The sequence below is a fragment of the Aegilops tauschii genome, chromosome 4 (assembly GCF_002575655.3).
Source record: "Aegilops tauschii subsp. strangulata cultivar AL8/78 chromosome 4, Aet v6.0, whole genome shotgun sequence".
Lineage (NCBI taxonomy): Eukaryota > Viridiplantae > Streptophyta > Magnoliopsida > Poales > Poaceae > Aegilops > Aegilops tauschii.
The window spans coordinates 241,093,441-241,237,619 of record NC_053038.3 but is presented as its reverse complement, the minus strand read 5'-3'; positions in this window follow the sequence as shown (position 1 = coordinate 241,237,619).

Below are 144,179 nucleotides of genomic sequence, written 5' to 3'. Positions count from 1 at the left end.
AAGGTTAAAGTGTTCTAACATTCATGAAACCAGTACAGATGGAAAGATTGGATTTTTCTGGTCAAATTTCATATATAAATCTTTGCATTTGGAGTTACAGATTAATTTCTATGAATATTTGAAGTTTGTAGCATTTTCTGAAATTTCCTATATAACAATAAATCCAGTAAATGCTTTATCGCGTCAGCATGACGTCTGTGTGACGTCATGAGGTCAACAGCATTAGCCCAGGTCAAACTTAACGCTAGGGCCCACCTGTTAGCCTCTAACTAAACTAACCTAGCATAGTTAATACTAAGCTAACTTAATTAGCCAGGGGAGGTTCATTAGCACTAACCTAAACAGTGTTAGGCCGGCGTTAAGCCGCCAGCGACCACAAGAGGCGGCGGAGCGCCGCGGAAACGGGCTATGGTGCCCCGTTCGCAGCGTGGCTAGGCTCGTTCGAGAGCTCAGACCAGCGCGCGTCAGGCGGTGGTGCCAGCCGGGCCTGGGGTGGCCGGAGGAGACAGCGAGGAGCTCGGCGTAGCGGCCAGAGCCCGAGTGAGGCCCGAGCAACGCTATGGTGCGCGTGCGGGAGAGCTAGAGTGTTGTTGTGTGCGTGCGCGATGCGGCGAGGGCGATGGACACGCCCGGTGGACCAAATGGTCGCCGGAGGTGCGCAGGCGGTGGCGCGTTTGGGCGCAGGTGACGCTGTGGCTACGGCGTGCAAACAAGGCAGAAGAGAGGGGGGTTCGGGACAGGAGCTCACGGTGAGCACTTTGGGCGGGTCGACGAGCTCGGGGAAGCACCGGAGCGAGCGGAGCGGCGAAGGGGATCTCCGGAGGACGGTGATGGAGATGTCAAAGACGACGATGCTGTGGGGCGTCCGGCAGCATGCGGTTCGTCGAGGAGGTCGAGGGAGTCGTGGCGGAGGTAATGGAGATCACGGGGAGGCGAGGGGAGCACGGTGGCTGCGGCGTTACGGTGGCGCGGCTGCGGCTGCGCTCGGGCGCGAGAGGGAGAGAGAGTAGAGGAGGGGGAAGAGGTCGGGAGAGAGTAAGAGGGTTCCAGGGGGGTGCGTGTCAGCGTCCAGGGTGTCCAGAAGCTTGGCGGCAAGCAGGAGGTGGCAGGGCGTGTGCTCGCGCGCGGTGGCCATGCGCGCGCTGTCCTCCTGGCGGGAGGTTGGTGATGACTGGCAGAGGCCAGTGGGTTGGGCCTGTGCTGGGCCGTGGTGGGGCGCCAGGTAAGTGGCCTCTGGCCTTTCTCTCTCTCCTTTTTTTCTATGTGTTTCTATTTTCTATTTCTGTCTTTGTTTTCTGATTTAGCAAAAATACTAGACCACTTCAAAACTTCATAAAAATAGTTGTGTGAACTAAGTGGTCTTTAACCCAAACCACACAACAATTTCAAGAATTATTGAACATATATTTATTATATAATAAATATAAATCCAATTCAAATATTTATTGGATTAATTCAACGGACCAAAATAATTATTCCTGAGATTCTAAAAAATATTGGTTTAAATTTTATCTCTTGCGAATATTTCCAGATATTAACAGGAACATTTTCTTGGGCTTGTTTGAGGATATTTTTAATGTTGATTATTTCTGAAATGATTTCTGAGGCTTTCCACTTTCCCCAATTCAATTTTCAGGAATTTTAGACATGATGCATGAGTGCAGATGCAGCTATTTCACTCAGGTATTCTAGGGCTATGACACGGGGGCTGCTGGCACGACGCCTGTGCTCGGGTCCATCCCTGGAGTGCTGATAAGCCTGAGAGATCAAGCTCTGTCTCGCGGCCTACCCCGCGCACGTCACCTCACCGGGTCCTCAGTGCCTTCATCTTCTTGCAGAAAGATCACCGAAAGGACAACAAGCGCGGCTACGCACTATTTTCTCTTTCTCTGACTAACGAGTGGCCACGCCAGCACCTCGAGTCACGGCCCCTCGAAGGCCAACCACTCCTTTTTCACGCAATTCTCTTGCACGTTAAAGGGGGATCCCTGAGCATCATGCCTAAGGGACTCCTACTATCTCTCGAGCCCTCACCCCTTGGCCTTGACCATGGCATCACGACCTTCCATACCAGTGGAGTGAGCCTCACTCGAAGGCCGGGACCCAAGGACGTAGAGCATCTAGATGAGCGTGGAAGAGGGCATTGGCGTGAGCCCTACCTCGAAGCACCACCACCAGGACGCAGTTAGGCGTCGTGCAACAACTGCCTTCGCAGCGAAGGAACCACCACGGGCTCGCCAAGATAGGTCACCCCATACACGCCAGCATAAACCTCACAATTCAGCGTTTTGAGTCTCGCGACCCTGCTTGGGCAGGGACGCTCCCTTTCGGCCTTCAGGGCGCCGCTCACGCCCTAAAGGGGACCCCCTGAGCATCGCGCCTCAGGGGCTCTTACCTCATGCGTGGGGCGGTTGCTGACCTCATGCGTCACATCATAGTAAGGAGGCGGCTTGCCCCTTCCCCATAAAAAGAGGAAAACGCAGGGGCACGGCTCATTTACTAAGTGGACTCGAGTCGTGGCCTTCAAGGCGCCCGTGCCCCACGATCACGAGGTGGAAAACGGTCGCTTCACTCATCTTCTCGATTTTGGTTTGCTCGCCAGGTGTCCCCCATGCCTCGAAGATGGTAAGCGGTGGATGCACGGGGGGGGGGGGGCACGGGCCTTAAATGACGAGGCGGCGAACCGGGTCGTCGCTGATTGGAGCAGCGAGTCGGTCTCGATTCCCTGCGCCTCAGGTGGCTGGATTGGTTGAGCGGGTCGGCCGAGCCCCGGCCCCGCCCCTGTATAAGAAGGGGAGGGGGATGGCACCCCTTAACCCTCCGTCATTCTTCTCCTTCCACCTTGGCTTTTTCCTTTCTTCTGCTATGGCGAGAGGGCGCGCCATCACTTCGATGGCGGCGACGAGGGTCTCTGCTCGACAGCGGGCCCCTCCTTCGCAAGAGCTCGTGGCGGCGGAGCCAGCCGCGAGAGGAAGGGGGAGGGGGCGAGGACGAGGTCGCTGTGACGCTCGGGGAAGAGGGGGACGGGGCGGCGCACCGGCCTCGCCTTCGCCAGCGGCCCCTCCCCAATGGAGGGCCACGTCGGGGACCAGCCCCACAAGTTCGTCATCAGGCTGCACCGGCCAGTGCGTCGTCGTCTTCGTCTCCCTACTCCGTTCGCTCTGGAGATGGAGCTCGACCCGCCACAGACTCTGAGGTTGCATATGAGGGGCTGCAAGAATGGTAGCACGCGGGTCAATGTCGACTTCCCCGCCCCTCACGTCATGTATCTTCGTCGCGGATGGAAGACCTTCGCTCGTGCCCACAGCATGTCGGAGGGGCTCATTCTCTACTACAAATTAATGGAGAACGACCTGCTCTCCGTCAAGGTCTTTGGGGACTGGGGAAATCCCCAAAAGCGTTGTGTGGAGAGCTCCTCTGATGATGAAGACTCCTCCTCAAGCGGGAGTGACGAGGAGGACAGCGACATCGACGACGAGGGCGTCAGGCGGGAGGACGCCGACTCCGACTGACCGCGTTTCCCTCCCTCCTCGGCCACGCGCCCTGCCGAGGGCCTTCCTCATCAAGCTCTCCATCTGCGCATTCCCCGTCGCCTTTTTTTGCCTTCACCTGCCGCACCTGGGAGGAAAGGGGCAAGAACGGAGGTTACGGGGCACTTATCTTTTTTAGTTTTTAAGCCTGCGGGCACTTGTTAGATTTAAATCTTGTAACCCCCTCGCTCATGTTTGCATTCCGTACGGGCTGTACCTGTTTGGAACATATTAATGAAAAGGGGTGTTTGCCGGGTCTTTTGTGTGTGAGCGGGGACCATGCCAAGGAATAAATGCTTGTTATTTTTAAGATAAACATTGTCGCCCGGCAACAGGCCTTGCCGTCCCCTTACTTCGTTCATGACCGTACTCACGCCCTTGGTGGAGGCAGGGACGAAATAGGGTTAGGCCCCTCGTCTGCTTCTTTGTCACCGCAACTACAACCAAGTTCCGGCCCAAGAAATAGTTTTTGGGCACAGGAAAGGGGGAGCACGGTGGCCCAGGAATAAACGAGGCTTCATACATCCCAATTCCACACGGAAATGCATAACAGGGGATAAAGGACTTATCTGGATCTGCAGCCCCCGGCAACCTTGGCTTGCCGTGGTCGGGTGCTCGAATCTGCAGCCCCCCGCAATGGTTTGACGGGGTCGGGCATGTCGATCTGTCTCTCTGCCCATAAATGGCTTAGCAGAAATGCCTGTGCAGCCTGCGAACCAAAGAAAAGACCGGAAAGGACGGAAAGACACACACCCGACCTCTATGCTAGGGGTTAGTTTCCGCCGGGCACTATCAACCCTATCAAAGAGAGACTTAACTTAGCATGCATGCTAAAACTTAGGGCGCCAGTGCTTCATTTATTTATGCTCAGGGTCTATGCCTGGCTTTGTACAAAGGGTTACATGCCTTATCGGCAAGGCTTGCACAAAAAGTGGCTTGCCGGAAGGCCCGGCAACTGCGCGTCATGGGTAAAACTTACGAAGATGTTCGATGTTCCAGGAGTTGCTCACTGGGATACCATCTTCGGTCTCGAGGCGGACTGCGCCAGGCCTCGTGACTCGTATTACCCGATAAGGGCTTTCCCACTTTGGCGTCAACTTGTTGGAATTCTTGGCCCACTGAACGCGCCGACAAACAAGGTCGCCTTCCTCAAGGCTTCGGGCATGAACCTTGCGGCTATGGTAGCGGCGCAAGGCCTACTGGTGGCGTCCAGCTCGCACAGCCGCCCGACGACGATCTTCCTCAAGGAGCGTTGCGTCATCTTGCCGCAACTGCTCTTGCTCAAGCTCGTCTTAAGTGAGCACTCGAGGTGACCCATATGTGAGTTATGTGGGGAGAACTACTTCTGCCCCGTATACCAGGGCAAAGGGTATCTGGCCGGTGGCTCGATTTGGCGCCGTTCTGATCGACCAAAGAACCATCGGCAACTCATCAATCTAGTGCCTTCCACACTTGTGCAGCCTGTCAAAAGTCTTCGTCCTCAGGCCTTGCAGTACTTCAGCGTTTGCCCTCTCCGCCTGGACGTTGCTCGGTGGGTGTGCCACCGAAGCGAAATAGACCCTGCTACCGAGGTCCTGGATGTATTGCATGAAGGTGCGGTTTGTGAACTGTGTGCTGTTGTCCGTGATGACCCAGTTCGGCACACCAAAACGGCAAACTAGCCCCTTGAAGAACTTGACGGCTGACTGTGCTGTCACCTTCCTCACCGCCTCCACTTCGGGCCACTTTGTGAACTTGTCGATTGCGACGTACATGTACTCAAAGCCCCCGACAGCACGGGGGAAGGGGCCTAGTATGTCGAGCCCCCAGACCGAAAATGGCTAGGAGAGAGGGATTGTTTGAAGGGCTTGAGCTGGTTGATGAAGCTTCTTCGAATGGAACTAGCACGCTTCACACTTGGTTACTAGCGCAGCTGCATCCTAGAGGGCTGTGGGCCAGATGAAACCTTGCCGGAATGCCTTGCCGGCAATGGCCCTTGACCCTATGTGGGAGCCACACATACCTCCATGTATTTATGCCAACATCTCTAGTCCGTCCTCTCGAGGAATGCACTTTAGCCTGACTCCGTTCGGCCTCCTTCTGTACAGGGTATCATCCACAAACTGGTACATGTTGGACCGACGGGCTACTTTCTCTGCTTCTTCCTGCTCCTCGGGGAGTTCTCCTATTTGGAAGAAACGGACGGTGGGTTGCGCCCATGCCGGAGCCTGGGGCTCGACGGCAAGGACCAAAGGCACATCTTTGGCCGCAGGGGCAGCTGCCTCTACGGTCAGGGCCTGGGGTCCCTTCGGAGGTAGTTGCCCCTCGACAAGCATGGGGTACCCGGCAACCTCCTTGTCGGCGGCTCCTGGGAGCGCGGCGGGAAGGTACTTGTCGGGGCTTGTCTTCTTTCGCTTGTTCTACCCTGCTGATGGCTCTATGTATGGTTGTACTAACTGAAGTACAAAGGTACCTGGTTCCACAGGCAACTTGAGGGCGACGCGTTTGGACAGGTCATCGGCAATGTTGTTCTCCGCTCGGGTAATATGTTCCGCCTGTAGGCCGTCGAAACGTTCTTCCAACCTCCTCACTTCATTCGTGTAGGCCTCCATCAATGGGCTCTGATAATCCTTGTTGACTTTCTTGATGACGAGCTACGAATCACCCCTGATGATGAGCTTCTTGATTCCGAGGTCTGCCGGGATCCTGAGACCGGCAAGCAACCCCTCGTACTCCGCCATGTTGTTTGTTGATTTTTCCCGGGGGAAGTGCATCTGGATTACGTACTTGAGGTGCTCTCTGGTGGGTGCGACGAGTAGCACGCCAGCATTAGCACCCTGGAGTGAGAAAGATCCGTCAAAGTACATAATCCACTCACTGCTCGTCTCCCTACCGGGAAGGGTGGTGTCTTGGATCTCCTCGTCGGGCGTTGCAGTCCATTCTGCTATGAACTCTGCCAAAGCTTGGCTCTTGAACTAGGAAGTTTTGTACTCCATTTGAATCAACCATCAGTCACTCCGTGAGTGCAGGCTAGTAAAAGAAGGTTGAATACCGGCAAATATTTTTCGGCAAAGCCCCCAGAAGCCCACTAGCAAGAATGTTGCCGACAACAACGACGTGACTGTCGGTGAGCAGCGGCTTCGCGCAGAACCTCGGGTTCTTGCCGCTAAGGCTAGCGCTCCCACAGACAAAGAGATGCCTTTGATCCTTGTCGTCGAGCCACAAGCTCCGGCATGGGCACAAAATATAGTTCATTTCCTTCAAATAGGAGAACTTCCTGGTGAGCAAGAAGGAGCTGAGAAAGTAGCTCATCAATCAAGTATGTGTCAGTTGTGGATAACACTCTATATAGAAAAAGACCAAATAGTGCGAAATTGAAATGCATTTGCCAGAAACCTGGACTAAAGTTGTTGGCAGAAATACATGGAGGCATATGTGGATCTCACATAGGATCAATTGCCCTTGTTGGCAAGGCTTTCCAGCAAGGTTTCTATTGTCCCACCGCCCTCCAGGATGCCACTGAGCTAGTAACCAAGTGTGAAGCATGCCAGTCTCGTTCAAAGAACATACATCAGCGAGCTCAAGCTCTTCAAACAATCCCTCTCTCCTGGACTTTTTCAGTCCGAGGGCTAGATACTTTTGGCCAATCCATGCTACTGGGGGCTTTTAGTTCTTGTACGTCGCCATCTACAAGTTAATAAAGTGGCCTGAAGTGGAGCCAGTGAGGAAGGTGACAACACAGTCAACCGTCAAGTTCTTCAAAGGATTAGTTTGCCGTTTTGGAGTTCCTAACAGAATCATCACCGACAATGGCACACAGTTCATGAGCCACACCTTCATCTAGTACATCCAAAGCCTTGGAAGCAAGATTTGCTTTGCCTCTGTTGCTCACTCGAGAAGCAATGGACAGGAACAATGGATAAAAGCTGAAGTGTTGCATGGTCTCAAGATAATAACTTTTGACAAGCTACACAAGTGTGGAAGATGCTGGATGGATGAGTTGCCAGCAGTTCTTTGGTTACTCAAGACAACACCAAATCAAGCTACTGGCCAATCAACCTTCTCCCTAGTCTCTAGTGTAGAAGCGATGCTCCCCACGGAACTCACATACGGGTCACCTCGAGTGCTGGCCTATGATGAGGCAGAGCAAGAGAAATTATGGCAAGATGATGCAATGCTCCTTCAGGAGGTTCGTCTTCGGGCAGCTGTGCGAGCTGCATGCTACCAGCAAGCTTTGCACCACAACCATAGCTGCAAGGTTCATGCCCGAAGCTTTGAGGAAGGCGACCTTGTTCTTCGGTGCGTTTAGTCTGCCAAGAGTTCAAACAAGTTGACGCCAAAGTGGGAAGGCCCTTATCGGGTACTGCGAGCCACCAGACCTGGCGTTCTCTGTCTGGAGACCGAAGATGGCATTAAAGTGCAAAACTCATGGAATATTGAGCACCTTCAGTGTTTCACAATCTTTTGTACATATTCATTTTTGTATAAATGCATGTGATATTGTGATTACGCTTTGATTTTTTTGAGATGGCTAATAAACCGCCAAGGTTTCCAAATCACTATGTTCTCTTCTTTCTCAGAGGACAGAAGGATCCCTCACATACAAGTTTTGGGGGGTGATGATGGTGGTACCATTTGGCATTGGCTTTGATCATTTTGTACGGCAAGAAAAACAGACCAAGGGAAATTTAGTTGAAAAACTTAAAAAAAGTCATTGTTACATTTGAAAATCTCCTTGAATGATCCTGTGTTTCATGAGAAACATGCACGCGAAGGAACCTTGTCGTGATCATTTGTGCTCTTACTTTGTTTCGTGCCCGCTCAACAATTTAACTAGCTGCATGGTAAATGACGAGGGAAAACTTGTCGATGGCAACACTATCGGCAGGCTGCTAAGGGCCTGTCCCTCAATCGCTCGAGACAAGTGTGTGCCACGACAAGCTTCTGGTATGCGTAGGTTGCAAAATTAAATCATACAAAGACTAAGATAAACAAGTAGAACAACACACATTCATTCCAGCTTTATAAACATTGCCCGAGCGAGATTGCGAGAGTCAAAATACTGGGTCGTGAGATTCACGCTGATTTGTATAGGTGACTTATCTTGGTGAGCCTTTGATGTTTCCTTGCGCGGCGCGTGATCGTGCCTTAGTGGTGACACTTCTAGGTAGGGCTCACACATACCTCCCCTTTTCCTCACGCATCTAGATGCTCTATGTCCTCGGGTCCCGGCCCTCAAGCAAGGATCGGCCACCGCTGGTATGCCAGGTCAAGATGCCGTGGTCAAGGCCAGGGGGCGAGGAGTCGAGAGCCAGTAGGAACCCCTGAGGCGCGATGCTCAGGAGCCCCCCTTTAACGTGCAAGCGAAATGCGTGAAAAAGGGATGCCCAGCGGGGTCGCCCATAGTTAAGCTCCGGAGGTTCCTGCGGGTTAGTCCAAGGTGGAGAATATAACACATAATTGCGCTTGCTGTCCTGCCGCTAATCTTTCCACAAGAAGATGAAGGCACTTAGGATCAGATGAGGTGACGTGCGCGGGGCAGGCCGCGAGCCAGAGCTCGATCTCTCAGATTTGTCAGCGTTGCAGGGACGGACCCGAGCACAAGCATCGTGCCAGCTTGTGTAGCCCCTGTTGAGGGGTGAAAAAGAGGCGGGTCAGCAATGCAGAGAGGCCACAAAGGGCGATAAAGCACCAGGCAAGCAGGTGATAATCATAAAGTGGCTCATGGAAAGGGTAAAGCCAGTTCTGATAGATCTAAAAAACGATACATGCCGCAGTGACAGACCCACGCGGCTTGGGGATAGTGCAGCCCGAGGGGAGCCCCCAATTGAACAAACCAAAAAAGTGTCACCTGGCACCGTTGCTGATGAGGCATTGGAGTAGTTGGAGACGCATGCTGCAGAAGTCGCTCCACATGAGCCACCCAGGTCCTGAGCCTCGGGAGGCTCTGGGGCCTAGGGGGCTCACGGGGATCCGTCACCACCTCCGACAGGATCGCCTGGTGTCTGGCCTCACGAGCCGCCAGGACGCCCTACATGTGGCGGTGATGCACGACAACCCTATTTGGCAAATGGAATGGCATGCGAATGTAGCTGTGAGGGGGGCCCTCGCACCGGCCAACGTGGGATGGCCAGAAGAGCTCCTGAGACGCGGCCCTATTGAGCCCAGGGATGTTGACGCAGGCGCGTAGCTCACTGTCCTCGCCGGGGGCGGGAGCTGCGCCAGGTGGTGGGCGACGGTCGCCTCACATAGCTCTTGCCTCCTGAAGCTCCTTGATTGCCTTGGTGATGAACTCCTGAGCGCCTGGCGCTTCGCGCTCTGCGCTTTCCTCAGGGAAGCGCGCGTTGAAGCAGACCTCCACATGGTGCCTGAGCGCCTCCCTCATGATGCTGGCCAGGTCAGAGGCCCTCCAGATGAGAGCCCCCGAGCCCAGCCTGAGAGGGGTGCTAGGCACGCCTTCCTATGCGAGAGAGGAAGGCGCCCCTTCAGTGGGCGCAGGTCCTGATGCTGGGCCACCGGCTGCCCCATCCTCCTGAAGTCCATGGTGGAGCAGCTGCTTCTTCTTCTTGGGGACGGCCTCCGGGGGATAGAGAACACCTTCATCATCTGGGTCCTCGACAGCTGCAGCCTGGTAGGTGCGCTTGAGAGAGCACACTGCATCCTTCTGCTCGCAGGCGACCATGATGATGCCGCAGCTTCCTGGCATCTTGAGGACGTAGCCATCGTGAGTCACTGACATGAACTTTGCCATGGCCGGATACCCCAGGATGGCGTTCTAAGGGAGGCGAATGTGTGCGACGTCGAAGTCGATGACCTCAGTGTGGTAGTTGTCGCGCTTGCCGAAGGTGACACGGAGGCGGATCTACCCTATCGGGGTGGTGCAGCCGTCGGTCACTCCCGAGAAGGGCTTGGTAGGCTGCAGCTGGTCATAGGGCACCTGGAGTCGGTCGAACTTCTCGACGGAGAGAACATTGAGCCCTGCACCGCCATCGATGAGAGTCTTGTTGACAAGGACGTTGCTGATGGTAGGCGATTAGAGCATCAGGAGGGCACCAGTCGTTGCCACACACTTGAGTTGGTCGGAAGAGTTGAAGGTGATGGTGTACTTGGACCACCTGAGCGGATGTGTGGCCTCGATCTTGGGGGGTTGTGTTCACCTCGCGAGAAAACTGCGTGAAGATGCGATGAGAGGCAGGGGCCTGAGCGCCGCCAAGGATTCAAGTGACGACATGAGGCTGTTGCAAGCCCCCGTCCTTATCATCTTTGTCGTGGTCATCATTCCTTCTTGGCGCTGGCGGCAGCAGAGGAAGACCAGCGTTGCCCTGAGGACAGTGCTCGCGAGGCTGATCCCTCCAGGAGCCCTCGCGAGGCTGACCCTACCAGCACTCCTCACGAGGCTGATTGCGCCAGTCCTGGCGAGGGTCGCGGTCGTCCCAGCGTCCTCCGCCTCGGCCACCTCCACGGCGGTAGCCTCGGTTGTTGCACTCGGGGCGACGATCGAGGCGCCCATCACGGATGGCCATGAGCTCCTGGCAATTGTCGGTGTTGTGGCTATGCACGTTGTGGAAGACGCAGAACGAGCGGCTGCCCTTGGGTGACTTCGGGTGGTCGCAGCCGCGCTTCATCTCAGGTTTGGCCGCGAGCACTGCCGGTCCCTTGCGCTTCATGTCCTTGGCCTTGGCCTTCTTGTCTTCTGGGTCAGCCTCCGGAAGTTCCAGGACGGAGAGGCGACCTTCCTCAGCCCTCGCACACTTGGTTGCCATGTAGAACATCTCCAGAGCCGTGCACAGGTCCTCGTGTATGGCGCGCTCCTCCTTCATCTTGACATCGAGGATGCCATCAGTGAACGCCGAGATGACGGCCTCATTCGACACCTTGGGGATCTTGAGGTGAACACGTTGAAGTGCTGGATGTACTTGTGTAAGGTTTCTCCTGGCTGCTACTTGATGCGCCGCAGGTCACCCGCAGCTGGTGGGCGGTCGCGAGTGCCCTGGAAGTTGGCAACAAAACGCTCTCGCATCTCGTCCCAAGAGGAGATCGACCCTGCAGGGAGGTTGAGGAGCCACGAGCGCGCACCATCTTTGAGGGCCATGGGAAACCAGTTCACCATAACCTTCTCGTCGCCGTTGGCCGCCTCGATGCTCAGCTCGTGGAGCTGCAGGAACTCGGCAGGGTCGGGGTGACGTCGTAGCGAGGACGCAGGTCGGGCTTGAACTTCCCTGGCCAGACGACACTGCGCAGCTCCGGAGTGAACACGTGGCATCCCGCTGTGGACACGGGGGCCCGCCGTAGAAGTGGAGCCTGGTCTTGGCGCTCGCGAGCCACAACCACAGGTGGCGCGCGGTCTTGCCGTGGTGGTGCTGGGAGCGCACGCGCATCTCCTTGCAGTCGCCGCACCACCTGGCAGCTTTCCTCGTCACGCGCCGGGGCCTTGCGCGACGGGTCGCGCCTTGGCTCGCGGGTGACGTCTTGTCTGAGAGGTGGAGTAGGCGCACCGTGGGCCACGTCGCCCGTGAGAGGTGGGGGAGGCAGCGAGTGGGACGGAGCAGGAGCCTCCCCGGGGGCGCTGACGAGCTCGGCGATGCGGTCCAGCTGGTCCTTGTAGAGGTCGTCGATGGGGTGATAGCCCAGGAGCTCACATGCCAAGAGCAACGCAGCCTGCGCGTTCACCGGCCCATGACGATCATGAGACGATGAAGAAGCCACCGGGGTCAGTGACGGAGTGGCGGTGCGCCCATCCCGCCGCACGGAGGGTTGCATTGACGAGGCCTTCTGCATGTGGGCCGCGGGGCCGGTGGCGGCGTTGGCCACGTGCGACGGGGAACGGCGGGGAGCACCATCGCCTGTGGGCGTCGTCTGGGTGGCGAGGGCGGCCCGGCGCTCAGCACGAACTCGACGAGCATCATCCATGGGGATGGCGGAACGGTGGCGAATCGACTGCAAGACGAGAGGCTCTGACGCACCCCTACCTGGCGCGCCAAATGTCGGATTTCGGGCTCCGCGGACCATTGATAGATTAGAACTTTGGGGTGCGCGTGAATAACTCAACCTCTCCAGTTTGCCTACTCGCCAATCTCACGGCCTAGCTCAAGGAACATGAAGGAAATGGGACACAACAGGTTACCTAGGTTCGGGCCACCTTGTGGTGTAAAACCCTACTCCTGCTTTATGGTTGATTGGCCTCGAGGTGGGCTGAGGATGAACTAGTACAGTGGGAGAACAACCTCAGGAGGAGGGCTTTTCTTGTGCTCGAGTGAGCTGGTGAGTGTAAGGATGGAATGGATCCGATCCCACACTATGGTGGTGGTGCTGCCCTAATTATAGTGGCATTGGTCCCCTTCCCAAACGAAGGCGGGATGGGACCCCACAATGGCCAAATTCGAAGGGAGACATCTAGTACATCTTATCCTGACAAAAGTAGTCTTCGCGTGCAAAGCCTCTGGCCGTGACACCGTGGTGGGCTCGGTGATGACCTACATCCTGTCGTCCTGGTGGTCTTGGTCGTGTTGTATGTAAATGAAAACCTTTGGCTGATTCCTCGGGACTCCACGCCTGCGCTTGCTTCTTTACCACCAAAGAGGAAACTGATGTCCTACGCCCATTGGCACCCGCCTAGCCATGGTCATCATGGCTCACGTCACCCGAACCTCGTGAGGTGGGGCTTTCATAGAAATCTCCACTCCTCAGGAGCCAGCCTGAGGAGGCCGCTCCTTCTGGAGATCTTGGTGTCGTCCGCCTCGCGAGGCTTGGCCCCTCGTGAGGGTCTTGAGTTGTTAATGATGAAGATGGGCCATACCAGGCCGTTGATGGAGCCACGTCGTGGGCCGCGGGCAGGTAAATCTGGGTACCACCATTCCCAGAACACCGACAGGCGCCCTGCGTTCCTGGCCAGGCACACTACTCAGACAACCTCCATTTTTATTAACCCTGCGCTCTGCATGCAATGCACGTGGTGAGAGGGTGCAGTAAAGGAGAAAATTAAGAGAGATGTGGCAGTTATTCTTCGCGAGGCGTGGCTGTGCACTAGTTTGGGCCCATTCCAATGACGCTCGCATGCGTGCGTACTCCAGACTTATGCACCAGCGGTAGCTGCTTGCCTGACAGCAGGGCTTGCCGACGGATGACCAAAGGCAGACACGAATATAGATTAATGAAGAAGCAAAGAAGATCTCAGGAGGAAAATCATCATGATTAAAAATTACAATAGCAGTTTCCCGCCGCGTGTCTGTCAACTGCTTTGGGCCTAGCCCAATGACGTTTGGACAACGCGTATGTTCTAGGCCCAGGGGATCCTTTCTTCGTATTAAACTTGGGTATTTTATACCCTAACTTATGCATAGACAATGGCAGCTCCCTTGCTGGCCAAGGCTTGCTGGAGATTGCCAAGACCAAGATTCAGGGCCCAGTTGCAGGAACGACTGGGAGATGATCAAGACAAAAGCATCAAGATTAACACCAAAAAGAACCATTGTCGGCAAGCTGAAGACCCGACAAGCTTCGTGGTCGGCAAGCCCTCGCTAAGCTGTCAGCGCTCCACCTCATCGTGAAGCTAGTCGCTAATCAATGAGGTGTTGAGCCCGCAGGCGGTTAGGTGAGGTTTGTTGGGCACGTGTCAGCATGCTGGAAGGAGAATTACCTTCAATGACACATGTCTAGAAGGCGTGCCAAGCTAAAAGGAGTTAGCTGGGTGAGCAGTGTAGAAGCCTTGCCGATATTCCTTCTCCACATGACACCTAATGGAGCATTTATTATATTTTTCCTAGACCGACAGAGTTGGGTATGTTAGTATTGTCTGCTATCTAATCACTATATAATTACTGTTTTGCCTCTGTGGTAACCCCTTGGGCTATAAAAGGAGGACTGGGCAACCTTTACAAAGGTGGCACGATCAACTACCGAACCCTGGCACAACTTGCATCTTTTACACCTCTCGATGGCCCAAACCTAAGTAAAAATCCTTGCATCTTCTGTTGATTCTGCTCTTTATGAATGCGCATTCCCTTAGCCGAACCACATAGGGGCTAGATGGCCCCATAGATGGTCGTACCCCGACAGTGATCATGTTAATTCTATATTTGGACATGGTTCGATCGTGAAAAAGCATGCATTGGAAATTAAGATGACCAACTTCATTGCAAAGTTCACAAGTAATGGGATGAAGAGAGCATAATTTTGTAGCAAGTTCATTTATCACTTTGAGCCACCAATTGGTTTTTATCATGTTTATGCTTCTTACAAAATCTATCATCCCAATAAGGCATGTCTTCAGAAACTTTACGCACTCCACGAAAATTGACATGGTTATAAGAAACATTTTTGTGATGACTAGTGCAATCATCATTAGTATTTTGGATATTCACATAATCCATTCCTACAACATTGCAATAATGCTCATCAATCAAAGATTTTATGCCAAACATTTCATGGAATTCTTCTTCTATGAATTGAGCACAATTTTCCGCTCCATCATTTTCAAGAAAGATATTATAAAGATGAATAACATGAGGCAACCTCACTTCCATTTTTTGTAGTTTAATTTTGTAAACCAAACTAGAGATGAAAAAATAAAGTAAAATATTCAATTGCAAGATCTAAAGATATAACTTCAAGCACTCACCACCCCGACAATGGTGCCAGAAAAGAGCTTTATGTCTACTACACAACTTATTCATGTAGACTCATGTTGGGCCTCCAAGCGCAGAGTTTTGTAGGACACTAGCAATTTTCCCTCAAGTGGATGTCCTATGGTTTATCAATCCATGGGAGGTGTAGGATGAAGATGGTCTCTCTCGAACAACCCTGTAACAAAATACAAGGAATCTCTTGTGTCCCCAACACACCCAATACAATGGAAAATTGTGTAGGTGCACTAGTTCAGGGAAGAGATGGTGATACAAGTGTAGCATGGATAATAGATATAGGTTTTTGTAATCTGAAAATATAAAAATAGCAAGGTTGCAAGCGATAAAATGGAGCACAAACAGTATTGCAATGCTTGAAAACATGGCCTAGGGTTCACACTTTCACTAGTGCAATCTCTCAGGAGTGCTAACATAAATGAATCATATAACAAACCCTCAACATGTGACAAAGAATCACTCCAAAGTTCTTATTAGGTGGAGAACATAAGATGAAATTATTTGTAGGGTACGAAACCACCTCAAAGTTATCCTTTTCGATCAACCTATTGAGCTATTCCTATAAGTGTAACAAATAGCCCTTGAGTTTGTATTAAAATAACACCATATGATACACATCAACCAACTCTAATGTCACCTAGATACTTCAATTTCACCACAAGTATCTGTGAGTTGATTATTCAATGTGCATCAAACAACTTCAGATTCATAATATTCAATCCAACACAAAGAACTTCAAAGAGTGCCCCAAGATTTCTACCGGAGAAAGTAGGATGAAAACGTGCATCAACCCCCATGCATACATTACCCCAATGTCACCTCGGGAATCTGCGAGGAGTTTAAAAACATACATCAAGTGAATCAATATAATACCCGATTGTCACCACAGGCATTCATATGGAAGACATACATCAAGTGTTCTCAAATCCAACAAGTATTCAATCCTACAATAGTGAAACCTCAAAAGTAAAAACTCAATTCATCACAACAATATAGAGAGGGGGAAACACCATATGATGCAACTATATTAACAAAGCTGGTGAACAACTCCCTCCCCGTCATGGTCGCCGGGATGATGAACATGGACTCCGATGATGATTTCGCCCTTGGCAGGGTGGTCGAACAGGGCTCCAGATGGTATTTATTTGGTATAGAGGCTTGCGATCATGGAGTCGAAGTTTTAGGGTTATTTCTGGGGGTTTCTCTATTTATAGGATTTTTCAGTGTTGGAATCACACGAAGAGGAGCTAAGATGGGCCCACTAGCCACCCGGGCACGCTGACCCCCTGGTGGCTTGTGGGCCATCCTTCATCTTTTGGCCTCCTCCCGGAGCTTCTAGTGGCTCTTGTATTCAAAAAATATTCTCAAAAAGTTTTAGCCCATTCTGAGAACTTTTATTTTTGCACAAAAAACAACACCACGGTAGTTCTACTGAAAACAACATCAGTCTGGGTTAGTTCCATTCAAATCATACCAAAACCATATAAAATTGTTGTAAACATGGCATGAATATTTCTGAAATTATAGATACGTTGGAGACGTATCAATCATCTCTAGGAAGGTGGCTCATGAATTACCTATGAAGTTGTCTTGGGAAAACACGGCCACCTATGGCACCAAGAGTCCCTTTCTGGTTTGGCGGGGGGGTGGCACATTGCACAAAGAGGGGAGAAGCGTGGAACAGCACGACAGAGATCACGCGGGCAGTTTTTACCCAGGTTCGGGCCGCCATGTGGCGTAAAACCCTACTCCTGCGTTGGTGGATTGATGGTGGAAAAATGGTGGTGAGCGCAACACGCTAGCCGGGTAGGGTGGCCCTGGGGCGAAAACAACTATGGGCGTATGAACGTGTGAGGGGATGGATTAGCCAACCCTTTCTCTAGTTTCCTTGGGCCTCCTTTTATAGATAAAGGGGTCACCACAGTGGCAAGTCAGTCATTATGCACTGATTAGATAGCAAACAGTGCTATCATACCTAACTCTGCAGGCTGACAGAGCGCATTCAATACGCAGCTCAATGTCACATCATAGTTTGCGCGGTAGGCCCTGCCAGGCTGTTTTACCAGCTTAACGCCTGCTTGGTTGACACGTCGCAGGACGGGTGTCGCTTGGAGGCATTTTCTATAGGAAGTGGCTGCCATGTGGCAAATAGCAGCCACTTAATCACTTTGGAGCTTGACACCGCGCTGATTGACGACGTGCGTCGTGATGAGGTGGTGCGGTGATGTGGTTCTACCCGCCTAAGCCTCGGCAGGCCTGTCAGCATGACCCAAAGGCTTGCTTCCGGGGGTAACCCCATCCTTGCTAGGCTCACCAGCCCAGCAACGGAGGTTTTTCCCTTAGCAATATCTTGCTTCTCTGGCTAGTCTTGGTCCTTTTGTGTTGCACGCCGATCCTTTGAAGAACTGATCCCTTGCGCTCCAATCTAACCTTGGTGCCACGATCTTGTTCTCATGCTTGTAGGTTTCATCGTCCGTGCACGAGTCAGGGGAAAATATACACCCGTGTTTGTGTTCCCCGACATAAGCCCCCGGGCCTGAGCCACACATGTCGCATGGCACATTGGGTTAGGCCCCAAACAGTGCACGGACACATGGCGGGAGAAGGCTGCGCACGGTGGTTCGTCATGATGACCAGTCAATCCAACGTCCACTTCGCGCAATTACCACAAGTCGTGGGGTCATGTGATTGTTGCAGTTAATGTAAAATGGTAACATCCTGAAGTGTCACGCCCCCGCTCCACACCCGCTCCAGGCCTTTTCCCCTTAAGATAGGAAAACGCGGAGTGGCACGGTTCACTTGTGGCCTGTCCTGCCCTCCCATCATCTTCTTCCACAAGCCAAAACCACTCTCCTCCACCCTCTGCCATTCCCCCACCTGATTCCTTCCCCCATTGGCACTGGCGTCCGAGGAAATGGGGAGAAAAACCACAGCGAAGGGGAAGCAGACGGCCGCAGCGAAGGAGGTGGTCGCCAAGGGAAGCAAGAGGGTGACAGAGCTGGACAAGAAGCAGAGGGGAGACGTTGTCTTCTTCCCGCCGAATCTGGACGGCCCGGTTCTGTAGGCAAGGTATGGGTACCTATGGGGGAGGGTACTCCCGAAAGGGCACGGCACGCCCCATGTTCTGGCGGAGGGGGAAGAGGGTCCGCCAAATTCATACCGATTCTTCTACGTATATTTCATCTGCGGCCTCTGCTCCCCTTTCTATGAATTCTTTGAGGCGATGATGACGATGGCATTACTTTGTTCCGCGGGTGGAGAACATAACTCACCGCTCTGGGAATATTAGCTGGAAGCCACGGGTGGCAAGGAAGTCCTGGGATTATATCCCTGGTCAGCAGCGTGAGAGGTGGGATGAGTGGAGAGGAGACTGGTGCAGGATTCGGGATTTGGAATCCCTAGAGTTCTGTGAAGCATGGACAGTTTGCGTCCAGCGCAGCAAGGAATGGAGTGCATTCGGCCTCACCAACAATAGGCTTCGCCCGGCAATAAACAGGATCACCCCCTTGAAGGCTGCCGGGCTAACCATTGAGCACGTGGGGGTATATTTTCTTCTTCGCCACATCTCGCCACTGCAGAAGAGGGATATACCCGCTTGGTTCTATGGTGATGCTAGGGACAGGAATAGTTACTCCCAGGTTTGGCCGATAACTTGTCTGTTCATGGCCACGCCTGGTTGTGTGACCAACTATTTGGCCGCTTCGAGTTGTTCAAGCTCCCCGCAAACGTCATCCCTCTGAATGTCAATTCTGCCCAGGATCAGATCTTGAAGTGGATGCCAGTTTGTAATGCTCATGGGTTGTCAAGGGTTTGGTGGTTGCCCACTCTTGACGAAGAACTCGAATGGTCCAGTGCCCTGGCGGAGAGCGCCGTCAGGGTTGAGACCAATATGTACGAAGGCACCTCCTCCGTTGAGGCAGCATTTATCAAGAGGAGTATTGAGGAGGACAAGGCTACCCAAATTGCAGAGATGGCAAGGGCCGCGAAGGCCGGGAAGGGAAAGGGGAAAGCTGAGGATGAGAGTTCCTCCCATGGTGGCGGCAAGGTGCGGGCCAATGAAGAGGTTGTCGGGGAAGATATTGCCGTGGACGATCTTGCCTGGAACGAGGCTTTCGGGCTTGAGGCTCTGTCCACCGCGGGAGCAGAGCTCCAAGAGGAGGAGGAGGTTGGTGAGGTAGTGTAGCTCGAGGCGGAGTGGCTTGCGGCTGGGCCTCAAGCCCCCGAGCCAATTTTAGATCAGCGTCCCCGCAGGCGCGCTGCTAACCAGGGAACGGTGGCTCCAAATCCAGAGCCTGCCGCCAAGATGGTGAAGAAGACCGCCACCAGAAATACCAAGACAGACGTGGCGTGCCGCCAATCTCCTCGCCTTGTCGGGACCAAAGCTTCCCCCGCCAAGCAATCAATAGATGTGGAAGTCGATTCCAGCTCTCATTCCGGCTCGAGCTCTTCGCAAAGCTCATCTTCTTCGGAAACCCCAGCGCCCCAACAGGGCTTAGAGTTGCCGGAGAGCTCCAACCCTCCACCCCAGAAGAGAGGCAGGGAATCCATGCCGCCCTTGGAATTCGAATTGAGCTCCATGCTCATTGATGAGGAGTAAGGAAGATTTCCTTTCTTGTAAATAGATTCAGTACACTTGATTATGTTTGCTCACTAACCTCTTGTTTTGCTGTCATTAGCAGGGAGGTGGAGGAGGATATGGAAACCCTCATCCATCGATCGAAGAGGCTCCGGCGTGTTAGGTCGCTAAAGACTGTGGAGAGCCTGGGCTTGGCGGGGAGCAATACGGAGGATCCCGCATCGAGCCTCCAGCCCAACCCCGGCCTGAAAGTGGATGGCTGGTCTCTTCTGCTGGAGGTGACGGGGATGAGCGTCCCATCCCCTCAGGTGGAGGAGTTGCGAGACGACACAGGATGAGTCCCCCCTGGAAGGGCAAGTTCCTCCTGCTGACCCGGCCGAAGAACCCCTGGCGAGGCCCTCTGTGTACGCGACCACACAAAGCGTCGCTGTGACTGCCTGATACATCTCCAGCGTATCTATAATTTTTGATTGTTCCATGCTATTATATTATCTGTTTTGGATGTTTAATGGGCTTTATTATACACTTTTATATTATTTTTGGGACTAACCTATTAAGCGAAGGCCCGGTGCAAATTGATGTTTTTTGCCTCTTTCAGTGTTTCGCAGGAAAGGGATATCAAACGGAATCCAAACGGAATGAAACCTTCGGGAGAGTTATTTTTGGAACAAACGTGATCCAGGGGACTTGGAGTGGACATCAAGAAAGAAGCGAGGAGGCCACGAGGCAGGGAGGCACGCCTGCCCCCCTGGACGCGCCCCCACCCTCGTGGACCCCTCGTAGCTCCACGGACCTACTTCCTTGCCCCTATATATATACTCATATACCCCGAAAACATCCAGGAGCACCTTGAAACCCTATTTCCACCGCCTCAACCTTCTGTACCCATGAGATCCCATCTTGGGGCCTTTTCTGGCGCTCCGTTGGAGGGGGAATCGATCACGGAGGGCTTCTACATCAACACCATAGCCTCTCCGATGATGTGTGATTAGTTTACCACAGACCTTCGGGTCCATAGTTATTAGCTAGATGGCTTCTTCTCTCTCTTTGGATCTCAATACAAAGTTCTCCTCGATCTTCTTGGAGATCTATTTGATTTAATTATTTTTGCGGTGTGTTTGTCGAGATCCGATGAATTGTGGGTTTATGATCAAGATTATCTATGAACAATATTTGAATCTCCTCTGAATTCTTTTATGTATGATTGGTTATCTTTGCAAGTCTCTTCGAATTATTAGTTTGGTTTGGCCTACTAGATTGATCTTTCTTGCAATGGGAGAAGTGCTGAGCTTTGGGTTCAATCTTGCGGTATCCTTTCCCAGTGACAGCAGGGGCAGCAAGGCACATATTGTATTGTTTCCATCGAGGATAAAAGGATGGGGTTTATATCATATTGCTTGAGTTTATCCCTCTACATCATGTCATGTTGCCTAATCCATTACTCTGTTCTTATGAACTTAATACTCTAGATGCATGATGGTCGCGGACGTGATGCCTATATACATGATCATGCCTAGATATTCTCATAATTATGCACTTTTCTACCAATTGCTCGACAGTAATTTGTTCACCCACTATAATACTTATGCTATCTTGAGAGAAGCCACTAGTGAAACCTATGGCCCCCGGGTCTATCTTCCATCATATAAGTTTCCAATCTATTTTACTTTGCAATCTTTACTTTCCAATCTATATCATAAAAATACCAAAAATATTTATCTTATTATCTCTATCAGATCTCACTTTTGCAAGTGGCCGTGAAGGGATTGACAACCCCTTTATGGCGTTGGTTGCAAGGTTCTTCTTTGTTTGTGTAGGTACGAGGTGACTTGTGTGTAGTCTCCTACTGGATTGATACCTTAGTTCTCAAAAACTGAGGGAAATACTTACGCTACGTTGCTGCATCACCCTTTCCTCTTCAAGGGAAAATCAACGTAGTACTCAAGAGGTAGCACTTCCGCGGCAGGGGGTGGGGTTCATGGCCCGGTAACTTATGCCATCGGGGAAACTGAGGCCCCTACCCAGCAGGCTTCTCCAGGTACTTAACTTCGGCTCCTCTCCTCCTTCCTTGTACTTATCACCTCTCTCCATATCCTGGTAGTCTAAAAACATCTACCTTTTTGCCATTCGCTTGTCCTCTTGTCTGTAGTCCCCCAGTCCGAAGAACCATTACTCCTGGAAGAGGTGGCCAGCATAGGGAGAGCTGCTGCGAATGTGACGCCCCGAGACCGACGCTCCAGAGGACTTCCATATATTTCGTGTTCGCCATGTGTTTTATTTTGTTTGTTGCATTCATCATGTCATCATGCGCATTGCATCTGCATGTTTTCATAAAAACTCGTAGTCTTTTGTGGTTACTGCTTCTCTCTTTGTCTTCGTTGACCTTTTGTCGGGCCCCTTTGTCTTTGTCAACCTCTCTCAGACTCCCTCGCGTGCGAATCCGAAACCCTCTCCCGAACCTGACCCACATGGTCATGACCGTTGGATTCGGATCATCCCCAAACATCCCTAAAATATTTTCGGTTTTTTTGGACTCTTCTAGCCTATATTTTCTTGGACCGTCCGATCGCGATCGGACGGATTGGAATAGCCCCTAACCAAAAATCTTATACTATAAATATCAGTCTAAACCCTAGCCCCTACCGGTCCAATCCACCCATTCCCATCCCGTCGCCGCCAGCCAACCACCTCTTCAATGTCTTCCTCGGGATCCCCTCCTGATCCATCCCACCAACCAGATCTCCGACCACTTCCCTCGTTCTGCGCGCCGCCCAAATCGCAGCAGCCTCGATCCTGAGCTCCTCCTCTGCTTCTTGCCCAGGCGCCTGAAGCCTACCTCTTCTTCCTCGATCCCGAATGGATCGTGTAGCTGCTTGTGGCCCTGAGCAGGATAGCTCGGCCTCATCCCCTCGCGCCGCCGCCGGCAACCGGAACCACCAGGACAGCCCCTCGCGACCCTCTCCTTCAGTTCCCTCTTCCCTGCAGCTCTCTCTCCCTAATCTCCTCATCTCTCTGTTCCTCAACAGGAGCTCCAGCGCCATGGCCATCCCGAGCTCGGCCCGCGCAGCTCGGAGACTCCAAGCCCCCTCGTTCCAGTAGTCCAGGAGGATGCCGCCGTGCCCGTGCTGCATCCCACAAACCCGCCGGCGACCCCGACCTTCAGGCTACCCCGACGCGCCCGATGCCTCGTCGTTGAACCCCCTGCAAACCCCGACGCCACCTCATCCTGCCACCACCGGTGGCCAGCAGGTCATGTCGTTGTGCCTCTTCCTTCCCCGTCCCCATAGCCCTCTCTTGTTCTCCATTTTTTCCTCTGCCTCCAGTCTCAAGCTCTCTCTGTTTCCTAGCACAGGAGCTCGTCGCCGTCATCCACGCTTGCATCCGCCTCGCCCTCGCCAGTAAGATGCCTCGCGCCTGATAACCCACAAGTATAGGGGATCGCAACAGTTTTCGAGGGTAGAGTATTCAACCCAAATTTATTGATTTGACACAAGGGGAGCCAAAGAAAATTCTCAAGTATTCGCAGTTGAGTTGTCAATGCAACCACACCTGGATAACTTAATATCTACAGACAAAGTATTTAGTAGCAAATTAATATGGAAGTAATGGTAACGGTAGCAAAAGTAATATTTTTGGGTTTTGTAGTGATTGTAACAGTAGCAACGGAAAAGTAAATAAGCGAAGAACAATATGTGAAAAGCTCGTAGGCATTGGATCGGTGATGGAGACTTATGCCAGATGCGGTTCATCATGTAACAATCATAACATAGGGTGACACAGAACTAGCTCCAATTCATCAATGTAATGTAGGCATGTATTCCGAATATAGTCATACGTGCTTATGGAAAAGAACTTGCATGACATCTTTTGTCCTACCCTCTCGTGGCAGCAGGGTCCTAATGGAAACTAAGGGATATTAAGGCCTCCTTTTAATAGAGTACCGGACTAAAGCATTAACACATAGTGAATACATGAACTCCTCAAACTATGGTCATCACCGGGAGTGGTCCCGATTATTGTCACTTCGGGGTTGCCGGATCATAACACATAGTAGGTGACTATAGACTTGCAAGATAGGATCAAGAACTCACATATATTCATGAAAACATAATAGGTTCAGATCTGAAATCATGGCACTCGGGCCCTAGTGACAAGCATTAAGCATAGCAAAGTCATAGCAACATCAATCTCAGAACATAGTTGATACTAGGGATCAAACCCTAACAAAACTAACTCGATTACATGATAAATCTCATCCAACCCATCACCGTCCAGCAAGCCTACGATGGAATTACTCAAGCACAACGGTGAGCATCATGAAAGTGTTGATGGAGGATGGTTGATGATGACGACGGCGACGGATTCCCCTCTCCGGAGCCCCGAACGGACTCCAGATCAGCCCTCCCGAGAGGTTTTAGGGCTTGGCGGCGGCTCCGTATCGTAAAACGCGATGAATCCTTCTCTCTGATTTTTTTCTCCCCGAACACGAATATATGGAGTTGGAGTTGAGGTCGGTGGAGCAACAGGGGGCCCATGAGGCAGGGGGGCGCGCCCCCCACCCTCGTGGATAGGTGGAGGCCCCTCTGACGTGGATTCTTCTTCCAGTATTTTTAATATTTTCCAAAAATAAGTTCCATGGAGTTTTAGGTCATTCCGAGAACTTTTGTTTCTGCACATAAATAACACCATGGCAATTCTGCTGAAAACAGCGTTAGTCCGGGTTAGTTCCATTCAAATCATGCAAGTTAGAGTCCAAAACAAGGGCAAAAATGTTTGGAAAAGTAGATACGACGGAGATGTATCAACTCCCCCAAGCTTAAACCTTTGATTGTCCTCAAGCAATTTAGTTGATAAACTGAAAGTGATAAAGAAAAACTTTTACAAACTCTGTTTGCTCTTGTTGTAAATATGTAAAGCCAGCATTCAAGTTTTCAACAAAGATTATAACTAACCATATTCACAATAACATTTAGGTCTCATGTTTACTCATGTGAATGGCATAATCAACTAGCGAGCAATAATAATAAATCTCGGATGACAACACTTTCACAAAACAATCATGATATGATATAACAAGATGGTATCTCGCTAGCCCTTTCTGAGACCGCAAAACATAAATGTGGAGCACCTTTAAAGATCAAGGACTGACTAGACATTGTAATTCATGGTAAAAGAGATCCAGTCATAGTCATACCCAATATAGATTAATAGTAATGGATGCAAATGACAGCAGCGCTCTCTAGCTAGTGCTTTTTAATAAGAGGGTGATGACTCAACATGAAAGTAAATAGATAGGCCCTTCGCAGAGGGACGCAGGGATTTGTAGAGGTGCCAAAGCTCGATTTTAAAGCAGAGATAAATAATATTTTGAGCGGCATACTTTCATTGTCAACATAACAACCAAGAGATGGCGATATCTTCCATGCTACACACATTATAGGCGGTTCGCAAACAGAATGGTAAAGTTTATACTCCTCCACCAATAAGCATCAATCCATGACTTGCTCGAAACAACGAGTGCCTCCAACTAACAACAGTCCCAGGGGGAGTTTTGTTTGCAATTATTTTGATTTAGTTTGCATAAAGCATGGGACTGGGCATCCCGGTGACCAGCCATTTTCTCGTGAGTGAGGAGCAAATTCCACTCCTCTTGAGAATAACCCGCCTAACATGGAAGATACGGACAGCCCTAGTTGATACATGAGCTATTCGAGCATACAAAACAGAATTTCATTTGAAGGTTTAGAGTTTGGCACATACAAATTTACTTGGAACGGCAGGTAGATACCGCATATAGGAAGGTATAGGGGACTCATATGGAATAACTTTGGGGTTTAAGGGATTGGATGCACAAGCAGTATTCCCGCTTAGTACAAGTGAAGGCTAGCAAAAGACTGGGAAGCGACCAACTAGAGAGCGACAACAGTCATGAACATGCATTAAAATTAATAAACATTAAGTGCAAGCATGAGTAGGATATAATCCACCATGAACATAAATATCGTGAAGGCTATGTTGATTTGTTTCAACTACATGTGTGAACATGTGCCAAGTCAAGTCACTTAAATCATTCAAAGGAGGATACCACATCACAACCATTTTAATAGCATGTTGGCACGCAAGGTAGACAATTATAAACTCCTGGCTAATTAAGCATGGCATAAGCAACTATGATCCCTAGTTGTCCTTGTAAACATGTTTATTCATAATAGGCTGAATCAGGAACGATGAACTAATCATATTTACAAAACAAGAGAGGTCGAGTTCACACCAGCTTCTCTCATCTCAATAAGTCCATCATATATCGTCATAATTGACTTTCTCTTGCCCGACCGAACGATGTGAATAATAATAGTGCACGTGCATTGGACTAAGCTGGAATCTGCAAGCATTCAATAAACAGGAGAAGACAAGGCAATATGGGCTCTTGGTTAAATCAACAATAATGCATATAAGAGCCGCTTCAACATTTTAATTATGGTGTTCTCCTATCGACCCCCAAGGAAAAGAAAAGAAATAAAACTATTTGCACGGGAAAGCTCCCAACAAGCAAAAGAAGAACGGGAAATATTTTGGGTTTTCTTTTTAATTATTATTACTACAACAAGAAAGTAAACTAGCTAAAAGCTATTACTATTTTTTTGTTTTTCTTAAGGTTTATTAAACACACAAGAAGAAAACAAGAAAAAGAAAAATAAACTAGCATGGATAATACAATGAAAGAGTATGAGCACCGACATCTAGCAATGAGTGTGTGAACATAAATGTAATGTCGGTGGGAAATACGTACTCCCCCAAGCTTAGGCTTTTGGCCTAAGTTGGTCTATTGCCACGGATGGCCTGGCGGATATCCAAAGTTTATAACTGGGGTCGTACTGCGATGAAGAAGCCCCTGATTGCCACTGGTTAGCAATCATCTTCGGATCCCACTGGTAATTAGACTATCATGGAGGATCAAATTGTGGTTTCGGCTCTGGCTCTGTGGCTGACGTAGGGTTCCGGTAGGCGTGAATGGCCGCCAGCGGAACGAGATACTGACTGTTCGCGTTGGTCGCGGAGGAAGTCGGTGAGGCCTCCGCGGTGCGAGGAAGATTATATTTGGGCCTCTCTGCTTCTTCACTTTGCTTTTCCTTCGAGCTTCGGCTCGATGAGCCCCTCAATAATCTCTTCATCGTTTACTGAAAATTTCTGAATTTTTTAGTAACTTCAAATAAAAGTGAACCAAGCTCAACAAAATTGATAGCAACTACTCCTACAAGTGCCTAGAGCCTATATCATGCATTAGAACTACTTGGAACCATATAAATTTGACATGCAAGCTCAAGAACATGGTCACCTAGGTAGCACGAATTTGCAATGAATAAAGCACTAGAAACAAAACTAATTGGACCAATGGAGGAGTCACATACCATGGAACAATCCCCCAAAGCAGTTTTGTGAGAGGTGCTTTGAGCAAGGAGACCGAAAATCGCAGCAAAATGAGCTAGAACTCGTGCTTCAGCTGGATGGTAATTTTTTGGGAGGAAGAAGAAGTGTGTGGGTGCAGGAATAAGTGGAGGGGAGCCACCGTGGGCCCACGAGGCAGGGGGCGCGCCCTGTAGGGGTGGGCACGCCCTAGACCCTCGTGGCCAGGTGCTTGCTCCCCTTGCTGTGTTCTCAGTGCCAGATATTCTCCAATATTCCAGAAAAAAATATATTAAATTGGCAGGGCATTTGGAGAACTTTTATTTTCGGGGTATTTTTATATTGCACGGATAATTCAGAAAACAGACAGGAAAATAGTATTTTTGCTTTATTTCAACTAAATAACAGAAGGTAAAAGGAGGGTACAGAAGGTTGTGCCTTCTAGTTTCATCCATCTCATGCTCATCAAAAGGAATCCACTAATAAGGTTGATCAAGTCTTATTAACAAACTCATTCCGAATAACATGGAATCGGAGAAATTTCGAATAACACTATGTTACCTCAACGGGGATATGCATATCCCCAATAATAAGAATATCATATTTCTTCTTGACAGTAGGAAGAGGAAATTCAAAACCTCCAAAAAATTTTCCAATAGAATTGATACTGTAGACTTCAGGTTGTTTCCTCGAAAAGTGTACCGTATGCTCATTACCATTAGCATGAAAAGTGACATTGCCTTTGTTGCAATCAATAACAGCCCCTGCAGTATTCAAAAAGGGTCTTCCAATAATAATTGACATACTATCGTCCTCGGGAATATCAAGAATAACAAAGTCCGTTAAAATAGTAACGTTTGCAACTACTTAAGAGATTGCTGCTTCCATTTAGCTAATAACTTCTTAAGATCATATCTATCATTGCAAGCTAAAATAGCTCTAGCAGGTTCTTCATCCATAACATAACCCTCAGGAACAACAGGTAATTCATATTTATTAGGGGGAGAGTCTTCATCATCACTATCATCAATATTATCAGTTTCAATAATTTCATTCTCTCTAGCCCTAGCAAGTTGTTCATCAAGAAATTCACCATGTGGCACAGTAGTATCAAGCATAGAAGTAGTTTCATCATAAGTATCATGCATAGCAGAAGGGCATCATCAATAACATGCGACATATTAGAATTAATAGCAGAAGCAGGTTTAGGTGTCGCAAGCTTACTCAAAACAGAAGGTGAATCAAGTGCAGAGCTAGATGGTAGTTCCTTACCTCCCCTCGTAGTTGAGGGATAAATTTTTGTTTTCTCGTCTTTCAAGTTCTTCATAGTGACCAGCAGATATAAATCCCAAGTGACTCAAAGAATAGAGCTATGCTCCCCGGCAACGGCGCCAGAAAATAGTCTTGATAACCCACAAGTATAGGGGATCGCAACAGTTTTCGAGGGTAGAGTATTCAACCCAAATTTATTGATTCGACACAAGGGGAGCCAAAGAATATTCTCACGTATTCGCAGTTGAGTTGTCAATTCAACCACACCTGGATAACTTAATATCTGCAGCAAAGTATTTAGTAGCAAAGTAATATGGAAGTAATGGTAACGGTAGCAAAAGTAATATTTTTGGGTTTTGTAGTGATTGTAACAGTAGCAACGGAAAAGTAAATAAGCGAAGAACAATATGTTAAAAGCTCATAGGCATTGGATCGGTGATGAGAATTATGCCGGATGCGGTTCATCATGTAACAATCATAACATAGGGTGACACAGAACTAGCTCCAATTCATCACACTACAAAAAAAAGACACAACCGTGACATTTTGGGCCGAACGAAATTTTTTTCTGTCATACATATGACACTTCTATGACGATAATTGTGACAAAACCCAGTATCATCATAGATGTGGTGGGCTCCTACTTCTATGACAAAAAATCATGACAGAAAATGGGCTTTTCGTCCTGGGCGGGCCGGAGACCCAGCTGCATGACATTCTTTGGGCCGTCCATGACGGAAAAAACTGTGGTAGAAGCGAGGGCGAGGAAAATTTCGGGGAGTTCCCGGTTACGGTGGGAGGTCGGGGGCCGAGCGATGCGCGTTTCTCTCGTACACATACGCGCGTGTGTGCGAGGCGTTGGCTCTAACTGAACCCGAGCGAGGCGTTGGGCTCTAACTGAACCCGAGCGATTGCACTGCAGGCTACGCGTTACTGAACCCGAGCGTTCGATCGATGGCTGTTAACTGAACCCGATCGAGCGATTCCTTCGCTACTGCTGCTAACTGAAGCCGATCGATGCTGCGTCTAGATGAACAGTGAGTGTTGCTGGGGGGGTTTGGATGAACAGTTCCCGGTGGGGGTGGATGAAGAGGACCCCGTGGTGTTGCCTCTGGATGAACAGGACCCCGATCGATCGAGCCGGTTGGGGCTGGATGAACAGGACCCCTTGGAGGGCAGGATGAATAGGACCACCCCGTGGAGGGCAGAATAAACAGTAGACGGTGGAGGGTTGGATGAACAGTAGCCCGTGGAGGGGTGGGTGAATAGGAGCCCATGGAGAGGGCTGGTTGAACAGTAGCCGGTGGAGTAGCGCGTGGTGGAGGGTGGATGAACAGGAGCCCGTGGATGAACAGTCGCAGGTGGAGGCTGGAGGAGATCGACGGTGGATGAACAGTAGCCCGTGGAGGCTGGAGGGGGTCGACGGTGGAGATGAACAGTATCCCGTGGAGTCCCGTTTTGCGGTACGCCACACCCCTCCCGATGAACAGGACCCCCGTTTCGACCGTAGCGCTCCAACACAAGTCCGTTTCCTCCGTTTTGCGGTACACCACACCCCTCCCGATCAACAGGACCCCCGTTTCGACCGTAGGAGGTCCGTTCCCTCCGTTTTGCGGTATGCCAGACCCCTCCCGATGAACAGGATCCCGTTTCAATCGTGGCCGGTCGAACACAAGGCCATTTCCTCCGTTCTGCGGTACGCCGGGCCTCGTTTCCATCGGCTGTTCCGTCCAAGCCCTCCCGATGAACACGATGACGCATTCCGTTCTGACCCAGCCGGTTGGCTCCCCATGAACACGACGACGATGCTGTTTCTCTGTTCCGACCCAGCCATGTACACGAGCCCTGGCGGTACGTATGCGCGAGTAGGCGTTCGAGACACTGCCCGTATGTACGTACGTGGCCGTATTTTCTTTCTTGCACACTGACCGCTGTACGTACGTGTACATGCTACGTGCGCGCCTCTACTACGACACGTGCGCGCCTCTACATCCACCAGTATATATGTACGTACACGTTCGCGACCAGAATGAGGAGGCTACGTATGCTTCGACCAGGTGGGTCCCGACTGTCAGGCACTTCCTTGCCTGCGAAGATGTAGCTGGTGGGTCCCAGCAGTCAGGGGGGTGAATCGTTTTTTTTTTGCCCGGACGCACTTCCTTGCGTGCGAAGATGTAGCTGGTGGGTCCCAGCAGTCAGGGGGAATTTTTTTTCGTGAAATACAGTGGCCCGTCCGGTGGGTCCCAGCTGTCAGGTGGAGGAATCATTATTTTCCGCGTAATAAGGAGGCACTTCTTTTCTGCGGCCGTGGACCCAACTGTCAGCCTCTCCACGTACAGTCCATGTCCGATGGAAGTCATTCCTTGACCACGTTGACCACGCCACACCGAGAGCACCAGGGCGGTGGACGACGGCGAGGCCTAGGAAGGGGACGACGGGGAGCCGGGGAAGATACGGCAGTGGAAGCCCGTGCGGAGAGGAGAAAAAGGGTTCACTGGTTCGGCTGCGGTGTGAGGCTGCCGTCGCCGCAGGGCTTGGCTAGCAGTGGGAATAGTAGGGGCGGTGAGGCCTCTACGGCAGCACAGCCGGCCACGGGAGGCAGGAGCATGCGGCACGACCGGCGCTGCTTTGGGCGGCTGGAGCAAGATGACCAGAGGTTGCAGACGCACTACGGCCGTTGGATGGACATCGTACGGTCACTGGAGCTAGAATCGTTCATATTGACTAAAGTTGACAAAGGCCCCCGTCCCAGTCAACTTAGTAGGCCCACAAGTCAGTGTCCCACCATGGTGGGTCCGAGCTAGCAGGGGGAGTATTCATTTTTTTTTGTGCGTAATAAGGAGGCACTTCCTTGCGTGCGAAGATATAGCTGGTGGGTCCGAGCTGTCAGCGGCGGTAACGTTTTTTTTGCGAAATACAGAGGCCCTTTCGGTGGGTCCCTGATGTCAGGTCGAGGAATCATTATTTTGCATGTAATAAGGAGGCATTTCCTTGCGTCCGGCCGTGGACCCAGCTGTCGGCGTCTCCACGTACAGTCCACTTCAGATGCATGTCGGTCGTTGACCACGTTGACCAGGCCGCGCCGAGAGCACCAGGACGGTGGACGACGGCAAGGCCTAGGAAGGGAACGACACAGAGGCAGGGAAGACTCGGCAGTTGTTTCCCACGCGGAGGGGAGTATGACTGTACGAGGGTTTACTGGTTCATCTGCCGTCGCGGGAGAATAACAGCAGGTGTGGGTGAGTAGAGGGATGGCTAGGCCAGCGATGGGAGTACGGTGGGGCGGTGAGGCCTGCGCGGCAGCAGAGCCGGCGGCGGGGAGGAGGGAGCAGGCAGTCCCGCTGGCGCTTGTTTGAGCAGCTGGAGCAGGAAGAGCAGAGATTGAAGAAGCACGACGGCCGTTGGATGGCCATCCAATAGTTACTGCTTGTGCGTCAACCTTTTTTTTAGGAAAGCCTCAAATCTGTGGAAAACAGCATACAACCCATCTGCCATTATTTCTAATAATTTACAGCCCATTTGCTAATTATGAAGCTTTTTTTGGAGCCCATATTCTTTTTGTTAGCATTACAACCCATATTGTGGCCACGGTTAAAAAATTATACGAAATGTTGCATATTTCGGTGCGGTCCGAACTGTTTTTAATCCCGAAATTTCGAGTCACATTCAAACTGATTTTAAAAATAAATGTATATCAATATAAAATCCAACAAATTGTCCACGCATAAAAATTAATGCAATTTAAAATCTTGAAATGAAAAAAAGAAATTTGAAAGTAATTGCCGGTTTGATGTGTTTTAAAAATGTACAATCCATTTCTCATTACCGATAGGCCATTTTCTCGTCCAGCCGAATGAAGCTCTCCTCGTCTTGAAATATTTGCAGCCCATTAGGCCTGACAAAGCGACTTACTTGGCAAATCACAAAAAAACTTGGCTAGCCATTTTCAGAAAGAAAAATAACTACTGGGCTGGTCTATGGTAAACATAAAAGAGAAGGCTGTCTAGACATGCCAGAGTGCCCCGCACAGCCCAGTTGACACCCTGCTTCCATCTCAAAAACAAATTAGATAAATGCCACAACAAATATGGCAATTCATAAAAATGCCACTGCAATTTCCAAACTTTGAAAAATGCCACTGCAATTTTTGCAAACTTTGGAACATGCCACTGCAATTTGCAAACTTTGAAAAACGCTACTCTAAACTTCGAAAAATGCCACTGGGGATGGCATGAAATGGCATTTTTCAATGTTTGGAAATTGCAATGGCATTTCTTAGAAACACCAGATTTGGAGTGGTATTTATCAAATTAACCCAAAACAAAAATAACTGGGCGAGCTGCTAGGTCCCTGATGTCAGCTGCTCGTTATGCAACTCTCTCGTTTATTGACTACGTTGACAATGGCATGGGACCCAGATGTCAGAAATCCATTACGAGGAGCCATTTTTTTATTGCATTGAAATAAGGAGGCACTTTGCTTGCGTACTGCCATGACCTTGGTGGGTCCCTGCTGTCATCCTCTCCACGTACAATCATCTCCTGGTTGTGTACGCGTCAACTTGGTAGGCCCACAAGTCAGCCTCTAAACCCGTGGAGGACAAATACAACCCATTTAGCAAAAATAACAGCCCATTCCATATGCTCAAACGGAAAGTTCAACATTCAGAGCAAAGTAACAGGTCTGATCCACATATAGAGTACTGAACTTCCACGTCGACAACCATCATAGCCAAGTTAACTATCTACTTCCACTAATACTCTAGTAGCGTACAAGTACTAACTTACTCTTAGCTAACTAGACGATGCCGGCCGCCATCTGCGGTACACGCTAAACGCCGGCACCGGCGTCCTCCGCCTCGCCTCGGACTTGCCAGAGGTGCGATAGGGCGCGTTGCTCGCGCGCGTTGGCCCTTTCCATGCCGGCGTGGTCCACCGAAGCTTCGGCTTCTAAGCGGGAAACCCACTTGACGAGCTGGTAGTATAAATCAGCGTCGCGAACGCGTGCGTGCCCGACAGCCTCCAGGGCTATTTGCCGGGCGCCGGCCTCCACGTAGTCGGCCCACGTGCGGGCACTCTGCTCGCGACTCAGAGCGTCGGTGTGCTGCTGCTCCATGTCCTGCTGGCGGCGCAAATCGGCGATACGCTGCTCATCCGCCAAGCGGTCGCGCTCCAACAACTCCTGCTCCTCCACCAGGCGGTCGCGCTCCAACAAGTCCTCGATCTCCGCATTGCCATCTAAAGACCGATAGAATGCCTCCTCCCTCCGTCTGCTTTCCGGTGAAAAACCGAACACTAGTTCCGGTGGTGACCGCCTCCGGCCACGCCTATCACGGACGGGTGGGGGCGTGGCGGACGTGGCGAGAGCGATGATAAGTGGCAAGCAACATCGGGCCAGTGGGGGCTTATGAGGATAGGGCGAGTTGGGTCACGGTGCCACCATAGAAGGCCGAGAAACAGTACTTATAAGCGGAAGGTAGCGCGACGGTCATCGGAATTCAATGCATAATGAAGCAGGCATGGCTTAGCGCGCCAGCTTGCCATGGAAAACTAAAGAAACTAAAATTCTGACTGTGCCGTCCTGTCCCGTCCGTGCTGGGTCGCACGCCGGCCTTACGGTCAAATGAGTGCACTCGAATCATCTCCCTCCTTGTCAATAATGATTCCACGGATTTAAAAGGCCCGCAACAATTAAAGCGCATCTTTTTTCGCATCAGTTAGCTGCCTTAATTACAGCCGGCTGCATGCGGGCACTCAAAATCGCTCGCAGCCAGTATGCGGAGCAGCATGCAACGAGTCACAGCCGAGGGCATTAATTGATGAACTTTAGCTGGGAGATAAGGCATTTGCGAACGTCTTTGCTAGAAGTTTCTTCAGATTCGCATGGCATTTTCTTCAGAGCAGCTTGTCAGTTTCTTCAGAGGTAGGCATTTCTATTCAAAAAACTGCCACTTCGGATCTTGCGTCGCAACTAAAACAGCCAGGAGCGCATTAGTAGGCTAGCTAGTGATCGATCGGTAACTTGTAAACACTGAGCAAACAGATATAAGGAACTGTTAATGCATCTCAATGATTCACAGATCATATACAAATATGTAGCTCCAAAAGCAAAGATCAGCCGCAACTAAAACCAACTAGTACGATTCCCATACATGAGATCAACATGTTAATGCATCTCAATGATTCACAGATCATATACAAATATGTAGCTCCAAAAGCAAAGATCTAGAAAAAACATATGTTCTTCCTACTAACATGGATGCTTCTCTTGGCCAACATTCAGTACATACTGAATGACAAATTTGTTTGTGAATTCTACAATTCCTCTTGCAAACGTAAGTGGTTTCACCAACAGCTGGAACCATGGGAATGAACCACACATGATGGAGGAACATCCACTGCAATATGATTTGGTCTTCTCTTGATCACACGGCGAGACTATTTTTGGAATACAAACTTTAACTTAGGCCAAATGATGCCCATTGTATAATCAGACCAAAGCAATGAAGCACCTAGTGTTGGCCAATAAATAGTACAATACTACTTTTCTGCAGTCCATGAAGTGACTATCCAATCTTTCTATGTCTATTTTCAAATGGCACTGCATGCAGTGACTATACTATTCTCTTGTGCAGTTCAACCAAAATTGCAGTCACTTTGTGTGTTTGCTAAATAGCAACGGGCAGACATCTCTGTCTGCACAAATATCAAGCAGCTAGTAAACATATACCCCACATTGTATTTTCGGTTTAAACATGTCTCTTCCGCTTAGATCTGTCATGTTTTGCACTGGACAATTTGATACAATCATGTTTTGCCCTGGACAATTTCATACTGAATTGATTTGCTTGTTCAGAGCAGAAATATAGTGCCAATTCTTCATCAGACCAAGGATATCCAGGTTCGCAGTGATGGAAGAGGTGAAATCGATACAACCGAAATTGAGCATCCAGTCATTGAATCATGTCCTGCACCTCCAGTGTAGGTCCACCCTGCCAATAAATTCACATGCAAACCACTAGTATTACTATCTAATGACAGTACAAAAAGAGTAGCAAGATAGTAGCAAACCATGTACCTTCTTAATGAACATCTCATAGTGCCACCAATTGGATATAAAGGTTTGGGAGAAAACATGCTCCTAATGTTGAACCAGTTGGACTTTTTGTGCAGTTCCACTAAACTCGAGCATCCCTGTTTGCATAAATATTGAAAGTGTGATTACTATAAAAGTGGCACTAGTTGAAGCATAGACTCACAAATATAAGCATTCCAATTTCTTAATGGGAAAAGGTAGCAAGACTGTTTCTAACCACCTTTTTGAAGGAATAAATAAGGCAACAGAGGCTGATGTAAGAAAGGCATATATAGTTTTTTCTGAAAGAATGATCGATTCCTGACCTTTCCTCTTCTTTTAAGCATATTTTGTGCGGTTCAACTAAAATAAAATGCCATCACCGCCTTGACAATTCAGTGACACTGTACAAAAGGAAATGACTTAACATTACATCATGATGTCAGGTATGTAGTCGACAGGCATTAGAGACAAACTTATAGACCTCCTCCGATAACATAATGAACATTAATTTTAACAAAGGTGTGACTAGCTTTACCGGGATAATTTGAGTGAACTCTACACCCTCTGTTCCTTAATATAATAGGTTTTTGCGGTTCAGTTTAAAGTACCCAAACGTCTACTAGTATTTACAAAAACAGGTAGTAGTTTTCTTGAGCACATATCTGGGAAAGCTTGCCACCCTTTATTTATGTCCATACGCTAATGCAACACCATTCGAAATTTCGAATACTACAAATATACACTAATCCAGTGGCTAGTGCAATAGTAGAGTAGTTATTTTATTACAGGGTATAGTACAATGGTTTTACTGAACAGATTTCAATAAACTCTGGCACTGGAAGATTTCTATAAGAATTAACAATACAAAATGTAAAGGTAACACGTTTCAGCATTGGTATACTAGCTGTGCATGAGCATTAAACCAAATACAAAAGTATGAAGGTAACTAGCATTATTAACTAATGACAGTATAAAAAAATTGCAAACCATGTACCTCCAAGGTAAATATCATTTCGAACTGGGGGGGCCTTAAAAATTGCTATCCCAATCTTGATAATCGATCAAACATAAAAACTTGATCGAACGAATCAAGAGAACAGCCGGAGGAGGAGGTGCCCACTCTTAACCTTTCCTCTTGTCTTCATAATTTTTTGTGCAGTTTAACAAAAATAAAATGACATCAGCGCCTTGGCATTTTGGTGACACTGTACAAAAAAATTAACTTATCTCATGAAAGTGAGGTATGTAATCTATAAGCATTAACAGTGCAAAAATCGGAAGGCAGTAACAAGTTTCATCGTTGGTATACTGGCTGTGCAACATCATTAGAATGGCTTAGTTGAAAAATCTTTAATACATCCACAATCAACAGCTAACCCTGAAATAATCCAGTGACATTAAATGGCATTGCTTAAATTTATCGGTGGCATTAGACTGAGTGCGGCATTAGTTAAATGTGGCATCACTTTAGCAGTAGCATTGCTTGACTTGACTGCTGGCGTTATACTAACAGCAAAAAAGTTAGACTAAGAGCATGCGAGGCCCATTCGGACAGTGGGCGCACCAGTACGATGTACCTACACGGACGCATAGAGTGGTGAGGGAGGTATGGTTGCCCAGAGCAACAAATATCCAGGCAGCATATGTGGATTACGTCCCATTTTTGTTATGTTTAGTCACCTTTTTCCTATGTGAGGACAACAAACCGATCGACCTGGTCATTCTCTATTGCGTTGTCATGCCTTTCTACCCTTCTTCAACCAAGAGACACGAGACTCGTTCCTTAGCTACTGATTTTCCCCTTCTCAACCTAGATGCGGGTTCGATGCCTACTCTCTTGGACAGTACAGTCTCCCTTCCTTTCCTTATTCAACCCAGACATGGATTAGTCTGCATGAAGTAGGGTTTCCTTTAATAGTGAAATTAAGGTTTTCGTCTGCGTGACCAGCAGAGCAGAGGATAGCAAATTGGGAAGATGGTGGAGTGGAAAAAGATCCACATGCAGCGACATGGCAGATGGGGCAATAGAACAAGGGTATGGTTCGAAAAGAGGTAGCATACCTGAGGGTCGGCGAGAAGTGGCTTCGCTCGTGGTCATCGTCCACCACACGCACTACGACAGTGAGCTTGGGGACGGAGGCCATCCCGCGCGGGCGCTAGGTCTGAGAGGACGGCCTTGTCGTCAGTGCGTGACCTCGCTCGCCGACGACGAGTGCGTCAACACTGCATGTCCTTTTCTTCCCCGGCGGATCTGTGACCACCGGTGAGGAGGGAGAGAGAGGCCATCTTTTTTAGATCTGGAGAGAGGGTGATAGTGTGAGAAGCAAGTGGGCAGCCCTTAGCAAGAAAGCTCTGAAGCTCCAGCATATATATCTTTTTTATACTACTAGTACTAGAGGTGGAGTAGTGGTAGAGTAGTTTATATTTTCTCTGTAAATAGTACCAGTTAGTCGTGCTTCAAAACTGAACGGCACGCCATTAAAAAAATAAAGTAGAGAAATAATGCGGCACCTCGGGCCAACGCGGCCAGATCGCATTTTGCACGAGAAATTACACACGATGTTTCATTGACATGTGGTCCCGTTCCAACATCTCAGTGAGACGACAGCGAGTCCTTTTGTACAATTTCCGAAAGGACGTGTAGGCCGGGGCGCCTCTTCGTGTATCGTGGCAAACTGGCAACCGTCCACCGACTCTTCGCCTTTCCCTCTCGATTTGGAACTACTGTCGCACGCTCTTCCTCCCTCCTCCATTTGCCTTCACCCTTCCTTTTGCCATTGTTCGATCGTCTTCTCCATGGAGGGAACAAGCCGGAAACGACCCTGTTATTCTTTCCCCGATCTGAAAGATGACGTGGTGCGGGAACTCATTGATCGGTGCGACGTCATCACCTCGGCTAGCATGGCAGGTTCGTTCAAGCCCATTCTCGACTCCACTAATAACATCATTACAAGGAACCCAAGGGTCTAGGAGCAGTTTGATCTCCCTTATCTTCTTCGCTATAAGCCTGTTCGCATGGGCGCGGACGACGGAGGCCTCGCCTTGTGCAAGTTGATGCCGCTTGATAATGATACGTGTGATGTCAAGATGCCATTGCTTAAGGGTAAGTCCTGGGCTGGCACAAATGGAGATTGGGTTGTTTATATTGGGTACAATTGCGACTGGGAACTTGTGAATGTGTACACTCGTCAGTGGATTCCACTTCCAAAAATCTCCGAGTGCCCTGAGGTTGAGCACACAGATGATCTACGTACGTTCAAATACGATCATGGTGACTGTCGTCTACTGAAGATAGCAATTTGTCGAGTTCCCAACCGCTCTTGGAATTACAAGAACTACCAAGTTGTTGCTATCTTCGACAAGCTTGTTGCCGTCCTTCGTGGTTCGACTGGATGGATATTGCTCAAAAATCAGTTTCTATACACGGATGTGTACTGTGTTGCAATTGAATACGAGGATCTTGTGTTTGCTGCCACCACTCGTGGCACTGCTTTTGCATGGGATCCTCGTAGTTTCGGTACGTTTGTCTTCCACCATAATTATAATTGCTTCATCCACATGCATGCGGGTTAGCAAGTTTCCCTTTACTAATTAACCTTCTTCTTGTGTTTCCAAGGTCCTGTGACCATTCCACCACCTATACTTGAAAAAATTTATAAGCAAGGGGCAGATGACGATGGTGATGATCACGAGCATGAGGAGGAGTAGAACTTATATACTCAGTGGTGCGTGGCAACTAATTTCGATGGATCACCTCTTCTTGTCTGTATACAGTGCACTCAGACTGTTACTACTGAGGAAGCAGGTGTTGTCTCCCATGGTCGCCCTCTCCTGACCTATTCCAACACCCGTTGCATGATATTCAGGACGGATACTAGTGTGCTAGTGCAAACACCTTCTCCCTGGTTCAGTATTGATAGTCTTGGAACAAACTCGCTCTTCCTTGGACCAAACTATCCAATGATGGTGAAAGGCGATCCAGCTGCTGTTGACACAACGTTACTACCATTTATGAGAAGCAACTGTATCTATACCTCGGACATTTCGGTGGTTCCCTACCCTGGTCCTGATATATGTCGCTTCAGCCTGGATGATCAGTCCTGTGGTGCTCTCGATATTGATAATAGCTGGCCCTTCCCAGAGCACCTATGGTTCAAAGCAAGCGTTTCCAACGCCGAGGATTGGTTGAGTTGAAGTTCATTTCATTGCTTGTTATTTGTTGTGTGATGAAAACTTTAGTATTTGCTAGAATGTTTTGTTGGAAATAATCTATAATCCAACATGTATCCTCATTGTCGTTGTGTGTTGATGACTTGTTGTATTTAATGAATGGTACATTTCAGTTGCGAATGCATGTCATAGACTCAATTCTTGGAGTGTGAGTACCGTAGTAGTATAGCCAGCATCCGGTTAGTATATGAAGTTGCCACATCACATAGAGCCAACCTAATATTGGAGTATGCTAGCCCTCCACCGGCGTGCCACTTCAAATGGCGGAGGAAGTGAGAGGTCGCGTCACCTTGTGTCCAGATCTGAGATGCCACGTGTACCAGATGAATGACTCCAAGTTCGACCACCGTGATGTTAGGTGCGAGCCCAGGAACACTGTTGGAGAGACGCCCCTCATAATTTTCCTACATTGGTCGTTTGATTCATAGGATAGAATGTTATAGGATTTTTTTTCCTATGTAATCATCTTTTAATTGGCAATCTAGCATCCACTCCAACTTTTGTTTCACTTCCTTTGTTCCTACGAAGAGAGTACTTTATCTAAATGATGTGCCGCTGCAAGAGCCGCCTATATTTATTAACCATGCTCTAAAAAGGTGGACCAGCTTTGGCTATAGTAGTACTGTACTAGGTTAGTAGGTGACGTTGCGCTTGGCTCTTCTCCTCTTCCGGAAGTCGAACAATAATGATGGTACTATAGTAGTACTTCTGGCAATCTGACACCAAATGAACTGTTGCACGTCCACCGCTTGTAAGCAAAAGTTTCTCCTCGTGCTGCGAGCCACCGCGGACGCATTGGCGAGGGAGAAGGCGTAGTAAGCAAGCTTCTCGTCGTTCGGCGAGTTGACGGGACACATCAAAGTTATTTATTAGTACTCAAAAAGGGCCGACCATGTCCATGGCTACCATCCCGTGCTTTGTCATTGAGTACGTGCACTATTCACATATCTTTTTTTCATCATTGATTTTTTGGTACATGGAAATACATCACCAAAATTTTCACTAGAAAAGCAAGACCAAAGAAAACAAGAACCACAAGAATACATTTTAGAAGATATCCAACTTCCATAACTGCTCCTGTAAGTTGGATTAGTGCCTTCTCGATGCATTCATTGTTGATCTGCGGAGGCTCGATCTTGCGTGCTTCTTTCTTCTTCGAGTGTAAAGAAGTAGACGTGTCTAGCCTCTATTCTATCAACAAGTGCACTAGTCTCATCTCTAGCCTCTATGCTAGCTAAAAGTGCTAGAACATCTACTAAATTGTGCTCTATCAATATATCATTGTACTCTTCTTCCCAATACCAAAACTTGCAATCATTCTACACAATAAAATTTTAAGTTAGCACAACTAGTCTTATCCGAGAGCACAACCGAAGATTTGGTCGAGTTCTTCCTCCTTTTGCCGACACGTGGGACATCCAGCATCCAGGTCGTGTCATGCAAGAAAATAGAGTGGTAGCTGAAGCCACGTGATGTGCATCTTGGGTTAAACTGTAAATAGAATCTTACTACTCTTGAGTAACTCCAAAAGCGGCCACCGAAGATCTTTATTGGATTTTTTTTTCATCACCAGCACGTCGAGGTGAAAGATGTGCAGGTTCAGTGGGTCCTCTTGCGTTTTCACTGACATGTGGGACCGCATATGAGCAACCAGACGATGGGCTCCGCGCGTCTGCTGGCTGGCTGAGAAGAGAGATAGAGGAGGGCCGAGCACAGACTCCAGGAAATTTGTTCTACGTACTCGATATAGTGGAGTAACCAGCACCTCGATATAGTGGGGTGGCATGGGCCATAACTAGCATTCATGTCTAGCAGTACGGCACACGCCACCCACATGAGTGCCATCCGACACCAATTTTCTTGGAGTCCGTGCTAGCTACAGCCATCTCTTCTCCCTCCTGTTTTCTCAGCCATCGCGCGGTGGGCGGGGTGGGGGTTTGCCGATTGTCGGTTTGCTCAACTGCGGCCCCACTTGTAAGTGAAAATGCAACACAACGCGTATTCCCCCTTGAGCAGCGTGCCGGACAAACCGTGTGGGGGTGCGACGCGAACACAGCACGCTTATGGGGCGACCAATAGATAGAAATAACGATTTTCCCTATAGTAATGAGAAGTTTGGTTCTGGCACGGTTCATACATGGAGTTCTTAGGAAAATGAAGTTGATGCGAAAGGTAAGATAATTACAAGTAGTACCATATACTACTACATGGATTTGCGGAAAGATAAAGATACATACGGATCCATCAACGACATCCTCACGCCCTAGTGCACCGGGTCACCAAGCGATGTGTGAGGAGCAGCGGCGTTGGCGGCAAGCTCAACGTGCTTCTAAACAATGCCGTCCAAGGTTTCCCTGCGGTCCAAGAAGGCCAGCGTCCTATCGTCCTCCTCTTGCATGTAGTAGTCCTTGTCGACGATTTGCGAGTAGACGTGGGTGATTATGTCGATGGTGTCTTGCTGCGCCAAGCGCTGTGCGGCGAGCGCGACCTTGAGGTGGACATTCTCCGGCGCGACGGCGGGCAGTCGCAGGGCCACCAGTGCGTCGAAGAGGTTGTCACCATAGAGGCTGTTGAGGGTGGCAGGCATCGCAGAGCCTGGGCGCGTGGGCTAGAGGCGTACGTCAAGGTCGTCCGCGAGCTTCTTGACGACGGTGAACTTGTCGAGGAAGCCGACGAGGACCTCGTCGAACAAGGAGACGAAGCTGTCGTCCAAGTGGCCCCTCGCCCTGGTGGCCTCAAGCACTACCTGGAGACATTCCTCGGTGCCAGGATGCAGGCAGGCGTCGTGGACCATCTCGCACAGCTGGCTGATGCTCGCGCTCATCGCCTCCATGGGTCTAGCTTCTAGTCAACTGATCTTGCGATTGGAGTGATCACTCTTGCCCTTAGGTGCATAGGTGCGTAGGATTTCGTAGATTGGACTGGCGGGAGCCTTTATATGAGAAGTGCAGACTGCGTTGAGTTCACGTGCGTGTTGGCCATCTACTCCTCGCCCCTCTACTTCACCTGCCTTTGGCTGTATGACAGGTTGGCCAGCCACCCGTTGGACCCACGTGTCATACACCCAAAGGCAGGTGCAGTAAGAAGACGACAAGTCCTTTTGTACAATTTCCGAAAGGACGTGTAGGCCGGGGCGCCTCTTCGTGTACCGTGGCAAACTGGCAACCGTCCACCGACTCTTCGCCTTTCCCTCTCGATTTGGAACTGCTATCGCATGGTTGATCATATTTGAACGTACGTAGATCATTTGTGTGCTCAACCTCAGGGCACTCTACACCGTCGAGGCGTAGACGTGGATGTGCAGGTCGATGGTTTCTTGCATGGCGAGGCGCTACGCGGCGAGCGTGGCCTCGAGGTGCACATTCTTCGTCGCGACCTCCGGCACCTGCAGGGCCACCAGGGCTTGAAAGAGTTCGTCACCATGGAGGCCGATGAGGGTGGCAGGCAATGAGGAGCCTGGGCGCGTGGGCTGAAGCAGTACGGCAAGGTCGTCCGCGCACTTCTTGACGGCGGTGAACTTGCGGATGGAGTTGACCATCATGTCGTCCATGCGAGAGGTGAAGCCGGCGTCGGTGAGGGCTACTATGCCTGCGGTCGCCAGCACCGTCTGGAAACGCTGCACGGTGCGGGGCCGCAGGCCGACGCCTTGGATGATTTGGCACAGCCGACTGCCGCTCGCGTCCATTGCCTCCATAGGTGCTTGTGGCTTCTGGTCACTTGGTCTTGGATTGGAGTGAGTAGTGTTGCGCAGAGACTTGGGAGTAGATGGATTGGAGTGGTGGGGCGCCTTTATTATATGAGAGTCCAAACTCTGTTGCATTCACATCGTGCTGGCTCTATTCTGCTTCTCCAATTAGTTCTCTCTGCATGTAATTGAGGATGCATCATTGACCGTTCAACGTCTCGGGAACCGCTACCCTCTCCCTCCTTGGCATTCAAGCACCTATGGACCCGTCGATGACGAGGTGCCTATGGTGACTTCGTAAATTTCAAGATGATAGTGTCGTGCGTGTGTGCGTTCATAGGGGTGAGTGTATGCGCATGTATATGAGCGGTTGCGTCTGTAATGTGTAAAAAACGTAAACGCTCGTCAAAAAGAGACTAGTCAGTATACTCGATATTGTGCACCTCGGAGAGGAAAACGATAGAACTAGTACGTACTTATTTACGGTGCAGATTCACTCATTTTGCTCCATATGTACTCCGTCTCGGTGTAGTCCAGGCACTTGTTGAAATCTCTAGAAGGGAAAATACTCCTTTCTGGTTTACAGGGCTATACTAGCAAGTAGTTGTACGTACTAGTACCATAGTGGGCTCACATAGCAATTTTGTCTCATGCAAGAGCCTGGCTATATGCGTGCTCCAATGTTCGGAACTGCAACGTTCGGTTTGCGCTTGGCTCTTCGCCTCTTCGAGAAGACGAACAATGATGTTACTACTACTGCTTCTACAGTGTCGAATCCACTGCTGCATGTTCGTCCACCGCGAGCGGGACGGATAGCTTGTTGTAGAAGTACTACTAAGCAAAAGCCTATCCTCGTTTGCGAGCAACCGTGTGCATGGGTGAGGGAGAAGGCGTGTAGTAAAATCAAGCTTCTCCTTGTTGTACGAGTTGACGCGACACATCATAGCACTGGCCCCACATGCTTGCCTCTAAACTTGGCTGAAAGACCCGCAGTGTACAATATATTTGCTGCAACCTCTAACATTTACCCACCACAAATTAAAATATATGTGGCCGTATGGATCGTTCTGATGCAGAGGCCGGGGAGTCCCCCATTTTTGAAAAAAAACAAATTAAATATATATTCCTGTCTTGACCAGATGAGCGTGCAGACTACAATCACCAGGGTGTCAGGTAGGGCCAGAAGACTATTTTTTTTTAAAAACTTCGAGACGGCCACATAGCATGGAGCCGACCCCAACGATTTTAAGCTTATAGGCACGATACACGCTATCCTAGACTACTCTACACATGAAACTGCCACACTCCGGGCTGCGCTTGGCTCTTCGCCTCTTCGGGAAGTCGAACAATGATGGAGTACTACTGCACTGGAGGAGTACTACAGTACGCTTCTGGCCATCTGACACCGATGAACTGCTGGATGTCCACCGCGTGCGGGAGAGAGAGCGTGTAGCGAAAGCTTCTCCTAGTCTAGCCAGCCACCACGCTCATGGGCGAGGGAGGGACGCTCCTGCCTTTGCGTGTATGACAGGTGGGCCCGACAGGTGTGTGGCCAACCTGTCATACAGCCAAAGGCAGGCGCAGTTAGGTCTGCGAGGGAGAGGATAATCACACTTCTCGTTGATGTACGAGTTGACGCGACACATCAAAGCACTACATTCGATATATTTCAATAATTTGCGTTTACCAATGCATTAATGACAACGCATGCATGCATGACGTGACTCTCCTTTTGATACTTGCATGTGTTGATTTAATGCACCTTGAAGTAGTATAAAATATGTGACGGTAAAGCTTTGTAATACCCCGGCCCAAGTCGAGAGATGGTTGTGCACGAGGAGGGCGAGGTCATGCAGACCGAACATGACCCGACGATGGAGCTCTCTAAGGTCTCGATGGACCTCACCGTGCTCCACTGCCCCTTGTGCCTCCGCCCCTTGACGCCTCCAGTGTATGAGGTTCAAATACACCTCGTCCGTTCGGGTCATTGAGCAAGGTGCAGGTTTCTTGATTGATGTGCTGTTCGATTGATTTCTGCAGTGCAAGGGAGGGCACCTGGCCTGCGCGGACTGCCGCGTCCTTATATATTCATCAGTCTTGCTATAAGCCGCAGTAGATGCTATATAGGTCCGTCGGATCATACATCAAGATCCGTGCTTTCAGATTTTCTTTTTTCTCACTTAAATCTTAGTCGAGTGAGACATAGCCACGCCATTAAACAGAGGCTCGGGCGCCATTAATGGAGACCTTGGGAGAGAGGTGGACGGCAGATGGAGGACAAAGGGCTCTCCTCCCGATAAGCACGCACAGGGGTCTAATCACACGCCTCTCGTACTCAAATAGCTACCCTGCATGGCGCCTCCTAGCTAATAAAAAATGGGGACACGTGGCGGCACGTAAATGGTACTAGCAAGTAGAACGCCCACGGTTTTAATAATACTTGTGTTTCCGATTGTAACGTGACAGCACTTGTTCCAAAATGACTTTGTTGATTGTTAATGTGTGCGCCTTCACAAATCGGACTGCAAATTTACCACAGCATGTTGGTGCCATGTCATGGCACCAAGCCAAGTTTCATTATTTTCATGCGTGTTTTGGATTTACAGGAATTAAAAAACTAAGTTTCTCAATGTTTCCAACCCAGCCAAGATGCCCAGAATTTTGAATTTCATTCCCATTTCTTGCATGGAACCTAGAAATTTACCCGAGGACACACATGTGATTTTTCAACCAACTTTGGTGCACTGGAACATGTGCTTGTATTTCAAATTTGAATTATGCACACAAAGGTGACAGGTTCCCTCCCAGAACCACGAGCTTTCTTGAGAGAAGCTCCGATTTGCAAGATGCTTGTACCAAAATTTGTTCCTATTCGGCCAATTTTTTTACCACGGCATGGTACTACCATGACATGACACCATGCCAAGTTTCATGATTTTAAAACCAAGTTTCTCAATGTTCTTGACCGAGCCACGATGCCCAGATGTTTGAATTTTATTCTCATTTTTTGCATGGGACCTACTCCCTCCTTCCATCTATATAGGGCCTAATGTGTTTTTCAAGACAACCTTTGACTATTGACAAGATTAATAGCACATGAGATGTATACTATGAAAATTATATTATTGGAAGCTCCTTTGACATACAAATTTGAAGGTATGCTTTGTGTAAGTTGCATGTCATATATTATTGCTCTAACGTTTGGTCAAAGTTAGCCTCGAAAAATGCATTAGGACCTATATAGATGGAAGGAGGGAGTAGCAATTCACCCGAGGACACAAATGTGATTTTCCAACCAACTTTGGTGCACGGGAACATGTGCTTGTAGTTCAAATTTGAATTATGCACATTAAATGACCAAAAACTCAATTAATGTGTAAATAAGGCCAAACGAAGCCGGAATAATTCCTAAATTTAACAGGGCACTCATGTAGTTCTATGTTGCCTTTGTAAATAAACTCAAGGGGACAACGTATATCGTTTCGCACTCAAAGGTGGCACGTTCCCTCTCAGAACCACGAGCCTTCTTGAGAGAAGCTTCGGTTTGCAAGAAGCTTATACCAAAATCTGTTCCTATTCGGCCAATTTTTTTTAACACAACATGGTAGTACCATGACATGACATCCATGCCAAGTTTCATGATTTTTAGACATGTTTTGGATTTACAAGAATTTTAAAACCAAGTTTCTCAATGTTCTCGGCCGAGCCATGATGCCCAGATGTTTTAATTTTATTCTCATTTCTTGCATGGGACCTAGAAATTCACCCGAGGACACAAATGTGATTTTTCAACCAACTTTGGTGCATGAGAGCATGTGCTTGTAGTTCAAATTTGACTTATGCACATTAAATGACCAGAAACTCAATTAATGTATAAAAAACGACAAACGAACCCGGAATAATTCCAAAATTTAACAGGGCACTAATGTAGTTCTATGTTGCCTTTGTTAAGAAACTCAAGGGGGCAGCGTATATCGTTTCACACTCAAAGGTGGCACGTTCCCTCTTAGAAACCACGAGCTACCAAATCGGCCCAATTTTTTACCACAACATGTTAGTGCCATGACATGACACCATGCCAAGTTTCATGATTTCCAGGCGAGTTTTGGATTTACATGAATTTAAAATCAAAGTTTCTCGATGTTCTCGGCCGAGTCATGACGCCCAGATGTTTGAATTTCATTCTCATTTCTTCCATGGGACCTAGAAATTCAATCAAGGACACACATGTTATTTTTCAACCCACTTTGGTGCACCGGAGCATGTGCATGCAATTCATATTTAGATTATGCACATTAAAAGTCCAGAAACTCAATTAATCTATTAAGGGAGATCGATCAGCATCCATGCATATGTGCAGGAGAGGAATAAGGTTGGGAGAGAGACAGAGCTAGAGTGTTGGAGGGGGTGGTAGTGGAGTTGCTTCTAACAAATGGTGGGATAGGCTTGCTAGACAAACGGAGGGCACGCCCGCAATATCAATAATAGAGGAGATGGCTGCTTGTTGTCTGTGCACGTGCTGTGAGAGACGGGTCAGGAGGCATGCACGAATGATGAGGGGGGACGATGTGGCTGTGGTAAGCAGACGTAACTACATAGGAAGATCAATCGCCCTTTGTTAGAGAAAGGAGAGACATAACTTGTGAGGTACGTCGATCGATGGGGGGGGGGTAGTTAAAGTCGATCTAGGTATATGTTGGGAGATCGATCGGTATACATGCATGTGTGTGTTAGAAGCAAATGAGGCATGAGGAGAAGGATAGAGAGAGAGGGGTGCATGTAGGAGGTGGTACGAGAGGCATACTATATCGAGGGGGGAGGAGTGTGCGAGTACGAGAACGATGAAAAGAGTGGTGGGAGTGAGGCATGGACGGTGACAAGAGAAGAGGGCAAGCTTGTGTTTGTGCTAGGCACACCTGGCTAGAGAGGCATATCGATCGATGTGTGCCGTAAAGAAGGAGCTGGGGGGCCTACACACACCGTGGGTGAACGACCTAAAGTGAAAAGACGAATTTGCGCGATGGAGCTAGAGAATGCTGAGGGAGGGTGAGAGGGATGCGGGTGTGTGCATGCACAAGAGAAAGTTAGCTCTAGCTACAAAGATAAGAGGGTTGTGTGGGTGTAAAAGATGAATAGAGATCATATATACTTCATTATAAAAAGCGAATTCGGATATTTGAAGAATTTATCATAGTGTTTCAAACCGGCGCATGTGTGAATATATATAATGGTGATACACATAGTGTGGTTATGAACATGTTATACTACATTTAATATATTTTATCTCTACTCTTATAAACAACGGAGTTGTTGATGATGGTGTGCCTGCCATCCTGCATTATAGGCCGTCCGATTTATATCTGGCGGATAGCAAGGAAACTATGATGGTTGAAGTTGGCAACAATCATGATTGTAGATTCTTATTGAAATAGAGAAACAAATTCAAATTTAGTTCGAATTGCAGCGGTAGTATAGACATTTGGAATGCACTAAAATGTTGGTATGAGTAGGTTACATGCATTATACAGCAAGCGAAAAAATTTAATCGGACATAACATGGACTCATACTCCCTCCTTCCATCTATATAGGGCGTAATGAGATTTTTAAGACCGCCTTTGACTATTGACAAGATTAATAGTACATGACATGCACAATGTGAAAATTATATCATTGAAAGAACCTTTCACAGACGAATTTAACGGCGCGCTTTGTGTAAGTTGCATGTCATATATCATTGCTCTAATATTTGGTCAAAGTTAGCATCGAAAAACGCATTAGGCCCTATATAGATGGAAGGAGGGAGTAGCTTTGAATAGCATTTGTATAGTAAAACGGGGCAAGACTCTCTCTTTGTGTGGTGTGAATATTTTTATTTTTTTCGTTTTGTTTTTGGTTGAGGGAAGTGTGAATTGATTTGGTACATACAAGTACAATATTACTACACGTTAGGCTTGTCCCTAAAATTGAACCCGCGTCTTGTTATATCCCGAAAATTCAGATATCGTGCTCCCAAAACTAGCGCCTTCACAACCCGCGCCTTGCTATCCCAAAATTACAACGCGCGCGAAAACTCCCTCCAGCTGCCAAATCCCGACACGCGAAATACCCCTTCTAACCCTGAGTCGAAAGGGCCGCTAGTTCAAATCGGTGGGGGGTACTTTTGTTACACGCCCTACCTTTTGGACAAGCGCGTCCCTAAGTCATGCTTCACCCCCTCCCATCGCCCCCTTTTCGCCATTCAAAATCCCAGGCCGCCATAACCTCTCCGCTCTAGCCGCGAAACCCCACCCTTCTCCGTCCGCCACGTCACCGCTGCCTAGCTAGAGCCTCTTCCCCGACGATGTCGTCCACCGCAACAGCACGACGTCCCTCGTCCACCTCCCTGGATGAGGATCCGTCGTCCATCTCGCCGTCCCACCGGTTCAGCCGCCCCGTCCTCCACCTCCATGGAGCTGCTCTGACGATCGCCTCGTCTATCGCGGCTGCTCCATCCCCACAGCGCCGCCTTAACCTGCTTCACGGGAACCGCAGCATCCTCACCGACTCCTCGGACTAAGCCGAGGCCTACTCGGCGCCACCAAAGAGGTTGTACACTCATCGCATCGCACCTTCTCCTTAACTCGACCTCCCGGCGCCGACGGTGCTCCATCCCGCACCCCCATGGAGCGGCTACCTTGAAGCCCGCGCCGCGGGCGACATCTCCACGGCGGCTCTCTCCCAGTGCGAGGCCCCTTCGGCGGCGGCGTCCATACCAGCCGGATCTGCTACTGCTGCTCCGGCTCTCGCTCGCTCGCTCGCCCAGCTGCTACTGCTGCTCTCCCCCTCGCTCGTGCTGCTGCTCTGCTCCGATTAAGCCACACTTTAGTTGACTGAATCGACTTTTGGGTCAGTCGATTTTCAGGGGTTGGGGGGGCTCGCCGGAGTTAAGGAAGAACCACCCGCAGCGGGGACGGGGGCTCGTCGGAGAGGTACCCCACTATCTATCTTAGGGTTCAGGGTGGGGGGCGGGGGGCCTAGAGGGTTGGCCGGGGCGGCGCTGGCGAGTTGTTTCGGGGTGGCGAGGCGGCGCTGGGGCCGGCGGTTCGGCCGGTGGTGGCTGGCGGCTCAGTGGGGTGCAGGTTGAAGATGAACTGCAGGCCCTCCCTAAACTACATGTCAAGTGCCTCTCTGCTACCATTGCGTTCAGTTTCGACAGAAGCATTCAGATTCCAAAGTAAATTTCAGTTTCGACAGTTAAGTTCAGAGTCAACAGTTTTTACCTCATCTGTTGTAGTCAGGTGGTTTTTGGTGATGTTAATTTTACATCCATTTTACATCATCTATTGGAGATGCTATTAGAATCCCACTTGAGATTGATGATGTCTGTCTTGTGCTGCTTCAGCCTTGACGTCTTACGGCTCACCGGAGCTGCTCCAACGACAGAACAATCCATCACAACAGAGCAGTGCCCTGGACGCCGTCTACAGATTCCTCAGATCTTCCTCCACACCTCCGACAGCCACCTCTGCCTCAACTGCTTCAGCGACCAACCCAATGATGCTGAGGTCGACACGGCTACGACAAAGAGGTTTTACACTTGTTGCATCACTTATTACTATACATTCACGTCGATCCATTAGGGATATTTTGGTTCAACGGAAAAACATCAATCCACTGGTTGTTACCATCACTCTAAATTTTTGCATGCTCTCCTTAGATAATCTCAGCATATTTTTTTCATATGCATGTCAGATATTGTACACAGTCATGCTGAACATGTAGAGAAAAAGAGAAGAGTTTTGCGCGGCAATACAATGTCATGCAGACATCGCTCCATGGTGGGTTCAATGGAAAACCCTCCCCACCCCTCTCCAGATTGTAATCCAGAGGAAGATATCTGTTTTGAGGCGGATTAAGACGCCGCTGACCACTCCTATATACCCCCCAAGGTGTTTGCTCTACCTTGGCATGATGATGTTAGTCATATCATGCATATGTTGCCTTGCAGTTCCTACTTTTGACATCATATATGTCATCTTCTTAGTTTAGACATGTTCTGTAATGCCACCTGTTTAGTTTCTATATCATATATGGGAATTATGCAGTCTCATGTCTTTTAGCCAGCCATAATATATGTGAAATGTGCAATGCCATCCTGTTTAACCAGGCATCATATATTTGAATGATATCTTGCCCATCCTTTTCTTCATTACATTTCCATTTGTCGACAATGTTTGTACATTAAACTACTCTTCCTGTGAATCAGCCATTTGGGTGGGAGATGGAAAAATCTGGAGTGAAAACAGGCCTTCAGAGCAGACAGTGCTACCTGTCGAAGCTGATCTCTTGTTGGGTTTCGATAGCTCCTCAGAGATGAATTCAGAGATAGATGACCAGTCCTATTCCCCCACTGAGGTGTATGCTCTAACTTGGCACGGTTATACTGCTCATATCATGCATACGGTGTCTTGCATTGCATAGTTTAGACATCATATACACAATATTCAACACCATGTTCTTAGTTCAGACATCATATCAAATGCCCTCTGTTTAGCATATAAATCACATATGTGAATTAAATGATGCGATCCTGATTACTTAGATAACATGTAGGTGAATTATGTCATGCGATCCTGTTTAGTTATTCATCATATCTTTGAATTATGTTATGCTATGCTATCCAGTTTAGATAGACATCATATATATGAAATTATGTCATGCTATCCGTTTTAGTTGAACAATATACATGTCAACTATTTCATGCCCTCTTTTTTCCACACTATCTATTGCATCTGTCTCTCATACAATGTCTGTACATTCAACTATGTTTCCTGTTTATCAGCCATTTGAATTGGAGCGGGTGATGCCAGTATCTAGCGGGTTAAAAACACGGTCTTCAAATAAAACAGTGCTACCTCTTGGTGGAGATAGCACCCCGGTTGTACATGCACAAGAACCAGCCCTACCACACATAACTCAAACTCTCGCAGATTGTACCCCTACTGTGATGGACAGAGAACCAGCTTCACCCAATACCCCAACCCCAGCCGATAGTAACCCAGTTCCTGTTGACACAGCACCATCTCCACAACAGAGCTCCCAAACAAGAGTAGTTAGTAAGGCAGCTCCAGTGCCCAAAGGGCCAGTACTATCACGGCGAACCCCAACTCCACCAGTTAGTACGCCTATTCCTGTGGAGGAAGCACAACCAGCTAGTCGTAGTTTAGCATCTATCGCATTTGATGTTGTTAAATCGTATGTGCCTATCTTCCCATCTTGGAAATATTATACTGAAGATGAAGGAAAATGCCAGTTGCAGGTGTTTGTCCAGGAGTTATGTGTAACTAATGTTATTCATGGCAATTACTTTGCTTCGTCCCATACATCCTACCTCCATGATGGTTATAATACAGCAAATTTTCCCATTTTTCTCTATAGAGAAGGACCGATTTGGAAACTCAGGATGAGGTAACCTGTGCTAATACCTCTGCTATCTTCAAGAATGCTTGGTGGCAGTATCGGAATTACCTGAAGAAGACGTACTTCACCGGCAAAGAAACTCATCAAATTCCCTTATGTTCTCCTGAGACACATTTACTGGACGATGACTGGGAACGCCTTGTTATGTACTGGTCCCGAACCAAGAATGTGGTAAGGTCTATGAGCTCATTTTCTATTTTTAAGTATTATATTCTTGCGTCTTACTGTACTCTGTTCATGTAGAACAAGTGCCTAAACCTGAAGAACAATTGTTCTAATTTAAGATTCCATTGCTATCATAGTTCAAAAAAGCGCTAGGCGTTAATTGTGCGTTTTGCCACCGCCTTGCGCTTGACTGACCAAAGCGCATGCTTATGCGCAGTTATGCACAGATTATGCGTAGTTATGCGCAATGTGTTTTGCCAACGCCTAGAGCCTAGGCGCGCTTAAGCGCTCGCTTAGGCGCGCCTTTTTTAAACTATGATTGCTTTGCTCTTGTATCACTGTATTTACTCATACAAACTTATTTTTAAATTGAAGGATCCAATCGAAACTCCAATGGCACAGCAGGTATGTTCACTCATGTTTCTATAACGGGTTTGCTCTTATCAATAGCTCTGTTGATTTCAATTTCAATTGTGTATACAGTTGACTTTCATATCATGCACATTACTAGCATCACAACAGAGACAATAGTGTTGTTGTACATGTAGACCCGTGGTACCCATCTGAAATCTTGTTGTGCCGTGTAGTTTCCCACGCTTTGTATTCTTTCACTGCTGCTTTGTCTTGAACTGATATGATTTGAACCGTGTCTCTATTTTGATATGGCAAGACAATGCGGTGACCATAGGATATAGATATATGTTTGTTTGATGCTTTTATTATGTACTAGTACTTGGCAATAGAAGACTTGGTAGTTTAATCCTGTCCACTTTACTAATGAACTGGTTCACCGAAATGAGTTTCATATACTAGTACATGCTAAACTTGTTATGTGTCTGCTTGTTTCTTCTTTTAGAATGCTGACAGAATATTGGGGAAGAGTGGCTTATTAGGCAATGGTAAAGGAAGTAATGCAGATAAGGTTCAGGATAGTGACACATCCTTGTTGGTCTCCAACAAAGCTGATAAAACAGCTAAGGAAGACTATCTTGAAGACAGCGAGACAACCCCAAAGTCCTGTCTTGGTTTAGTGTTCGAATTGCTGGCCACTACCGCTTGCACAAGCTATTCAAACTCACTGTCTGAATCAGTTCGGTTTCTTGAGTCTCAACTACAAGCTGAAAGACATCGATCAGCTGTGCTGCGACAAGAAGCGGAAGGACTGCGGAAGTCCCTTGAGCATTCAGATGCATACTTTCTGGTGCAACAGCAAGCGTTGGAGGATTTTAGCGCCAAACAGCACAGAGCTAATCAGCTTGCTAAGCTTATTGCTAGCATGGTGGATACCCAGGATAACGTTTCTTGAGCTCTTCTGAAGTTGTTTCAGTTATGCTCTTGTTTTGCTGTCGCGTTTATTTGCACTGGTGGCCAATTTTGACGGCCAGTGTATGTAATGTGCTGCTTTGTTCCCTATATTTGCACTGGTGGCGAACTTTGATGCCCAGTGGATGTAATATGTGTAATAGTGGTAATAGGCTAGCGTTAATTGCTTGCTTAATTATTTCCTTATTGTCTTGTTTACTTGTTTGCTTGTAGTCACTGTAGTTCTTTTTCTGTTTTTTCTAGTGGCCACAATAGCCTATTTTTGGTAACTAGGCCAAAATAATCATGGCAACACATGGACTGTTGTAACCATGGGCCTCCTGTAGGCCGTATGATCCATGGGCCTTCGTCCGGCCGTAGGATCCATCGGCCTTCTATACGGGCCTTAGGGTCCATGGGCCTTCTACGGGCCGTAGGGTCCATGGGCCTTCTACGGGCCATACGATCCATGGGCCTTCTACGGGCCGTACTATCCATGGGCCTCATACGGGCCGTAGGATCCATGGGCCTTCTACGGGGCGTATCATCATTTCGCCAATCATGGGCCATACTATTCGTGGATCATAACGGGCCGTTAATAGGCCGTATTTGATAACTCTATGAAAACAGCCCAACGGCTTTTTTTTACATGAAAACGGCCCAACGTATTAACGGTCCGCAAACGGGCCGACTGTAACGACGGGCTGAATTCGGCCCACAAACAGAAAATGACAGTAACGGGCCGTATGTAACCGAATGCTGCAAATGAGCCCAAGAATCAATGGCCCTGAGAAGGCCGAAAGATAACTTGGGCTGGAAACGGCCCAATGGAATAACGGGCCGTTAATGGGTATAAAGTGATACTCTGTTCATTACGGGCCAGTTTTACCACGGGCCGTTAATGGGCCAAGAGTTACAAAGGAACTCATATGGGCCGAAAGAAGTCATGGGCCACACATGGGCTGGAAGTTAAAATGGGCTGAATCATATTGGACGGCCCAGATGACGCTACTGGGCCTAGTTCGGATAGGGCGTAACGGGCCCTGGGTTAGCAGGCTGTAAATGGGCTATATGTGAGCAGGCCGTTAACAGGCTTTCCGTGGGCCGGCCCGCCACCTTTTGACCAAGTCAAACGGGCTGGCCTTTTCACAGGAATGGGCCTTTGTTGGGCCGTGCCACGTGTCGCCGTATCATAGGCGCCTTCGGTCCAATGAGCGGATGACATATGTCCCAACGGTGAGCCGACACGTGTTTCCTCCAGCCAATGATGATTTTACACGTGGAAAATCCCCATTGGTCGGGGCTGTTAACGGGTTATCGGATCAAAACCCGACCCGATAGCTTAACGGCATTCCGTTACGGTGGATGCCACGTGTTGGTCACCCTTGACGAAAGCACTTCTGTGACGCGCGATTTATCGTCATGGAAGTGGACACTTCGGTGATGATAATTTTGGTAATGTCATGGAACACTTCTACGACAGCACAGGTATGACTATCTTGATTCTGTCATAAATTTGTCATGGATGTACATGCATGAAAAAAACGCGACCTACTGTGACAAACACGTATCATCATGGAAGTGTAGTTTTTTGTAGTGTCAATGTAATGTAGGCATGTATTCCAAATATAGTCATACGTGCTTATGGAAAAGAACTTGCATTACATCTTTTGTCCTACCCTGCCGTGGCAGCGGGGTCCTAATGGAAACTAAGGGATATTAAGGCCTGATTTAATAGAGTACCGGACCAAAGCATTAACACATAGTGAATACATGAACTCCTCAAACTATGGTCATCACTGGGAGTGGTCCCGAATATTGTCACTTCGGGGTTGCCGGATCATAACACATAGTAGGTGACTATAGACTTGCAAGATAGGATCAAGAACTCACATATATTCATGAAAACATAATAGGTTCAGATCTGAAATCATGGCACTCGCGCCCTAGTGATAAGCATTAAGCATAGCAAAGTCATAGCAACATTAATCTCAGAACATAGTGGATACTAGGGATCAAACCCTAACAAAACTAACTCGATTACATGATAAATCTCATCCAACCCATCACCGTCCAGCAAGCCTACGATGGAATTACTCACGCACGGCGGTGAGCATCATGAAATTGGTGATGGAGGATAGTTGATGATGACGACAGCGATGGATTCCCCTCTCCGGAGCCCCGAAAGGACTTCAGATCAGCCCTCCCGAGAGGTTTTAGGGCTTGGCGGCGGCTCCGTATCTAAAACGCGATGAATCCTTGTCTCTGATTTTTTTTCTCCCCGAACACGAATATATGGAGTTGGAGTTGAGGTCTGTGGAGCAACAGGGGGCCCACGAGGCAGGGGGCACGCCCCCACCCTCGTGGACAGGTGGAGGCCCCCCTGACGTGGATTCTTCTTCCAGTATTTTTAATATTTTCCAAAAATAAGTTCCGTGGAGTTTCAGGTCATTCCGAGGACTTTTGTTTCTGCACATAAATAACACCATGGCAATTCTGCTGAAAACAACGTCACTCTGGGTTAGTTCCATTCAAATCATGCAAGTTAGAGTCGAAAATAAGGGAAAAAGAGTTTGGAAAAGTAGATATGACGGAGACGTATCAGCGCCTACTGTCGCCCCTGCCGCGCCTCCATTGACCCTGCATCGCGCCTTCCTCCTGGATCCGCTGCGCCGCCTGCAGCCGCACCAAGACGTCGCCACTGCTCTGCTTCCTGACGAGCAGAGGACGAGGCGCCCGTTCGCCCGCGCCTCGCGTTGACCGCGCCTTCGCCAAGTCCAGTGCCAGCTTGTGGCTGGGCCACCTCCCCTTCGCCCGTTGACCGGAGCCCAGCTCCTCTCCTTCAACTGGGCCAGGCCTGCTGCGTGAGCCTCCAGCGCCCATGCTCCTATAGGGCCAGCCAGTTTCGGCCCGCATCGTTTTTTCCAGTTCTGAACGTTTTAGCATTTTATCCAGAGACTGCTAGTTTTACAGGAAACCCCTTGCACTTCATGCATTTAATAACTCCATAACCGTGCATCATATGTAAAAACTTTAAATATGTAAAATGCTTAGATTTTCATCTAGTTTCATAATATGCAAGTCTCACCCATGTTTGACATGCTTAATTTGCTGTTTGTTTAATTTTGCATAAATGCCATGTTAAAATGACTTATTTCATAACTAATTAACCGTAGCTCCGATTTTAATAAACTATATATGTAATTGGGGTGAAAAATGCATAGATTAACATGGTGCAATTTGTTTTACTATTTTGCAACATTGAAATATGGTTTTATGCAGAACAGTATCAAATCTAAAATATGCACATGGGGATTTTCCGGTATTGTTGTTTGTTATTTCCATCCTCATTTAAACTTGCCTAAATAGTTAGTTTACTTATGCCTCAACTCTTGCCATGTTAATCAACATTTAATATTGTTGGGTACATAACCGAGAGAGAACTAAATAATCGTATGTGGTGTTTCGTCAATATGCAAATCGTTACATATTGAGCTCCACTTAACTTGTAGTATTGTTTGTTGCACTTTGCATGCCATGCCACTTTGAACTGGACATGCATCATCCTTGGTTGTGCATGATGCCATGTTTATGTGATGGTTGTTTACCATGTTTTTTGCTTCTTTCCGGTGTTGCTTCTTCTTGATAGTTCCGGTAACGTTGCGTTTGTGAGGATCCGTTCGACTACGTTTGTTCGTCTACTTCCTGGACTCGTTCTTCTTCCTAGCGGGATTTTAGGCAAGATGACCATTACCCTCGATATCACTTCTATCTTTCCTTGCTAGTTGTTCGTTCTATCGCTATGTCGCGCTACCTACCACTTGTTTATCAAGCCTCCCAAATTGCCATGTTATCCTCTAACGTTTTTCACCCTTCCTAGCAAACCATTGTTTGGCTATGTTACCGCTTTGCTCAGCCCCTCTTATAGCGTTGATAGTTGCAGGTGCATTTGAAGATTGCTCCATGTTGGAACATGTTTAAGTTGGGATATCAGAATATCTCTTATTTATTTAATGCATCTATATACTTGGTAAAGCGTGGAAGGCTCGGCCTTATGCCTGGTGTTTTGTTCCACTCTTGCCGCCCTAGTTTCCGTCATACCAGTGTTTTGCTCCTTGATTTTGCGTCCCTAACACGGTGAGGGGTATGGGACCCTCTTGACAGTTCGCCTTGAATAAAACTCTTCCAGCAAGGCCCAACATTGCCTTTTCCATTTGCCTAACAACCTACTAACTTTCCCTTGGGTTTTCAAACCTGAGGGGCATCTTGATTTTAAACCCCCCCCGAGCCGATGCTCCTCTGAGTGTTGGTCCAAACTAGAGCCCCTTGTAGCGCCACCTCGGGGAAACTCAAGGGCTGGTTTTAGTTGTACGGACTGTTCATCCGGTGTGCCCTGAGAACGAGATATGTGCAGCTCCTATAAGGATTTGTTGGCACATTCAGGTGGTCTTGCTGGTTTTGTTTTACCATTGTCGAAATGTCTTGTGCACCGGGATTCCGAGTCTGATCGGGTGTCCCGCGATGGAGGATTGTCTCCGCGGATCATGAGCTTATAATGGGCTAAGTTGGGAAACCCCTGCAGGGTATAAACTTTCGAAAGTCGTGCCCACGGTTATGTGGTAGATAGGAATTTCTTAATGTCCAGTTGTAGAGAACTTGACACTTGACTTAATTAAAATACATCAACCGCGTGTGTAACCGTGATGGTCTCTTTTCGGCGGAGTCCGAGAAGTGAACACGGTTCTTGTGTTATGGTTGTGCGTAAGTAGTTTCAGGATCACTTCTAGCTTCACGACCGTTGCGTTGCTTCTCTTCTCGCTCTTATTTGCGTATGTTAGCCACCATATTTGCTTAGTGCTTGCTGCAACCCCACCTCATTACCCCTTCCTACCCATAAGCTTAAATAGTCTTGATCTCGCGAGTTTTGAGATTGCTGAGTCCTCGTGACTCACCACATACTATCACAGCAGTTGCAGGTGCCGATGAAACCAGTGCAGGTGATGCAACTGAGCTCAAGTGGGAGATCGATGAGGACCTTGGTCGTTACTATGTTTCTTTTCATGTTGATTAGTAGTGGTGCCCAGTTGGGACGATCGGGGATCTAGCATTTGGGGTTGTCTTCCTTTTCATTTGTAATCGTCCGTAGTCGGACTATGTGTGTACTCTGATTGTTATATGATTAATTTAAGTATTGTGTGAAGTGGCGATTGTAAGCCAACTCTCTTTATCCCAGTCTTGTTCATTACATGGGATTGTGTGAAGATGACCCTTCTTGCAACAAAACCTACAATGCGGTTATGCCTCTAAGTCGTGCCTCGACACGTGGGAGATATAGCCGCATCGTGGGTGTTACATGTTGGTAATCAGAGCCATCCCCGACTTAGGAGCCCCCTGCTTGATCGAATCGCTGGCGTTGTTGAGTCTAGAATAAAAATGTTTTGAGTCTTAGGATTATATATATCGGAGAGTAGGATTCTTTTTACTCCTCAGTCCCTTCGTCGCTCTAGTGAGGTCTCCTGACGTAGATGTTTTGTCTTTCCTCTCCTCAAATTTCACTAATTTTTTTAGGATCACGCGGGTATCTTGGGATCGTTCCGATATTCTTGTGACGAGAACATTGTTCTTGGTGCCTCCTGACATTTAGGGGTTGTGGCAGTGTCCCGGGGAGTTGAGCTCCGAGGTGTTGTCGTCACAATTTTATCGTTGCAGTTCTGGAATACCTGAGTTTTTTGCCGACATTGAAAATCTCTTTTATGCAGTTGTTGGTGAGATAACCTCGACGCCACCCAGTACTGGGGCGGGAGTTCGGGAGTATTGCCATAACTCATATAACGGATGCTTTTCGAAAGTTGAGGTGCACGATTTCTGAAGGTTTCTTGGTTATGTGTTGACGGAAGGATAAAGCTCGATGTAGGGATTGTTAGTTTGGGTGAGATATATTGCTTCCCCTGTATCCCCAACACCAGATTGCATAACCAGAAAGTTTTGGGAGTTTATAAGTGGGAATTCAAGTATCACGTAGAAATTCTTTCCAACAGACACATGATACGATATGGGATCTATCATATGTTTGTTTCCGGCTGATTCTGCAAGCCAATCCTTTGTTTTCTTTTGGTTTGTGGTATTCGAGTTGCTTCAATGTCAAGTGTTGATTCCATACCTTTCCTAAGCGGTGTTCTCATATTTCTATGTGAATACTAATCCTTCATGATAATCAAGATTTTCATGTCAATCCTTTTCAACCGGTGTGTTTCTCTTCAAGTGGATCCGATCATTTTCAACATCCGCAAGATCAACTCAAAGTCTTCTCAACGTTATTTGTTTCATCCATCCCAAGTTGCCTTTGTTTTCCCGCCCTCCCATCCTTTTCCTTCATGGAATCAGATGTCTTAATCAAGTATCCTTTTATGGATGTGAAGCCTCTCCATTCTTTTCCATCAATGTTCTTATCCGGTGATTCTCGGGAAGATACTAACGGAGCCTCAAGTTCATCATTATTCGTTCTCTTTCTTCTTCGGTGGATTCAAGTCAAACTTTGTCGATCATACCCTTTCCTCTTTTCAAATGTCTTCTCATGCCGGTGCATCTCTTAATCATTCACTTCTCGCTATTCATTTGTTTCGGAGTGCTGAAGATATCTCAGAAGATTCAAGTTTCCATTCTCAATTCGCTCAAATTCTTTTGAGGATGCTATCTCATTCAAGCCATTTAATTCAACCGGCATATTCTCTCTTTTAAATCATTTCAACGGTGTTTGTTTTGAGTGGGCCCTAACCCACAGGTCTTTTCCCAGGATCTTACCTGACTCTTCTAATTTATCCGGAGCGATTCTCAAATTCTTTCAAAGTTTGATGTAAGAATGAATTATCATCAGTCAAATGTCTTTCTCCAAGATCTTTCAAATTCTTTTCATCGTTTGCTCAATCTTTCTAATTGTCATTCCAGAGTGCCTCAACAATTCATGGTGGTGTTTCTTGTCATCATTCTCAACATTTGAAGACCAAAGAAGAGTTTTTCCTCCAAATCTTGTTCGTTCTCTCGAAAATTCATGGCTCTAGCTTGTTGCGGTTCCCTCAAATTGTTTTGATTGTGAGAAATTCTTTTCACCCATCCGGAGCAATTCAAGAGTCTTTTCAGATTGATTCTCCAGAGCCCATCATCTCAGAATTATTCATTCCAGCATTCAGCTCTCATTCTCCAAATCTTACCAGTGCATCATTCAAATATCCTCTAATCAGTTCATGATCTCTTCGTTCTTATGTATCTAAATCCCCTCAAGTATCTTCTTTCGTTTTCCAATTCTTCCCGGTGAATTGTGCCTTTGCTACTTTCATTTCCAATTCTTACGGTGGTTCGTTCAAGAGTTCTATTTCTTGGTTATCATATCAATTCGTTCATTTTTTCCAAATCCTACCGGCGGATCATTGAAGACTTTTCTCAAGTTTGCGCTATATCTATCTTAATCCTTTCTACGAGAGTAAGTAGTATGCTAAATCCATTGCTTGTCATCAATCTAAATTGGTGAAGGATACACATGCGTAATTCTTATTATTGTTTCATCCAGGTGATCTCGTTTCTTCCTTCCAGAGTTGTTCATCATGTCACATTTCTCGGTTCGAGATGCTTTATCAATTCTTTTCCGGAGTTCCAAGTTTTCCGCATTATCTCGTCACGAAGCTCCATCTAAATCATCGCAAGGCTTCACCCTATGTTTTCAACTTCTCTTTCTTTTCATCATCCTTATATTACCGGAGTTCTACATGGAGGCTCAACATGGTGGTTCGTCAAGGATTCTTTTAATTCTTCAATTGTTCTTCAAGATTTCTCTCGAATTTAAGTTCCACCAAGCTATACTCTAAAATAAACATGGTGCTCAACACATATTTTGTTTTGAGGAGATCAAGCATTCTTCATCTTGCATTCCAAAGTGCAATTCGTTCTATCTTATCTTTTGAGGTGGTGTTATGTCATTTTGACAGTTTCCTTCATGTTTCATGATTGACAAGTTCTCAGGAATGAGATATTTAAACCCATCATTTTCTTCCTTGTAGTTATCTGGGTATAGATTTCACCTAAAGCCTTCCATTGGGAATGTTGCTCTTTGTGGTGATTATCTATGATCCAATTTTCTCCTTCTCATCTCGGTGAAGAAGTTTTCATCTCCTTGTTGATCTCAATCCAATCAACTGTTTCCGTTAGTGGCCGGTTGTCACCTCAATGTTGAGATGTTTCCATAAGCCCGCAACAAGCTTGTGGTTTTCTTTGTTGATTTACCAACAACTCCGTTCAATACTTCTTTTTTTAAGGATCCTTTTCAAATTCAATAGTGGAAGAAGATGTCATTTTCTTCTCAATTCTTTTCTTTCCAACGATCCAACTTCTATTCTTTCGTTCCGGAGGCGTTGTGATGTTGCTCTGTTCACCCATCGTCTCATTTTGTCAAGATCATGTTCTTTTCCTTGCTTATCCATTTAACCGGAGTGTTGCGTTCTCATTCATGTTCTTTCATATTATCAAGTTTTGCTCCTCTTTTCAACCGGAGTGCTGCCCAAATTCGTTCTTTCCCATTCATTGTACATCTCATTTCAACCAGTGGTTTCCATTCATCCTTACCCTTGTGTTCTTTTCATGTCTTTGCAACCTTTTAAGGTTCGTGGTTTCACTTGTTTGTCAAAGAAGCAACTTTGTTTTACCTCTTCCCCTTCCGTTTCTCTCCGGTGCCATCCTTAGATCTCAGGACGAGATCCTCTCGTAGTGGTGGAGTGTTGTGACACCCCGAGACCGACGCTCCAGAGGACTTCCATGTATTTCGTGTTCGCCGTGTGGTTTATTTTGTTTGTTGCATTCATCATGTCATCATGCGCATTGCATCTGCATGTTTTCATAAAAACTTGTAGTCGTTCGTGGTTACCGCTTCTCTCTTTGTCTCTGTTGACCTTTTGTCGGGCCCCTTTGTCTTTGTCAACCACTCTCAGACTCCCTCGCGTGCGCATCCGAAACCCTCTCCCGAACCCGACCAGCACGGTCATGACCGTTGGATTCGGATCATCCCCAAACATCCCTAAAATATTTTCGGTTTTTTGGACTCTTCTAGCCTATATTTTCTTGGACCGTCCGATCGCGATCGGAGGGACTGGAATAGCCCCTAACCAAAAATCTTATACTATAAATATCAGTCTAAACCCTAGCCCCTACCGGTCCAATCCACCCATTCCCATCCCGCCGGCGCCAGCCAACCACCTCTTCCATGTCTTCCTCGGGATCCCCTCCTGATCCATCCCACCAACCAGATCTCTGACCACCTCCCTCGTTCTGCGCGCCGCCCAAATCGCAGCAGCCTCGATCCTGAGCTCCTCCTCTGCTTCTTGCCCAGGCGCCTGAAGCCTACCTCTTCTTCCTCGATCCCGAATGGATCATGTAGCTGCTTGAGGCCCTGAGCAGGAGAGCTCGGCCTCGTCCCCTCGCACCACCGCCGGCAACCGGAACCACCAGGCCAGCCCCTCGCGACCCTCTCCTTCTGTTCCCTCTTCCCTGCAGCTCTCTCTCCCTAATCTCCTCATCTCTCTGTACCTCAGCAGGAGCTCCAGCGCCATGGCCATCCTGAGCTCGGCCCGCGCAGCTCAGAGACTCCAAGCCCCCTCGTTCCAGCAGTCCAGGAGGATGCCGCCGGGCCCGTGCTGCATCCCGCGAACCCGCTGGTGACCCCGACCTTCAGGCTACCCCGACGCGCCCGATGTCTCCTCCTCGACCCCCCTAAGAACCCCGACGCCACCTCATCCTGCCGCCGCCGGCGACCAGCAGGTCATGTCGCTGTGCTTCTTCCTTCCCCGTCCCCGTCGCCCTCTCTTGTTCTCCATTTTTTTCCTCTGCCTCCATTATCAAGCTCTCTCTATTTCCCATCACAGGAGCTTGTCGTCGTCATCCTCGCCTGCATCGGCCTCGCCCTCGCCAGTAAGCTGCCTCGCGCCTACTGCCTCCCCTGTCGCGCCTCCGTTGACCCTGCATCGCTCCTTCCTCCTGGATCCGCTGCGCTGCCTGCAGCCGCGCCAAGACGCCGCCGCTGCTCTGCTTCCTGACGAGCAGAGGACGAGGCACCCGTTCGCCCGCACCTCGAGTTGACCGCGCCTTCGCCAAGTCCAGCGCCAACTTGTGCCTGGGCCACCTCCCCTTCGACCGTTAACCGGAGCTCAGCTCCTCTCCTTCAACTGGGCCAGGCCCGCTGGGTGAGCCTCCAGCGCCCACGCTCCTATCGGGCCAGCCAGTTTCGGCCCACATTGTTTTTTTCAGTTCTGAATGTTTTAGCATTTTATCCAGAGACTGCCAGTTTTACAGGAAACCCCTTCCACTTCATGCATTTAATAACTCCATAACCGTGCATCATATGTAAAAACTTTAAATATGTAAAATGCTTAGATTTTCATCTAGTTTCATAATATGCAACTCTCACCCATGTTTGACATGCTTAATTTGATGTTTGTTTAATTCTGCATAAATGCCATGTTAAAATGATTTATTTCATAACTAATTAACCGTAGCCCCAATTTTAATAAACTATATATGTAATTGGGTGGAAAATGCATAGATTAACATGGTGCACTTTGTTTATTATTTTACAACATTAAAATATGGTTTTATGCAGAACAGTATCAAATCTAAAATATGCACATGGGGATTTTCCGGTATTGTTCTTTGTTATTTCCGGCCTCATTTAAACTTGCCTAAATAGTTAGTTTACTTATGCCTCACCTCTTGCCATGTTAATCAACATTTAATATTGTTGGGTACATAACCGAGAGAGAACTAAATAATTGTATGTGGTGTTTCGTCAATATGCAACTCGTTACATATTGAGCTCCACTTGACTTGTAGTATTGTTTGTTGCACTTTATCATCCTTGGTTGTGCATGATGCCATGTTTATGTGATGGTTGTTTACCATGTTGTTTGCTTCTTTCCGGTGTTGCTTCTTCTTGATAGTTCCGGTAACGTTGTGTTTGTGAGGATCCGTTCGAATATGTTTGTTCGTCTACTTCATGGACTCATTCTCCTTCCTAGCGAGATTTCAGGCAAGATGACCATTAGCCTCGATATCACTTCTATCTTTGCTTGCTAGTTGTTCGTTCTATCGCTATGTCGCGCTACCTACCACTTGTTTATCAAGCCTCCCAAATTGCCATGTTAGCCTCTAACCTTTTTCACCCTTCCTAGCAAACCATTGTTTGGCCATGTTACAGCTTTGCTCAGCCCCTCTTATAGCATTGCTAGTTGCAGGTGCATTTGAAGATTGCTCCATGTTGGAACATGTTTAAGTTGGGATATCACAGTATCTCTTATTTAATTAATGCATCTATATACTTGGTAAAGGTTGGAAGGCTCGGCCTTATGCCTGGTGTTTTGTTCCACTCTTGCCACCCTACTTTCCGTCATACCCGGTGTTATGTTCCTTGATTTTGCGTCCCTAACACGGTGAGGGGTATGGGACCCTCTTGACAGTTTGCCTTGAATAAAACTCTTCCAGCAAGGCCCAACATTGCCTTTTCCATTTGCCTAACAACCTACTAACTTTCCCTTGGGTTTTCAAACCCGAGGGTCATCTTTATTTTAACCCACCCACCCCCCGGGCCAATGCTCCTCTGAGTGTTGGTCCAAACTAGAGCCCCTTGCAGCGCCACATTGGGGAAACTCGAGGGCTGGTTTTCGTTGTACGGACCGCCCATCCGGTGTGCCCTGAGAACGAGATATGTGCAGCTCCTAACGGGATTTGTCGGCACATTTGGGTGGTCTTGCTGGTTTTGTTTTACCATTGTCGAAATGTCTTGTACACTGGGATTCCGAGTCTGATCGGGTGTCCCGCGATGGAGGATTGTCTCCGCGGATCGTGAGCTTATAATTGGCTAAGTTGGGACACCCCTGCAGGGTATAAATTTTCGAAAGCCGTGCCCGCGGTTGTGTGGCAGGTGGGAATTTGTTAATGTCCGGTTGTAGAGAACTTGACACTTGACTTAATTAAAATACATCAACCGCGTGTGTAACCGTGATGGTCTCCTTTCGGCGGAGTCCGGGAAGTGAACACGGTTCTTGTGTTATGGTTGTGCGTAAGTTGTTTCAGGATCACTTCTTGATCACTTCTAGCTTCACGACCGTTGCATTGCTTCTCTTCTCGCTCTTATTAGCGTATGTTAGCCACCATATTTGCTTAGTGCTTGCTGCAACTCCACCTCATTACCCCTTCCTACCCATAAGCTTAAATAGTCTTGATCTCGCGGGTTTTGAGATTGCTGAGTCCTCGTGACTGACCAGATACTATCACAATAGTTGCAGGTGCCGATGAAACCAGTGCAGGTGACGCAATCGAGCTCAAGTGGGAGCTTGATGAGGACCTTGGTCGTTACTATGTTTCTTTTCATGTTGATCAGTAGTGGTGACCAGTTGGGACGATCGGGGATCTAGCATTTGGGGTTGTCTTCCTTTTCATTTGTAATCGTCCGTAGTCGGACTATCTGTGTACTCTGATTGTTGTATGATTAATTTAAGTATTGTGTGAAGTGGCGATTGTAAGCCAACTCTCTTTATCCCAGTCTTGTTCATTACATGGGATTGTGTGAAGATGACCCTTCTTGCGACAAAACCTAAAATGCGGTTATGCCTCTAAGTCGTGCCTCGACACGTGGGAGATATAGCCGCATCGTGGGTGTTACAGCGGACGAGGCCGCCAAGATTGCCACCACGGAGGGACAGGGCCCAGTTGCTGAGTGTGCTCAGGATTCCTTGGCGGTGGCGGAACATACATCTGAGAAAACCCCAAAGGTGGGAGTGGTGGTCAAGGGGAAGATTCCTCACCAAACCATGGATCCCCTTCCCTCCTCTGCACCCATGATGGGGACCTTGCCATCCCCCTCAAGTCAACTGGCGCTGGTGTTGGTGCAGCCTGGGACTAGAGCCCCCGGCCCATCGATGGTGATGGGCGCGGAGCTCGATGAAGAGCTTCAGCGCATCCTGGCATCGCTGCACCAAGGATTTGGAGAAGCGGATGATTCGGTTGCTGTTGCAATGGACTTATCCTTCCTGGAGTCCATGGTGACGGGTATCAAGTAAATGCAGGCCCAGCACGACCAGAAGTGGCAGACGTTCAAGGAGCGGCGTGAGTCCGCTAACAGGGTGGACCAGAAGCTGAAGGACAAATGCCTGGAGCTGCGCGAATGGCACGGCAAGCAGTTCCAGGTACTTATGAGGCAGCAAGAGGCGCTTCTGATGACGAGGGAAGATGTCCTATCCCGCGAAGCGCGCCAGGAAGACCGCAAGGCTCGCCTGGACGCCAGAGAGCAAGAGATCTCTCTCGGGGAGGAGAAGCTTGGAGCCACCGTTCATGCCAAAGGTGACGACCTGGAAGCCCTCATGCAGCAACGCACCAAGGAGTTGGAAGACAAGCACAAAGCTGCCCTGGATGCCCTCAATACTGTTTCTGCTTCTCGATTGAAGCAACTCACTGATGATCTAGCTACCGCATCCACTACCAAGACCGACCTTGACCAACAGGTGACTAAGCTGACCGAGGAGCTTTCCGGGATCACCAAGGAGGTGGAGGCCCTCAAGGAGGAAGGGAGAAAGATGGAGGTTCTCCCGAATGATGTGCACTCGCAGCTTTCCTCCAGGATCCAAAGTCTTAAAACTGCCAACGGCACTATCACGGATCTGAAGGCCAGGATCAACACCTTGGAAAGCGCGGCAAAGTCCAACGGAGCCCGCCAACAGCAGTCGTCCAAAGATCTAGACACTACCCAGCTCCTCCAGAAGGATGCAAAAGACAAGCTGGCGAATCAATCCGAGCAACTTAACCTCTGGATCAGGAGCCTGATTGATATTGCCATGCGTCTTGCTGCCCAGACTGTAGCAATGGGCATGGATGGGCCAGCTTTTTCGGTCAACAGGCAGGAAGTCCCCAGCGTCAAGCTGGGAGTTTTCTTCAATGAGCTGATCGACAAGCTGAAGGTGCCTGAAGAGGGGAGGGCCAAGCGCTTCGCGACCAAGTCCCGGAAGCTCACCCACGACGCCCTCCTCATGGTCTTGAGTAACATCGCTTGCTGTCATCCGGATCTCGACCTCGCAGATGGTTTTAGGTAGCCGCAAGTGGATGCCGATGTCCCAGCGGCCAAAGAGAAAGCCGCCCCTCTGTCCGCCAAGGCCCTCCGCGTCCCTGCGGCTTCACACAGTCATCAGGCTAAGCACTGAGCCATTTTCGCTCTCGTGTTATCCTGCAACAAGACATGATGTATGCTTGGTGTTTAGGTACTGTACTATTTTATGCTTGCGTGGAACTGATGTCCTTGGCTTAATCTTCAATGCATGTTTATCCCTCTGAGCTTATATGCTTGTGTTCGTACGATTGGTCCTTATGTATGTTCTAGTTGCTTGCCGGTATCATATTGCCGCAATTGACGTAAGGGTCCGGCCCTTGCGTGAATGCGTCCCAGAAAGTTTTTCCTTGGTAGCTCTCGACGCAGCCGCTCATTATGTGAGTGAGGCTCTGGGCAGAACGAGGGTGCAGACAAAGAGCTAGCCAAGGTACCATCACATGAAGAATTTTATAGTATGAACACCTACTAAAGCCAAGGGATAAACAAATGCAAAAATCTAGGATTCATCAAGAGGAAAACGATTGCGTGGACTTAGCTTCTATCCTTGTTCCTTCCCATCCCTTCTGGTTGCGCGTGTTTGGTGTGCTCATGATGTCCGGAAAGAGGGAGGCTAGGAGAATAACTCTCTGGTTCCCTGCGGGGAGCAATACACGTTATGTGTGTCTGGCGGGCCGTCGGATATGGTGTCGGGCTTTCCCGATCCCTCTTTCCACCCCCACTCCTTTCGGCAATCCGACAACGGTTGTAGCATGGATCAAGCCAGTGCGGACGGCCTTGCCGGAGCATACTTGCTGGGGTATGTATCAATGGATTCGTATTGACGTTTTACTCAGGATTTCCCCAAGCAGGGTAAATGTTGAACTGAGTATCGCGCGCTACTCGTCGACATTGATGATGTCACGGCCAGAGCAGCTTGATTGCCGACGAGGGAGAGAGATGGAAAAGAGGAACCTCATTCCCACGCGCCTCGCCCCTTCTCCCTGAACGGCGCCCGAGCGGCGGTCCCACCGCCTAGGCCGTCTGGGAGGAGCATATCACCGTCGACACTAATCTTCACCGCGGCTGCGACCGCGGTGGTACAAGATGACGAACATAGCAGGCACGAGGACGGCCCCGCTCCCCCACTCTGTCTTCATATCTCCACGGGTGCCACTGACGCCAAAAGCTTTGGCTTGGCTGCAATGGATATGACGCGCTTTCGACGCTCTCGTGTTCGTGCAAGCGATCCCCCTACCTGGCGCGCCAAAGATGTTGTGGGAAACCACGACCACCTATGGGACCAAGAGTCCCTTTCTGGTTCGTGCGGGGATGGCATGTGTAACAGCCCCAAAATTGGGTTATCAATTTTTTTGCTGTTATTCCTTCCTGGCAATCATTTTTCAAATTTTCTCCTGAGTTTGCTGGATGACTCTGACAATTCTAGTCATTTTGAACCTTTCAAACCTTGCTCATGTCTTTGTTAGTGAGCAAGATCTCAGTTGCATCATCTCAAAACCATTTAAACCATAATTCCAATTTTGGAATTTAAATATTTTCTTTGTGCTTGCAAAGGAGCCATCATTTCTCTTGATTTGTTGATCTTCCAAATCCTCTCAGAGATCCTCCTACCCTTTCAAACCCTAGATATGAAAAAATATTGCTAAGCTCTATGCAATATTTTTCATTTGTGATTTATTCCTTTTCTTGTCTTTCTGCGGAATAAAATCCAAAGGCATAACTAGTCATCTCCCAAATTCATGAAAATTTGTGAAGATGATATTTATGTCTAATCTTAGCTCTGGAAAAAATACTGGCCACATTTAAATAAGGGAAATTGCCTTTTTCCTATTTTAAGCCAATATTGCATTTCTGCCATTTTCCAAAGGACCTACCATTTTAATAGCAAGGAAAATTCCCAAATAATTTGTGGAGCTTGTACTTGCTATATCTTCACAATTTCCATCTAAACCCATGCTTCAAAGGTCATAATTTGAGCACATGATCCAATGCAAGTTTCTGCCCTGTCTGAAATTTTAGCAAAGGAAGTGCCTTAATCCATGATCCATTTGAGCTGAAATTTTGCAGGGCGATTAACATGGATAAATCACCAATGGATACCAAAAATCAGCTCAATCCCTTCATCCTATCTCTCTGTCCAATTTTCTCAAGTTTCTGTTCAGATTACTTGTCTATGAAGGAAGTTCCTTCATGGATGATCAAAATGAGCCGAAACTTTTCCAGCAGTCTCTAATGACCATATCATCACCCTCCTCAAAGATTCATCGCATTCCATTGACCCATATGAGCCCAGGATCAATTTTTTGTTTCTGTCCAAATTTTCAGTTTGTGAAGCAAGTATATTTTATCTTGCTCCATTATGTCTAAAAAATTTCCCAAGTCTTCTCCTATCCATATAACCCCTCTCCAAAAGATTTTGGCTCATTTCATCTAGCCATTTGCCCTGAGGATTGTTCTCAAGTTTCAAGGAAGAAATAATAGCTGTGAAGGAAGTACCATTTTGGAAAGTCCATTTGGTATGGAATTTGTTCAACATCTATATATATCCAAATCATCAAGTTGTGCCAAGATTCAGCTCAATCCATCACTCCTAGTGAGTGCCCCTTCCTCATTTTGTTTCTGGACCAGAATTAGTAGTTGCAAAGCAACTATGCTAAGAACTTGTCCAAACTAGATCAAAATTAGCAGGACCATAGTCCTTCCTACCCTAAACCCCCATGAAAACAATTTTACTTTTTAACCTCCCTGGTTTGATCTCAAGGATGAGGTCAAGTTTGCTACAGCAAACTTGCGGAGCTTGGTTTACTCCACTCCCTGTGTCTTTGCTCGTAACTTTACCGCAGTATTTCTCTAGCTTGGACGGACTACGCTGTAGACATGAGCTGGCATCCTTAAAGAGCCCAGAGCGCGCCTTGTCTGCGGTGACCACGAGTGTAGCCAGCCCAAAACGGTGGTCTACGCACTGTTCTCTCGGCAGCGCTGCTCCGACAGGCTGTGACCTCCCCATTAATGTCCTACAGTTCCCCCTCGGCGTCCCCTTCCTGCTGGACTAATCTCCCCCTTTGTTTTCTTCCCCGACGAGCCGGAACCGACTCCGCAAAGTGAGCGCCCATGTGCACCCTCGCCTTCCTCCTCTGTCCTATTCCTCACTGAGCCTCCTTGGCATTGCGTTGCTCCGTGAGCCTCTGCTCGGCCGCTTCCTCCTCTTCGCCTTCCCGCAGCTTCCCATGATCCCTAGCCACGCCTGCCGACACTGCGCCCGTCACTGGCGCACGGACACGTCGCCTGCCGCGTTCTACCTCCTCCTCGACCCTTCCCCGCGGCAATTCAAGCATGCCCGCGAGCCCCTCGCTGTCCACAATGCCTCCCCAAGCCACCCATCCCTCCCTGGACCCTCTGTCTGATCTCCACCGCCACCGTGGTCGTCAAATTGGTCCTCACTGGTTCCGGCAACCTCGCGTCCCCTCTCTACTCCGCAACCACCCAGGGCCTTCCTCTACTACCCAGGAGCCATCCTGTGCTCGTCCCCATCCATTTCCCCCACCGGAGCACCTACCTCACCTCCGGCCGAAGCCCCTTCCTAATGCGAGCTCGGCTACGGCCTCTACAGGGCTCCTCGGCGGCAGTGAATGCTACCCCTCGATGCGTCTCTTCCTCCTGATCTCCTGGGTAGGTCACACGCCGTGAACGGTGGTCGGAATCGCCGGCAATTGCCGTCGAGGCGGACCGCTCCCTCAACTAAGAACGCATCGAGCGGGAGGAAGGAGAAGACCGACCGGGCGGGCCCCACCTCCGGGCGCGCCCTGCAAGTTATCCACTCAGGGGTTGACCTGGCTCGCTGACCTGGTGTAAGTGGAGACGCCCCGCGTCGGATGCGCTTTCGTCTTTCAAAAGCATACTTCGTCGTGCCTCCTGACATAATTCGTTTACGTTTTTAGGAAACGTACTTTGTGTCGCCTTCGGTCAGTAATACGCTTTTCTTTCGCTGAAAGCGTATTTTCTTTAGTGCGCTTTCTGTTTTAACCGACTAGGGCCTGTCTGTAAATATTTATTTCATAGATTACTCCCTATCATTCTATCAGCCACAACTTTTCAAACGTAACTCCGATTGAGGTGATTCTAATGCTCGTGTTCTCTGTTCGTCGAGCTCTTTCTGTTGGTATCATTTTCATAATGTTTTCACATAGTAAAAATGACCACTTTGCCCTTGCCCGTAAACAGCCCTCTCCGAGAGAGAACTATTTCCTGCAAATCTTTTTGCAATCGTTTCACACTTCTTCCCGGAGTATTTGTCGACCCCAGGCAAGCCAACCTCTTATCATGAGCCCCGAACTTGCATGTTGACTTTGCTTCCCTTGTGTGTGTGTGTAGTAGTTGTTGTTTCCGATCTGTTTCGTCCACAGTTATTTCAGTTGTGGTATATGTTGTATTGCTTGCCATGTCATGCTTGTCCTCTATTATATCTTTTGCCATGCTAGATATATTTATTGATAATATCATTCTTCTGTTGTGAATTAGTTTCATGCATGTAGTATTGATGTTATGATGATTTTGTTACATTGTTGATATGCTAGTACTTTGTTTCGATTTGTCCCATATGCTATAACTGTTCACTTGAAAAGTTTGGTATTTTGTTCATGCATTTGTATGTTGCATGCTCATTGTTGCATTCATATTAAATATGCTCATGATGATGGAGAAGATAATAAGGTGACTTAATAATAACAAACCTCCTCCGTCATCAATGGGATCAAGTCATAGTGCCACCAAATCGAACTTCTTCAGTGCAGCCACATTTGACTTTATGGGAAGGCCCTAATGCGATCTATTGTCATGCCTCTCGCCGGTGCCTCCAACGAGGGAAGGTTATGGGCGCGCGCTACCCTGGTCAGGTAGGCGGACATAAGCCTTGTGTGCCCGGGTTTGTTTTTGAGCTCATGTCCCCATATGGGACTGTTTTGTTTTGCCACTGTGACAGCCTGGATTTTGCCTTCTCTCTTTTTACCGGACTTGCCTTCTCTCTCTTTCCGGACTTGGTTTTCATCGTGGTTTTTGCCCTGATTTGATTTGGATTTTTGGATCAATTCAAATGGACTTGTCACTTGGGAATATCCTTGGATTTCACCCAAGTGACCTATCTACCTTATTCCTCCCACAAATTCCCAAAATAATAAAATAAATATTTTTCCTAAAAGGAAAATATTCATTTTCTCTCCTAAGGTCATTTTAGAACTTTGTGCTCCAAAGCAACCTCAATTTTTCTTGCTCAGAAAAATTTGAGATAATTCCTAAATATTCTTAGGAACATGGCACATCTTCCCATGCAAAAATATTGCATCACTTTTTGTAATATTTTTGCTGTAGAAATTCTTTTCACTTCTGGACCAGAAATGCATTTTGTACAGCAAGTGCATTTTTCCTTGAGCTTTTGGCCTTGAGATTTCTTGAGCTTAAAGACCGTCCTAAGAAACCCTAAACCCCAGGAGACAAGCCCTAATGGCCTTCTAGAAGGTGGCCAAACTTGGCGACCAAGTTTCTGACCAGAAACTTGCCAGCTTGGTAGAGTCGCGTCCAGTCGGCCTGGGTATGATCCATCACCTCTCCTAGACGTAGCACTGCACGGTCGAGCTCGTAGACAAGGTTTGGCCGCTCCTGGCCATCATTTTGACCATGCCAGCTTGGTGACCGCGCGAGGACACGGCGCCTGGCAGCGTCTCGACGCACTCTGGCCGGCGCTTTGCGTTCTGTTTCGCGCGTGTGCATGCAAGCGCTCGCCTCCGACTGCCGCAACGTGCCACAACCCTCGACCCATCACCCATGACCCCTCCCTGGCGCTCGCCGACGCCGGAGCTGCCGCAGCAAGCTCGGTCAAGTCGCGGCCAAAACGGCACAGTGCGGGCGTGTGCTTGTCCCCATCTCAAACCGCCTCCTGTGCTCATCCGCGAGCGTGGGCAAGCGCCGGCGTTGATGCTGCACCCTGTCCCCTCGTGTTGGAGCCTCTCGTCGACATTCGCCGCGTGTCCAGAGCGCTCCAGCGGTGACACGTCCCCCCTCTGCTCCGGCTATATAAAGCCACCCTGCCTCCCTTGCTAGCCACACACCACTCCACACCACCTCCACGAACACGTAGACGAGCAGAAGCCCGGTCGGGCAGGCCTCTGGCCGTCGCCACGACCCGAGGACTCCAGTGATCCCCGCAGGCCAGCTGCCGCTCTCCAGGGCCTCTCTAGCTCAAGCAGCTGCTTGGGCTGGGCCTTGGTGGTCTGCTGGAGCTGCCTGGACCCCGCCAAGCCGTTGGAGCTGCCTCTAGCCACTGTCTTCAACCTCTCCAGCGAACCCCATCCGCCACCGAAGCTTGCGAGCTCGACTGCGACCAGCTCCGTCCACCTTTCGCCAAGCCACGGGTACGGGCAGGTGCGCCGCGAGCCCCGCTTCTGATCTATCCCTCTAGCCTAGCCCCAAACCCCCTCGTCGTCGGCATGAGCTCCGGCGAAGCACCGCCTCCCCTCTGATCTCGATCCCCTTCCCTCTCTCCTGACTGGTGGGGCCCAGTGTCACCCTCACCACTCGTGCCCAAACCGGTACGAGTGGAGGCGCACTCCCACTTTAAGCCTACGACGTCACCCCCCAGGATTTTCTATTTATTCAAATTTAATTCGGAAATTTGACTAAACTTTGACCAGCCACCATTTCTAAACCATAAGTCCAATTGAATTGATTCTACTTGCATTGTCTTTGTTACAGATAGCTCTAGGAGCACACCAAAAGGTGGATTTTTCCTTGCTGTCTAGAATTTCTGGTGATTTTCAGAATGTGTTTTGACATTTATTTTTGTGGTTTTAAAATATTTTCAGAAGGAGGATCTTGCCTTGAAGCTAACCAGGAGGAGTGTGACCCTCCTCTGCACTAAGGCAAGCCACAACATCATTTGGATGGTGTTATTTCAATATCTATGATTTTCTACTTGAATATGAGTCTTTATTTGCATTTAAAATTTGATAAATTAATATGGTTAATTGCTAGTTGTTTTATGATGCTTGATATGCTTGTTTTAGCTTTTGGTTTAGTTCATAGAATTGTTTGGCTAAGTAGAGTAAGATTTTGCACTAGATATTATGTTATGGAAAGTAATGGTAGCTATTTTTGCTAGTAATAGTTTCCAACTAAATGATGAACTATAAAAATGTTGTTGGTAGATAAAAATGAGTTATAACCAGAGAAGTTTCTGATCTTAGTATTGCAAGATAGTTATGTTGCTTGTTTTGATCCATGCTTAAGAGTTGCTTCCTCTGTGTGACGAGTAGTTGCATGATTTCCGGTATGATGCCATGTTAGTAATAAAAAGTTTTTCTGAAAGTTAATACTTGATTAAGTTCAACCTGAATATGATGTTGATCACATCATGGTGCCACTGAATCGGGTTTTTAATTCAGTGCGACCACATTTACCTAATGGGAAGGTCTTGATTCGGTCCTTTGTCGTGGCTCTCACCGGTGCCTCCCGGGAGGGAAGGTTATGGGCGTGCATACCCTGGCCTGGTAGGCAGACATAACCTTGTGTGCTCGTTTTGTTTTTATGGTACCTTGTCCCCGTTTGGGACCGTTTTGCCATGACGGTGGCCGCTGGTGTCTTTGGTAGACACGGGGCCACCCAAGAACTAGCCCTGAGAGGCAGATGGTCGGAGTGGCTGGGGAGAGTGCATGGCAAAGGGAGGGTTTCGTCGGAATACCTTGGTCCACCCGAATAGGAGTAAGAGGCCAGGTATTCCGTACTGTGGGTTATGTGTCCTACCTCTGCAGAGTGTATTTAATCTATCGGTAGCCGCGCCATCGGTTATGGGCAAGACTCAGGAGTAAGTCACACCATGGATCAACTTTTATAATTAATCTTGCAAACTAGTAATTGTTGTGATGCATTGTTTAATTGTGAACCTTGAACACTCGAGGTGTTCATGAGTGATTGGTTTCAGGTGTGACCCCGGTGTGGTCACCGTTTGGTTACGAGGTAACCGTCTGGTAAGCGAGTCCGTGTGACTCTGTGCATTGTTTGGTTGCTTTGCATAGCTTTGCATTTGTAGTAATTTCTCCTTGAACACTCGAGGTGTTCATGAGTGATTGGTTTCAGGTGTGACCCCGGTGTGGTCACTGTTTGGTTACGGGGTAACTGTTGGGTAAGCGAGTCCGTGTGACTCGGTGCGCTGTTTGGTTGCTTTGCATAGCTTTGCGTTTGTAGTAATTTCTTGCATTAATTTAACTTGATTAATTATCATGATGTTGTCTGTCATCGTGCTTATGTTTGTTGTGAGCTTGCAAGTACATTCAATGTACTGACCTGGCATGTCATGCCAGCTTTCAGGCATGTTGATTCGCATCAGAGCGCATCTCGTGTTTAGGCCGTGTCCACGTCGGTGTCCCTGTGCCATGGAGTTCCACTACGTCGTTCTTCCGCTGCCGCGTAGTTCCGCGTGATCGAGGCCCCAGCCATGTTCATTAAATAATGTACATACTGTCCAGCGGCACCGTGTGTGCCGCTTGGCCTCGAATCTCGATGTAATATCAGACCTTTGTACCACGCTAGTATCAATAAAGCGGTTATTTCTGTACCATGTTGTTGTGTATTGCTAGAAGACTCGATCTCTGGGCTGGCAATGCAGGGTAAACCGGTTGCTCTGAGCCGGGGTGCCACGATGCTTGGTATCAGAGCCGCGCTGATTGTAGGACACGCTAGACCGGTAGTGCGTTAGTAAAACGGTAGATAGTTTCGTTTGAGTGTCGGTAGACATAGGAATTGGTTGTTGCATTGCATGCATGACTTATTGTTGTTATTACTAACCGTATGGTTTGTGAGTGTAGATGGCACCAGTACCAATCTTGTACCATCCTGAGCCAGCTCCGTGCACATCGTCGCACCTGCTTCAGAACGTGTGGCGACGACACTATCCAGAGGGTGCTGATCCAGAGTATCGGGTGTATCGCGAGCATCTGGCCGGTGCATTGTATGAGTATTATGCTGAGGTCACTCTACACCACAGTTCCCCATCCGATGATTACACTCGTTCGTCTAAGGGTGGTCTTGCTTCCACGCCATCTCAGGCGGTTCAGTTTGCTGCTATCGAGGCTCTTGTAGACTTGCGCTACAATGAGGTTCGCATGCACACCCACCCTGGACTTTTCTTCTACCCATCTCTACACGAGAATTGGCGTATCCGCTTTCCTTTGATTAATCCGGCGTGCGATCGTCCCACTAGCCACCTTGGACGCTACATCACCGCTAGTTATCTCCTTAACTACGAGTTAGCTCGGGAGCTCTCACGCTCTCGCGCCACTCTCGCTGCTGCTCGTATAAGGAACCCTCTTCCCGCTGTCATCTACACTTCTGCTCCTCCCACCTCCGTTCCTACAACGACCTCGCAGGGTACCGTTAACCCTTTGACGGTCAACCCTCGCAGCGCTCCTGCTGCATGGTCATCTCTTGTCGCTACTCCTGCCGCTCCTATGCTTAGATCCCATCCCCCGCCTGCCCCTGAGGGAGAGCACTCAAGGCAGCGCCAGCGCACCTCTCTTCCCCCAGAGGTCTCTGCTATTAGTTCAGGATCTGGGTCCGGCTGAGGAGACGAGCCTGCAGCAGCACCATCCGAGCAGTAGATCGTTAGAGTATTGTGGTAGTCATGAGCATGATGTACGGCTGTAATCGCACTTGTCATGATGCGTAGTTTCATGTACGAGGGTAGTAGACCCATTGCGATTTTATTTTAATGTTGGGACTATGTATAATTATGTTGGACTCTTTTTTGACTTGGTTTTATTCGCTGCTTTCTTCCGGGATTTGTCATTGGTTTTTCCCCCATTTTGGAATTTTCTCATTATGGTTGCTATGTATTGGGAAAACGAAAAATAGGATGCCGCGTGGAGGCAGCAGCAGTCAAGCTGGTGAGGATGTCCCTGTCCGTCGTTCCGCAAGACAGGCAGGACATTCCGCTGAACCATACCAGCCACCTCCGCCTCCACCGCCACAACCGCCTTCCACCGAGCAAATCCTGCGAATGTTTGAAGAAAGAAGGAGCAACGATCTGCTAGAAATACTGAAAAGTGTACAAGTTATGGTTGGGCAGAATGGCCATCATTCCAAGCTATCAGATTTTCAGCGAACCAAGCCTCCTAGTTTCAGCCATGCTACTGATCCTTTGGACGCCGACGACTGGCTAAGGACTATTGAAAGAAAACTGGAAATGGCTCGCACAAACGACGGAGACAAGGTTCCCTTTGCAACGCATTATCTCGAAGGAGCTGCCGCTATATGATGGGATAATGCCAAAGCAATATGGCCCGCCGACGAGGAAATTACTTGGACAAAATTCAAGGATCATTTCCGCAAATATCATATTCCCACCGGAGTCATGAAGATCGAGCAACGTGAATTTCTCGCTCTCACTCAAGGCAGCATGACCGTCACCGAGTATCTGAATAAATTCAATCATCTGGCCCGCTATTCTCTCCATGATGTGGCCATAGAAGAGCGGAAGATCGACTGATTCCTTGGAGGCCTACATCAACATCTCCGGTGCACTCCCAGTATGTTTGATTTCCCGGACTTCCTGACTCTGGTGAACAAGGCCCTCATCGCCGAGAGGGAACACAAGCTCCTGCACGACAACAAGCCAGCTGCTAATGACCACAAGCGCAAATTCGAGCCCAAGAAGGATATGCAACCAGTGCAAGAGGCTCGTACATCGCAACAGACTCAGGTGGAGTACAAACCCAATTGGCAGCAGAACATCAACAAGAATACTACAAAAGTCAAGAATGTCGGGACCAGCCCGGTGCGCGACGATTGCGAGCGCAACAATTCATGTTTCAGCTGTGGTCAAACCGGACACTACGCCCGACAGTGTCCCAAGAACACCAACCACGTCGCTCCATTTCAGCCGCAAGTCAACTACATGGAGCAGTATTCCGCCCCTGATATAATCCAAGGGCAAGTTCATCACATCTTCGCAGACGAAGCCCAAGAGGACCCGGAAGTCGTCATTGAAGCAATCTCGTCTGCCGAAATTTGGAGATTGACATCAAGGGCGTCAAGTTTCCAACATCGTTGATAATCATTGATTCCAACAACTTGGATGTCATTCTGTGCATGAATTGGTTAACCCAATACCAAGTCTGCATCAGCTGTGCGACCAGAGAAGTTACCGTGAAAAATATGGAAGGTCACACTACCAGTTTTCATGCCCGCAAGCGCATCCCCACGAAGGATATGGTTTTCGCAGCCATGATAGAAGAGGTGGAATTAATCCCAGTGGTCAGTGAGTATCCAGATGTATTTCCTGAAGAATTGCCCGGCATGCCACCAGACCGAGAATTGGAGTTCGCTATTGACCTAGTGCCTGGAACCACCCCGATACATAAGAAATATTACCGGATGCCCTCCTCAAAATTGGTGGAATTGAAGAAACAACTGGATGATATGCTGCAAAAATGATACATTCGTCCAAGCTCTTCCCCATGGGGATCACCAGCAATCTTCGTGGACAAAAAGGATGGCAGTCTACGAATGTGTGTAGACTACCGATAGCTGAATGACGTCACCATTAAAAACAAGTATCCACTGCCGAGGATTGACGATCTGTTGGATCAACTCAGTTGGGCCAAAGTATTCTCAAAGATTGATTTGAGGACGGGATATCATCAACTCAAGATTAAGAAGGAAGATATTCCTAAGACCGCGTTCACCACTCGGTATGGTCTTTACGAATACACTGTTATGTCCTTCAGCCTCACCAACGCTCCTGCATTCTTTATGCATATGATGAACAAGGTGTTTATGGACTTCTTGGACAAGTTTGTGGTGGTGTTCATTGATGACATCCTCATTTACTCCAAAAGCAAGGACGAACATAAGGAACATCTTCGCGCAGTTCTGCAACGGCTTCGCGATCATCAACTGTATGCCAAATTCACCAAATGTGAGTTTTGGCTCCAGCAAGTGGGATTCCTCGGACATATCGTCTCGGCAGAAGGAATCTCGGTGGACCCAAGCAAGGTAAAAGATGTAATTGATTGGTCCGCACCCACCACCGTCTCAGAAATCCGGAGTTTCCTTGGACTGGCCGGATATTATCGCCGTTTTATCAAAGGATTTTCCAAGATCGCCAAGCCAATGACTGAGCTCCTCAAGAAGGACAAGAAGTTCGTATGGACTGAAGACTGCGCACGGAGCTTGAATGAGTTAAAAACCAGACTGACATCGGCACTCGTATTAACTCTTCCAGATATCTACCACAGTTTCGATGTTTACTGCGACGCCTCCAGAATAGGACTGGGGTGTGTACTCATGCAAGATGGCAAAGTGGTGGCCTATGCATCTGGCCAACTGCGATAACATGAAGGAAACTATCCTACTCATGATTTGGAATTGGCCACAGTGGTGCACGCTTTGAAAATTTGGAGACATTATCTGATTGGAAAGAAGTGCCAGATATTCACCGACCATAAAAGTCTCAAGTATATATTCACTCAGCCCGACTTGAACCTTCGACGGCGAAGATGGCTCGAGTTGGTTAAGGACTATGACCTCGGAATAACTTTTCACCCGGGCAAAGCTAATGTGGTGGCTGACGCCCTCAGCCGCAAACCAGCCAACCTCAATGCCCTAATGGATTCCTTGCCTCTAGAGCTCTATGAAGAAATCATGCGGCTAAATCTGGTAATCACCGATGCCCGTCCTACCAATATATTGGAAGTTTCTCCTACTCTCGAAGAAGAAATCCGCAGAGCTCAAGCGGATGATAAGGTGTTACGGATATATGTTCAGAAGCTGCACCAAGGGAAAGCACCGGATTTCACTATGGATCAGCAAGGTTCACTAAGGTTCCGAGGAAGACTTTGCGTACCCAACCAAGACAGTCTGAAGAAGAAAATATTGGCGGAAGCACATGAAGCACCATACTCAATTCATGCCGGTGGTACCAAGATGTATGAGGATCTTCGTCAGATATTTTGGTGGGATGGAATGAAGAAAGACATCGCATATTTTGTGGCCTGCTGCGATATCTGCAATAAGGTAAAGGCGGAAGACCAAAACCCCGCCGGACTCCTCCAGCCTCTGCCGGTATCCCAATGGAAATGGGACGATATTTGCATGGATTTCATCACCGGATTACCAAGGTCTCATCGAGGAAACGACGCGATATGGGTCATAGTGGACACTCTAACCAAGGTGGCACACTTCCTACCCATCCGGACCACATACCATGCAGTCAACTTGCACAGCTGTATGTATAAAGAATCGTCAGTTTGCATGGAGTACCCAAGACTATCACCTTCGACAGGGGATCTCTATTCACATCCACATTTTGGTCCCGACTTCATCAAGCCTTGGGGACCGCTCTGAAGTATAGCACGGCTTACCATCCTCAGACAGATGGACAGACTGAGCGAGTAAATCAAATACTCGAAGATATGCTCCGGGCATGTACATTGGCCCAAGGAACCAAGTGGGAAGACTGTCTGCCCTACGTTGAGTTTTCCTAAAACAACAGTTTCCAGGCCAGCTTAAAGATGTCACCCTATATAGCCCTGTATGGCCGGAAATGCCGCACCCCATTAAATTGGTCTCAAACCAGAGATAGCCGTATTTTCTGGACTGATTTAATGCTCGAAGCAGAAAAGCAAGTCAAGGAAATCCGAGACAGACTGCAACTGGCAAAATCCCGACAAAAGAGCTACTATGATGCCAAACATTGTCAGATCAGCTTCGACCCGGAGAACACGTATATGTCCGAGTCACTCCTATGAAAGGAGTCAAGAGGTTTCAGACCCGAGGAAAATTGGCACCGAGATATATCGGTCCATTCCCCATCATGGCCAGAGTCGGAACAGTTGCCTACCAGTTGGAATTGCCGCCAGAATTGTAAGAAGTACACAACGTGTTTCACATCTCACAGCTAAGAAGATGCATCTTGCCACCGGAGAAAAGGACTGATATGTTAGAGATAGAATTGGCTAAGGATTTGACTTATGAGGAAAAGCCAATCAGAATATTGGATCAGACAGAAAGGGTCACTCGCAGCAAAGAGATAAGATTTTACAAGGTTAAGTTGGAGCATCACACCGAAGAAGAAGCAACCTGGGAAAGAGAGGAATTTTTAAGGACTGTATACCTAGAATGGTTTTCCCGAGCAACCGAATCTCGAGGACGAGATTAATCCAAAGTGGGGGAGGTTTGTGACAGCCTGGATTTTGCCTTCTCTCTTTTTACCGGACTTGCCTTCTCTCTCTTCCCGGACTTGGTTTTCATCGTGGTTTTTGCCCTGATTTGATTTGGATTTTTGGATCAATTCGAATGGACTTGTCACTTGGGCATTTCATTGGCTTTCACCCAAGTGACCTATCTACCCTATTCCTCCCACAAATTCCCAGAATAAAAAAAATCAATATTTTTCCTAAAAGGAAAATATTCATTTTTCTCTCTTCAGCTCATTTCAGAACATTGTGCTCCAAAGCAACCTCAATGTTTCTTGCTCAGATAATTCGTAAATATTCTTAGGACCATGGCACATCTTCTCATGAAAACATATTGCATCACTTTTTGTAATATTTTTGCTGTAGAAAATCTTTTCACTTCTGGACCAGAAATGCATTTTGTACAGCAAGTGCATTTTTCCTTGAGCTTTTGGCCTTGAGATTTCTTGAGCTTAAAGACCTTCCTAAGAAACCCTAAACCCCAGGGATTAGCCCTAATGGCCTTCTAGTAGGTGGCCAAAATTGGCGACCAAGTTTCTGACCAGAAACTTGCCAGCTTGGTAGAATCGCGTCCGGTCGGCCTAGGTATGACCCATCACCTCTCCTAGACGTAGCACTGCACGGTCGAGCTCGTAGACAAGGTTTGGCCGCTCCTGGCCATCATTTTGGCCATGCCAGCTTGGGGACCGCGCGAGGACACGGCGCCTGGCAGCGTCTCGACGCGCTTTGGCCGACGCTTTGCGTTTTGTTTCGCGCGTGTGGATGCAAGAGCTCGCCTTCGACTGCCGCAACGTGCCACAACCCTCGACCCATCACCCATGACCCCTCCCTGGCGCTCGCCGACGCTGGAGCTGCCGCAGCAAGCCCGGTCATGTCGTGGCCAAAATGGCACAGTGCGCGCGTGTGCTGTCCCCATCTCAAACCGCCTCGTGTGCTCGTCCGCGAGCGTGGGCAAGTGCCGGCATTGACGCTACACCCTGTCCCCTCTCGTTAAAGCCTCTCATCGACGTTCGCCGCGTGTCCAGAGCGCTCCAGCGGCGACACGTCCCCCCCTCTGCTCCGGCTATATAAAGCCACCCCGCCTCCCTTGCTAGGCACGCACCACTCCACACCACGTCCACGAACACGTAGACGAGCAGAAGCCCGGTAGGGCAGGCCTCTTGCCGTCGCCCAGACCCAAGGACTCCGGTGATCCCCGCAGGCCAGCAGCCGCTCTCCAGGGCCTCTCAAGCTCAAGCAGCTGCTTGGGCAGGGCCTTGGTGGTCTGCTGGAGCTGCCTGGACCCCGCCAAGCCCTCAGAGCTGCCTCTAGCCACCGTCTTCCACCTCTCCGGCGAACCCCGGCCGCCACCAAAGCTTGCGAGCTCGACCGCGACCAGCTCCGTCCGCCTTCTGCCAAGCCACGAGTACGGGCAGGTGCGCCGCGAGCCCCGCTTCCGATCTATCCCTCTAGCCTAGCCCCAAACCCCCTCGTCGCCGGCATGAGCTCCGGCGAAGTACCGCTTTCCCTCTGATCTCGGTCCCCTTCCCTCTCTCCTGACTGGTGAGGCCCAGTGTCAGCCTCACCACTCGCGCCCGAAGCGGTACGAGTGGAGGCGCACTCCCACTTTACGCCTTCGACGTCACCCCCCAGGATTTTCTATTTATTCAAATTTAATTCAGAAATTTGATTAAACTTGGACCAACCACCATTTCTAAACCATAAGTCCAAATGAATTGATTCTTTTTGCATTGTCTTTGTTACAAAAAGCTCTAGTAGCACACCAAAAGATGGATTTTTCCTTGCTGTCTAGAATTTCTGGTGATTTTCAGAATGTGTTTTGACATTTATTTTTGTGGTTTTAAAATATTTTCAGGAGGATCTTGCCTTGAAGCTAACCAGGAGGAGTGTGACCCTCCTCTGCACTAAGGCAAGCCACATCATCATTTGGATGGTGTTATTTCAATATCTATGATTTTCTACTTGAATATGAGTCTTTATTTGCATTTAAGATTTGATAAATTAATATGGTTAATTGCTAGTTGTTTTATGATGCTTGATATGCTTGTTTTAGCTTCTGGTTGAGTTCATAGAATTGTTTGGCTAAGTATTGTAAGATTTTGCACTAGATATTTTGTTATGGAAAGTTATGGTAGCTATTTTTGCTAGTAAATGTTTTCAAGTAAATGATGTACTAATAAAAATGTTTTTTGTAGATAAAAATGAGTTATAACCACAGAAGTTTCTGATCTTAGTATTGCAAGATAGTTATGTTGCTTGTTTTGATCCATGCTTAAGAGTTGCTTGCTCTGTGTGACGAGTAGTTGCATGATTTCCGGTATGATGCCATGTTAGTAATAAAAAGTTTTTCTGAAAGTTAATACTTGATTAAGTTCAACCTGAATATGATGTTGATCACATCATGGTGCCACTGAATCGGGTTTTTAATTTAGTGCGACCACATTTACCTAATGTGAAGGTCTTGATTCGGTCCTTTGCCGTCGCTCTCACCGGTGCCTCCTGCGAGGGAAGGTTATGGGCGTGCATACCCGGCCCGGTAGGCAGACATAACCTTGTGTGCTCATTTTGTTTTTATGGTACCTTGTCCCCGTTTGGGACCGTTTTGCCACGACGGTGGCCGTTAGTGGCTTTGGTAGAAACAGGGCCTCCCAAGACCTAGCCCCGAGAGGCAGATGGTCGGAGTCGCCAGGGAGAGTGCATGGCAAAGGGAGAGTTCCGTCGGAATACCTTGGTCCACCCAAATGGGAGTACGAGGCCAGGTATTCCGTAGTGTGGATAAAGTGTGCTACCTCTGCAGAGTGTATTTAATCTATCGATAGCCGCGCCCTCGGTTGTGGGAAAGACTCGGGAGTAAGTCACACCATGGATCAACTTCTATAATTAATCTTGCAAACTAGTAATTGTTGTGATGCATTGTTTCATGGTGAACCTTGAATACTCGAGGTGTTCATGAGTGATTGGTTTCAGGTGTGACCCCCGTGTGGTCACCGTTTGGTTACGAGGTAATCGTCTGGTAAGCGAGTCCGTGTGACTCGATGCGCTGTTTGGTTGCTTTGCATAGCTTTGAATTTGTAGTAATTTCTTGCATTAATTTAACTTGACTAATTATCATGATATTGTCTTTCATCGTGCTTATGTTTGTTGTGAGCTTGCAAGTACATTCAATGTACTGACCTGGCGTGTCATGCCAGCTTTCAAGCAAGTTGATTCGCATCGGAGCGCATCTCGTGTCTAGGCCGTGTCCACGTTGGTGTCCCTATGCCATGGAGTTCTACTACGTCGTTCTTCCACTGCCGCGTAGTTTCGTGTGATCGAGGCCCCAGCCATGTTCATTAAATAATGTACATACTGTCCAGCCGCACCGTGTGTGCCGCTTGGCCTCGAATCTCGATGTAATATCAGACCTTTGTACCACGCTAGTATCAATAAAGCGGTTATTTCTGTACCATGTTGTTGTGTATTGCTAGAAGACTCAATCTCTGGGCTGGCAATGCAGGGTAAACCGGTTGCTCTGAGCCGGGGTGCCACAACCACGACGGTGGCCATTTTGCCACGACGGTGGCACTGATGCCTTTGGTAGGCACGATGCCACCCAGGACTGAACCCCAAGGGGGTGTTGGTCGGAGTGGCCGGGAGAGTGTCATGGCAGTAGGTGGGTTTTGTCGGAATGTTGTTGGTCCACCCGAATAGGAGTGCGAGGTCATGGGTTCTGTGGTGTGGGTAAAGTGCGCTACCTCTGTAGAGTGTATGTTAAATCTATCTATAGCCCTGTCCTTGGTCATGGGCACAGTTCGTAGTAGGTCACACTACCGGGTCTTGATCGAAATGGAGGATAAACTTGAAATAACTAAGTTGGTGAATAATGTGTAACACATAATGTGGTGACTTTGACTATGATATTGTCGTGAGAAGTCACGGTGATGTTTTGATATGATCACGAGACGAGGTCCCGATGAGTGATTGCACCAAGTGTGGTTCTGTTTGTGATCCGCGTATGATCACCGTTTGGTTGCGAGGCAACCCGTTGGGAAGAGAGTCCGAGGGACTCAGTGCACAAGTTTGGTTGCATTGCATGAGTAATATGTTGTTATTTGCATTTAAAGAACCATGGCAGAACATGAGATGGTTGCATAAAGTTAATATGATATGTCTTCACGAAGGTAACTGGTAGTGTATTTTCAGCATAGTTTCATGATGCCATGCCATGCTTTGATTGATATGCTAAATTATGCCATGATTGAGCTGATATGCTATGTTTTGATATTGCCATGTAGAAGCATGTTTTGATATGCCATGTTATTGCCATGTTAGTAGATCCTATGATGTTGTTCATGCTTAGTTGATCTATATCATGCCATGTTTAGTAATTGATATGAGATACGTTGTTGCATGCGCTTGGTTCTTGCTTTGTCTTCTGCTTGTTTGGATGCTATGTATTTGGTTGTCTTGCAAGTACATTCAATGTACTGACCTGGCGTGTCATGCCAGTTTGTAGGTCGTGCCTGGATTGTTTGCTTGATCGGTCACACTAGGCCGTAACCTTGCTAGAGTCGATATGCTGCCAAACCAAGACATCTGCCGCCTTTTAAATAGCCATAGAGCTATGCCAGATGACTGTATTCATTAGTGATGTAATCTTCTATACATGTATTTGATGAATATTCTTGTACCTGGAATGCTGTATCATGGACCTGTCGTGCGTCAGGTGTTATCCTGGGCTGACGTGCGAAGGCCCCCTACTCCATGCGGATCGGGGTGCCACAGCATGTTGCACAAAGAGGAGAAGTGTGGAATAGCACGACAGAGATCACACGGGCAGTTTCTACCCATGTTCGGGCTACCGTGAGGCGTAAAACCCTACTCCTACTTTGGTTGATTGATTATGCAAAAATGGTGCTGAGCGCAACATGCTCGCCCGGCAGGGTGGCCTCGAGGCGAAAACGGCTACGCACATATGAATGTGTGAGGGGATGGATTAGCCGACCCTTTCTCTGGTTGCCTTGGGCCTCCTTTTATAGATAAATGGGTCACCACAGTGGCAAATCTGTCATTATGCACTGATTAGATAGCAAACAGTGCACTGATTAGATAGCAAACTGTGCTATCATACCTAACTCTGCAGGCTGACAGAGCGCAATAAATGTGCCGCTCAACGTCACTTTGCAGTTTGCCCGGCAGGCCTTACCGGGCTGTTTTGATAACTTCGCGCCTGCTTGCTTGACACGTCGCAGGACGGGTGTCGCGTGGAGGCATTTTCTATAGGAAGTGGTTGTCATGTGGCAAATAGCAGCCACTTAGTCACTTTGGAGCTTGACACCGCGCAGATCGACGACGTGCGTCGTGATGAGGTGGTGCGTTGAGGTGGTTCTGCCCCCGTAATCCCCGCCAGGCCTACCGAGATGTCCGGAAGGCTTGCTTCCGGGGGTAACCCCATCCTTGCCATGCTCGCCTGCCCGGCATGGGAGGTTTTTCCTTTAGAAATATCTTGCTTCTTTGGCTAGTCTTGGTCCTTTTCTGTTGCACGCCAGCCCTTTGAAGAACTGATCCCTTGCGCTCCAATCTGACCTTGGTGCCGCGATCTTATTCTCGTGCCTGTAGGTTTCATCGTCCATGCACGAGTCAAGGGAAAATATACACCCCTGTTTGTGTTCCCTGACAGAAGCCAAGTGCAAGGAATAATCTTGGAAACAGGGATGTACAGGAGTGTCAGGTTTCAAACTGTGGAACTATGATGAGTGTGGATTACAAGTAGGAAGGCCGGTGACATATTCCAGGATCATCATAGCAAGGCATGTTAGAGGAGAGTGTGTCAACTTTGTTGGCAAAAATGTTGGTACCAAGGGCAGGGGAGAAAGAGAACCATCTTCCTGCTTGCAAGGCGAGGTGGGCCAATAGGCGAAGTTCTCGTCCATCGGTGGTTATGGGACTGTCATCAACAATAGTAACATGCTCTTGCTGATAGAGTTTTACAACCGGGCTGTTAAGATTAGCAGGGAATCGTTACTACATAGATCATATAAATTACAAGAAAAGTTAAGAAGACAAATGGAAAGGAAAATGTGAGTTTATACAAGTATAAGGTGTATATTCTTCCCAAGGAAAATCAGAGCATGGTATACATAACAGGACAGTAAGTAGATAACCATTTAGGTAAAGGGGAGAGGTAATTCATGATGTTACCCATACAATGGTGTTTGGATAATGGATCAAGAAAGATTGAGCATTACGTTTCTAATGTTCCTTTGTTGATATTGGGAATACCACAGTCATCCTCTGGGGTAGCAATAATATGGTGTTGCAAGTAAAGGTTGGATTTGAAGATCACAAGAATACACAAGGAACAATTTCAAGAATAGCAAGGAAAACAAGGTATAAGCAAAAATGACCAAGTTTGTGATCGCAAGAAGTCATGGATGTTGTGGAGCCATCGGTGTCAACGACCTCGATGTCGTCGCCGGCGTCCGCGACATACCAGCATAATCTAGCCCGCTAATGAGAGCCTGCGGCCAGTCATCGTCGTCAGCTTCTTCGGAGGCCTCGGTGGACACCTCCCCATCGTCGAGCGAAGAGGCCATGCTATACCTCTTTTGGCCCATTCGCTCCATCAGATCCCCAAGAAGCGCAGCCGGTCTTAGGTTGCGACGTTCTGGAGCGGGGGAGGGAGATGGGGATGGGGATCTCTGGGAAAGGGGGCGTTTCGCAGGGCTTCATCTAAGAAACTCGGGGCAGTGAGGGTATGGAGATTGGTAGGTAACCTGCATGGGTAGACCGACAGATGTTGATGACGGAGGCGGCACGCGCTGTGACGGCAGTGACCTACCTAGGGTTTCGCGCGAGGGAGGGGTGGTATGTGTGGTAGCGGAGGTTTTGGGGCGTGTGTGTGGAGGTTTTGCTAATAATCCGTCAAGGGTTAGTGATTTATTGTTTGTTCCGTACAAATTATTTTTGCTAATAATCCGACTAGGGTTAGTGTTTGTACTAATAATTCATAGCCAAATCTTGAGAACTGATTTTGACTACTTTTGGACATGTAAACTGGTTTGATGCCAAAAGTTGGCATGCAAAATTTTGGCAGCTGCCAAATGTTCGCTAGAGATTGGTTGCATACCAATGTTCATTGCCAATCTCACAAAAGGTTGCCAAGTGTTGGCAACTTTTGATTTTGCCAAATGTTGGCAGCAAACCAATCAGACACTTCATTTTGCTGCACTAAGTTGTGTGCTCTCAATTTATCCATTTCTTTCATCAAGATCACTTGATGATTTAGGATTCACATTGTCACAAGTTATATTATGTTACATAAACTCTGCCTACTGTATTCACATTATAAGGTTTACTGATGCCACATTTTTTACTATATGTACAGGTGCTATCTCACGACATCGACAACGAGGATGAAGATGCCCAGAGGAGGTTCAATAAGCAAAAGCTCAGGGAGACTTATGCAGGAAAGCTTAACAGGCATGTCAGGACCTAGAATGGGGGCTTTGAATGCCCATTCTACAACCAAAAGCTTCATCACGAGTATGAAAGTGTTCTGGCGTATGCAAGAGGACAAGTCCTTGGCTCCTTCAAGCAGAAGTATTCTCGCAGGGTGGCGCACGTCGCATACGCTGAGTACCTAGAGAAGCTTCACCTTCATGCAGGCCTGGCGGCATATGAGATGTGGGGATTGAAGTTTGGATATGTTAAGAACTACCCTAACTATATAGTGTCTCAATTATAACTATGCTTGAGTGTGCTTAATATTGGTTGAAATATATATGGCTGAACTATGATTGAGTATGCTTATTATCTATGTCTGAGTATGCTTATATATGTTTAATTATGCCTATATGTGGGATGATTATGCAATCAGTTTGGTCGTTGAAATTTTATGCTTCTCTTAGATCAACATATGATTGCCCACATCACAGATAGCTTATTAGCGCGACTGGGTTACTTTTGGCTTCCCACACAATTTAATACTATCAATTAGTTTCTCACAACACACACAGATATGTGTGGAGAGTTGGCAAAAAATTTGAACATGTACGGTGCATATTAGGGTGAACGTTTAGCGTTAGTAAAAATTTCGGAGTCAACCGACGAAGGAAATGTGAACCCACCCTGAAACTTGGTCATTTTCCTAGACTGGAACCATGTGCGATGACTTTCATTGTCCAGCGGCACGTGTGTTCAGATTGGCCAGAACGCATCCCCACAAATCGCACGTCTACACCGTAGGATGTACATATATCGAACGATAGTCTGATTAACCCTCACAACAGAGTGATGTTAATCACGCACGGTTGGGTCTACCAAACCGTTGGCTCCAAAACGCATTCTAGAACAGAAAACCATAACCACCAAATTCAAAAATGAAAAAAGAAAACCCTCACCACCCCCACGTCAGAAAACCCTCACCCCCGCCTGCCACCCCTAGGTCCCCTGTCGCACCTTACACCCCTGTACGACTCTGCATGTCACCACCCATCTCCACAACAACCACTTATCTCGATGCCTGTCGTCGCCGCGGGATGCCGGCAAACCCCATCTATCGGATTTCGGGTTCCGGCAAACCCTTGTGAGGTTTGAATTCTGGGGTGCGCACGAAGAACACTCTCTTCCTAGCTCGCTCGCTCAATGATCCCATGGCCTAGCTCGACGGACCCAAAGAACAAGAGACACGTGGGTTTGTACCGGTTCGGGCCACCTTGCGGCGTAATACCCTACTCCAGTGTGTGGTGGATTGCCTCGAGGGGCTGAGGATGAACTAGTACAGTGGATGAACAGCCTCAGGAGGTGAGGTGTTCTTGGGCTCGATGAGCTGGTGTGTGTGAGGATGATCTCAATGATCCCCCCATGCTAAAGTGGTGGCTAGGTCCTATTTATAGTGGCCTTGGTCCTCTTCCCAATTGTTAGGCGGGAAGGGATCCCACATCGGCCAAGTTTGAAGGGGGAAAACTAGTACAAGCTATCCTGACAAAAGGTGGTCTTCGCCTGCCAAAGGCTCTGGTGGTGACGCCGTCCTGCTGGTCTTGGTCTTGTTGCACCGATATGGAAATCTTTGCCTGATGCCTCGGGACTCCGCGCCTGCGCTTGCCTCCTTGGCACCAAAGAGGAAACTGGTACACTGCACCCGCTGGAGCCTGCCTGGCCTTGGTCGTCATGGCTCACGTCACGTGAACCTCGCGAGGTGACCCTTGCATAGATATCTCCGCTCCTCGGGAGCCAGCCTAGTGAGACTTCCCCCAGGGAGGTCTTGGTGTCATCCGCCTCGCGAGGCTTGGCTCCTCGCGAGGGTCTTGAGATGCTGCTGCCGAAGTTGGGCCATACTAGGCCATTGGTGGAGCCACGCCTCGGGCCGCAGGCAGGCAAGTCTAGGCACCCCCGGTCCCATAACGCCGACACCATCTCATTTCGCCATTGCCGCTTGCCGCTGCCTATGTCCACCGACTTTCTCAACGTTGCTTGCCGTCTACCTAGCTCCGCCCAATTGGGAATCTGCGCTATTGGAGGTTTATCTCATGGAGAACCAGGTAACTAATTTACTAAAATATTCACTCATCTCTTATCCCTGCCTGTCTGGCCCTTTTTATCACCCAGCTGAAATCGCCATGAATTCATTCTTCTTATAGCTGATTCGAGGGTTTGTCTTTCATTCATAGTGTGTAAAATGCAAGGAGACATTAGGCCTATCTGGCCTCAGCCAGACAGCCAAGGAGTTCCAACTCACCATACCAGATGACTTCAGGAAGAGCACGATATGTTCAATCTTACCCTACCTTGGTTGGCATGGCCTACTTCTCCGAACGTATACTATATATTGCTACATTCGGATAAAAGGTGCCACATGCAGCATATACGTCAAAAGGGGATATTTCTTCTTTCTATATTAGGAAAATTAATGATGTATTGTTCATACGATTACTCTCATGTTTGCATGACATCATCGTTACACTATCTGTTTAATAATAATTTTTCTTCCTTTGATTTCAAGTGATGTACTGTTCTTTCAATTACTCCCATATTTGCATGTTACCCTATTCCATAACAATCTTATCATTTGCTGTAGAACATCCCTTGCTTTACAATAACAACTGTTTTACACAATCTTGGCCTTTACATAACTGAAGACTCCAGGCATCAAATATTGAACAGAAACCATGGATTTACAATTGTTGCTTCTGTAAAACTTGATGAACATGGTCACTCCTATTTTGGCACGGCCCTTTGGACAAACATTACTAAGTTTTATGTAGTGAAAGATGGCACTAAAATTGCACTTTACCTAAAGAGCCTGGTCATATATATGTTAATTTCCCCAACGATATCATCCGTCCAGACATAGTTCGAACTGTCGAGGCTCTGGGACTGGGGGTACCCAGGCCCGTCTGCTTGCAGCCCGACGCGTGGCATCGTCAAAGGGCCTGGTGTCGGTGTCAAAACCGGCGGATCTCGGGTAGGGGGTCCCGAAATGTGCGTCTAAGGCGGATGGTAACAGGAGGCGGGGGACATGATGTTTACCCAGGTTCGGGCCCTCTCGATGGAGGTAATACCCTACTTCCTGCTTGATTGATCTTGATGATATGGCTATTACAAGAGTTGATCTACCACGAGATCATAGAGGCTAAACCCTAGAAGCTAGCCTATGGTATGATTATTGTTGTCCTACGGACTAAACCCTCCGGTTTATATAGACACCAGAGGGGGCTAGGGTTACACGGAGTCAGTTGCAAGGGAGGAGATCAACATATCCCTATTGCCAAGCTTGCCTTCCACGCCAAGGAGAGTCCCATCCGGACACGGGACAGAGTCTTCAATCTTGTATCTTCATAGTCCAGCAGTATAGCTAAAGCATATAGTGCGGCTGTCCGAGGACCCCCTAATCCAGGACTCCCTCAGTATCCCCTGAACCAGGCTTCAACGACGATGAGTCCGGCGCGCAGATTGTCTTCGGCATTGCAAGGCGGGTTCCTCCTCCGAATATTCCATAGAAGATTTTGAACACAAGGATAGTGTCCGGATTTGCAAAACAAATTCCACATACCATCGTAGAGAGAATAATATTTCCACAAATCTAATCTGGTGACAACTTTTCATAACGTGACATCACACTATGGCCTGTCATTATTCGAACCATTTCTCCCAGCCTGCCACTGCACGTTTCGCGAGGAGGTTTTTATTGGCATGTCTCGTCGAAGCAGAGATCGTGTTCCCCTTATTACGGGATTCTCATCAATACGGGTGTGGGTAACCCAATCGTGCCTGTTGGTATGACTCCTTGATTTTAGGCAAGTTCCAAACGGCCACGCGGAGGATGCTTGATATTCACCCTCTTTATAAAGAGGCAGGGGCCTGTCCTTTTCTTCTCGCACTCAATCGAATCCTTCCCCCACCTTCAGTTCCAACACCCAAGGCTCAGGCTAGGCACTTCGGACCTTCAATCATGTCCGGATCCAACCTTCAAGGTCGGTGGATGCCCTCCTCTGTCACAGAGGCACAGAGGAGGACATCAAGAAGCTAAGAGAATCCAGGTATCTGACCGCCAAAATCTCACAGAGGCTGCCTGCTCGAGGGCAGGTCATTCCCACTCCCGAACCCGGCGAGAGTGTCGTATTCGTCTCCCACTTCCTCCGAGGGCTAGGCCTTAGTATAGATCCCTTCGTTAGAGGGATCATGTTCTATTACGGGCTTGATTTCCATGATCTGGCCCCGGATTCCATCCTTCACATCTCATCGTTCATCGTCGTGTGTGAGGCCTTCCTCCACGTCACCCCACACTTTGGCTTATGGCTCAAGACCTTTAATGTGAAGCCGAAGATGATTAATGGGCGACACGCAGAATGCAGAGGTGCCGTAATAAGCAAAGGCGCTGATGTTCCATGGCCAAAGGGTTCCTTCCCGGAGGTGTCTAGCTTATGGCAACGGGAGTGGTTTTACATCACAGCCCCCCGAGGTACTAAGTGGGTAGCCGCCCCTGCCTTCCGCTCGGCCCCCCCGGCACAACTGGCGTCATGGATCAACAAGGAGCTGGACTGGGGGCCAGTAAAAGATGTGCCGACATTGCAGAGTCGCATCCGAGATCTCCTCGAGAGAGATGTCAGCCTTGTCAACGTAATGCAAGTCATGCTAGTTCGTCGAGTCCTGCCTTGCAAACGTCGACCTCTCCGTATGTGGGAGTTCAACCCGGAAGGACCGCGAGCTATTCAACACTTCATCGGCATGACGCTCGAAGATATGTACAGATTGTTCTTCGGATCACAAATAAAGTGTCCGGACACCACCAAGGATGTGGGTCTGAGCTGCAATCATCTAGATACCCAAGTAAGTAGTTCTTCGGCCGAACATGTTGTCTCTTTATTTATCACAACATCATTCTGAAAAGTCGCTCTTTGACCAGGACTGGGTAAAAAAGGCGAACATGATCAGGTGTTCGGCCCCCCTTCCCGAAGGCTCAACAGATCCAGTACTGGCCAGAATGCTTGAGCTTGCGCCTTATCAAGCACCCTCAGGGGAAGATTAAGGGGGGAATAAAGAAGCCGAAAGCGGGCCTCACTCATTACACACCCAGACCGAGGGAATTAGTGCCTCTGCGACGGAGGATAACCGAGGAGAAGAATCTAAAATTCCCTCTCCCCATGGAAGGAAGAGGACCGCTTCTGATGACTTGGAAACAATGGTTTCCAAACGAGGGAAGAAATCTTCGCCAAAGGGTCCTACCCCGGAGGGTATCCTTACCGCACAGTGCCCATAAGGGGATCAGCCCCCCACCGAGCTGTAAGTAGACAAAAGTACTTTATAGTAAACATATCCTACTTTATTTCCGAGGATAATAACCGAGACGTATGTCCTGTAGTTCGGATCATGGCCCTTCTCGACAGAGTTCGTCTTCGGGGGATCTTCTTCCAGAGATGATGGAGAGCGAAGCACCTCCCCATGCCTCCCCGCCTCATGACGTGGGCGACCCTGAGGTGTCGTCACGAAGGGTTTTTCCTGATCCGCCAAGGCCGGAAGATAACCCTTCAGCCACCCGGAGTCTGGAGTATTCGGCTCCTAAGGGGAGCAACAAAAAGAGTCCGGGACTGTCCGATGCGCGCAGACTCACTACGGAATCTTCTGGAGCAAGCGGCTATCTCAGAAGCACACCATACGTTAATGGGTACGGTGGTTGAGAAGATTTCATCCGCCGAAAGCGGGTTGCATGAAGCTTTTATGAGCCTGCTGAGAGGCATTGAGGTACGCAAAGTAATATGTATATTTTTGATGGTACAGCACACGCCAGGTGTGCCCTATGTAGATAGTAGCCCCTGAGACTCTGGTTGTTGTCGAAAACGGCGGCAAACAAAGGATCATAGTCCCAGGTAATCATCATGCCGCCTTCATGTGCAGGTGGCTGAAGGTCCGGTGGCTAGCCGGACTGGTGACTTTGCCGAACTGATGCGGCAACTTGATGCCGCAGATGCCGACATCGTGCTTGTAAACAGGCGGCTTGACGAGGCATAGGGTATGTATTCTCTGATGGTCAACATTTATTAAGGGGAGCATAATGCTAGTATCTATAATATGTTGTGACTGCAGATGGAGCTGTCGCCGTGGAGACCCTTCGGGCGGAACTTGCCCGAGCTAAGGAACAAGCCAGGAGGAGTGATGCGGCCGCCCTAAAGGCGGTCGAAGACTTAAAAGCCAAACAGGCCGCGGATTGGGAGAGCAAAGAGAAAATAGCCAAGATGGACGTTGAGCTGAAAGTGAAAGACGTCGCCGACCATTATGAGCTTCTTGAAAGGGAACGTCAAACGAAGACGGCGGACCTGGAGAAAGCCATGGTAGTAGCTAAGGAAACCCGCTCTAAAATTAGAGCGGCGAAGGAGGAGCTACGTCAAGCCAAAAATATCATGGCTGGGATGCCCTTTTTGTTGTGAACGAAGTTCGGAGATCCTAAGTATGCCCTTCTGGATCAATTATGGAGTTCTGCAGACGCGTACCTGGATTTGGCAGCAAGTGCTGCTGATGCGACCAAGTTTTTTGAAGATCAAAAAGATCATGAAGTGGAGAATTTGTTCTGGTCGCAGTTCAATGCTCCGCCGCGTCCGCTGCTGTTAAATAAGAAAATGGCCGAGTGGGCCAAGCTCCATAGGTTGTCCGGGCTTGCCATGAGGTCTGTCGTGGATCGTCACTAGCCGGAAGGACCAAGGTCGAGTAGTTATTTTGGTCTTGTGCAACAATTCCTTGGTGCTGTGCCGCATATCGATGCTGTAAAGAGGTCGGCGTGCATAGAGGGTGCGCGGATGGCTCTTGCCCGTGTCAAGACATACTGGGCGGAGATGCAGGCCACCGCGATTGCAACCCAGAATCCGGCCATAGGCAAGGTTTCGGCCAAGCACTATTTTGAAGAAGTCCTGGAAGGTGCTCGTTTAATAGAGGCTCAGTGCTCGAAGAGTGTCTTGTTCGAGTGACATGTATTTAGATTGTAATAACAATGCTATTTGAATTATAAAGGTTGTGTTTATACTTTTGCCTAAAAGTATTATGGTGTCTCCTTTGCGGCCGTTTATGTATATATGCATATAACCTGAAAGTTTGCAGCCATCGGCTCCAGCCCCCACGCACATAATGCGGGGGTGTTCGCAAAAGTGCGTGTTCACACTTGATCCAGCGTCTTGGTCCATTAAGGAGGTGATAGCGCGGCGAACGAGGCAATCAGACTATATTGCTTTAACACTTTCACTTAACCATAGGAGTTTGACAGTGGGGCTACTATATAGCCCCTGGTACTTCCGCGCTCATTCGAATACGGTGTGCGTACGTACATGACCGGGAAAACTGGCCCTTCATTAATGCCGAGGAATCCCGAAGATTCCGCTAAGTCATCGAGTGGTTGAGCAGTCTCGCGATTTATCATGACAGTCAGTTTTCAGCTTTCTCTATTGAGGTGCTCATCCGGATGAACCAGGGCACAATCGCAGCAGTTCTCCTAGTGCCACCTTAGCCGATAGAGCGGAACATAAGGTAGCAAAATGCGGGAGCTGGGCAAACCCAACATTTGACCAAAGACATGATTCGGAGTTGATGCATATAAGGCCAAACTCGCAACGCCGAACACTCCCTAAAGTATTCGGTCTTTACAACATATACTGGGCTGAGTAACGCCCTTGATAATGAACCCCGAGTGTCCAGGTACGTGCATTATTCTGACGTGGCGAAATGCCAATAACGTCAGCATCCCTCTCGGTTATACTGAGTATCCGGAGGATGTGAAGCAACAAGAGACAGTAAAAAAGGCTTACACAGGGTCTTAATCTAAAAAGAAACCTTTGAGCAGGGCTGTGCTGCACGTCTGCGCCTGTGTCTCTGTTGTGCCGTATCCTGGAAGGGTGTAGCACGATTATCATCAGCAACAGAGAAAAATTTAGGTGAAAGTTGTCGTGCGAAAAATTGGTTATTCTCAATAAACCATTAAAATTCAAGATAAGTAAGGTCGAGCCGAACTGTAGTTCTTTTTACATGCGGGAAGCCCGTGGTACCGCCTATGGGGTATAACCATCAAACCAATCTCAGGTTTATCTAAGCTGTTACAGCTAGTGATGCGCCGGACTCGTCTAGCCATGTCCGCGGACCTGACGACCGATCATTTATTCTGGTTGGAGAGGCCGTTTAGTGTTCGGCTGCTAAAGCCGCCACACGTTCTTCTGCGCATAAGGAACGCTCAATATTTCCGCTAACTGTGATGATGCCCCGTGGACCGGGCATCTTAAGCTTAAGAGAAGCGTAATGCGGTACTGCATTAAAACGAGCGAAAGCTGTTCTTCCGAGTAGTGCTTGATAGCCGCTTCGGAATGGAGCGATGTCGAAGGTTAATTTTTCACTTCGGAAGTTGTCGGGAGAACCGAATACAACCTCTAGTACTAGAGAGCCCGTACAGCGGGCCTCTGGGCCTGGCATTACTCCTTTAAAGGTAGTATTCCTTTGGCTGATTCTTGTTGGGTCTATCCCCATTTTGTGGACGGTGTCCTGATATATCAGATTAAGACTACTGCCGCCATCCATGAGGACTTGGGTGAGAAGGTATTCTTCGATAATTGGGTCTAGCACCAAGGCAGCCAGTCCTCCGTGGCGGATACTCGTCAGGTGATCCTTGCGATCAAAGTGATCGGGCAGGCTGACCAAGGGTTGAACTGAGGGGTGACGGGCTCTACGGTGCATATGTCTTGGAGTGCATGTTTGCTCCTTTTTGTTACGTGAATCATGTTAACTGTTTTGACCTCCGGTGGGAATTTTTTCTATCCCCCAGTGCTTTGCTGGCGAGGCTCATCCTCGTCTTCACTTGGTGTCTCCCTCCCCTTGTGTTCGGCGTTTAACTTGCCGGCCTGCTGAAGACCCAGCATTCTCTGTGGGTGTGATTTGCAGGTTTATCGGAGGTGCCATGGATCTGACATAATTTGACTAGAATCTTGTTTAGGCTGGACGGTCCATCTTTGTTGCCTTTCAAAGGCTTTTTCCGCTGAACGGGTCGAGAGCCCCTAAATCCGGCGTTTACCGCCGTGTTGTTTGGGTTGTCTTTGTTATTTTGACGCTTGCTTTTAATGCGTTGTGGTTTTCCATTGCCATCCCTAACTTCAGATGTGCCTGGGTCGCTGGTGCTACTACGGGTCAGCCAGCTATCTTCGCCCGCGCAAAAGCAGGTCACGAGGCTTGATAGGGCTGCCATTCTCCTTGGCTTTTCTTGCCGAGGTGTCTGGCGAGCCATTCATCTCGGACGCTGTGTTTGAAAGCTGCTAAGGCTTCGGCGTCCAGGCAATCGACGATTTGATTCTTCTTAGTGAGGAATCTGTTCCAAAGCTTTCGGCCTGACTCTCCGGGCTGTTGAATTATATGACTTAAATCATCTGCGTCCGGAGGTCGGACATAGGTCCCTTGAAAGTTGGCCCTAAAAGCATCCTCAAGCTCCTCCCAACTTCCAATTGAATTTTCGGGGAGGCTCTTCAGCCAGTGCCGAGCTGGTCCTTTCAACTTGAGGGGCAAGTATTTGATGGCATGGAGATCGTCTCCGCGAGCCATATGGATATGGAGGATGAAGTCCTCAATCCAGACCCCAGGGTCTGTCATTCCGTCATACGCCTCTATGTTCACGGGTTTGAATCCTTCTGGAAATTCATGATCCAGTACCTCATCGGTGAAGCATAGGGGGTGTGCGGCACCCCTGTATTTGGATGTATCGTGGCGTTCTGACGGTTGTAATGTTCGGTTTTGATTCTGCGCTGGAGCGCGCTTCCTAGATCCGTAGATGGATTTGGTAATGCCGGCTTTTTGATGCAAGTCCTCACGTAAATCGTATGCTGACTTATGTGCGGCCTCGTTAGCCGCCCTATCGCGGCCACGAGGTGGTCGATCCGACCGGTCGGCCGTTTTAGTTTTCGGCTGTGTAGGCTCTAAGGCCTCGTCATCGAATTCAGGCAGCAGCTTGCGCTTTGGGTAACTCTTTGTGTGGCGACTGCCATCGTACTTTTCCGCAGTGTCCAGCACTTTGTTCCATCTACTGATGAGTGTATTTTGCGCAGCCTTAAGCCTTTGTTTTTGCTTCTTAAGACTCCTCGCGGTGGCAATAAGCCTTCTGTGGAGGTTCTCTTGTTCCAAGTTCCTTTCCGGGATGATATGTATATCGTCATCCGGACTATTCGCCTCTCCGGAGACAGGTTGATGATTTCTACCCTCGGCGTCGCCATGATCGGACAGTGGCTCCGTACAATATTCGCCGTCCGCTGGCTCGTCCTGCTCTGTTGCTTTGGAGTCGACCGGGGTCTCATTCTTTCTTGCGCTGTTATCGCTGTTTTTTCCAAGGCGGGATTTGGAGCGGCGTCTGCGTCGTCGCTTTGGTTGCTTCTCGAGGGGGTTATCCTTCACTGCATCCTCCCGTTCCTCATCATTGTCTTCTTTGGTTGTATCCACCATGTATATATCATGTGATGAAGTGGCTGTCCAGCGCCTTGTGGGCGATGGTTCTTGTTCGTCTCCTGCATCGTCGTCCATACCGTCGATGTCTTCGGAGCCGAAATCGAGCATTTCGGTTAAGTCGTCGACAGTGGCTACTAAGTGGGTGGTGGGTGGGGAGCGAATTTCTTCATCGTCCGCATCCCATTCTAGCCGGACATAGTTCGGCCAAGGGTCTCCTGACAGAGAGAGAGAGACCTCAACGAGTTTAGCACATCGCCAAAGGGCGAGTGCTGGAAGATATCCACGGAGGTAAACTCCATGATCGGTGCCCAATCGGGTTCGATAGGCATGGACGCAGGCAGCTCGGAGCCCATGGCCGGGGACGAATCCAACGGTTCGGCAACATGGGTCTCGTAGGAGGTGAATTTAGTATTCGGCTCTATCGCCACTGAGTGTGCGGCCTCCGTGGCGGGGTCCATCCAACCGTCCTCAGATGGCACAATTTGTTCCGGATTGAGGGCCGGAGTGGTTGCAGGTGTGATCTCCCGAACACTGTCCGACGACAGAGTTAAGTCATGCTCGTCGTGATTGTGCGGCACACCTGACATGGGCTCGAATCCGTCGGAGATCAAGTCTCCGCGGATGTCGGCGGTATAGTTCAAGTTTCCAAACCTGACCTGATGGCCAGGGGCGTAGCTCTCGATCTGCTCCAGATGGCCAAGCGAGTTGGCCTGCAGTACGAAGCCGCCGAATACGAAGATCTGTCCGGGGAGGAAAACCTCATCCTGGATCGCATCGTTGCCGATGATCGAAGGAGCCATCAAGCCTTATGGTGACGGCACAGTGGAACTCTCAATGAAAGCACCAATGTCGGTGTCAAAACCGGCGGATCTCGGCTAGGGGGTCCCGAACTGTGCGTCTAAGGCGGATGGTAACAGGAGGCGGGGGACACGATGTTTACCCAGGTTCGGGCCCTCGCGATGGAGGTAATACTCTACTTCCTGCTTGATTGATCTTGATGATATGAGTATTACAAGAGTTGATCTACCACGAGATCGTACAGGCTAAACGCTAGAAGCTAGCCTATGGTATGATTGTTGTTGTCCTACAGACTAAACCCTCCGGTTTATATAGACACCGGAGGGGGCTAGGGTTACACAGAGTCGGTTACAAGGGAGGAGATCTACATATCCATATTGCCAATCTTGCCTTCCACGCCAAGGAGATTCCCATCCGGACACGGGACGGAGTCTTCAATCTTGTATCTTCATAGTCCAACAGTCCGGCTAAAGCATATAGTCCGACTGTCCGAGGACCCCCTAATCCAGGACTCCCTCACCTTGCACGGCCCAGTGTCTGGACTTCACGGGCAAATCCCTCGCGAGGCCCCCCTGCCTCGCCAGGGAGCATCAGCAAGTGTTGTCAAGCGCCCCGAGGGCTTCATGAGGGGCGGCCTCCTGAGGCCCCTCGCGGGGCTGACATCTCTAGGCTCGCCGCCTACCTCACGCCGCACATGGGTGATGCATTCCATGACGAGCGGAGCCAGGAAGGCACAGCGGGCGAAGGCAAGGAAGTTTTCTTCTTTGGTGCTAAAGGAACAAGGACAACGCGCGGGTTCCCAAGGCATCCCCAAAGGTTACCTCTTCGGTGTGACAAGACTAGGACGACGGGCTCGCCAGGACGGAGGTCATCGCCGAGCCCACTCACGCGTCACGACCAGAAGCTTTGTAGGCGAAGACCGCCTTTATTCAGGATAGTGTGTACTCCTGTCCCCCTTTGAATTGGGCCGTTGTGGCATCCCTTCCCGCCTAGAGTTTTCGGGGGAAGAGGACCAAGGCTAGTATAAGTATAGGTTAGTTTCTACCGTAGAGAGGGATCCGATCAGGTCGAACCTTGAGCCCTCTTTAGGCAGTTCATCCTTGTACTAGTTCATACTCATCCTCCTCGCGAGGCAATCCACAACAAAGCAGGAGTAGGGTCTTACACGGTGAGGCGGCCTGAACCTGGGTAAATCATCGTGTTCCTTCATCCTTCCCTCTTCCTCGAGCATGTCGGAGCAAGCCCGTGAGGCAGTGAGCAGTGTATCATAGCCTAGTGAAGTTCTCCGCGCACACCCAGAGTTCGAACCTCTCCTTGGGTCCCCGGAGCCCCGATTCCAACATTTGGAGCGCCAGGTAGGGTGTGTCGGAGTTTTTTCGCTTCATTCCGACCCCGCTCCACCATCCCCATGGCTGATGCTCGTGGTGTTCTTGCCAAGCTCCATGCGGCTCGTCTCGCCTAGTTCAAGCCGACGGGCCACGGTGGCTGCCGCCTCTCCCCTTTGGCCGCGGCCAACGCCGCCATCGACCTGGTTGCTTACGTGCAGCAGGACTCTTCCTTGCCGCCCTCCGTGTAGCGTGATGGCCACACCGCTACACCTTCTCTCGCTCTGGCCACGGCTTCGTCCTCCGATGTCCACCGCGGGCCGGCAAACCCGCAGGTTGCACTGCTCATGGCGCACGAGTTGCTGCCCTACTGCCCCGCTGACGAAGGCTACGACGCTTGGTTTGGCCATATCACCGAGCTCGGGAACGTCGTCGGCGATTCCCCGACGCCCTCCCACTCACGCCATCCTCCGCCATCTCATGCATGCGACATGGCACACGGCGCCCCTCCGCCTCCTCCCCTGCACGATGACAACACCGAGCTGCAGCATGAAGCACGCCCACGCGGTCCGCGGCGTGGAGCACCGGTGCCGGCTCGAGACGAGGCCAGTTGCCAGATTGTGCATCAGCCGCAGCCCGACGCGCCTGGGCCCCCTGCACCGCCGCGTCAAACCCAACACCGAGCCACCCAGGAAGCTGCGGTGCATGGGCACCAGGATCAGTCCGCCCACGAACGCGTCGCTCTTGTGCAGGGCATGCTGGTGAGCATTGCCGGCTACCACGCCTTCACCCATGAGTTACATTGAGTGGTTTGGCAGGTCAAGTTCAAGCCAGAGCTGCGCTCGTGCTACGACGGCATCCCCGACCCCGTTGAGTTCCTCTAGCTTTACGCACTGAGCATCGAGGCAGCAAATGGCGATGACAAGGTCATGGCGAACTGGTTCCCCATGGCCCTCAAGGATGGTGTGTGTTCCCGGCTCATGAACCTGCCTAAGGGTTTGATTAGCTCACGGTATGAGCTTCACGAGCGTTTCCTCGCCAACTTCCAAGGCATCCGTGACCAGGCACTCACCATCAGCGATCTGCGACGCATGAAGCAGCGCCCCGGCCAGACCCTCCGCAAGTACATTCAACACTTCACCCAAGTCCGCCTCAAGATCCCGAAGGCCTCGGACGAAGCCATCGTCACGGTGTTCACCGAAGGCGTCACGGACATCAGGATAAATGAGAAGCTCGCCATAAATGATGACCTGTGCACGACACTAGAGATGTTCAACCTGGCTGAAAAGTGCGCCATGGTGGAGGAAGGCCGCCTCTCCCTCCTCAACAGCCCCGACGTTGAGCTTGAAGACAAGAAGGCCAAGGCTTAGGAAGCTGATGCGAAGCATGCCATGGTCATCCCCATGGACACTATCTCAACTACTCAAGCTTCAAGTGAACCCATCACAAGAGCTCGAGCACGTGCTATTCAATCCGAGGTGACATCTCTCCTACTTGAGCGTCCCTTATATTCGACTGAGACATGGTTGTTGCCTAAGTCAGAAACACTATGTGTAATCAGGTACAATGCACAAGCCACAGAGCCGAGAGCTGAGGAAGAAGGAACAAGCGTCATCTCTCTGTTCATCCCAGAACTTCTGGCCAGAGCTCGGAACCTCTGGCCCCCGGAACCTACGGCCGCCCCGGAACTTCCAGCCTCCGACGACCCAGACGAGCCCCGACGTGCCAACTCTCTGGTTAGCCCGGAACCCCTCCCGGACAATACGACCCCAGGACGCCAGCCCAGCTCCCACATGCCAACTCTCTCGTTAGGCCGGACCCTCCCCTGACCTTGGCCCGGAACCTCTAATTCCCGGAACTTCCAGCCCCGTCCAGAAATTCCGGCCCTGCCTGCATGCAGTGACTCGGGCTGAGGCCCATGTACCATTTCGCCGGCTAGATTATAAATACTCTTCTTCTACCTACATTTTAGGCTTAGAAAAGTAGTAGCTCATTCGAGACAGAGCTTTGCTCTCCACTTGATCCCTTCTCCATCGGAGTTCACGACCTCTACGGAGAAGATCCCCCAAGTGGATTCAAGACCCCTCACGAAGAACCCTCAAGACCTCGTCATGGAGAAGAAATTGCTACTTGTATTGTTGTTTATTGATCATGGATCGTGTATCTCTTTGTGTTTCGAGGATCTAGCACATGTGTAATCGAATCTTGTTGGTTTGAGTGATTCCTTTCTGTAGGTGTCCTGGGAACGGGGGTACCCAGACTTGCCTGCCTGTGGCCCATGGCATGGCTCCACCAGCGGCCTGGTATGGCCCATCTTCAACAGCAACCACTCAAGACCCTCGCGTGGGGCCAGCCTCGCGAGGCGGACGGCACCAAGACCTCCTCAAGGGTAGCCTCACTAGACTAGCTCCCGAGGAGCGGAGATATATATGCAAGGGGCACCTCGCAAGGTTCACGTGTCGTGAGCCATGACGATTGTAACACCCACGAGGCGGCTATATCTCCCACGTGTCGAGGCATGACTTAGAGGCATAACCGCATTGTGGTTTTGTCGCAAGAAGGGTAATCTTCACACAATCCCATGTAGTGAACAAGAATGGGATAAAGAATTGGCTTACAATAGCCACTTCACACAATACATAAATGAAATCATACAACATTCAAGATACACACATAGGTCCGACTACGGAACCAAAATAAAAGAAGACAACCCAACTGCTAGATCCCTGATCGTTCCAACTGGGCACCACTACTGATCAATATGAAAAGAAACAACACAACGAATAAGATCTTCATCGAGCTCCCACTTGAGCTCGGTAGCATGGCCTGCACTGGGATCGTCGGCACCTGCAACTATTTGGAAGTATCTGTGAGTCACGAGGACTCAGCAATCTCACACCCGCGAGATCAAGACTATTTAAGCTTATAGGAAGGAAAGGGTAGGGTGGTGAGGTTGCAGCAGCGACTAATCATATATGGTGGCTAACATACGCAAATAAGAGCGAGAAGAGAAGCAACGGAACGGTCGTGAAGCTAGCAATGATCAAGAAGTGATCCTGAACTCCTACTTACGTCAAAACATAACCCAGAAACCGTGTTCACTTCCCGGACTCCGCCGAGAAGAGACCATCACGGCTACACACGCGGTTGATGAATTTTAATTAGGGTCAAGTGTCAAGTTCTCTACAACCGGATATTAACAAATTCCCATCTGCCACATAACCGCGGGCACGGCTCTCGAAAGTTTAAATACCCTGCAGGGGTGTCCCAACTTAGCACATCATAAGCTCTCACGGTCAACGAAGGATAAACCTTCTCCCAGGAAGACCCGATCAGTCTCGGAATCCCGGTTACAAGACATTTCAACAATGGTAAAACATGACCAGCAAAGCCACTCGAATGTGCCGAGAAATCCTGATAGGAGCTGCACATATCTCGTTCTCAGGGCACACCGGATGAACACTACGTACAACTAAAACCAGACCTCGAGTTTCCCCGAGGTGGCGCTGCAAGTGGCTCTAGTTTGGACCAGCACTCAGAGGAACACTGGCCCGGGGGTTTAAAATATAGATGACCCTTGAGTCTGCAGAACCCAAGGGAAAAAGGCTTAGGTAGGCAAATGGTAAAACCAAGGTTGGGCCTTGCTGGAGGAGTTTTATTCAAAGCGAACTGTCGAGGGGGTCCCATAAATCACCCAACCACGTAAGGAACGCAAAATCAAGGAACATAACACCGGTATGACGGAAACTAGGGCGGCAAGAGTGGAACAAAACACCAGGCATAATGCCGAGCCTTCCACCCTTTACCAAGTATATAGATGCATTAATAATATAAGAGACATTGTGATATCCCAACGAATACATAATCCAACATGGAGCAATCTTCATCTTCACCTGCAGCTAGCAACGCTATAAGAGGGGCTGAGCAAAAGCGGTAACATAGCCAAACAACGGTTTGCTACGAAGGGTGACAAAGGTTAGAGGTTCATGGCAATATGGGAGGAATGAAATAGCAAGTGGTAGGTAGCGCTGCATAGCAATAGAGCGAACAACTAGCAAGCAAAGATAGAAGTGATTTCGAGGGTATGGTCATCTTGCCTGAGATCCCGCAAGGAAGAAGAACGAGTCCATGAAGAAGACAAACGGACGTAGTCGAACGAACTCTCACAACTCCGGAACGAAACCAAAGCTAACGAGAGAAGCAACCCGGAAAGAAACAAACAACATAGTAAACAACCACCACATACACATGGCATGATGCCCAATCAAGTATGATGCATGTCCGGTTTAATGAGGCATGGCATGGCAAAGTGCAACAAACAACACTACAAATTAAGTGGAGCGCAATATGCAACGAGTTGCATATTGACGAAACACCACAACAATTATTTAGTTCTCTCTCGTTTATGTACCCAACAATGTTAAATGTTGATTAACATGGCAAGAGGTGAGACATAAGTAAACTACACATATTAGGAAATTTAAATGAGGCCGGAATGACAAACAACAATTTCCGGAAAATCCTCATGTCCATAATTTAGATTTGGTACTGTTCTGCCTAAAACCATATTTTAATGATGTTAAACAGCAAAATAAAGTGTACCATGTTAAACTAGGCATTTTTCTACCCCATTTACATATAAAGTTTATTAAAAACCGAGTTACGGTTATTTAGCTATGAAATAAATCATTTAAACATGGCATTTATGCAAATTAAATGCAAACAGTAATTTAAACATTTTAAACATGGATGAAAGTGGGATATTGTGAAACTAGATGAAATTCTAAGCATGTTACATATATGACATGTTTTATTTGGATGCATGGTTAAATAGTTATTAGCAGTTTAAAACAGGGGCATTTCTGTAATAAGCATGTCCAGGATTTAATGACAAAATCACAGCACAGGGAAAAAACAAGTCACGGGCCAAAACAAGACATGGGCACTGGGGGGGTTTCTCACCAGGCCTCATGGGCCGGCTGGAGGAGAGGGGCTGGCTGCAGCGCCTTGCTGGGCCACGGGTCGCGGTCAACGGGAGGTGTCTAGGCAGAGGCATCGCCCTCCTCTGCCTGAACTGATGCTGCTCGATGCAGCGAAGGAGACCGGCGACTGGAGGGGCTTGGCGCAGCGGGTCTCGCGGTCGATGGCGCGTCACCGGGGCGGCGTAGGTGGTGGCGGGGAGGAGAAACTGGCGAGGAAGCGGCTTGGCGGCGCCGAGCTTGAGGAGGCCGAGGTCAACGAGCGAGGGGCTCGTCTCCCTCGCAGAGAGACGAGGCCGGCAGCAGCCGCGCTGGAACGGGGGAAGATGGCGCCCTCAGGCGGGTGAGGAACGACGGGCGGATCATCGGCATGGCGAGGACGCGGATCCGGCAGGGGCGGCTCTAGGGATGAGGTGGTGATGCTCCTTCCTGTTCAACCGAGAAGGGGAGAGCAGGGGAGGTCGGAGAGGGCAAAGGAGAGAGAGACAGGGACACGCGGCAGCGGGGTCTCACCGGCGAGGTCCGGGACGAGACGACATGGACGGGAGGCTACGGGGACTGGGCTTGGGCGCTCGGCCTCCTGTTCGGCTGCTTCGGCCACGAGGACGAGGAGGCGGGCACGCAAGGTGGAGCTCGGGCGCGCGAGAGGCCCGGCGAGGACGCGGCTTGAGGCGGAGCAAAGGCGGATCCAAGAGGTCGGACGCGAGCTTGGGCTGCAGCCATCCATGGCGCTGCATTAGGAGGTCGAGAGGGAGATGTGAGGCACGGGAGGTGCAGGGGAAAACGGAGGAGCAGCAGCAGGGCATCTCACCGGCGGCACAGGGGGAAGTAGCAGGCAGGGAAGAAGAAGAAAGGGAAGGCACGGGGCACGGGGAACCTCGTGAGATTGCCTCTTGGTGGCGCTGGTCTTCGGATGTGAGGCGAGGACGAGGCCAGGGACGAGCAGGGCTCGTGCAGGAGGAGGAGGAGCGCTGCGGGATTGGTCCAGTGAAGAAAACGAGGGAGGATTGGATCGGGGAAGAACCTGAGGTGGGAGGAGACAAAAGAGGAGTGGCGGCGGCTAGGAGGATGGGACAAGATCCCTAGATCTTAGGGTTGGACCTATATATATCTCATGGGATTATATTAGAGGCTATTAGGCCCTCCGATTTAAATCGGACGATCGAGAAAAATAGGCTAGGGGAGTCCAACAAAGAAAACGGTGATGTTTTGTAGATGTTTGGGGATGATCCGAATTCAACGGTAACAACAAACCGGTTCGTGTACGGGACAAATTTTGGACACGCGGGAGGGGATCGCGTGCTGTTGAGAGAGGTTAGTTCGTTTGACAAGAGGGAACCGAAAACACGGTTGGTCTCGAAACGGTCAACGAAGACAAGGGGGGAACGCGGCAACTACGAACGAATGCAAGTTTGAAAACAATGACGGCAACAGAGTGCCGATGCAATGCAAATGATGCGATGATGAAAGCAACATACAAATAAAACACGCAACAACAACGAAATAACTAGAAGGCTTCTGGAGCGTCGGTCTCGGGGCGTTACAACACTCCACCACTACAAGAGGATCTCGTCCCGAGATCTAGGATGGCACTGGAGAAAAACGGAAGAGGAAGAGAAGAGGTAAAACTAATTGCTTCTTAGACAAATGAGTGAAACCAAAGAACCTTGCGGGGTTAAACAAATCGAAAGAAATGACACAACGGAGATAAGCGAATTGAGAGCACTCCGTAGTAAACGGAAAACAAGGAACACCATGAGAACCTTGAGGTTAATGGGACGATAGATATTTAAACCACTCCGGTTAAAACAAGATAGGGAAGGAATAAGAATGATATAATTTGGGCAGCACTCCGACTGTAATTGGAAGGAATTTAACATGATCTTGACAAGATGAGAGGATACTCGATGAAATTAACAACACACTGCCTCCGGAACTATTGAAAGAATGGCACAATGGGTAAGAAAGATTTCAGACATCACTCCGGTTGGGAAAGGAGGCAAAAATTGTTAAGATGAGAGAACTTGAATGAAAACACGACACTCCGGCTAAACGGATAAGAAAAGGAAAAAATTACATCATCTTGACAAAACAAAATGATTGGTCGAAGAGAGCAACATCACAAAACCTCCGGAAACAATGCATGATAGTTAGATAGTTGGAGTGAATAGAACAAAGAGTGAAACCAACATCTCCTACCATAATTGAATTTTAAGGAGCATCCTTACGAAGTAGGATTGAACGGAGTTGTTGGAAAAATCAACAACGAAAGAACAAGCTTGTTGTGGGCTTAAGGAAAACATCTCAAAAACTTGAGGTGAAATTCTGCCAATAACGGAAAACAATAGATTGGATTGGTATGAACAAGGAGACGAGAAACTTATTTCGCCGGGAGGATAAATGAAGAACTTGGGTCATTTATGAGCACCATAAATAGCAAAAATCCTTAGGGAAAGCTTTAGGTGAAACATGACACAAGATAAATCCAACAAAGAGATTGGTGGATTTAAAATATCTCATTCTTGACAACATGTGAATCATGAAACGCGAACTCAAACTGTCAAGAATGACATAACACCGCCTCAAATGATAAGGTAGAACGAATTGCACTTTAGAATGCAAGATGAAGAATGCTTGGACTCCACAAAACAAAACATGTGTTGAGCACCATGTTTATTTAAGAGTATAGTTTAGCGGATCTTAACTTCGAGAAAATCTGGAAGAACAATTGAGGAATGAAAAGAATCCTTGATGAATCACCATGTAGAGCCTCCATGAAGAACTCCAGTAATAAAAGAATGATCAAACGAAATGGAAAGTTGAAAAGAACCTTGGGAGAAGCCTTGCAATGATTAGATGAAGCTTTGAAATGATATAATTGAAATAACTTGAAGCTCCGGAAAGAAAAAAATGAACAAATGAGATCAAGAATTTTGATGAATCTCCGGAATAAGGAATTAATCACTTGGATGAAACAATAATAAGAATTACGTTATGTGTATCCTTCACCAATTTAAATTGATAACAAGCAACGGATTTTGGCATACTACTTATTCTTGTAGAAAGAATTAAGATAGATATAGCGCAAACTTGAATAAGGTCTTGATGGAACCACCGGTGGGATTTGGAAACAACGAATGAATTAATATGATAACCAAGAAAGAGAAATCTTGAACGAACCACCGTAAGAATTGGAAATGAAAGTAGCAAAAGCACAATTCACCGGGAAGAATTAGAAAAAAATTAAATGAATAAAGATACTTGACGGAATATAAATATATGAGAACGAAGAGATCACGAACTGACAAGAGAATACTTGCACCGGAATAATATGGGGATGAGCGAAGAGACATCACTTTAGAATACTTGGAGAACGAAGCTGAAAACTTAGAACGAAGAAATCTTCTGAAATGATGGCCTTTGGATGGTCAAGAAATGAAAACAACTCTGAAAAGCTCCGGATGGGTAAGAAAAGAAATGCGCGATTGGAAATAATTATGAGAGGATGGCATAAGCTAGAACTATGAATCTTCAAGAGAACGGACCAAGATTTAGGAGAAATTCTTCTTCGGTATTCAAATGTTGAGAATGATGATGCGAAACACCACCAAGAATTGTTGAGGCACTCCGGAACAATGGATAATAAAAATGATGAACCAACGATGAAAGAATTTAAAAGATCTTGGAGAAACACATTTGACTGATGATAACTCATTCTTACGTCAAACTTTGAAATGAATTTGGGAATAACTCCAAAAAAATTAGGAGAGTCAGGTAAGATCCTGGGAAAAAAACCTGTGGGTTAGGGCCCACTCAAAGAAACACCGTTGGAATGATTACTTGAAAAGGAGATTGCACCGGTTGAATTAAATGGCTTGAATGAGGTAACAACCTCGAAATAGCTTGAATGGATTTGGAATGGAAATGCGAATCTTCATAGATATCTTCAGCACTCCAGATAACATGAATAGCAAGAGGCGGATGATTAAGAGATGCACCGACATGAGAAAGTATTTGAAACAAGGAAAGGGTATGATCGACAAAGCTTGAATTGAATCCACCGGAGAAGAAAAAGAATGAAGAATGAAAAACTTGAAGAACATCTTCATGAGAACCACTGGGTAAGAACATTGATTGAAAAGAATGAAGGGACTTCGCATCAATAAAAAGGATACTTGATTAAGAAATATGAGTCCTTGAAGAAAAAGGGTGGGAGGGCGGGAAAACAAAGGCAACTTGGGTCGGATGAAACGAACACCGTTGAGAAAAAGCTTAGAATTGATCTTGCGAATGTTGGAATGACTGGATGCACTTGAAGAGAAACACGCCGGTTGGAAAAGAATTAACATGACGATCTCGATGATCAAGAAGGATTATCATCCACATAGAAATATGAGAACACCACTTAGAATAAGGTATGGAATCAACACTTCTCATTGAAGCAACTCGAATACCACAAATAAAACAAAACAAGGGATTTGGCTTGCAGAATAAGCCGGAACAAACATATGATAGAGATTTCGTCCGAAGTTTTCATGGTGGGGCCCACACGGGCTAGATCGTACAGCACCATCATGTACAAGGCTGTGCACATGACATACGAAGCGTCCCCGAGTCGGCATAGCCAAGGACTCTTTAAGACACTACGAGACCACTGTAAAACCAACCGTGTACAGGCGGACCACTAGACGTCGAACCCCAATCTCATATCATGCATCTGTCGGAAAGATATCCTAAGAGCTACTTGAATTCCCACTTATAAACTCCCGAAACTTTCTGGTTATGCAATCAGGTGTTGGGGATACAGGGGACACAAAATATATCACCCAAACTAACAATACCTAGATCCAGCTGTATCCATCCTTCAACACATAACCAAGAAACCTTCGGAAATTGTTTACCTCAACCTTCGAAAAGCATCCGTTATACGAGTTATGGAAATACTCCCGAACTCCCGCCCCAGTACTGGGTGGCGTCGAGGTGATCTCACCAACAACTGCATAAAAGAGATTTCGATGTCGGCGAAAACTCAGGTATTCCAGAACTGCAACGATAAAATTGTGACGACAACACCTCGGAGCTCAACTCCCCGGGACACTGCCACAACCCCTAAATGTCAGGAGGCACCAAGAACAATGTTCTTGTCACAAAACCATCGGAACGATTCCAAGATACCCGCGTGATCCTAAAAAACTTTTTAGTGAAATTTGAGGAGAGAAGAGTCAAAACTTCTACATCAGGAGGCCTCACCAGAGCGACGAAGGGACTGAGGAGTAAAAAGAATCCTACTCTCCGATATATATAATCCTAAGACTAAAAACATTTTGTTCTAGACTCAACAACGCCAGCAATTCGATCAAGCAGGGGGCTCCTGAGTCGGGGATGGCTCTGATTACCAACTTGTAACACCCATGATGCGGCTATATCTCCCACGTGTCGAGGCACGACTTAGAGGCATAACCGCATTGTGGTTTTGTCGCAAGAAGGGTCATCTTCACACAATCCCATGTAGTGAACAAGAATGGGATAAAGAATTGGCTTACAATCGCCACTTCACACAATACATAAATGAAATCATACAACATTCAAGATACACACATAGGTCCGACTACGGAACCAAAATAAAAGAAGACAACCCAACTGCTAGATCCCTGATCGTCCCAACTGGGCACCACTACTGATCAATATGAAAAGAAACAACACAACGAATAAGATCTTCATCGAGCTCCCACTTGAGCTCGGTAGCATGGCCTGCACTGGGATCGTCGGCACCTGCAACTGTTTGGAAGTATCTGTGAGTCACGAGGACTCACCAATCTCACACCCGCGAGATCAAGACTATTTAAGCTTATAGGAAGGAAAGGGTAGGGTGGTGAGGTTGCAGCAGCGACTAAGCATATATGGTGGCTAACATACGCAAATAAGAGCGAGAAGAGAAGCAACGGAACGGTCGTGAAGCTAGCAATGATCAAGAAGTGATCCTGAACTCCTACTTACGTCAAAACATAACCCAGAAACCGTGTTCACTTCCCGGACTCCGCCGAGAAGAGACCATCACGGCTACACACGCGGTTGATGCGTTTTAATTAGGGTCAAGTGTCAAGTTCTCTACAACCGGATATTAACAAATTCCCATCTGCCACATAACCGCGGGCACGGCTCTCGAAAGTTTAAATACCCTGCAGGGGTGTCCCAACTTAGCCCATCATAAGCTCTTACGATCAACGAAGGATAAACCTTCTCCCAGGAAGACCCGATCAGTCTCGGAATCCCGGTTACAAGATATTTCGACAATGGTAAAACAATACCAGCAAAGCCGCCCGAATGTGCCGACAAATCCTGATAGGAGCCGCACATATCTCGTTCTCGGGGCACACCAGATGAACACTACGTACAACTAAAACCAGACCTCGAGTTTCCCCGAGGTGGCGCTGCAAGTGGCTCTAGTTTGGACCAGCACTCAGAGGAACACTGGCCCGGGGGTTTAAAATAAAGATGACCCTTGAGTCTGCAGAACCCAAGGGAAAAAGGCTTAGGTAGGCAAATGGTAAAACCAAGGTTGGGCCTTGCTGGAGGAGTTTTATTCAAAGCGAACTATCGAGGGGGTCCCATAAATCACCCAACCACGTAAGAAACGCAAAATGAAGGAACATAACACCGGTATGACGGAAACTAGGGCGGCAAGAGTGGAATAAAACACCAGGCATAAGGCCGAGCCTTCCACCCTTTACCAAGTATATAGATGCATTAATAATATAAGAGATATTGTGCTATCCCAACATATACATAATCAAACATGGAGCAATCTTCATCTTCACCTGTAGCTAGCAACGCTATAAGAGGGGCTGAGCAAAAGCGGTAACATAGCCAAACAACGGTTTGCTAGGAAGGGTGACAAAGGTTAGAGGTTCATGGCAATATGGGAGGCATGAAATAGCAAGTGGTAGGTAGCGCTGCATAGCAATAGAGCGAACAACTAGCAAGCAAAGATAGAAGTGATTTCGAGGGTATGGTCATCTTGCCTGAGATCCCGCAAGGAAGAAGAACGAGTCCATGAAGAAGACAAACGGACGTAGTCGAACGAACTCTCACAACTCCGGAACGAAACCGAAGCTAACGAGAGAAGCAACCCGGAAAGAAACAAACAACATAGTAAACAACCACCACATACACATGGCATGATGCCCAATCAAGTATGATGCATGTCCGGTTTAATGAGGCATGGCATGGCAAAGTGCAACAAACAACACTACAAATTAAGTGGAGCGCAATATGCAAGACGAAACACCACAACAATTATTTAGTTCTCTCTCGTTTATGTACCCAACAATGTTAAATGTTGATTAACATGGCAAGAGGTGAGACATAAGTAAACTACACATATTAGGCAATTTAAATGAGGCCAGAATGACAAACAACAATTTCCGGAAAATCCTCATGTCCATAATTTAGATTTGGTACTGTTCTGCCTAAAACCATATTTTAATGATGTTAAACAGCAAAATAAAGTGTACCATGTTAAACTAGGCATTTTTCCACCCCATTTACATATAAAGTTTATTAAAAACCGAGTTACGGTTATTTAGCTATGAAATAAATCATTTAAACATGGCATTTATGCAAATTAAATGCAAACAGTAATTTAAACATTTTAAACATGGATGAAAGTGGGATATTGTGAAACTAGATGAAATTCTAAGCATGTTACATATATGACATGTTTTATTTGGATGCATGGTTAAATAGTTATTAGTAGTTTAAAACAGGGGCATTTCTGTAATAAGCATGTCCAGGATTTAATGACAAAATCACAGCACAGGGAAAAAACAAGTCACGGGCCGAAACAGGACATGGGCACTGGGGGGGTTTCTCACCAGGCCTCATGGGCCGGCTGGAGGAGAGGGGCTGGCTGCAGCGCCTTGCTGGGCCACGGGTCGCGGTCAACGGGAGGTGTCGAGGCAGAGGCAACGCCCTCCTCTGCCTGAACTGATGCTGCTCGATGTAGCGAAGGAGACCGGCGACTGGAGGGGCTTGGCGCGGCGGGTCTCGCGGTCGATGGCGCGTCACCGGGGCGGCGCAGGTGGTGGCGGGGAGGAGAAACTGGCGAGGAAGCGGCTTGGCGGCGCCGGGCTTGAGGAGGCTGAGGTCAACGAGCGAGGGGCTCGTCTCCCTCGCAGAGAGACGAGGCCGGCAGCAGCCGCGCTGGAACGGGGGAAGATGGCGCCCTCGGGCGGGTGAGGAACGAGGGGCGGATCATCGGCATGGCGAGGACGCGGATCCGGCAGGGGCGGCTCCAGGGATGAGGTGGTGATGCTCCTTCCTGTTCAACCGAGAAGGGGAGAGCAGGGGAGGTCAGAGAGGGCAAAGGAGAGAGAGACAGGGACACGCGGCAGCGGGGTCTCACCGGTGAGGTCTGGGACGAGACGACGTGGACGGGAGGCTACGGGGACTGGGCTTGGGCGCTCGGCCTCCTGTTCGGCTGCTTCGACCACGAGGATGAGGAGGCGGGAACGCAAGGTGGAGCTCGGGCGCGCGAGAGGCCCGGCGAGGACGCGGCTTGAGGCGGAGCAAAGGCGGATCCAAGAGGTCGGACGCGAGCTTGGGCTGCAGCCATCCATGACGCTGCATTAGGAGGTCGAGAGGGAGATGTGAGGCACGGGAGGTGCAGGGGAAAACGGAGGAGCAGCAGCAGGGCATCTCACCGGCGGCAGAGGGGGAAGTAGCAGGCAGGGAAGAAGAAGAAAGGGAAGGCACGGGGCATGGGGAACCTCGTGACATTGCCTCTTGGTGGCGCTGGTCTTTGGACGCGAGGCGAGGAGGAGGCCAGGGACGAGCAGGGCTCGTGCAGGAGGAGGAGGAGGAGCGCTACGGGATTGGTCCAGTGAAGAAAACGAGGGAGGATTGGATCGGGGAAGAACCCGAGGTGGGAGGAGACAAAAGAGGAGTGACGGCGGCGGCTAGGAGGATGGGACAAGATCCCTAGATCTTAGGGTTGGACCTATATATATCTCATGGGATTAGATTAGAGGCTATTAGGCCCTCCGATTTAAATCGGACGATCGAGAAAAATAGGCTAGGGGAGTCCAACAAAGAAAATGGTGATGTTTTGTAGATGTTTGGGGATGATCCGAATCCAACGGTAACAACAAACCGGTTCGGGTACGGGACAACTTTCGGACGCGCGGGAGGGGATCGCGGGCTGACGAGAGAGGTTAGTTGGTTTGACAAGAGGGAACCGAAAACACGGTTGGTCTCAGAACGGTCAACGAAGACAAGGGGGGAACGCGGCAACTACGAACGAATGCAAGTTTGAAAACAATGACGGCAACAGAGTGTCGATGCAATGCGAATGATGCGATGATGAAAGCAACAAACAAATAAAACACGCGACAACAACAAAATAACTAGAAGGCTTCTGGAGCGTCGGTCTCGGGGCGTTACAACGATCAAGGCCAGGAGGGTGCCAGCGGGCGCAGAGTACCAGTTTCCTCTTTGGTGCTAAAAGGGCAAGCGCAGGCGAGGAGTCCCGAGGCATCAGGCAAAGGTTTCCACATCGGTGGAACGAGACCAAGACTAGCAGGACGGTAGGACGGAGGTCATCGCGGAGCCCACAACTACATCACCACCAGGGCCTTTGGCACGCGAAGACCACCTTTTGTTAGGATAGCTTGTACAAGTTGTCTCCCTTCAAACTCGGCCATTGTGGGATACCTTCCCGCCTAATATTTGGGAAGAGGACCAAGGCCTCTATAAATAGGACGAGCCACCACCATAGGAGGCAAGGGACCGGGGATTGGATCCATTCCACCAAGGCCATCCCACCAGCTCACCGAGCTCAAGAACACCTCTCCTCAGGAGGTTGTTCTTACATTGTACTTGTTCATCCTCAGCCTACAAGGCAATCCACCACACCACACTGGAGTAGGGTATTACACCGCAATGTTGGCCTAAACCAGTAGAAACTCTTGTGTTTCTTATTCTTTGGGTTGGTCGAGCTAGGCCTAGAGATCATTGTGCGAGCAAGCTAGGGAGAGAGAGTTCTTCATGCGCACCCCTGTGTTCGAACCTCAAGGGTTTGCCGGAACCCGTAATCTGACACTCTCGTGTTTCCCCTCCTGTTCTTCGTTGGATCCGCTCCAATCGTGAAAGATCAGGCATCTAGGGTTCTACCCTACATTATCTTGGTATCATGAGCCATGTTGATCATGATTTTGGAGCATCCCTCTTTGTTTTCTAGCCTAATTTTGTTGTGATTCATCCCAATTTTGAAAACTCCCGCAAAAATAGCCCTCCCAAAAGTTTTGTGATTTGTTGGTTTGATGAAGTTTTGTTGGATTTTATCTGTGGATTTCACGTGTGGCACGTAGATCCAGCTTTCCCACCCTTTCATCCACCCAAAAGTTTTCTTTTCCCCCTCTAATTTGGGGTTTTGCGCAAAGATTTTCTGCCAAATCCACGATCCCCAAGTTTCTTGTTCTTGGCAGAATCGCGACCCCCAGAACTTCCGGCCCTGCCCAGACCTTCCAGCCCCCGGACCTTCCGGCTTCCCCAAAACTTCCGCCCCCCGGACCTTCCTTCTTGCCCGGAACATCCAGCCTAGACAGGAAGTCTGTGAATCGTCGACTTTTTCTGCTAGTTCGCCAACTTCGATTACGGTGCAGTAGCATCTTCGCCAACATACTAAAGACCGTGCACTACGACATTGTTGACTCATTCTCGTCATCCAACTACGAATTCGCCATCAACAACGATCACATTACCTTTGACACTATAAACTGTAAGCAAGGACGGTAACTTTGACGACATCTTTGTCTACTCCTTGAAATTGCATTGATAACCCTATAGCCCATTTTTGCGTACATTTCCTATCGAGACTAGCCTTTCAGCATTGCCAGCAACGTTACTTGTGCACATTAGTGATCATAGTTCTCATAGCATACATACCACATCATATTGGTATACATATCTTGATATCATCACTTGTGTCACAAAGTTATTATCACATATACTCAATCGCTATCTTGGTTCGTAAATTTTTTCATAAGAGTCCAAAGAAAGAGCTCAATAGAGAAATGGCCAAACAAGCTTTTAAGCAAGAGTAAAAGATAAGGAAAGAGCTTTTAAGCAAAAACCATAGCATCATACTACATTAAGATTGTCATACTCGATCATCTTGGATCATATCATCGGAACAACATACATATAGCATACTTGGGATAGAAGTCATTGCATTTTTAGTTTATAGATTGTGCACAAGTCTCGTATCCTCCTATTTGTGCAATCGTGCTAGCGTCTCTCTTGCGTTTTGCAACAAGAGCATTTTCGTGGATTCCACATTTTGGCTCATTCCTTGGTTGCACGACCCCATCTATCTATTCGTGTGTGTGTTTTCGTGTAACATATCTTGCTATTGGTCTACTTGTTGCATTCGCGAATTTGTGAATCTTTTCAAACATTATTAAGTCTCACTAACAATTGCATAAGTTTTGTCCCACCATCGTAACCGAGCTCCACAATAAGATTTCTTTGTGTAGGTGTGATAAATCGACGAGATACGATACCAATTGTGCTATTTCCTTGTGTACATCATTGAGTGATATTTGATCAATTCTCAACAACGGTCAAGGTACATTTGGTATTGTTCTTCCCTTATTCCACTCACACATTTACTTGGAATGATGGATAGGCCAACTACTTCTACCAACCCACTCTTCATCGAGCAAGACGAGGACCCGAACACCTATGTCACCAAGAACCACCTCTTTGGTGCATAAAGATCATTGCATCAAGAACAACAAGCATGGAGTGACCACATCGTCAATCTTGCTACCGACTTGCGACTCTCCGAGAAACGTACAAGAGATTACTTCGACAACAAGCTTGACGGACGAAAATAAGAGAACAATGGAAGAATGGACGAGATTCGTGACTTGTTGGTCAACCGATGTTCTGCCACTTCGTCCTATTAAAGACGAAGCCGCTCGAGTCGACACTGCGACGACACCATCTTGGGCTCAAGTACACAAACATCCAACACTCTTCGACGAGCTGCGCGCCAGGACCATCACGCAAACAGCAATCCTCTACACGACACCGATCATCAAGAGCAACTTTTAGCGGAAGAACATCGACACCGTCAAAATCAAGCTACATTTGCGCAAGCACAACAAAGGCAACGCCAACGCCAACAAGTGGAAGAGCAAGAATGCCTACGCCAATGAGAGCAAGAGGAAGAGCGAGCGCACCAACACCAAGACGAACAAGATGCCGAGGCACAACGTCAACAACAACAACAGCGTGAAGCACAAGCTCTTGAGGCGCAACATGTTGTACTCAATACCAATCGTACCATCGCCGGCCGCACCACCATGTCCGAGAAGAAGAAGAAGAAGAAGAAGAAGAAGAAGAAGAAGCACTTTGTGAGGCACATTTGCACCGACAAGTTCCTCAAGCTCCTCCTCAAGCTAGACATGAAGAACAAGCTTGTCAAGACCCACAACTTCACCAAGAGCAAGAAGACCATGTGAATGCTCTACACCAAGAGCAACTTGAAGTTGCCAACCCTCCACGTTAAGGGCGCCATCACCCTCGATCCCAACACAATGAAGAGCAATTCTACGGCAAACTCAAGTTCACCATGCCGAAGTTTTCTGGAAGCAATGATTCTGAAGAGTACCTTTCATGGGTATTGAAGGTCGACAAGATCTTTTGTTTGCATAAATATGAGGAAGAGAAAAGATCTCCATGGCATCCCTTGATTTCCAAGACTATGTCCTCATTTGGTGGGAGCAAGTCATTGAGCACCGCGAAGCTAGAGGTGAACCACCCATCACTACTTGGGCGCAAATGAAGGATGTCATGAGAGCATGTTTTGTGCCAACCTACTACAACCGCGACCTTTTCAAGATGTTACAACTCCTCAAGCATGGCACAAAGAGCGTTGAAGAGTACTACAAATAAATGGAGATCGCCATGATACAAGCTAATGTCACGGAAGATGATGAGAAAACTATGGCATGTTTCCTGAATGGACTCAATCACCCTATCAAGAAGATCGCCGACTTCCAACCTTACTCCAACCCCATCGAGCTAGTGCACCAAGCTACCAAGGCGGAGCGACAAGTGCAAGATGACTGCAAGTTTGCCAAGTTGTCTTCCAAGTCCTATGGCTTCTCCAACAATCAAGCTTCAACGAGGAAAGCTTCACCAAGCAACAGCGACAAGTCAAGTTACAAGAAAACTTCGACAACCTCAAGTCGTCCTCCTACTACAAGCAACTTCAAACCGAGAGATTCATCATCTACAACTCCACCGGATGAGACCATCAAGACAAGTTTCATCAAATGTTTCACATGCGGCGGTCGAGGCCACAAGTCCTTCGATTGTACCAACAAGTGCACCATGATCTTCAACGACCATGGTACATATGACTCGATGAGTGAAGGAGAAATGGAAGCCATTGAGAATGTGGCTATGCACCGGCAAGTGAACAAAGATGAACATGATCAAGTCTTTTGTGACGAAGATTCGGGCCGCGCTCTCGTTGTCTCCAAAGTCTTGATCCTTCAATAACAACAAGACGAAGACCAAAGATGCCATATCTTCCACACCAAGGCAGGCATCAATGGAAGATCCGTGAAGGTCATCATCGACGGAGGAAGTTGCCATAACTTGGAAAGTGAAGAACTATGCTCCAAGATCCAATTGGTCAAGATGAAACACCCTCGCCCATACAAGGTCCAATGGTTAAGTGACTCCGGCACTATTCAAGTGGAGCACATGGTGCAAGTTCCTTCAAGATAGGAGCATATGAAGAACATTGGAATGTGATGTCGTTCCGATGTCCGTTTTCCACCTCCTACTTGGACGACCATGGCAATTTGACTATGGCGTCATCCACAATGGGTGAACCAATCACTATAGCTTCAAGATGAAGGGAATGGGGTACGTACTACGGCCTATGTCTCCAAGACAAGTGATCACTAACAAGTAAGCAACCACACATCGTGGAGAGAATAGTGAGAGAGTGAGCCACCCGAAAGGGAGTGAGAGCCACAAGCCCAAAACGAGTGCCTCCACGATGAGCGATAAGAAACTTAGTCCTATTTGCAACCAAAAGTGAGATGAGAGAAGTGTGTGAACACCAATCAAGTGTTATGCACTATGTCCTTTTGTGCAAGGACGGGTCAAAAAAAACTAACACCTCTCACAATCTAACTTTAGTATTATGTTCTCATTTGCAGGAATTCCTAGATGTATTCCCCGACGAACTACCTCTGGGTCTACCTCCTCTTCGAGGCATCGAACACCGCATCGACCTCATCCCCGGAGCACCTCTTCCTAACAAGGCTCCATACCGCATCAACCCCGAGGAGATTGGATCTCCTCGGTTTCCTAATAAGATCATGTCGCCCATCTTAGAACCGTTTTGCAAACTCTTAGAAAAGAGAACCTTTATGCTAATATAGATAAATGCCTTTTTTTGTTGATAAGCTTGTTTTCTTGGGTTTCTTGTTGTCTTCTAAGGGTGTTCATGTAGATGAATCTAATATCAATGCTATTAAAACTTGGACTCAACCCACCAACTTGCAACAAGTCCGTAGTTTTCTTGGTTTAGCTGGTTTCTATCATAGATTTGTGAAGGATTTTAGTACAATTGCTTAACCTTTGCATGCTTTGAGTAAGAAAAATGCACCATTTGTTCGGGGACCATGCCAAGATACCACATTCAATGAGCTTAAGAATTTTCTTACACATGCCCCTTTGCTTGCATTACCCAACTATGATAAACCATTTGAAATACATTGCAATGCTAGTGGTTATGGCATAGGAGGTGTGTTGATGCAAGAGAAGCGCCCCATAGCTTACTTTAGTGAAAAACTTCCCGGGGCGCAACTCAATTACCCAATCTATGACAAAGAGTTATATGCTTTAGTGAGAGTCTTGCATGTTTGGGAGCATTATCTACACCCTCATTAGTTCATTCTTCACACGGATCCTGAAACACTTAACTATCTTAAGGGTCAAACTAAGTTGAACAAGCGTCATGCTAAGTGGAGTGAATTAATTGAGTCATTTCCTTATGTCGTCAACTACATCAAAGGTAAGGTAAACGTGGTGGCGGATGCGCTTTCCTGTAGATGCATGCTTGTTACCCGACTTGAATTGAATGTCATTGGTTTTGAGCACATAAAAGACTTTTCTGCGCATGATCCTACTTTTGCTATTCCTTATGGCAAATGTTTGACGCATACGTCTTGGGAACGTTATCATATCAAAGATGATTATCTTATGAGAGATAACAAACTATGTATCCCCGAGCCTTCTCTTCGTTTGTTACTTTGTAGGAATCTCATGGAGGAGGACATATGGTACACTTCAGATGCGACAAGACATTTGCCACGCTCTCCAAGAACTACTTTTGGCCCAAGATGTTCCACGATGTCTCACACTACACCAACCGATGCTCTACATGTGTAACGCCCCAAGACCGATGCGCCAGATGTCTTCCAGTTGTTCACCATCGTTGCCTTGTCATCCGCTTGCGTGCTGCATTTTGCCTTGTCATCATGTCCATTTCATCTGCATGTTTTTCAAAACTTGCATCCGTCCGGGTTTCCCGGCTTTCTCTGTTGTCCGTTTTGGAATCCGACACTCTCACACGCACCCGCCGCACCTCGCAGATCATGTTTCATGAGTGGGAGAAAAACGTTCTCGGAATATGCCGAGATTTGTCGAGTGGTCTTGGTATATCACCGGTAGACCGCCTGTATAATTTTGTTCCATTTGGAGGTCGTTTGATGCCCCAACAGTTAACCGCATTAACCGTCGGACCCCTATCTCTTTGCAGCCCAGTACCCCTCCACAACAGCCCAGTAGCCCATCTAAACCCCCTCCATGCTCTTCACCGTTGAATCACGATCGTGTGGGCGAAAACTGCACCCCAATAGCCCTCTCCTAGCTCCCTCTACCTATAAATAAGCCTCCCCCTCCACAAATTTCGGGCGAAACCCTAGTCTTCCTCCTCCCCCTGCCGCCGGACGCGTCCCCCCGCCACTGGACATGTCCACGCCGCCGCCCTCATCCAATCCGCAGTTGCCACGTCGCCTCCCGGCCTCCCCAGCTACCGCACGGCCCGCCAGGCCCGGATCGGGCCCACCTGAGCCCCGCGCCCAGCTCCTTCCCCGCCGCCCGCTTCGCGCCTCCGTGCCCGCCTCGCCGGACCTCAACGGACTGCACTGGAGCTCCCCACCACCATGTCGCTGCTCTATATCCGCCACCGCGCCGCCGCCCGAGCTCCCAGATCTGCCGCACCTTGGGGCTCTGTCGCCGCCCGCGTCGAGCTCGTCAACCCTGCCGCCATCACCCGCTGGGAACGAACGGATCCGTTGGATCCCGTCCAGATCCACTCCTCCCCGCTGGCCCCTGCCTCGTCGCAGTTCGTCCATCGCCGGAGTTCCGCCGGCCGCCGCCTCACGCCATGGCTTCGGCCTCCTCTGCTGGTTGACCTCGCCTGCTCGTGGGCCCCGCCTCGACCTCAGCCCACCGCAAGGCCCAGGCCTGCCTCATCTCTTCCCTGGGCCGTGCTGCCTCGCCAAGCCTGACTTCTTCCGCTCCGGCCCAATGTGAGCGAACCATCTATCCTTTGCCCCGTGCACTCTATAACTAACTCGCGCTCACTCGATTTCGCTTTAAAACGGGCAAGTCTTTTCTGTAAACAACATCATGCATGCACCTTTATGATGTTGTAAGTTTGTGCATGTTCTTCCGAATGGAGTGTATGATATGTCGAAATGTTCATCTCTGAGTGCTCTACATGCTAGTGTCTTTTGCATGCATGTTACTGTTTATCTTGATGCCCTAATGCTCGTTACAAAAGTGCTAAATGATATAATCTGATGGAAATTGCTAAAACTTGCTGATTTGCCTTTTTCATAGCATTTTGTGTGCTTATCTTTTGAGCATCATGTCAACATGTTCTAGGAGAATATTCATGCCATCTTTACAGTGGTGCAATCCATATATTTTTATGTGCCTTGTGGTGAGTGCATCAAGCTTGTGAAGTAGGCTACTTGCTGTTGCTGATTTCAGTGACGATGATTTCTGCCAAGTCTGTAACTGTTACATTACGTTGCCAGGTTAACTTGTTGCTACAAGTGAATCCGTGCATAATCTGGAGATACTCAGTAAGGATGTTTTGTAGACCTTTTAATGCTCTATCCATCCTTGCCCTTCTTTGCATTTATATCCTGCTGTACCTTGTTGTTACCATGCTCTAATGTTGCTAAATAAGGTTGATGTCAGTTTGTTAACAGTAAGTTCATTCTTGCCATGTGAATATCTAGTGTTCTATGCATCCTATGACCATATTCTTGTCATGCGTGGCTGCACAAATACGCCTTCTTGCTGTTGGTTTTATTCACATGCCACGATATGATTTATGTTGAGTTAACCAAGCTTGCAAACATGTCTACTTGTCGCTGTTCCTGCCATGTTCAGTTCATTTCACCAAGTCTGTGAATCTGTTATCGTTTGCAATCTTGCCATGATGTTTTAAGCATGCTCTTGTGTTTTCCAGCAGTAGCTCAGTGTTCATGTTTTGTAGTGCTCTACCTTTACATACTTACCATGCCCTTTGATGCCACGATATGTTCCTGTAGCATATACTTTTCTTGTCTCAAAGTCTGAGAATCTGTTATGATTTGCAATCTTGTCTTGATGAATGCCATTGATCTAGAGGTTATATGGAGATGCTTAGTGAAAGTGCTAGTTATCGACTAGAGCGGGGGTGAATAGGCGATTTTTATGGAAGTCTTCAAAACATGATAGTTTCGAAGACAAACAACAGAAATGAACCTATTGATATGAAGCGGAAGGTAGACTACACTAGGCAAGCCATAGTCAAGTATTCGATGAAGTGAAAGTACGAAGACTAATAGCAGCTAGGTAGTAAAGATCAGGACGGAAGATAGTATGAAGCCAATCAATGATGGAAGTCACACAGTGAAGTCAAACAGGTAATGCAAGCAGGCAATGACTTCACGAAGACAGACTGTAAGTAAAGAGAGGGAGAGGATAGAACCAGTCACTTGGTGAAGACAAAGGATTTGTTGGACCAGTTCCAGTTGCTGTGACAACTGTACATCTAGTTAGGGAGGCTGAGATTCAACTCAGAAGACCGTGTCTTCGCCTTATTCCCCTTGAGCTAAGGACACCCAGTCCTCACCCAATCACTCTGGTAAGTCTTCAAGGTAGACTTCCAAACCTTCACAGACTTCGTTCACCGGCGATCCACAATGACTCTTGGATGCTCAGAACGCGACGCCTAACCCGCTAGAGGATTCACAGTCCTCAAGTGTAACAAGTCTTCAGGTCACGCGGACAGAAAGACTTCAGTGATGCCTAACACTCTTTGGCTCTGGGTGTTTGGGCTTTGTCCTCGCAAGGATTTCTCTCTCTCAAAAGCTTCGGAGGTGGGTTGCTCTCAAACGACAAAAGCCATGCACTAACTCTGAGCAGCCACCAATTTATGGTGTAGGGGGTGGGCTATTTATAGCCACTAGGCAACCCGACCTGATTTCTCCGAAATGACCCTGGGTCACTAAGGAACTGACACGTGTTCCAACGGTCAGATTTCAAACACACGCGACAACTTTACGTGGGCTACAAGTAAAGCTGACTCATCCAGCTCTGGATAAGATTTGCTCTCATTGTCTTCACTCGAAGACATAGGATTTGATTTAGCATCACTTCAGTCACTCTGACTTTGTTCACTGGTTCCCCACTTAATAGTACGGTGGTTCCTATGACTCAACAAAGAAGAAAAGGAAACAACGAAACAACTAAGTCTTCGCACTCCATAGTCTTCATGCAATGCCTTCTCTTGTCATAGTCTTCAATGTGAATATCTTCACATACCACCATTGTGTTCAATGTCTTCATACATTTTTAGGGGTCATCTCCGGTAGGTAAACCGAATCAATGAGGGACTACTACCTCTGTTATCCTGCAATTCTCACAAACACATTAGTCCCTGAACTAGGTTTGTCGTCAATACTCCAAAACCAACTAGGGGTGGCACTAGATGCACTTACAATCTCCCCCTTTTTGGTGATTGATGACAAACTGGTTGAAGTTTTCAACGGGGATAAAAGTATGTGAAATTGTAAAGGATAAAGGTATTGTCTTCATAAGTAGCAAAAGGCTCCCCCTGAAGATGTGCATATAAGTAATTTGCTTTTGGAATGCAAATGCACATGGCAGGTTGTACTTGTGGGTATCCTCTTCAACTTATGAAGACAATTCATCATGCATGATCTGATATAACAAAGATAATTACATGCATAATGAAAAATGGACGTTTGCAAAATGACTGAGTGTGGAATTTATCATCGCACATGCAGAATTTATCATCGCATCACAGAATAGCAGAAAACGTAGCAGACGACCATCAAGTTTAAGTGTTACAACTCAAAGAACCAAATGTATCAAAAGCGAGAGTTGTAAACACTAGGCAAAATATAAAGTAACCGCCCATATGGACCCGCTTGAAGACTATCAACTCATATGCTTCTCCCCCTTTTGTCAGTAAGGACCAAAAAGGTTTGAAGACAAAGAGCCTCTAATCGTTCCCAGAAGGAGTAGGAGAAGATGCAGGGTCGGCATCGGGGTTTGGCGGTGCAGACGAACTGGGTGAAGTGTCGATACGTGCTGAAGTTGGAGGTAGCGAAGTAGCATCATCTTGATCATCAATCACTCTGGCATTCACCGTTGCAGCGGAGGAGGAATAATCAGAGTCTTCAAGAGAGGAGTTCGACGCGGGATAGCATTCCTTGGGGGAGTGGTGTCAAACTTGAATCTTTTCAATGAAGCCATCGTCTTGAAGATCTGCTTCAGCACTCAGCAATGTCAAACTCTTCCATGACCTCCGATAGGTTTCATGTGTGACAAAGGCATTCTTGGTGGCAAGATTGCGAATGCGATTGACGTCCACCAAGAGGCTTTGCATCTGCCGCTTCAGCTAGAAGTGATGCTTATCCTGTTTCTGATGCAGGGCAACGAGAAGTTCTCGGTCATTGAGAACACGAGATCGCTTCCGAGGCCTTTGAGCAATAGTGCTTTCAGTGGCTTCGGTTTGAGCACGGTGAGGTAAGCGTGTATTGCCAGCCAAAGGATAAACACGAGTGACTGCCTGGACTCCTTCAATGCGTTGCGTCAAGCTTTGGTGATCAGCATTGTGAAGACAAACATGCTCCTTGGCATGCTCTGGGTATATGGCTTCAACTGACATATCAACCTCTGGCAGAAAGATCAGATGGTTGCGAGCAGAGGGCAGATAGTTGACAGCCGAGTGTAGCTTGATGAGGCGCATGACCCACGGAGCGTAGAACTCCAGTCCAAAGAGATCAGAGCCTGATGCAGCTTACTGCCTGATAAAGAAGTCTTGAGTATTGAAGCTGACGCCGTTGAAGATATAAAAGACCAAAGTCTTCATTGCTCCTTCAAGTTTTGCTGCTGACGAATGTCCTTTGACAGGCCATAGAGTTCGCCTAATGATGTGATAAATAGGCTTCATCATGCTCAACATTTGGCTCATGTTGGGCTCTGGCTTATGGAATATACTCTCCAAAGAATTGCGGTGAAGCTGACAACCAGGTTCATATAGTTCACCTGGAGTGGGCGGGCCAGTTAGCTCAATGATATCAAGAGCTTTGGTTTCATGATGGACATTGCCTGCCTTCCACTCAAGGACCCAAGTCTTCGGATCCATGTTGTATCCACGAATGTGGAGGGTAGCATAAAATTGAAGCAGAAGTTCTTCATTCCAATGCTCCTAATCAGTCACAAAGTTTAGCAGTCCGGCATCACGGAAACAGTCAAGGGCTTCTTCAAGGCATGGCAGTCCAGCAATGGCTTCACAGTCAAGACGCATATGAGGGAAGATGCGCCCTTGATCATAAAGAACACATGAATAATAATTGCGTTGCTGATAGCTCCAGAACCGATCTGATGAAATCCTTGGCTTGGAATAGGGGTTCTTGGCGCTATCAAAGAAAGTGTTGTGCGCAATGAAGCCATTTGCATTGAAGGACCCTGGTGAAGTGGCAGTACCTGGAAACATTGGCAGTCTTGGCTTTGGCTTCTGGACCTGTGGCCTGTGCTCGACATGATAGTCAAATTGCGGACCAGCAGCAGGAGGAGGAACCAGAATAGGCCATCTGACAGTGACCAGCTAACCATAGTTGTATCCTTGCTCAATAGTATGTGGCCTGGGAGGCGGTACCGGAGCAGTGGCAGTGGCTTCAGGCTGCTAATTGGCATCAGGTGCAGCATTGACTGCAGGTGCTATCACTTCGGGCACCACATTGACTTCAGGCGCCACATTAGCTTCAGCCATGACAACGTCATTGGCTTCAGTGTTGGTGTTGGTGGTCGCCTCAATGTTGTTAACCTCCACTTGAGTAGCTGGAGGGTCAGACACGTTCTCCTCGAGAACAACTTGGTTGGTTGGGGGTGTAGCAACACGTTATTCTTCTCCTCTTGGTTCTTCTTGGTCATCGGTTGATGCAGCCGGAATATCTTCAGCCGCTTTGGCTTCAGACTCAGAGTTTTTCACAGTTGGAGAGGCTTCAGGAAAAACTTGGCGTGAAACAGATTGGCGCTCTTCTTATTCTGGAACACTTGACAGAGAGACCTGTGGCCTTGGTCCTTTGCGAAGCTTGCAGAACGCTGGCGATGCTTGTGGAGATGGCGTTGGTTGGGCCACAAAGTCTTCATCTTTAATCACCGGAGTGGTGACTTGAGTTGGGGGAGTAACTGGTGTTTCTTCTTGACGAGGGGAGTCTTGAGGGTGATCAGCCCATGAGTCATCCTGAGCAATTGGCGTCAAAGGACGACCAATTCTGATGAGTTTGTTGTTCATAAGAACAGGCGATGATACCACATTATGCTTGATCTGAGGAAGAATTTCATCATCTTCAACATTGTCATGATGACCAATGTCCTCAGCTGCGGTGGGGTCAACAGCTGGAATGTCTTCAGCTTCAGGAGCCTTTGTGGAAGCAGGCTCATGAACTATCATTCGACGTTCTTGTTGTGCAGATTCAGGACGAGCAACAGAAATCGGCTCGACTACAAGGGCTCTGTGGGAGCAGCCCGATCTCTCTTATTGGTCTTGCGCTTCTTGGTGGGTGGAGCATCATCAGTGGTGTTCTTGGTCTTGTGCTCTCTGGCCTTGGCTTCAGCTGCCCTTGTCTTCTGAAGCTCTGAAGCCACTGTGGCGACCTTAGGCTTCACGCCTGTCATACTGGCTGGGAAGACAATGCGAGGTTCTTCCCGCCTGAATGGTTCAGCTTGGTCCACAGATGGCTTCTTCTTCTGCTTGGCAACCATCTTAGGGTCGATGCCAGGACGCCCAAGTGCCTTGCGCTTCTCAGCTTCATTGTAAGCTTGAACACACATGGCAGCGAGAATCTTCATGCGCTCACGAGAACCTTTGGCTTCATCACGTTTCTTGTGAAATGCTTCCTTGAGCTCATGTAGCATGACCTTGAAGTTCTGGACGTCTGCCATGCTGAGCTTGGCCGTGTGCTTCTTGAATTGAGCCTTTTCATAATCGATCTTATGCTTCAGCTCAACAATTTTCTGAGCAAGAGCCAGCTCAGGAGCAATGGCTCCATGGAAGGAGACGCTTAGGCTAATGGGAAGTTGCAGATCGTCAAAGCTGAGATTGGGGGTGTCAAACCACTCATCAATGAAGTTGTTCAAAACTTCCACGTCAAAGAGAGGCAAATCATTAAAGTTCCACCTCTTGCTTGCTCTTTATCAGCTGCTCAAGAGCGTCATCAGCAAGATCGTGGTCACTTGACAGATCAATGGCGTCATTCTCGTTCCTCAGAACAGCAGCAGGGGTTAGAGCTAGACGAGTGGTGTACCTAGGCTTCTTTTTCTTCTTCTCAGACTTGGAGATGCGTGAGAGATCTTCACTGCACACTTGGTGCAGGAGGAGCAGTGGCCAGAGGTTTCACTCGCGATGCTTTTGGTGCAGGGAAAGGCTTCTAAGCCTTGGGTTTCTTCAGCTTCTTTGGCTTCGGTGGTGCAGGCGCTTCGTCAGAATCAGCATCGTCTGCAGGTTCATCCACGGCTGTCCCTTGAACCATAATATGAGTGATGAGACCTTCTAGGTTGTAGAAGGGCCCAACAAGATTGGGTTCAGCTTCACATGTGCCATCGGCACGAGGAGCAGAGGGGCCTGGATTGAAGTCTAATCCCCGCGACTCCTTGTTTTCTTTGGCCGAGTTCTTGGCAAACTAGAAGCTGCGCTTGAACAGATTGTCGTCTCGACACCATAGCAATGAAGATCGGTCGGCATCTGCAGGTTGTGGTCCACGGACCATGCAAGGGTAGAAGCCTTGTTCAATGGCTTCAGCTCTGGACCTGGGTGGAAGATTTTTGTACAAGATGTCTCCCCAGGGTTGCTTGAGGGCATTCTTTTCAGCATATTCCTGGGTCACGAACGTGTACTTGTACCATTGTTCTGCCCAATATCTTCGAATCCATTGGATTCGGGTTTTTCGATGATTATAGTCCTCCTCTGGATCTATCTTGTACAGCTCATAGAGGTCAGGAGGCAAATCTCTTGATGTGTTCCCACGACGCTGTCTGCCACCCTTCCTTGCAGATTTCTCTGTTGCCATGAGGTTCAGACTGAAAGGCTTCAACACTGTCAAAGGCTTCCGTCTGCTGGTCAGACAGGAACTGGCTTCGGGAGAGTTGATGTGATGTTGTAAGAATTCTGCAAATGAATGCAGACTATGAGAACCAAGGGATTCTCCCACGGACATGTACCTGTGACAGCATTAGAGATGCGAGGGAACGGGATTAGGTCATCTGCATTCTCAGAAGATTTTGAAGATAAATCAGTTTAGAAGACATTGACCTCATAGCGCGAAGACATTCACTTATATGTTGAGAGTTGGTTCCAGATTTGTACGAATCCAAGAATAAGTACAAGTGAGGAATCTAACTATGTGTGAAGCATAAGTGAATATACTAGGCACTATATGAGATGCAGACAGGATAGATCCAAATTTGTGGAGGTAGAAACCACTTTTGGTAGAAAGGATGAATCTATAGGATCAAAAAGACGGTAAAAAGAGGGTTTTAATTTACCACACGATGAACTACTAGACGGAGTAGAAGATGAGGCCGAGCAGTTCGATCTTCCGCGCCCTAACTTGGCGATGGAGGACACCTACGACGGCGACGGAGAAGACGATGTCCGCGGCCGGCGTGAAGACGGCGTCGGAGAGGTCGCGGCAGCTAAACGCTTCGTCGCCGGCGTCGTCGAGAGCTAGCGGTGGCGCTAGGGTTTGTCGAGGTGGGGAGGTGGAAGAAGGATTTTTGACTGCGATTGGATGGGTATTTATAGGGAAAGGGACGGCACAGCGCAATTACGCAGGTGCCCCTGGCGGTTCACGTCTGAGGGACACATGGCGAACATGCAACACATTGAGAGTTGTCCCATGTTCCCACGCCCGCCTGGACTGTCGGATGGTCGTTCCGGCTTCTCCGGCTTTTAGGCAATAAGAATTGAACATCTGTTTGTCTCTGTATCTTCTGCTGATAAGGACGCAGAGAAGACATTCGACAGTTTCAACAGAATGCATATGATTTGGATAGATAGAGTTTGAGGTAGAAAGCATAGAGAGGTTAGGGTCCGATCACATTCACTTAGTTGAAAAGATTCAAACTAGAAGACATAGCTATAAGTGAATGTTGTAGAGGACAGAACACTAATGTATGTATATATATCAGAATACAACCAAATCAACATAGTGAAGATAATCAAGAAGACATGTTGAAATTTAAGCCAAACCAAATGCGAAGACATAGCAAATGTAATGCCATGAGAAAACACTTCAAACAGAAGAATTTGGTGGTGGCGTTACCCAACATATAGGAAGTATTAGACCCAGACACGGCGCACAATTATCGTGGCGCTCCGAAATCAAATTCCGCGTTAATAGATTCACACTTAGAAAGTATGTCTTCATTGATTGAAGATATCCTTTACTTCGTGTGTTGCACATCTAAGTCATCAACATGCATAAGTGTTAGGATGTGTGCCTGATCACAGGACATTTGAGGATTCCAATATATTTAGCTCACACCGTATCTTGCAAAACCTTTTCTCATCCAAGGGCTTTGTGAAGATATCTGCTAGTTGCTCTTCAATGTTGACGTGTATGATATCAATATCTTCCTTCATGACGTGATCTCTGAGAAAGTGATGACGAATTTCAATATGCTTTGTCTTCGAGTGCTGAACTGGGTTGTTGGCAATCTTGATGGCGCTTTCGTTGTCGCAATAGAGTGGTACTTGTTTCATATGGATGCCATAGTCCTTGAGTGCTTGCTTCATCCATAGAAGCTAAGCGCAGCAAGATCCAGCAGCAATGTGTTCAGATTCAGCGGTGGAGAGTGATACACAGTTATGCTTCTTTGAAGACCAATAGACAACTGATCGTCCCAGAAAGTGACATGTGCCTGATGTAGACTTGCGATCCACCTTGTCACCAGCATAATCAGCACCCGAGAATCCAACTAGATCAAACTCTGAGACCTTTGGATACCATAATCCTAATGTTGGGGTGTAAGCCAAATATCAAAGAATTCGCTTCACAGCTAAGTGATGCGATTCCTTTGGTGCCGCTTGGAATCGAGCACACATGCAAACACTAAGCATAATATCTGGCCTAGATGCACATAAATAAAGTAAAGAACTAATCATGGAGCGGTATACCTTTTGATCGAACTCTTTACCATTGGCGTCAGGACCCAGATGACTCTTGGTTGGCATTGGCGTCGTGTAACCTTTGCAGTCTTGCATTCCAAACTTCTTTAGGCAATCTTTGAGGTATTTCTCTTGAGATATGAAGATGCCATTTCTTTGCTGATGAATTTGAAGACCAAGGAAGAATTTCAGCTCATCCATCATGGACATTTGATATTGCTCTTGCATCATTTGTCCAAATTCATCACTGTATTTCTGGTTGGTGCAGCCGAAGATAATGTCATCCACGTATATTTGGCACACAAACAGTTCACCATGATATGTCTTCGTGAAGAGCGTGGGATCCAGGGAAACAAGTTTGAAGCCTTTGCTCTTCAGGAAGTCTTTGAGTGTGTCATACCAAGCGCGAGGGGCTTGTTTGATGCCATACAGTGCCTTGTTTAGCTTGTACACCATATCAGGATGTTTTGGATCTTCAAAGACGGGAGGTTGTGCAACATACACTTCTTCTTCCATCTTGCCGTTGAGAAATGCACTCTTCACATCCATTTGATACAGCAAGATCTTGTGATGGTTAGCATAGGCTAGCAATATGCGAATAGCTTCAAGCCTAGCCACAGGAGCAAATGTTTCATCGAAGTCAATCCCTTCAATTTGAGTGTATCCTTGAGCAACGAGACGAGCTTTGTTTCTGACAACTTGACCATGCTCATCTTGTTTGTTGCGATATATCCATTTTGTGCCTATTATGTTGTGCTTGCGGGGGTCAGGACGCTTGACAAGTTCCCAGACATTGTTCAGCTTGAACTGTTGAAGCTCTTCTTGCATAGCTTGAATCCATTCAGCCATTCAGGTTCCATGAAGGCTTCGACAACTTTCTTGGGTTCAGATATTGAGACAAAAGCAAAGTGCCCACAGAAATTTGCTAGTTGAGTTGCTCTTGAACGAGTGAGTGCACCAGGCGCATTGATGCTATCAATTATCTTCTCAACCTGTACTTCATTTGCAACACGAGGATGAACTGGACGAAGATTTTGCTCTTGTTGATCATTCTCATCGTTGGGTGGATTGTCTTCGGGCTGAGCATTGTCTTCAGGTTGATTAGGTGCAGAAATGATAAGTTCCTATTCAGGCTATGCTTCAGACGGTATAATTTCACCAGTTCCCATTAGCTTGATGGATTCACTGGGTGGAACTTCATCTAACACATTTGGCAGGTGCTCTCTTTGCGAGCCGTTAGTCTCATCGAACCGCACATCCACAGTTTCAACCACTTTATAGTGAAAGAGGTTGAAGACTCTGTAGGAGTGCGAGTCCTTTCCGTAACCAAGCATAAAACCTTCATGTGCTTTCGGTGCAAATTTTGAAGTGTGATGTGGATCCTTGATCCAGCACCTAGCACCAAATACTCTGAAGTAACTGACATTTGGCGTCTTACCAGTGAGGAGTTCATAGGATGTTTTGTTCAGAAGCTTGTGAAGATAAACACGGTTGATGACATGGCATGTAGTATCAATAGCTTCAGGCCAGTACTTCCTTGGTGTCTTGTATTCATCGAGCATCGTCCGGGCCATCTCAATGAGTGTTCTGTTCTTGCGCTCCACGATGCCATTCTGCTGAGGTGTGTACGGAGCGGAGAACTCATGAGTGATTCCCAATGTATCCAAGTAAAGGTCGAGGACGGTGTTCTTGAACTCAGTGTCGTAAGTTCCTCATGCCAGCATGCCCTAGCCTCCAATGCCAGAGCCAACACTCTGAAGCTTTTGCAAGAAGGCATACGACAAGTTGTGGCCCTGCTGAGAAATCTACCATGTATAGATGATCTTTCCGGTACCCTTCAAAGACTAGAGACTTGTCAGATTCCATTAGTACAAGGCAACGATATTTTCCAAATATCACAATCATGTTCAAGTCACAAAGCATTAAGACAGACATTAAGTTGAAACCAAGGGATTCAACAAGCATCACTTTATCCATGTGCTGATCCTTTGAGATTGCAACTCTACCTAGACCCAATACCTTGCTTTTACCAGCGTCAGCAAATGTTATGTGACCCTTGTCAGATGGACGTAAGGTTGAGTCCATGAGAAGACTTCGATCACCAGTCATATGATTAGTGCATCCGCTGTCCATAATCCATTCTGAAGCATGAGGTATCATACCCTACAATACAGTTAGGGGGATAGGCTTCACCAAGAGTATTGTGAAGCATAAACATTTGACGGGCAAGAGGATTATCGAAGCTCAGATCAATATTAGGACTGATAGGATGATTGGCAAACGATTCAGGAACAAAATACATAGTGAGACCATTTGGGCATTTGATCTTGCGCCCTACAAGATGTTTTAGATCCCCAGCAATAGCATCAGACGCCTTTGATTTTCGGCTGGAGACCTTTCCCTGCAAAAGAAAGTTAATTCTTCTTAACCACCCACATCTTCAGGGGTGGCTTAGAAGCAATGAGTCTAAGTGCAGCATCTGAGAACTTCAGCTTTGAAGCCCTAGCAAATAGCCTTGCAGGAGGTGAATAGTACTCATATAAATAAGCAGAATAGTTCTTAGTTTTATGAACATAGCAGTTTGAAGAAACACGCTCATATTCATAAGTCTGAGTATGGTTTCCCTGCAAAACATTGGCGTTAGGGTGACTCAGGTGAGTCCTCTGTCTGTATGAAGCCTTTGGATCATATGAAGCCTTTGGTCTGGGATTTGTCTTCTTCCCAGGTGGTGTCATGATGACATTCACATGAAGACTCTCAAGACTACTTTTGGGAACCCAGATCTTTTTCATAGGTGGCCCATTCCTGCAGTTAGTACCAATATACCTGGCAAACACTTCCCAATTTTGATTCTTAAACAGTTTATAGTTTGCATCAAAGGATTCATCAATGATAATAGGGTTAGCACAAGTCAAGCCAGATAAGGTGGATGGATCCACTGAAGGTCCCTTTGCAGCAACCCATGTGGTTTTGGGGTACTGCTCAGGCTTCCAGTAGGAGCCATCAACATTCATTTTCCTCTCAAACCCAACACCCTCTTTCCTAGGGTTTCGGTTCAGAATCTGCTTTTTGAGGACATCGCACAGTGTCTGATGCCCTTTGAGACTTTTGTACATCCCTATTTCAAGCAATGTCTTCAACCTAGCATTTTCATCAGCAATAGTAGTGGTATCCTCCGCAGAGGGGTTAGTTACCACATCAGCAGTTGAAGATATTGCAACAGTAGCAGCAGTAGAACATTCATCAACAGAAGTAGCGTTATCATGCTCAAGGCATTTTAGACAAGGTGGTTCAAATCCTTCCTGAGCGGAACTGATCTATTGAGCGTGAAGTGACTCATTCTCTTTTTGAAGATCTTCATGAGCCGCTCTCAATTTCTCAAGCTCTTGCTTCCTTTGAAGATAATCATAGGAGAGCTTTTCATGAGTGGTTGAGAGCGTTTCATGACGACTTTCAAGTTCCTGGTACTTAACATGATGATTTTTTATGTCTTCAATTAAGGACTGAGAACGGGTCATTTCAGCGTCCAGCAGTTCATCGCTTTTGTCTAACCGTTTTTGAGTATGTTCCTTAGCTTTCTATTGTTCAGTTGCAATTTTAGCAAGTGTTTTGTAGCTGGGTTTGGATTCACAATCAGAGTCATCTTCACTTGATGTTTGAAAGTAAGCATCGCGTGATTTTACCTTGGCACCACGTGCCATGAAGCAGTAGGTGGGAGCAGAGTCGTCCTTGTCATTAGCTTCAGCGTTGGTGACGGAGCCATTGTCTTCTGTGTTGAAGATGGACTTGGCAATGTAGGCTGTAGCTAGAGCCAGACTTGCAACGCCAGGGTCGGACTCCTCCTCAGACTCCACCTCCGCCTCCTCAGAAGCAGACTCCGCCTCCTCAGAGCTCTTCTTATGAGATGAAGACTTGGATGAGGACTTGGAAGAAGACTTTGAGGATTTCTTCTTCTTCTTGTCATCAGAATCATATTCCTTGCTCTTCTTCTTCTTGTTGTTGTTCTCATTGTCCCACTGTGGACACTCAGAGATGTAGTGTCCAGGTTTCATGCACTTGTGACATGTTCTCTTCTTGTAGTCATGAGTGGAAGCTTCATCATTTCTTGAGCTGGATCGTGAAGACTTTCTAAAGCCCTTCTGCTTAGTGAACTTCGGGAACTTCTTCACAAGCATAGAAAGTTCCTTTCCAATGTCTTCAGGATCATCAGAACTGCAGTCAGATTCTTCTTCAGATGAGGAAACAGCTTTTGCCTTCAAAGCACGAGTTCGGCCATAGTTGGGACCATAGATATCTCTTTTCTCAAATAGCTAGAACTCATGTGTGTTGAGCCTCTCAAGTATATCAGACGGATCGAGTGTCTTGAAGTCAGGGTGTTCATGTATCATGAGGGCAAGGGTGTCGAACGAGCTGTCAAGTGATCTCAGTAGTGTCTTGACGATTTCATGCTTGGTGATCTCAGTGGCGCCGAGAGCATGAAGCTCATTTGTGATGCCAGTGAGCCGATCAAACGTGAGCTGGACATCCTCATTGTCGTTTCTCTTGAAGCGGTTGAAGAGGTTGCGAAGAACACTGATCCTTTGATCTGTCTGGGTTAAGACGCCTTCGTTGACCTTGGAGAGCCAGTCCCAAACTAGCTTCGACGTTTCCAGAGCACTCACATGGCCATACTGTCCTTTGGTCAGATGACCATTGGCAGTAGAATCCAGTTGAATGAACTTCTTGACATCAGCACGGGTGACACCTTCACTAGTCTTGGGAACGCCATTCTTGACGACATACCAGAGGTCGACATCAATGGTTTCAAGATGCATGTGCATCTTATTCTTCTAGTAGGGATATTCAGTTCCATCGAAGACGGGGCAAGCAGCGGAGACTTTGGTTATCCCTGCAGTCGACATAGCTAAAACTCCAGGTGGTCAAACCGAATCACAGAGAACAAGGGAGTACCTTGCTCTAATACCAATTGAAAGTGCTAGTTATCGACTAGAGGGGGGTGAATAGGCGATTTTTATGAAACTCTTCAAAACATGAGAGTTTCGAAGACAAACAACAGAAATGAACCTATTGATATGCAGCGGAAGGTAGACTCCACTAGGCAAGCCATAGTCAAGTATTCAATGAACTGAAAGTACGAAGACTAGTAGCAGCTAGGTAGTAAAGATCAGGACGGAAGATAGTATGAAGCATATCAATGATGGAAGTCACACAGTGAAGTCAGACAGGTAATGCAAGTAGGCAATGACTTCACGAAGACAGACTGTAAGTAAAGAGAGGGAGAGGATAGAACCAGTCACTTGGTGAAGACAAAGGATTTGTTGGACCAGTTCCAGTTGCTGTGACAACTGTACATCTGGTTAGGGAGGCTGAGATTCAACTCAGAAGACCGCGTCTTCGCCTTATTCCCCTTGAGCTAAGGACACCCAGTCCTCGCCCAATCACTCTGGTAAGTCTTCAAGGTAGACTTCCAAACCTTCACAGACTTCGTTCACCGGCGATCCACAATGACTCTTGGATGCTCAGAACGCGACGCCTAACCGGCTGGAGGATTCACAGTCCTCAAGTGAAACAAGTCATCAGGTCACGCGGACAGAAAGACTTCAGTGATGCCTAACACTCTTTGGCTCTGGGTGTTTGGGCTTTGTCCTCGCAAGGATTTCTCTCTCTCAAAAGCTTCGGAGGTGGGTTGCTCTCAAACGACAAAAGCCGTGCACTAACTCTGAGCAGCCACCAATTTATGGTGTAGGGGGTGGGCTATTTATAGCCAGTAGGCAACCCAACCTGATTTGTCCGAAATGACCCTGGGTCACTAAGGAACTGACACGTGTTCCAACGGTCAGATTTCAAACACACGCGGCAACTTTACTTGGGCTAAAAGTAAAGCTGACTCATCCAGCTCTGGATAAGATTTGCTCTCATTGTCTTCACTCGAAGACATAGGATTTGGTTTAGCATCACTTCAGTCACTCGGACTTTGTTCACTGGGACCCCACTTAACAGTACGGTGGTTCCTATGACTCAACAAAGAAGAAAAGGAAACAATGAAACAACTAAGTCTTCGTGCTCCATAGTCTTCATGCAATGCCTTCTCTTGTCATAGTCTTCAATGTGAATATCTTCACATACCACCATTGTCTTCAATGTCTTCATACATTTTTAGGGGTCATCTCCGGTAGGTGAACCGAATCAATGAGGGACTACTACCTGTGTTATCCTGCCATTCTCACCAACACATTAGTCCCTGAACTAGGTTTGTCGCCAATACTCCAAAACCAACTAGGGTTGGCACTAGTTGCACTTATAGTTAGTAATAATGTTTTTCCATGTTTAACCTGTGATTTAATGCCATGCTTTTGTTTGCCATGATCTTGCAATGTAGCATGTTTGTTTCATGCCTCCAACATGTCAACATGTTATTCCTGCTCATACGTGTGCCCTGTTTTTCAGTCATAATCTGTGTTCTAAGTTGCCTTTTGCATTGGTCATGTTGGTTTAAGCTTGATGCCTATGATTGTGAAACTTGATGTTATTTGAAGCATGTAATCTTTACTTTGAGTGCATAACAAGTTTGTGTCCATATGTTTCCTGTAGCATGTTGTTTCATTGATTGCAAAGTGCTTAGTTGCTGTTTTAGGCAGATTGTGTTTAAAACTTGTATTGAGTGTATGTGTTGAACCGTGGCTCCGTTTGGAGGATGCTCTACATGAAACTTGCTTGGTTTTGCATATAGTTTCATCTTGCCTTGTTGCATTCTTGGTTTGATCATGTGTGCTTGAGGTTTGAATGAATTTTGCATCAATGCCATGTTTAACTTGTTTTGCTCATATCTTCTAGGCCGTAGCTCCGAATCAAATCAACTTTATATGTAACTTAACTAGAAAACTGCGTAGATCATCTTGGTGCACTTTAGCTTGCTGTTTAACAACTTTAACTTAATGTTTTGTTCAGATCTGGAAGAATTTCGAAATTTGCATATGAGGACTTGCCATAATTGTTATATGTTGTTTCCGGCCTCATTTAAATTTGCTTTGGTGTGTTGTTCTTGTATGCATCCTCTCTTGCCATGAGTAGAATCATGTAGCCTTGTCATGCATCATACTTGGATGAGCATCATGCCATGTTTATGTGTTGTGTGTTTACCATGTTGTTTGCTTCTTTCCGGTGTTGTTGCTTCTTGATAGTTCCGGTAACGTTGCGATTTTGAGGATCCGTTCGACTACGTGGGTTCGTCTTCTTCATGGACTCGATCTTCTTCCTAGCGGGATTTCAGGCAAGATGACTGTCACCTTGGATCTCACTACTCTCTTTTCTATGCTAGTTGTCTCGATGCTATCGCTATGTCGCTCTACCTACCCCTTGTTTCTGAAGCCTCCCAAATTGCCATGATAGCCTCTAACCTTTTCACCCTTCCTAGCAAACCGTTGTTTGTCTATGTTACCAGTTTGCTCCGCCCCTCTTATAGTTTTGCTAGTTGCAGGTGCAGTTGCAGGTTGTTCCATGTTGGGACGTGGATATCATGGATATCATGGGATATCACAGTATCTCTTATTTAATTAATGCATCTATATACTTGGTAAAGGGTGGAAGGCTCGACCTTTTGCCTGGTGTTTTGTTCCACTCTTGCCGCCCTAGTTTCCGTCATACCGGTGTTATGTTCCTTGATTTTGCGTCCCTAGCACGGTGAGGGTTTATGGGCCCCTCTTAATAGTTCACTTTGAATAAAATTCTTCCAGCAAGGCCCAACATTGGTTTTACCATTTACCTAATAACAACTAAAACTTGAACAGGGACCGGCTAGCACCTGAGGACTCTTAATTAACCCCCGGGCCAATGCTCATCATGAGTGTTGGTCCAAACCGGGCGATGTCCGGCGCCCCCTGGGCAACCAGGGTCTCAGCCAACCTGACGTCTTACCCATCCGGTGTATCCTGAGAACGAGATACGTGCGACTCCTATCAGGTTAGGTCGGTGCATCGGGAAGGTCTTGCTGGATTAGTTTTACCATTGTCGAAATGTCTTGTGCACCGGGATCCCGAGTTTGATCGGATGTCCCGCGATGGAGGATTGTCTCCGCGGATCATGAGCTTGTCATGGGATAAGTTGGGACACCCTGTAGGGTTTAAACTTGCGAGAGCCGTGCCCGTGGTTATGTGGCAGATGGGAATTTGTTAATATCTGGTTGTAGTGAACTTGAAGTAAACTCAATTAAAATACACCAACCGCGTGTCTAACCGTGACTGTCTCTTTTCGGGGAAGTCTAAGAGGAGAACACGGTTGGGTTATGTTTGGACGTAAGTAGTTCAGGATCACTTCTTGATCATTACTAGTTTGCGACCATTTGCGTAGATTCTCATCTTACTCTTGTTATCGTAAGTTAGCCACCATACATTGCTTAGATGCTTGCTGCAACCTCACCACTTATCTTTTCCATACCCCATTAAGCTTTGCTAGTCTTCATACCCATGGTAATGGGATTGCTGAGTCCTCGTGGCTCACAGTTTACTACAACAATAGTTGTAGGTGCAGGTAATGCGATGTTCATGACGCGAGAGCGATGTTTACTTGTGTTGGAGTTCTTCTTCTTCTTCGTCGATCTTGGATTAGGTTCCCGGTCGGCAGCCGGGGCTAGCAGGGTGGATGTCGTTTGAGTTTCTGTTTGTGCTCCATCCGTAGTCGGATGTTGTTCTCATGTATGATGTTTGATGTATTCTTGTGGAATTTGTATGCCTTTGTATGTATCCCCAGCTATTATGTAATGGTACGATGTAATGATATCCACCTTGCAAAAGCGTCTCCAATATGTGCTTCTATCCTTGGTGGGACCTTTGAGTTCCTTTAGGATACGGTCGCATATTGGGCGTGACAACATGTCGCAAAGCTAAGGCCAAAGATCAATCCCATGGTCTCTATATGCCACATCGAATTCTGTATCAGCCAGGCGAAGGTATTGGTATGGACTTTCTGCTTGGTTTACCTAGAACTAGAAACGGCAAAGATTCCATGTTTGTTGTTATGGACCGATTCTCTAAGATAGCTCATTTCATCTTATGCAACAAGATAGACGATGCTTCACATGTTGCAAATCGTTTTTGTACGGAAATCTTCTGATTACACGGAGTGCCAAAGACGATTGTCTCATACCATGACGTCAAGTTTATAAGCTACTTTTGGAAGACCTTATGTGCCAAGCTCGGAATCAAGCTTTTGTTCTCTTCGGCATACCATCCACAAACCGACGGCCAAACGGAGGTCACAAACCGGACGCTATCTACCCTCCTACGCGTGTTGATCAAGAAGAACATCAAGTACCCACCCATCATCGAGTACGCCTACAATCGCGCAAGACACTCTACTACTGGCAAGTCCCCCTTCGAGGTCGTCTACGGCTTCAACTTTGTCCCCATTGGACATTCTACTGCTACCACTACAAGAGCGAGTCAATATGGACGGAAACGCCCGATCAAGCTACCTCAAGAAGATGCATGAAGATACAAGGCACACCATCGAGCGCCAAGTACAACGCCTCGCGACCAAGATCAACCTCAAGCACCCCATGATATTCACCATTGGAGATCTAGTGTGGCCACACCTTAGCAAGAACCGCTTCCCCAACGAACGCAAGTCCAAGCTTCTACCAAGAGCCGATGGACCCTTCAAGGTGCTTGAACGCTACAACAACAACAACAACAACAACAACAACAACAACGCCTACAAGATCGACATCCCACGTGACTAGTACTCCGTTAGCGACATCTTCAATGTCAAAGATATATCTCCCTACCATGGTGATGAGGCTTTTCATCCGATGTCGGATCCTTCCCAAGGGGGGGGGGAGATGATGCGTAGCATCCCACAGTCATCCCCATGGACATTGCCTGAACTACCTAAGGATCCATGACAAGAACTTGAGCACGTGCTATTCAATCTGAGGTGACATCTCTCCTACTTGAGCTTTCCTTACATTCGAGTGAGACATGGCTACTGCCTAAGTCAGAAACACTATGTGTAATCAGGTACAACACACACGCCACAGAGCCGAGAGCTGAGGAAGAAGGAACAAGCGTCAACTCTCTGTTCAGCCCGGAACTTCCGGCCAGAGCCCGGAACCTCCAGCCACCCTGGAACTTCCGGCCTCCGATGACCCAGACGAGCCCGGGCATGCCAACTCTCTGGTTAGCCCGGAACCAGCCCAGAACCTGGCCTGGACCTTCCAGCCCCCGGAACCTCCGCCCTGCCCAGACCTTCCAGCCCTCGGACGCCAGCCCAGCTCCCACTGTGCCATCTCTCTGGTTTGGCCGGACCCTCCCCGGACCTTGCCCCGAACGTCCGGCGCCCGGAACTTCCGGCCCTGCCTGCGCCCAGTGACTCAGGCCGAGGCCCATGTACCCTTTCACCCCCTAGACTATAAATACTCTTCTTCTACCTATGTTTTAGGGTTAGCAAAGCAGTAGCTCATTCAAGATAGAGCTTTGCTCTCCACTTGATCCCTTCTCCATTGGAGTTCATGACCTCTACAAAGAAGATACCCCAAGTGGATTCAAGACCCCTCACAGAAAGACCCCTCAAGACCTCCTCATGGAGAGGAACTTACTACATGTATCGTCCTTTGTTGATCGTGGATCGTGTATCTCTTTGTGTTTCGAGGATCTAGCACATGT